Source organism: Polypterus senegalus, chromosome 7 (assembly GCF_016835505.1).
Source record: "Polypterus senegalus isolate Bchr_013 chromosome 7, ASM1683550v1, whole genome shotgun sequence".
Classification (NCBI taxonomy): Eukaryota; Metazoa; Chordata; class Cladistia; order Polypteriformes; family Polypteridae; genus Polypterus; species Polypterus senegalus.
This window is the reverse complement of record NC_053160.1, coordinates 10,490,460-10,625,231: the sequence shown is the minus strand read 5'-3', so window position 1 is coordinate 10,625,231 and position 134,772 is coordinate 10,490,460. Positions and strand designations below refer to the sequence as shown.

General features: G+C 41.9%; 3 protein-coding genes across 4 annotated transcripts in view; 2 read left to right on the top strand and 1 right to left on the bottom strand.

Annotated features, from left to right (window-relative positions):
* The first annotated feature begins 5,867 nt into the window (after nt 1–5,867).
* si:ch211-175m2.5 (uncharacterized protein LOC568697 homolog) lies at nt 5,868–19,759 on the top strand. The gene is made up of 5 exons (XM_039758224.1): nt 5,868–5,997; nt 9,191–9,355; nt 11,514–11,613; nt 13,015–13,145; nt 18,256–19,759. The coding sequence occupies exons 1-5, from the start codon at nt 5,929–5,931 to the stop codon at nt 18,532–18,534; spliced, it is 744 nt and encodes a 247-aa protein (XP_039614158.1). The 5' UTR covers nt 5,868–5,928; the 3' UTR covers nt 18,535–19,759.
* A 3,443-nt stretch (nt 19,760–23,202) lies between these two features.
* Nucleotides 23,203–99,439, top strand: LOC120532321 (signal-transducing adaptor protein 1-like). 2 transcript variants are annotated; one of them, XM_039758222.1, is made up of 10 exons: nt 23,203–23,544; nt 41,557–41,628; nt 48,171–48,281; nt 53,800–53,856; nt 67,510–67,676; nt 74,987–75,118; nt 75,204–75,273; nt 78,492–78,594; nt 86,020–86,160; nt 98,235–99,439. In XM_039758222.1, exons 1-10 carry the CDS (start codon nt 23,434–23,436, stop codon nt 98,306–98,308), a joined length of 1,038 nt encoding a protein of 345 aa, XP_039614156.1. In that variant the 5' UTR covers nt 23,203–23,433; the 3' UTR covers nt 98,309–99,439. The 2 variants fall into 2 exon arrangements, with proteins under 2 accessions (XP_039614156.1, XP_039614157.1); XM_039758223.1 differs by lacking the exon at nt 86,020–86,160.
* Nucleotides 99,440–107,163: 7,724 nt separating this feature from the next.
* Nucleotides 107,164–134,772, bottom strand: part of uba6 (ubiquitin like modifier activating enzyme 6) — a 123,280-nt gene continuing 95,671 nt past the window's right edge. Inside the window, exons 27-33 of the mRNA XM_039758221.1 lie at nt 132,856–132,927; nt 130,143–130,266; nt 127,201–127,394; nt 117,684–117,811; nt 115,783–115,870; nt 108,054–108,148; nt 107,164–107,895 (exon numbers count right to left, since the gene is read on the bottom strand). Coding sequence (XP_039614155.1) covers nt 107,760–107,895; nt 108,054–108,148; nt 115,783–115,870; nt 117,684–117,811; nt 127,201–127,394; nt 130,143–130,266; nt 132,856–132,927 — 837 coding nt within the window. The 3' untranslated portion in view covers nt 107,164–107,759. The remainder of the gene's footprint in view (nt 107,896–108,053; nt 108,149–115,782; nt 115,871–117,683; nt 117,812–127,200; nt 127,395–130,142; nt 130,267–132,855; nt 132,928–134,772) is intronic.

Genomic DNA, 134,772 nt, shown 5'->3' with positions numbered 1-134,772 from the left:
CACTGGGTTGCATGGGGGCCACGGAGCTGGGAAGCTCAGCCTTGTGGGGGGCCGTGGCCACTGCCAGGGGGTGCCTGGATGGTTCCAGAGCTATGGACTACAGCACTTAAGGCCACACCAGGAAGTGCTGCAGGAAGGTCATCAGGGAGCACCTGGAGCACATCTGGGTGCATTATAAAAGGAGCCGCCTCACTCCATTCAGGTAGCCGGATTCGGGAGGAAAAAGATGGAGCTTGCTATGAGAGGAGAGGCATAGAGGTGGCAGAAGAGGAGAGAGAAAGAAGGGACTGAGTAATTATTGTGGGTTTGTGCAATTGTGTGTGCTAAAGAAGAAGAATAAATGTGTGTGCTTTTGGACTTGTGAGTCAGTGTGTCTGTCTGGGTCAGGCTGATCTTCTGCACTGTATATATTTATCTTTATATATATTAATTAGAGGGGTGGCATGGGGGCATAGTGATAGTGCTGCTGCCTCACAGTTAGGAGACCTGGGTTCACTCCCTGCGTGGACTTTGCATGTTCTCCCCGTGTCTGTGTGGGTTTCCTCCAGGTGCTCCGGTTTCCTCCCACAGTCCAAAGACATGCAGGTTAGGTGCATTGGCGATCCTAAATTGTCCCTAGTGTGTGCTTGGTGTGTGGGTGTGTGTGCCCTGCAGGGAGCTGGCGCCCTGTCCGGGGTATATTTCCTGTCTTGCACCCTGTGTTGGCTGGGATTGGCTCCAGCAGACCCCTGTGACCCTGTAGTTAGGATATAGCAGGTTGGATAATGGATGGATGGATGGATATTAATTAGATCTGGTTGTTCTATTGTCAACCTTAACATATAAATATTTTAATTAGAAAAATTATGATAAGAGTGAAGATTTGCTGCAGTTTAATGCTTAACTTTTGCTTATCAATACCTCATTGATTTTGTATTTAGTATACTTACATCTATTAGAAATTAGAAATAGTATAATTTAATCCAAGTAAATATGGCATATTTTTGTTTTTGTTAATTAATCTGTGGAAAGCACCTTGAGTTCCATGTAAATATATGATAAGGTGCCCTATAAATAAAGTTATTATTATTATAGATCACATTTACTATTCTTAATACTCCATCTCCTCCTTGATTGTTTTTTAATGACTACAATTTTGAAAGAATCTCTCTAGGTCTTCTTTCGCCTTTTCTGCCATGTTTTTCTCCAACTGTCATTTAGCTTTCCTAATACCCTCTTTAACTGTTGCTCTCATATGCCCTTTGGTTTGCACTGGAGTTAGTACTCTAATACTGCTGTTTTTTTCCTTGGTAACTTCCTTTTTAGTTCAATTTTTTGTCCACCTCAGAATTTTCCTTAACTTTTTACTGGTTTTAAAATTTTGGGATGATCTTGTCCTGCATTATATGTAAACTTTTAATTCTGCCCCACATCTCCTCAGCTGTCTCCACACTTAAAATCTTATCCCAGTTTATCTTACCGCATCTGCTCAAAGTTTGCCGTGCTCAAATTAAACTGTTTTTGTTTTAGAATGTGCACACTGTCAAAACACTGTGAAATCTATTATATTGTATTGAGGTCATAAGACCAGGAAGATATGGAAAAAGATTATCTACTGTGGCAACCCCTAACGGGAGCAGCTGAAAGAAGAAGACAATAATGGTTTAATTACCTTTACCCCTTCAATTCTATCCTGATTATTCCAGAATATTAAATCTAGACAGGCTTACCTCAGCATCTGCATTGAAATTATTGTCTGCATTAGGGGAATCTATAATACACTTCTAATATGAGATTTTGATCCCTATGGCTGTCTATCCGAATCCAAACATGATCAGCAGTAGCCCACCATCTACAGTAATTGAAGAAGTCGTGCATTTAATTTCTGTTTAACATATATGGCGACTTCTGAACCTTGTTGGTTTTGCCTGTCTTTTCTAAATAATGTCTCCCCACCAATGTTATACTCCTGCCTATCTCTATTATTAAGCCAGATTTCTGTTATTCCTATGTCATGAGAATAGTATTGTTGATGTCATTTGTGTCTGTTTGCTTCCTTTATCTTACTTTAATATTTGAATCAATTACAATCAATTATACACATTTTAAAATATTTTGTATAATATTGTGTTTAAAATGTTGTTATTCAATTAAAGTCTGAATCAGCGTAAGCCGGCCTAATTTGGGGTGCTCATAAGAAATGTAATGATTTCATTCATGAGGCATAAGTACATAATTAACAAGAATAGTTGTGTCAAATATCTGAAATATTAAAATGTGTGCTTCATTGTAAATGTTTAAAAGCCTCTATGCTCTCGATTATGAACAAAATTTGTCATTTTTCACACTCTGATGGAGGTCCATAGAGGGCCTGATTCCTAGAATCCATCCATTATCCAACCCGCTATATCAGGGGTGCCCAATGCCTCGATCGCGATCGACAGGTAGATCGCAAAGGTAGTGCAGGTAGATTGCGTTGCATTCAAAAAAACAAATTTTTAAACGTTAGTCTATCATATATCCTGTGGCATTTGCCACTTGATTCACATATAGGGCGACCAGTCTGAGATCTGTTTTCTTCTAACACACTGGTCATCCCGCACGCACGATAAAACGCGCGAGCTACTGCAAAACTCAGCCTATCTAAGTGATCTAGTCAGCCTTCCAATTTATATTGACCAAAGAAGGGATTTAATAAAAAAATTTCTTTGTGGAGGGTATGGGCTAGATGTGGAATTGGAAGAGGATTTTTTTTCTCACAATGTCACAATCGAAGTGCGTTTGTCTGATCTGTCAATCTATCATTGCTATTCCAAAGAAGGAAAATGTGGAAAGGCACTTTCGAATATATATATATATATATATATATATATATACACACACACTATCCATCCATCCATTTTCTAACCCACTGAATCCGAATACAGGGTCACGGGGGTCTGCTGGAGCCAATCCCAGCCAACACAGGGCACAAGGCAGAAACCAATCCTGGGCAGGGTGCCAACCCACCGCAGGACACACACAAACACACACACCAAGCACACACTAGGGCCAATTTAGAATCGCCAATCCACCTAACCTGCATGTCTTTGGATTGTCGGAGGAAACCGGAGTGCCCGGAGGAAACCCACACAGACACGGGGAGAACATGCAAACTCCACGCAGGGAGGACCTGGGAAGCAAACCCAGGTCTCCTAACTGCAAGGCAGCAGCGCTACCACTGCGCCACCGTGCCGCCCTATACATACTATATATATATATATATATATAATTTTTAATGTAGGTAGATCATTTCGACCTGGTCATTTTAAAAGTAGCTCGCAAGCCTAAAAATGTGGGTAACCCACTATATCCTAACACAGGGTCACGGGGGTCTGCTGGAGCCAATCCCAGGGCACAAGGCAGGAAACAAACCCCGGGCAGGACGCCAGCTCACCACAGGGCACGCACACACACCCACCCTGCATGTCTTTGGGAGGAAACCGGAGTACCCGGAGGAAACCCACGCAGACATGGGGAGAACATCCAAACTCCACGCAGGGAGGACCCGGGAAGCGAACCCAGGTCTCCGAACTGTGAGGCAGCAGCGCTACCCACTGCGCCACCATGCCACCCTGATCCCTAGTAAAGGATCAAAAATCAAAAATAGTATTGCATTTGTAATTATTGACCTTGAAATAGTTTAAAAGCAGTGGTTCCCAAACTTGGTCCTGGGGACCCCACTCTGGCTGAAGGTTTTTTGTTACAACCAACTTCTGTTTTAAATTGAACATATAGTCTAATTAAGTGAGCTGTCCCTTCCCAGTTTCTGCGTTTTCGGGTCAAGGTTAAACTTACAGAACTAAATTTGGTATTATCTTTATTAAAATGTATTAAAATAAATGGGGTTAATGTTTTTTCCAGGTGTTATGGTTATTTAGTCCATTATTTAATAATTAGTGGGTCATCATTCAGTGTTGTTTGCCGGGGTGTCTGCTCTGATTATTTTTAATTCTCATTATTAGAATTACAACAAAGGGAACAAACTACACCAAAAAATAAGCAAAATAACAGAAACAACAGATGGTTAAGTATTTAAAGGTATAGCAAAAACAGTACTATTTCTAAATGGCTGGTCTTAAATGTAAAAATCACATTGCTGTGCTTTTCTGAAAACAGAATAAGTGAGGAGAAAAAAAGACCAGCTAATTAAGTGAGATCAAATATTATTAATAATTTCTTATCACTGATTGTGAATCCAGTTGGAACAAAAACATTTATTTCAATAGCACATTTTCATACAAACAATGTAGCTGAAAGTGCTTTATATGATGAAGAAAAGAGAAAAAAAAACTAAATAAATAAGAATTAAAATCAGGGAACACTAATTAACATAGAATAAAAGTAAGGTCCGATGGCCAGGGAGAACAGAAAAAACAAGAAAAAAAAAACTCCAGACGGCTGGAGAAAAAAATTAAATCTGCAGGGGTTCAGAGGCCACGAGACCACCCAGCCCCCTCTAAGCATTCTACCTAACATAAATGACCTCAATCAGTCCTCATTGCATTCAGGGTTCTCACGGAAGAATTTGATGATGACGGTCATGTGGACTTCTGGCCTTTAATCCATCAATGTAGGGACATCACGGTGCTTTGATTAGGTGGTGGTGGTGGTGCTTCCTTCTGGAAGTATCTCTTAAAGGGCTCCACGACCACCACATAATCATATTTGTTATCAGCAACATAGCATAAAACAACACTCCATATGCCTGCCATTTTTGCAAAGCTTTGTGGAAAGCAGTAACTTGGAACACTCGTATCCCATTAGGTGGTGAACCACAGGGGTCAGTTGATGTGGCATGTGAATCATCAAGTCCATCTAATCATCTTTGCTGAAGACATCTATTGATTTACTCTTTACCATAAGGGGCTAATTTCCTGCACAAAATATGATCCAGGACTGGGTTAAAATTAGGGATTTTTGGGGTCTAAAACATCAAATTAAGTTTGGAACCCCAAAAAAGCATGACATTTTGCATAACTAGACATCAATACGAGTGGAATGTGGGGGTGTTTCTCAAAAAGGTTTGACAGTAGGCATAAAAGAAATGTAGTAAGTTCAAAGTGTTAAAAGTTAATTCTTGTGAACACAAAGAAGAGTTTCTCAGTGTGCTTTCCAATAAGTGGCGCTCCATTTACAGCTGATTCCTGCCCTATGCCTAATGGTGCCAGGATGGCCTACAGTCTCTGTGACCCTGAACTGGATTATGTATGACTTCAGATTTTGTTATAAAGGTGCGGTCAAAACCTATGTGAATATTACAACTATAAAAATAACCGATTATTTTCTTTTTTTTCCTTCCAATGAACTACAGTGTACTTTTATCCGACAGGCCGTACTCGCTTTTTCAAGGCACTGGGTGACAGCTCGTTCGTTCAGTCAGCGTGACATCCTTGAGACCTAGAGTGGTAAAGTGACAAAAACATTTTGCACATTTTTTATGCATCGAATTAACGGTGTTCAGCCTTGCCAAGGTCATCTGGTTTGTTCATTTCTGGGTAGTATAACCGTTCTAATTCTGTTACAAATTAATCCACAAACGCGCGTACAGTTACCGAATGGTTATTCAACTAGAACCCTTATACTAAACGGTGTAAAGCGTTCCACTTCGAGAACGGTTTAAATAAAAAAATGCCTTGGTAGTTTTTGTTTTGATTTAAACTACATAACTGGAAGTGGTACCGCAGCTGTAAGAACCCAAACACCCTGGCGCCGACAGGTCCCATCTGGCATTCCCCGACCACAAAGCGGTGCACACAAGCACACAAACACCTGGTGGGTGTAACTGAAATGCTATCGTTGATTGGTTATGAAGAATGGGCGCGTTCTAATAGCTTACTCACTATTGGCAAAATCGCAACTCGTGACCCGGAAGTGAAACTCCTATACTCGTAACTCCCGCTGAGATTAATGGCTCGTTCTGGCAGCGCGATAATAGAGATGTTTAATCTTCTCAACTTTCGTTATTTATGTCTTTCTGTAAGTACAAATTCACAATATATGTTCGTTTTATGAATATTACGGTTTCTAACTGGTGCATTTGGGGTGCCAGTGTTATAGGAGAGGACTGTTTGCGCGAAGTATATTTCAACCTTTTCCGAGCGTTGTAAAGAAAGACATACGTACATTGTAGAAATTTTCTTCTAGTTTACGTTCAGAATAACCGACCGCTTTTTGTTAAAAATAAGCGAGACGCAAGCAAGCTCTTGTGTTTTTTCTAACTTAATGAATGGTTTTGTGTTGCAGTTTGTTGTTTAAAATGTCATTGTTTCGAAATTATTTCGTAATTGTGTTGCGGTTACGTTTAATGTCGTCTTTATCACTTCAGTAGACAGGAGATTACATAAAGTACGCAGAGAATTGCCTCACCACTCCTGGAGTTTTCTTTTAATCTACAAATGCTGTTTCCTAGCATATATGCAAAAGCGCTTAATGAATCCTCAACACCCACTTTGTAAGTTTAGTTTCCTTTTTATTTTGGAATTCATTTTCGCGCAGTTTTAGCTCTAACATATTTTGCGCCTGCATACTGCATATAATTGATTTATTACCAAAGTAAACCGTGAAAAGCGATAAAAAAAATCTGCCCATAGTGAAGCTGGCAGGGCTTCACATAAACAGTAATAGTAATGTACGAGTTAGTTATATGTTTAAAGTAGATAACAGAATTACAAAATGTACAATCATAATTTAATAAACGTAGTAGACGGAGAAATAATGCGTAAAATTAAATCAGCGTGAACCTGCAAATGAAAAGAAAATTTAAAAGTTATTTCTATGTTGAAAAGGAAAGAAGGCTAAAGACACCTTAAGGCGGTATTGCCACCTGATGAAGGCTAAACTGCGTCTGTTGTGCACGCCTACCTATTACAACAACAACAACATTTGTTTATATAGCACATTTTCATACAAAAAGCAGCTCAAAGTGCGTTACATAATGAAGAAAAGAAAAATAAAAGACAAAATAAGAAATTAACATAAGACAACATTAGTTAACATAGTAAAGGAGTAAGGAGTGGACAGAAACAAAACTCCAGATGGCTGGAGGAAAAAAAAAAAAATCTGCAGGGGTTCCAGGCCACGAGACCACCCAGTCCCCTCTGGGCATTCTACCTAACATAAATGAAATAGTCCTCTTTGTAGTTAGGGTTCCTACGGAGTCACTTGATGTTGATGATTGCAGGGGCATCTTAATGCATGGGCAATTGCACGGGGTCCCACAAGCATAAGGGCCCCATGCGAATCCTTGAATATTGTGACATGCTGAGTGGTTGTGTAGGTAGGGGCCCCAATGCACTGTTTTGCCCGGGGGCCTATAATACTGTTAAGATGCCCTTGGCCTGTTAAATGTCCAAATGGGGGAGGCAGCTTGATGGATGAGGTCTCCAGGACTATAAACAAATCCAAATCATATTATGTGATGTCATCAATTGTTAAATTCTGTTACGTACTTCTAAAATTTTTATTTTTATACTGTATCGAGGATTTGTTCTGTTCGTTGTATTGTATTGGATTGACCCCCTTCTTTTTGACACCCACTGCACACCCAACCTACCTGGAAAGGGGCCTCTCTTTGAACTGCCTTTCCCAAGGTTTCTTCCATTTTTTCCCTACTGGGGTTTTTTTTTTTTTGGGAGTTGTTCCTTGTCTTCTTAGAGAGTCAAGGCTGAGGGGCTGTCAAAAGGAAGGGCCTGTTAAAGCCTATTGCGGCACTCCTTGTGTGATTTTGGGCTATACAGAAATAAATTGTATTGTATAAAGTCCATACAGCCGAAACGTGTCTTTAACCATCTTTCTTTTTCAGGGTGGAAATACCCTCTTATCCTTTTTTTTTCCTCCCCCTTAACACGAATAATGCAGAGTGCACAACTACAAATACTAGACACTGATGTAGCAGTTAAAGGTGCATAGTGTTTGAAAACATGAATGAATACATAAACTGTCATACGTTTTTAGGTTGTTTTTTCTTTTGTGTCCTCTTCAGGGCTGTGGAGTCGGTAGATAAATCCTTCGACTCCGACTCCTTAGATTCTGGTACTTCTGACTCCGACTCCTCTGTATTTAATATGCTAATGTATTTCCCATGTTGATTAAAAGAAGGCAACATACACATCATTTAACCAAAGAACTACTGGCTAGGAAGCTGACTCTCTACTGTATTGGCCAGTTTAAACAAAAGACAAGAACCCCTAAACACACATCAGGTCATAGCACACACCTCCGCCTACATCATTACACTTGTTTACACTCAAATTAACTTGTTATACACGTTATATCTGAAATAAAATGAAAACCCTTTTTGTAATGTACTGTAATCCAGATTACAATATGTGAATGTCAGGTTGTATAATAGCTCATCTGAACTTCACACTAGTAGTAACACAACTATGCACTGGGCTCTATTCTTACATCAGATAAGTACTTAATTATGACTATTGTTAGTGAAATAGGACATTTGAACTTGCTGTATTTTTTTTTACAAATCAAATTTATTAGGAGTCGAAGTTGGTACATTTTTGCCAACCCCGACTCCAGGTACCCAAAATTGTCTCCAACTCCGACTCCACAGCCCTAGTCCCCTTGTTTGGTTTTGAGTTGTTTCACACTGTCTTGCTGCATGTCTTAAAACAATCTTTATTTATCCAAATGAAGAAAACACCCCAAACCAGAAAATCGTACTAATAATACAAAGGCAAACTGCTTGCTGATTGACAGCATCACAGGATTAAACCAGACCTCTTATTTATACAGTAAGCATTGGCCTTCACCTGTCGTGGAAATGCAGTTGTATGCATATTACACTGATATGCTGAATCATAAAGAAATTATTTTTATCCCACAGCAGTGAACACTGTTTATAAATAATTTTATTAATTTCACCATGTTGGCTTTTGCCAAACTGGAATGGTGCAGTCTTGTGTAAATAAGTATAGATTTTTTTTTTTTAATTATAAATGGTTGGTGGTGTTGTCTAGTTTGGGTTAAATTAAAGGGGCATAATTTCAAGCGCCACACTGACATGCTGTTCGACCCTAAGCAAGTCCCTTAATTTTGCCTGTACTCTAATTGTGTCATGGTTTTGTACTTGGGGTGATGTTCACTATCTTCCAGACTGTGTAATGTGACAAATTAGTTAAACAAAAAAAAGAACAATTGCTTTTTATCATTTTAGTCAAGATTCTGCACACCTTTGCAATGGAGGAGAGCTGTCTTGTCACCATTAGCTGAGAAACAATATTGCACCAAACCCACAAAGCCAATTGGACGCTACCCAATTCCTTATAAGAAGGATCTTCCTTATGACATTGTGGAGCTTATGGAAGAAGTAGAAACAAAGGTAACAAAAACCCTTTAGCCACATAGAAGTTAAACTCTTTCAGAAAAGTTAAATTATGAATGTTTGAGAAACAAGCACTTGGAGCTTAAAATATTTTTTTAAATCATTAAAGCTAGCACACATCTTCATTTTGTACTTGTAGTCTTTGACAACTTTGTTCTGTTTGCCTAGAGGAGTAATTTATTTTCACTTGAAGGAACAGCAAAAATTGCAATTACTTTATAATTGCAATATTATGTATTACAGGTGAATTATTAAGCTTCCGAAAGAAACAAGTTTTGTCTTGCTATCTTTAAAGCCACTTAACTGAGATACAGTTAATAAATGTAAATGTCTTTTGCAACTGAAATGTGAAAATCCAAAGGTAAAAATATGGTTTATCTGTAGATCCAAAATGTGCTTAATGCAGTAAATTGCCTAAATTCAAAAACCACAAACTACATACATTGGCCAAAAAGGAACTAATTATTATCTTGTGATCTCAAATCTAAACTTAGATCAGAACTAATACTTTGGGGAGACAAAACATTTAGTGTATTTAAATACAGGGACAGGTACCAGTTGGTACAGCTGCTGCAAGAAATTCAGAGATTAGTCTGATGATGATGAAGTGAACTGATGATGAAGTAGGCTTTAACCCAACTTGTCAGGCTCCCTGGGATTCCTAGATCTGCCTTGAAATAGTGTTAAGGAAAAAGCTAGTAGTATAAATAATACAGTCAAGCTAGTAAACTAGCACATTTAGAGCCGCTACAAGGTGAAAACCCTACAGAGAGAGATGGATACACAATTCTTACATGCTATGTAAATGGGAGGGGAATAAAGATTTAATCGGCAGTAGCTATAAGGGTTTAAAGTCAATGATGTTTTCAAGGAGGACAGAATAGACAAGGGTAAAAATAGTGGTCAGGATCTAAGTTTCAGTGTGTAGAAATACTGTTTATTGTGTTGTATGGGAGATCCCACAGTAAGCTTTTACCTTTTGTTCACATGAGTTTGTAATTAATACTAAATTGTGTTGTGCTCAATAGCTTTCATATTCACATTGCAGTGTCAGGGCAGTGCTCATGTCATAATCCAGAGTTGGAAAGTTTGACTAAAAATATTAGTAAATGCCTGTTAAAATGCATTGTGCTTTTTTTAAACCAGTATAATCTGGAATACTTGAAATGCAAACTAAATCTAAAGTTTCTGTCAAAGACCTTTACAGTATTGAATCCCTCTAAAAATATTTTTTCTGTTAATGCCCACTTCCTTCAAAGTAATAGGATTATTAACAGGAGCTCTGGCATACCACTTCAAGCAGACTAAAGAAGCAAAGATCATCAAGACAAATGTTCATGCCAAAAACTACAGTAAACAATTGTCTCCACATCAACACAGAAAGATTGAAAGATATTCATTGATCTTGAAGGGTCCAAAGGACAGAAAAAGCATGATCATTCTAGACAATGCCTATACTAGACATATATACTCTCTAACAACCAGTCTATACTGTTTTATATATTTTCTCATAAAGCAGTCCTGGTTACATCCACCACTCAAATGGATTCTCAAGTTAATTAGAATTGCTGGTTTCTTGCTTGGAAAGAAGCTTCTTCCAGGTAGGATGAATCTTGCATTGAAATCCACACTCTTCTGCATCACTGTCTATTAGGGGGCCTTTCTGGAAATTCAAGTTAAGGAAGCCTGTAAAGCAGTAGAAATTCTACTGATGCCTATGTTCATCCAAATTGGAAGAAGCTTCTTTAATTGTGAGTAAGCCTCTCTATATTGCTAGGCAAGATTTGTACTTTCCAATTGAAAGAAAATTAATTCTACATATGATTCCATATGTTGCTTGTGAAAAATTAGTAGGGTTAAAGGTAATTATAAATTAGGCCTGCTTACTATACAAGTTTATGACCTACCAGAGTGGCATCGTAAATGTGCGTTTCAGAGAGTTAAGAGTTTTAATCTGTTACAAAATCCACAAATTGTTCAAATAGCATAACATATTGTGAAACTTGCATGTTTTAATATTTAAGATTCCAGCAGCCCATGCACCTTATGCACAAATCTTGAGTCGCCATCCGTTTCCCTTGTGGTTTGGTTGTAGTTTATGTAAGAACTCAGTCTTGTAACAGGTGATTTTTTTTGTTTCAACTCAATTTTTCAGGCTGGATTTCTTCCTAATGTTTTTAAAGTGCTTTCACGACGACCTGCTGAGTTTAGAGCATTTTTTGCTTACTACAATGCTATCATGAACAAAGAAACAGGTAACATATTTAAATTATTATGCATATGTTGCCTTGTTTATTATGTTATTTTTTGTCCTTATTGTGCCAAGAAGTTCTAATTTAATGTTGTTGTTAAAGGCTTAAATGTATTTACACACAATCTGACACTTTTTCAGAGCTTACAGTGCCTTTTTAGATTCATATAGCCAACAGCCGTACCACATGAACTTCAGAAGAGGTCATCCACCTGAAGCTAAGCTTGTTTCAGCCCAGCCAGTACTTGTATGGGAGGCTTTCTAGGAAAAGCTTGAGTTGCTACTGAAAGGCCAGCACGGGGCACATACCCTGTGGTCTAAATGTGGATGCCAATGCTCCAGTGCAGTGAATAGGACACTTTGATGTAAAGATGATACTGTCCTTCACAAGAGACATAAAACTGAGGTCCTGACTCTCTATGATCATAAAAGATCCCTGGGTGTCCTTCGTAAAGCGCAGGGTGTATCCAAATGTCCAGGCTAAATTGCTATTCATGGTCTAGTAATTCTGGTTTCCCTAGTCATCCCCTGTTTGTAATTGGTTCTCTCTTTCGCACCTTCACTGCCTTACAACTAATGTGTGGTGAGCATACTGGTTCAAAATGGTTGTCATTGCATCATCCAGGTTGATGCCAAACATTAGTGGTGGTTGAAGTGGCTACCCGCTCAAAAACACTGAGTAGTGAGAAAAGCTCTATGTAAATGTAAACTATTAATATTTTATTGGCACTACAATAAATAAACCTAGAATGAACAGCTGTCTTTTTCACTGCAAGAAGAACTAAAGTTGTTTAATTGTCATTTTGAAAATTAGTGTAAAAAACTAACTAAACTAATTTTGTTCTGCATTTTGTTTTCATTACTATGTTTATACTTGTAGGTACAAAAGCAAGCTTATACAGTAAGCTGTTTATTGCAGCACATGCACAGTCTATGCATGATAATGTAGCTAGTTCAGCAGCTATGGCAAAAAGCAACAAACTCTCTCTAAATGTGTATTTTTTTTAAAAGCTTATCTTTCAACTTGACATGGTAGCAGTCTTAGATTCCTCTGTTACAATCCTCTGTGCATCTTTTTTCGGACCTTTTCTAGTTCATTCTTTGGTAATAATATAAAGGACCTGTACTCCCTGTCCTTCTCAGTGCCTACTCCGTAACATCTCTTGTTGTTTGCTCTATCTGTTTAAAATTACTCACAAATGCAAGTTCTCCATTTATTACTCTTGGCTTTTTTACACATATATTTTCTTAAAGCATACTGCAGTTACATTAAATGAATATGCAGTGTAATGTTGGATAGATGCCATGATTAAGTCCATATAGTTTATAAACTGCAGCTGCATGATTTGTTTGGCATATTTTGGACAACTGTGTTTTTTTGTTGTGTTTTTTTTTTTTTTTAAAGGCAACCTTACCAAAATGGACAGAGAACTTATTGTCGTGGCAACAAGCATGAATAACAAGTGCCTATATTGTGTGGTTTCCCACAGTGCTCTACATCGAATTTACTCCAAAAACCCCACTTTAGCTGACCAGGTATGTCCTTATGATAAGGTTCATGGGGTTGGTTTACAAGAAATTGAAAGAAGTAAGGTTTCCCGTAGCACATTTTCCTTAGCTATTACTGGAAAACCTAGCTATTCAATGTTATCTGATTTACAGTGTGACCTAATGTTCAGATTCCCTTGTTAAAGTTTGATTTTTTTCTGTGCATGATTCAGAATATCTGAGTCACATGTTTCCTCATTTCCCCAAAACCTCTGCATTTAGCAAATTTTGTGTCTTTAATAGCCATTGTCTTATGTATAGCATGTTTGCTTCAGTCTATTTACAATAATTGATGGTGATTGTTTTAATATTAAACTTTTGTTACAGCAGGTTAGCAAAATAAATTTTCCTTTCTACTTTTTAATTAGTTAATTGTATCCTTTATACTTAAGAATGACAAAAACTCTGTAGGAGAAATAGACAGAGTTGGTAGAAAAGGTTGTGGTAATGGGTAGATAAAGTGGTGCACTGTTATAGTGGTGAATGGGTTGAGGCCAAGAGGAATAAACCTTAAATAGAAATGGAGGAATGAGTCCCACTGTTTAATATAGAAATCTGGGATGGAGGTTCAACTGTACAACTTGTTAAAGTCTGGTAGTGGCTAGTAAACGGTGTCTTTCTAGTTTATTAGGATCTCGCTGCCAACTTCAAATGAAAGGCAACAATTTCACTTTCTTTTTTCATTCTGATTGTATGCTTATATAGTTATTGTCCATTAGATTAAGGTGTTATATTAGTTATCATTTATTTGCTTTTTAGTTGCTAATCAGCAGTACAAAGTTAAGTGCAGGGGGAAAGAAAACCATTCAGTTGAAGTCTCAAAATGACTGTAAAGGCCAGTGTTATCTGTAGACATGTAGCCTACACCTTCTTTTGTTGTAGACCAACTGAAGTTTTTTTTTATCTTTCCATACTTATCAGTGCCACACTGTTTCCTACTAGTGCTTAAAGGCTTTAGTCTGTTGCACAAACACAGGTAAATGTAAAATTATGACAATGTCCAGGGTGGGTTTTCATGCTTAAATTAACTGCTTGCTTGTCTTTATTGATTTTGATTAATTTATTCTGTTAATATTGAGCTATACCATTATTTCTTCTTGAGAGTCAAATTACTGAAAAAGAGTGAATTAGTTGGAAAATATTATAGGGATTTTCAAGGGTTTTCAAGGGGTTGCAGAAAAACCAAATGTACTCTATATAATAGAAGAACCAGGACTGTATGTTTTTTTTTTTATATTGTGTAATACCATTCAGGGGAGAACAACTTTGTAATGTTAGGAAGCTATGCTTATGGGGGTCAAAATAAAAATTTATGCTTTACTTGTTTGACCCGTCACAGTAATCTCTTCAGTATCAGAATACCTGTGGTTGTACTTCGGCCCATAACATTAAAAGTATGGTCAGAGAAGACAACTCAAAATACAAAGCTTGAAAGTATTTGGTTCTGTTTGTGCCAATTGGGAACTCATTCAGTGAAGGGAATGAAATTGCAAATGACCTTGCAGCAAATATTGAAAAGCAAAAACTACCAGTGCCACCTTACACATGTTGAATCAGATTAAACTTTTGCTTGCTGTAACCTGTTGCTTATGCACTCACTCTTTATATATATATATATATATATATATATATATATATATATATATATATATATATATATATATATATATATAATTTTATATTTTATTTACAACAGCACAATACTGTACATGTTGTCCATGCCATTTAATGAACTAAAGTCAGATTGGTGGCCATTTTCTTGGCAATAAATGTTACTTTTTAAGCCCTGTTGATTGTGTGACCAGTTTAGCATATAGTGTTCAGATTTGACTGTATAATAGAGCTGTCATATTCGGAGTTTAATGTTCATAATAAAAATATTTGTATATGTAGGTTAAAAAGTCAGCATAGTTTTATGTATTTATTTATTTTACTTTTTAAACAGGTTACAATACTGATGTGTAAGTTGTGTTGGAACATTGTAAACTTCCATATTCCAAATTCCATTCTAATTTCGATGTACAGCTTCCCTTGGCATTGAAACACCACTTGAAAACACACCTTTTCACAAAGGCCAGTTTTCTCCTTGCACAAAAAGAGGTGTAATCAATGAGAAAGGAACACATTCAAATAAATTCCAGCACCATTGTTTATATTTCAAACATGTTAAATACAGGCATTCTTTTTTTTTTTCCCCCTCCTAGCTATGTTGCTAACAGTGACTTCCCAAATTGGAAAACAATTCTTCAGTGGGTGGTTAATTTTAGACAGACTGGTACAACATTGAGCAGAAATTTCCAGGCCGACTTTAGACTGTACGAAAGCCTGAAAACATCCAAGCTGTAAGAGAATCAATTTTGCAGTCTCCTAGAGGTTCAGCCTGCAAACATACTTCTGCCTTAGGCCTTTCTAACACATCTTTGAGGAGGATTTTGCAGGAGGACCTTGATTTCTTTCCATACAAAATGGTGGTGGTGGAGGAACTTGCTGGGAGAGCCGTAGAGAATTGTGCGCGAACACTCTGCAAACCGTTCGAGATGCCATTGTCCTGTGCAGCGACGAAGCACATTTCCGTTTGAATAGTTACATAAACAAAACTTTCGGCTGAAACTAACCATTGTGAACTTAATCAGAGACTTCTGCACATTAAGTGTGTTACAGTTTGTTGCACCATTGCAGAGTTTGGCATTGTAGGCCCTTACTTTTTTGAGGAGAGGGATGCATCGGCCACTGTTACTTCAGAATGTTACATTGAAATGCCAGTGAACTTTTTGCTGCCCCAAATGGAAGAAATGAATGTGGTGGATGCCTGGTTTCAACAGGATGAAGCAGTAGCTCATATGCCACGGAGATCCATGCAAGTTGTGCGGAAGATGTTCCCGGGGAAGTCGATCTCCCTGCGCGGTGATGTTTGGTGGCCTTCATGTTCGTCTGATTTCACTCCTTATGATTTTTTTCTTGTGGGCCTATCTCAAAGTGAAGGTATACACACATTGACCTCAAGGACGCTATTCGCCACGGAATCACCACTGTTCCCCTTGAAATGTCCAAACAAGTCATGCGAGCATTCAGAAATCGTCTCAAAGAGTGTATCACTAATGATGGCCACCACCTTGAAGACCAAACTGTGTTTTTAAATCTATTTTGTATACCCTTTCTTGTGTCATAATGACATTTTTTATCTTGTAGCATTTTTACAGAGTAAATGTTTGAAATGTGGTTCTTCTTTTGGGCTCACCCTGTATAAACAAAATGTTAAAAGTGTAGCATAAGGAGGGTTACCTGCAGTTACTTCAATGACAAAGTGCACAGTAGTAGTCTCAAAAAATTGGAGCTGCTGGACTGCTGAAGAGAGTCTACAGATCCTCATCCTGATAGTTTATGATGTGGGACACCAGTCCAGTGCTTTGGGTAGGAGCAAGCTTTTTAGCGTATAGAAGTAACTGTAATTTTGGGTGTGCTAGCCAAAATGCATATTGCTGCTTACATTTAAAAGTATCTTTAACAATTGTTATTAAAACTGTTGAAAAGATACAATTAGAATCCAACATGGTAGGCCGTTTCTGTTATTTCTGATAACAAAGGAAACCATCTGCCTCATGCTTGCTGCAGTAGATGTTTAAATGTTCCAGCATACCATAACGATACATCAGGTGCCACAAGTGTAAAAACAGACTGAAAAAAAAGCAGAACTAAACTTTTATGCTGTGGTAAACGTACTCCAAAAAGTCAGTCACACACAGCAACTGTTAGTTCAACAGTTAGTGAAGAAGGAAAGCTGTTGGGCACAAAAACCTTTCCAAAAATGCTTTGTGAAGAGGGTGTGTTTTCCAGAAAGTTGTCTGATTAACTATTAATGATACAAGCAAATCAATTCAAAGTGTAAAATGATGACTCTCAAAGTGATATGCAAAACAAAGTCTGATTAGTACAAGGTAAAGCAAATGAGATCATTTTTGTATAATTCTTTCACATTGTATTCACCTGATCTGACAGCCCTACCTTAGAATCTTTTTTTATATATTTTTTTTATAATTTTTATAATGTACCAAATCATTTCTATTCTTGACATAAACATCAGCCCAATAAAATTTAACATATTGTGATGTTTAAACGGGCTCTGAGTTCTATTAAATATGACACAAATAAATGAAGTACTGCTTTTCGAGATCAGGCATATTAAGAAAGTACAGAAATAGTCAAATGTAACACAGATTTGGATTGAATAAATCATACCTCTGTGATTATATGTGATGTAATGAAATAATGTGAACTGCTTCACCGCTAAATGGCTCGATTTCATCTATTACTGATTACAAAACCTGCATCACTGTGGTTCTCCATGGCTGGCTAGTTTAAAAATCATGTAATATTATTTATTTATTTTTTTATTTTTTTGCTTGGTTTTAAGTTCAAATTTTTACTCCACTGATTTAATGACTTCCTGGTAGATCTCTGTTGCAGTGTTAAACATTGGTCGGTATAAAGTGTTTACGGTAAAACACACCAGCATCGTATAACAGTATATTTACAAAATTAGGTTTTTTTTTTTGTTTTTTTTCTTTTCATCTTTGTTAAAAGATTTTGTATTATTGTGCAGTTATTAGCACTGCTGTTTCAAGTACTGAGTCTGCACTTTCTCCACATTACCTCCATTTTTGGTCTTTGATTTCTGGTCTACTTTCTTTGATGTTGTGGTTCCACCTTTACCCCAAATTCTTATTCCCTGAGACCGTTCAGGTCTCCTTCTCCTTGTTTCTGTGCACCAGCATAAGTTCATCTGCTTGGGCACAGTAGATGGTAATTTGCTGCTTGTTTCCTAACTAGAAGACCAGTAAATTTGTCACTTTGAGGAACTGGCTGTCCTTACTATATACTTTGATTCATCTGGAGTTGTGTATTGCAAATTACCAAAAGCATTCAGTGAGTCATCCAAAACTTAGATTTTGCTGTTTCTGTGGTTAAATGCTTTATAACTACTTATCATGATTCAGTTTAGTGGCTCCATTATTTAGGAATGGTAGTGTGAAGACATTTCAGAAAATTGTGTGAACTGATTGCTTAACTATAACTTTTTTTTTTTTAATACATTTCATAGGTGATTGTAAACTATGAGGCTGCAGAACTAAAGGATCGTGAACGAGCAATGCTGGATTTTGCACTGGCCATCAGCAGATGTGATAATATTACAGAAGAGCACTTTAAGAACTTGGAGGCTCATGGCTTTGACCGTGAAGATGCATGGGACATAGCCACCATTGCTGCTTTTTTCTCAATGTCAAACCGTATCGCATACTTCACTGATATGAGGCCAAATGATGAGTTTTATGGCATGGGGAGGCTACCCAAAAATAGTGTAGCAGAACCAGATAAGTGAAGTGCTGAATTGGAATTTTTTCCGTGCAGAGATTTATATAGTGAGCTTTTTGCTGCATTCCCCACACAGAAATCTTGTTTTCTCGTTGGTTAATATAAGCAGAATGGCAGGACATATTTATTAGAGCACTGCACAGAGTTCTCTTTTACTGTTAGTGTTTGGGTGATGGCAAAGGCCAGACAATAAAAGAGTAAAAAGAAAAACAAAAATGTTTATGCAAAACAATATTTGTTTTATTGTTGTTTAAAGAAAATGTCAGTTTTGCCTGTTTTTTTAGTTTGAGCATCACAATATTGGGAATTGAAGAAAACAAAACGTTTTTAGTAACGTGTGAAAAAAATGATGCTGAGAAACAGTTCTGTGCATTATGGTTTAAAATAATGCAGTTGTTTTTATGAGAATTGGAGCATTTAAAGAGTTTTTGTTACGGGCCTGAAGTACATATTTTTTGTACTTCTTTTTGCTTCAGATTGTTGCTGAAATGTACATTTTATTCAAATGAGAGTGTGGCAGATATTTTGGGTTAAAATATCGGCAAAGCGTACGATCACTTTATCACTACGTGTTCACAACTACCAACCAAAGGGGAAGCCTTCAAACAAGTTGTTGTTTTGCCATTCTTTTTTTTTTCTAAAATATAACTATATAGTACATATCACAGTACTTTTAACAGTATTTTGTGAAGCACTTTTACATGCATTTAGCCTTCTTTATATCTGTTAGCGCAACATGAACGTCTCTGTCCACATATGTGTATTTAATGTACCAGTTTGTATTTTGCATCCTTTTGGCCCAAAATATTTGGTTTTATTGAACATAACTAAATGTGCCATACACAAGCACACACATATATTTAAAATATATGTAAAAGTTTAGGTGTGCTTTACAGTTCATTTGACTTATAAAGTTCTATTCCAGATTGTTCTGCAGCAAACACTGTTTGTACTTTTGCTGCTTAACGTTTGAATAAAATGTTTTGTAGCACTGCTCACAAGTCCTTAACACATTTCTTGGCAAACTATCTGCATTTTATAAGGAGCTGAGTTTTATTGAACAGAAGTTCTTATTCACCCAAACATAAAGATCACATTGCGTTCTGTTTTCACTTTCTATTGTTTGTGTATATTTTGCATAAACGTTTTGCCCCAGTCACATACTTATGCAAAGTTTTACCAATTTGAACAGAAGTTTATTTAACAACAAATAAAGAGTTTATTCTTTTGAATTGTTCTGAACATAGTTTGTTTTTTTTTTATTTCCCCCTCTTTCCCCCAGAGCCCTCAAAACATACAGTATACCGTATATCTTCCAATAGTAGCCCCGGCGTTTATTCAAAAAATTATTAGGACGGCCCGGCGTTTAAAAGAGACCGGCTATTCGCCTCGCAGACAGAATGGTGATGGGTAAACGGGATTCATTTGGCAGTAAAATACGGTATGGTACCGTATTTACGGTCACAAAATGTAGGCAACAACACCGGATGAACATTTCAGGATTTAATGAAATTATCAGTACAGCAGTACGGTCTTATTAAAGCAGTATACAGTACGGTACTGCCGTAAGCATGAAAAACAGGTACGGTAGACGTCAACTTTCTTGCCAATGATGCCACCAGCACTGTCCTGCACCAGTCCAAATTTCACACGAAAGCGCTCATCAGCCCGACAAGTCCCCTGCGGAACATAAGGAAATGCAATAAGCTCCAAACTCACGCATATACGTATACATTATGACATGAGACTGGATAAGATACAATAAAGTACATCTACTCATTGTCTGAATAGGTAATGATTGCTTCGTTATTTGCGAGTTCTTCATCTTCCTCTTCTTGTGATGGCAATACAGGTACAGTACTCCCATTGCTTGTTGTCACGCAGAAATCAGTTTTATAAGGATTAAAGTGTCGAAGATGGCATTTTCATGTTCTTCCCGCCACCTCTGCCCTCCCTGTGGGGTTATGATTGACGTGGAGACCAAAGGGCAAAATGTACACAAAGAAATTTCTTTTTGACTTTCTCGCTTCCTCGATAGCATCCGACGACAAAACATTTTTTACACGAAAAGGTACTTACCGTATGATTCACTGCAGGAGGGCGGTAGCCCAGGTGGTACGAAAAGAGGATTAGCATACGAAAAAGGCGGTGGGTCATTGGAGATCGCCGTTTACTACAGACTGGCGCTGAAAGGAGACCGGCTACTATTAGAGACCGGCGTCTATTTGTCGCGACATCTCTTCAAACCCGGCGTTTATTGGAAACGGGTGTCAATAAGAATCCGGCCACTACTAGAAGATATACGGTATGCATCTTCTCAGTCCTTCCACCCTTCCATTTTCTGAACTGTCATGGCTTGGAGCCAAAATCAATGCATCATCGGATACAATGCAGGACCAAATTTGCCATTTCATCTCTAGACATTGGGACAAATCAGAGTTGCCGTTTAACTTGATGCAGACTCCTTTGGGATGTCTGCAGAGATCGGAGTGTGGCTGAAGTTAATGTGCAACAAACATCACGTGTAAAGTGACAGGACAGGAAAGCATTCCCGGGTGTGTATAGCTTTGGAGCAGCAGTGCTAGCCTCTGTGTAGCGCTGATGTGTTGTACTTCCCTTTTACGCCACTGATCACGAGACTTCTGGTGATGAAAGGCTGAGCTGGGTTTTTTTTTTTTTGTTGCCAGTTTATTCCAACTCCTCTTGGCAAATTTCTAGACACCCCCAACTTAGTCAGATAGATACAATCTGTGCCAACTTGGAACAAGATAGTGACCTTTTTTTAAATGAAAGGGATCAGGAGATGAAATGTAGTTAGGTGTCTTTAGACTGTTCAGAGTGCCCATGCTTGCCCCCTGCCATCGCCAAAAGCACCTGCAATGGGCATGAGTGTCTGAACTTTACCTTGGCTAATGAATCATATCGTAGCTAAGATCATGTGGATGGCTGGCCAGCGGAGGTGGTGTGATGCCGAGGTCAGTGTTCTGCTGGGAAACATTGGGTCCTGTCATTCATGTGGATGTTACTTTGACATGTGCCTCCTACCTAAAGATTGTTGCAGACCACACACTCCACCTCCATGCCAATGATATTTCCCTGATGCCAGTGGCCTCTTTTAGCAGATTTATGCACCCTGCCTCACTGCAAAAAAAAATAGTTCTGAGGAACAGAATTCAAGGTGGTTTGACTTAGCCTCCACATTTTCCATGTCTCAGATTGATTGAACAACTGTAGGATGTGCTAGAAACACAATTCTGATCCATGGAGGCCCCACCTTGTAACTTACAGGACTTGAAGGATCTGCAGTTTGTGGTCCCAGATGTTCAATGGCGACAACCCAGAGATGAAAAGGTCTACACACCTCTGTTCAAATGAAAAACATGGCAGACCTTTTTTCCTCTTTTATTGTGAAAATGCAACCTGTGCAAGGAAGGTTCAAACAAATCAAACTATTTGGTGGTGGGGGTGCCACAACCTCCAAAAGCCTGGTTGGATAGTAAATGTGTACACCCTTATAATGAATGAATCAATCAATAAATCGCAGTCAGCCTCTTGCCAAATCATAATACACCTGCCATCAATTCAAGTGGATCTGATTGCCTCCAAATAAAGTTCAGCTGTTAATGTAGGCTCATCCTGAGGTCATGTTGGTGGCTTCCTACTACCATTGCCTTGGTCCACAGAGAGCGTTCAAAACATGAATGAGATCTCCTCACTGAAAGGTATCAGTCAGGAAAAGAATATCCAAAGCATTAGATATACAGTGGACCACAGTGAGGATAGTTGTCAACAAGTGCAGAAAATATAGCAGATCAGTGATGTCCCGTTCTTCATAGCATCTCTCCAAAACTGATAAGAAGACAAGGTGGAAAATGGTCAGGGATGCTCCAGATTAAAGGAGCTACAAGGATTTTCTGGAAAGTGCTGGTTGCTTCTTACATGTTGCAACAAAAACGCGTGTTGCCCGATGCGCCCTAAACTAACTTCAATAAAGGGGTGTGGACACTTGGTCAGGTTGGGGAGCATGCACTGGTAAAGCATGTTGCTGCCCCCACTACACGACAACAGCCAGACGCACTAGAAGACCATTTATCTTCCAGGTATTACGTGGGCATCCCCTTGGCCTGGTCCATCTACTCTGTCAGCTGGATCACCCTCGGGTAATCGTGCCACATGGCCATAGTGTCGTAACTGACGCTCCCTCACAATGCAGGTCATGTTCCTCATTCAGGACATGAGTAAGCAACACAAAGTCAAACCAGCAGTGACCAAGGATTCTCCAAAGAGACACAGAACTGAAGGAGTCCAGTCTTCATCTCAGGTCACTGGATAGCGTCAGTGTCTCACAAATAGGGAGCTCCAGGACTCAAGAGACGGACCTTTGCACTTTTACATAGACATCGGGAACGCCACACACCCCTTTACGACCTCATGACCCAATCCCATGCTGTCCCACTCCATCGTCTGACTTCATAGGAAGACGCACCTGAGCCATGAATGTCACTGCCAAAGTAAGTAAACCTCTCGACGAGGTCGACGCGCTCTATGCAGACAGACCAAGAGGTCATTAAAGGCCTGGATGTTGGCTTTTATCCAAGAATTAACTCAATCTTTTTTTTTTTTTTTTTTTGTTTGTTTGTTTGTTTCTTAATCGTTTCCCCAAAGCAAAGTTAATCAGACTGTAACTAAGCGCTAGCGGGCTGGGATTCCCCTCGCTTTGAAAAGGAAAAACAAATCTGATTTCCTCATTCCAAAAGGAAATAATCAACGAAGCGTGACCTGCTCCTGTCACCGCTGCTCCGCGCAAACACCTGGAGTCACACACGGGAATCGCTCGCTGCCCACCGTTTGACCGCTCCGCTCATTTCTCAGGCCGGTGGATTCAGCACCCGAGACACCCGCAGAGATGTCTGCGCAGGCGCCAGCACCCCGAGTCCGCAGCAAGAGGCGAGCGCAGATCACAGCGTTACCGTTGTACTTCTCGGGCTTCACCATGAAACGACGTAAGGGAGAGAAGGTAAGTGGGCTTCGTTTGAACTGGGATTTATTTTACAGCATTGGGATTTGGGAGGATATCCGATGAAGTTAAGGAGGCCCCTAAACGGCCGGGGGTCCACAAACTCGTCCTGACTGCGCCCGCATGCCTGTTTTTTTCCGTCTAGGATTTTTCGCACCTTTTATATTCCGCCTGGAATTAAATTTCAGCAGAGAGTTGTATTTTTAAGGACACTCTTAACATTCCGATCTCACGTTACTATGTCGTTTATTAAACAAACAAAGCAAACAACAAAAAGAATTTATTACTTTTTTAGGTTTAGGAGGCTCAGGGGTTAGCGCTGTTGCCTCACTTATTAACTAAAGAACAAAAGCGAATGTGCCTAATACCATTAACAGCTGTTTTTTTTTTAAATTAAGTTGTCCTAATTTAAAATAAACTTAGACATTCGTCTGTTACTGCACTTTAAAAAATCATTTTTATGCTAGGTTTTTCTACCTAAGTAAATAAAATGGTACACTGTAAAAAATGTCTGTAAATGTAACGGTAAAAATACTGTAAATGGTGAAAGTAAAATACCTTTTCTGAAAAAAGGAAAGTCACCTTATGTTCTAGTGAAAATTACCTGTAGTGTATATCTTAATCAATGCATTTCATTATTTTTTACAGCCAAGTTCGGTAAAATCGATATTTTTCTACCTTCAAAATATGCTACATACCGTTTACTGAAACATTACAATTACACTGAAAAAATCGCCGTTAATTTTACATCTTAAAACTGTTAAATAGCGAAGGTAAACAACTGCAAAATGTAAAACTAGGTAAAGCGCTAGCGGCTTCAGTAACAGCTAAATTACGATATTTGCATAAGGACACGCCCCTTTTATTATATTGTTTCTGGTGAACCGCATACCTCTGCACAGGAGGGCAAAAAAAAAAAAAAAATTAGCAGACTTGATTTTTTCCTGCGTGCTGAAGTTTTTTGAGGTTATGGAAGCTGATTTATGGTGGGTTGTATTCGATAAGCTGGTACACCTACCATACACCACAAAAGCAAACTTTACTTGTCCACCAGACAGTGTGCCATAACCTCCTTAAACACTGAATTCTTTTTAGTTTATAAAATTAAATGATACAACATGTTTGCTACTGGTTTGCTGCTGCAGAGTGTGCACTGGTGTTTGATCCTGACAATAATTTCTAATGGTTTACTGATTGACATATTTATTACAGTGCATGGATTTCAGGTTGTGGTTAAACGTTCCCTTCTATTGGAATGTGTTCTAAGGAGAAAAACAGTTATTTACTACAAAGTTAGACCACATAGACCTAAAAATACTGACACCTTCTTTTCAAAACGGTAAAATTCTGGCACCCACATCTGCCAGTACTTTACCGTAAATGTAACATTATTTTTTTTTACACTGTACCTAAAATATAATGCAGTTTATTAAAATATATATTATTATTATGTCCCCCACGGGGCTGTACAGGTGACTGACGGCAGGATATTCATCGGTGTGCTGAAGCCGCGGAACGTTCCCGTCACAACCTTACAAGTCCGTGAAGGCAGGTGGTATAAATAAGATGGTAACGGAGAGACGGGAAGGTGACGTCGCACGTGACGCTGGAACACCATCACAGAACACCGCGACAGAGAGGGACGGCCTGCCGCTGTCTGCTGAAGTGGCCGACGTTTTTACACGGCGTTAACAGCGGAAGGTGATTGTGCTAGAAGGCAAACTGTCCGTGATTTGGTGTGAAATAAACGCGCTCGTTATTAGGCCGGGTTTATACTTCACGTGACGCGACACATGCGGACTCTCCTGCTACGCAAGCGTTGTACTGTTTATACTTGCGCACATACTTTATGTAAATCTGGAGGAATCCACCAGGTGGCAGTGCGAGATATCATCACGGTGAGAATTGGTTCGGCTTCGCTGTGTTGTGAATTGCCTGAAACATCCATTAAATTCTGATGACACCTTACCGCAATATCTCTGAGAGGGATGTTTAATGATTAAAACCATCAGTCCAGGGATGTGTCCATTCCAGCAAGCACTGGGCACGAGCAGGGCCGGATTAGGACGAAATTGGGCCTGATGCTGCAGCGCATCTCGCCATTGGTGCCTGTGCATTCGACACTCACCGTACACGCGCACTCAGACCGACCAAGGAGCCTTAATTGCTTGCGACGCAACCGGCCAGCCTTTGTTGAACATGAATAAGAAGAACGACGCAGTATAAGGTGACTATCCATCCCCGTTTTCCGGAGACAGTCTCCGTTTTCGGACAACTGTCCCCACTCAGAAACATGTCCCCGGTTTAAGATTTCGTCCCCGGTTTCAGCTGGTTCACTTTTTTGAATGTATCTCATCACCAGGATAATTTGAACTTGGCGCGCATGCGTGGTGTTTTGACGGAGGTTATGCTTTACCGCATCCTGCAACTTTGGTGAGAAATCACGTGATAAGCTTTCGCGTTGTATGTAGTCTACGCACCTCTAGCCCCATGCCCATGTCCCCGGATTGGCCCAAAACATTCTGGTCACCTTACGTAGTATCGGAAAAACTCGAGATTAACATCAAACTATGTAACATGCACTTAATGCAGAAAACCTAACAGTGAAAAATTCTCTTACGAAACAGAGTAAAAAAAATGAATTTGCAGAGACATTGGGTCAAAGTGACTCAGTTCAGGCTCTTGAAGGTAAACATTAGTCCACGATTTAAATTTCATAATAGACCAGAATCCTGTCGAGGATTTAAAAAATTCTAAACATTCATGCCAGGCCTGCAGGCCGGAATTTAGTTTTACCTTTACAGGTAACCATTTAAATAGCCATCAATTTTTACTGTACAACTAACTTTCAAGGTGATAAATTTACTACGTGGCACTTACCGAACAATAATAAAGTGGCAAGAATCCCCAAGATATTGCAAAAAACGCAGCTAAATTACTAACATAAAATTGATAACATTAACTTGAAATCTTCAGTTCACAATAAACACAATGACATTTATAGATACGTCACAGTGCAAAGAACAATCGTAACTGTATAAATAAGTAACGCTGTGTCTAGGCGTCCGAAAGCCAGACTCCAAATTTCATTCTAAGAATTATTTTGAGGTTAATATAGCAAAGGAAAACTGCTCAGCTTCCGGAAAATTCTCGTCTGTTTTCATCTGGGACGTGAAAGTGTCTCTCTTCAAATCTGTTTGATGTGGATGTCAGTATGACGTGACTTGACCGTGTCGTGTGTGTCGCGGGACGTGAAAGTGTCTCTCTGCTCTCTTCAAATCTGTTTGACGTGTATGTCGGAGTGACATGACTTGACCATGTCACGTGTGTCGCGGGACGTGAAAGTGTCTCTCTTCAAATCTGTTTGATGTGGATGTCAGTGTGACGTGTTTTGACCATGTCACGTGTGTCGCGGGACGTGAAAGTGTCTCTCTCTGAAGTGTCCCTCTGTCTCTCTTCAAAAGATCACATCTTGTCACCCAAAATAAAAGATTCATTCTTCACAAAAAATGGATGTTAAAGGCAATTCCAAGAGCAAAGTCTCAAATACTGAAAACCAAAGAGAGGCCAAAAGAACGGAGCAGAAAGTCAAACAAATCCAATGATATCAAAAACAAAGGAGAACAGAAGTAAACTCACCAACTGCAGAGCGCATTCAAAATGAACCACCAGGAACTGTGGGAGACCCTCCGGATTTATAAGGCAGAGAGGAGCTCCTGGCGGTAATTGTCCCCAACCCCACAAAGCAGATAATTAACAAAAGTACTGTAGATGGCTCAACAAAAAACAAAAAGGACATAAAACAAGACTTTGATCCTCTGACAGAGAAAGAACCCTGGGTGAGATATAACACTTCAAGCTTCCCCAACTACTTAAGTCGATCCGAGCCAGGATCCTTCTAGAAGATCATCAATGACCACCTCATGCCCAGATCAGTAGATTTCAGCAGAAGGAGTAATGCCCCTAAAACATTTGCAGGTGAATGCCTTCCAGTGTGGCCCCCTTTCCATTCGCCACACCAGAATAAATTTCACTCTGTTGTTGATGACGGAGACAAAGGTTACAGATGAGATGGTGTGGTGTGGTGTGTAGATGGGCACAAAACTGGCTCAGACACAGGAAGCAGAGGGTGATGGTGTGAGTGACCTGATCAGAATTGGGTGATGTTAAGAGAGGTGGCCAGCAGGGGTCAGTGCTGGGGCTGCTGGTATTTTTAATATCTATAAATGATTTAGATAGGAATATAAGTAACAAGCTGGTTAAGTTTGCAGATGATACCAAGATAGGTGGATTAGCAGATGATTTGAAACCCATTACATCATCACAGAAGGACTTGGATAGCAGACAGGCTTGGGCAGATTTGTGGCAGATGAAATTTAATGTCAGTAAATGTAAAGAATTACACATAGGAAGTAAAAATGTGAGGTTTGAATCAAGGTTATTATAATTTTGCCTTTTTATATTAGTTTTTATTTCTATATTTTTTCTGACCTTACTTGGAAATTCAGTTTGGTTTTACTTTTCCTTCATCGTGTATTTTTAGTTTTAGTTTAGTTTTTATTTTACAAAGACATTTCTGTTTCAGTTTTATATATATTGGTTTCAGTTTTAGTAATTCTAGTACGGTTAAAGAGCTACTATGGAGTTTAGTTTTTGTGTCACAATGAGACAGAACTGTACACTTAACGGGTCTTGATATAACATGAGTTTAATGTTAGTGGAGCACTGTGGTGGCTGGCGCCCTGTCTGGGGTTTGTTTCCTGCCTTGCACCCTGTGTTGGCTGGGATTGGCTCCGGCAGACCCCCCGTGATCCTGTAGTTAGGATATAGCACGTTGGATGATGGATGGATGGATGTTAGTGGAAGCTGACTACACTACACGACACAGTTTGGTTTTGTTTATTTCTGATAAAAAACAAGCATAATCAAAACCAGATATTGAATATGAACAATTTTACACAATTTTATAATTTTTAAAATATTTTCTGTAATTTGTGCTGAACAAATCTGTGCTGACTGTTGGCACTTTTTTCTTTTCCTTTTTTGTTGCCCAGAATGGGCCAATTTGTAATGAAATTTAGGTGAATTTTAAGGTGTGAGGGTTTTTTACTCTAAATGTCTACAGCACACAACATATCCTGCTCCAAGACAATGTGCTTATAATGGATGCCTTCAATATTGCATTCAAAAATCTCAAATACTGGGGTTTGTTGTTCTCTACCAGCCATATTGATCTCTGATTCCATCTCAGGTACAAACAATTTATAGACAGAATTTTGCAACCTGCAGGCCTGAAAAGATATCAAAATCAGAAAATAGATTTTACTGTGTTCTGACAGGTGAGACCATGAAAATCATGGGGGCTAAGGAAGAACAGGGGTCTTAGGCTTGAATCAGTGTGCAGACCCTACCTAGCTATATTGAAGGACATAAAGAAAAACAATCATGTAGTGTGAAGGTTAGGGGCAGTGAGCCCACCATAAGAACAGTAAACCCATAATGAGCAGAGCAAGAGCAGGTAATAAGAGTACGGACAGGCACAAAACGACAGAGACCGCATCTGAAATTAAGAACAATATATACATTATGTAAACCTGTTTATCCAGAGCAGGATCACAGGAACGTGGAGCCTACTGCAGCAGGTTTGGACGCAAGGCAGGAGAAATCCCTGGTATGCAATATGTACGATAAGGCTGATGTTAAGAACAAAAAGAATATGATATTTCAACTATCTATTTTGAGAGAGAAACATTGAAAAAATGGGGCCAAATATTTTAAAACATAATTCTGCTATTGAATGATTTTCACAATATCTGGTATTAATAATGATGAAAATTAACTAAGAAAGATAAATGAATAAATATAGCATAAATACAAAAACACATTAGTATGTTTAGCGTTTCATCACTTGGCAGACTCTCCTTGCCTACCTACCTACCTGTAGTTCAGTGGAGACATTGCCAACTCTGGAATATTACAAGGTTTGTATTACTTCGTTGTTAAATGACGTTTTTAAAGCAAAAGTGATTGGTTAGCAACAATATGCTGATCTTATATGATCACCTTGTCAGTCTCTCGATCAGCACCATTTTAATTTCAAAAATCGGGAGTCGTTTCCCCTCGACTTTCTCGTGTACTCAGATATGCGGATGGATATTTGAGGAATAAACCACAAGACAATGATTATATTATATAAATTAAAGAACCATCAATAACAAATCAAATCAAATTAATAATATATTGGACAATTATTATAAAAGTAAAGTTGATTAAATTGGACTCTGCAGCTGCATGAATAAAAAAAAAAATAAATCGAATATGTGTTCAGGTAAAGCACCACCTCTGGTTAATGGATTTGGCCCAAAATTAATACACAGCTACAGTTTTGGTGTAACAACCACATGCCAAATTTCACCCATCTATCTAGTTGCGTTTTTGAGTTATCATGTTTACACACACACACACACACACACACACACACACAGACATAATTCCAAAAACGTTTTGTTTCGGACTCGGGGAGGTCTAAAATGTCAAAATTCATCAAAATCTCGAGGTTGAATTTTTTTCATGATTACTATACTTTCTCTATACTTCGTATGCGAAGTGGCAGGTGAATTACTGTCAACAAAAAGCAGGCACCTGAGAAATAAACTGAAACGTTACTCACTCGTGATTTTTCTGTTTATATGGTAAAGATTTTGTCGACCACCTCATTCCAGTTTCAGGCGTTTCAATTACATCTTGGTATACAACAAGTGCAAAGAAAGGCGGCGGCACGTAAATCGCTTTCTATTCCCCACGCTTTACCTGCGTATTCAGCTGGCTCTGTCATCACCAATGCTGTGTGAACAGCCGCCCTCCTTCACCAGCCGCCGTTCACTGGATGAATATGTGCGGGCTGCTCGTGGTGGATGACTTTCAGTTTTAGAGTTAAAAGTTACAAGGGTTAAAAACTAACCGCAACAATATTCATTCAAAAACGAAAACTAATATTATTTTAGTAAATTATTATTTTATTTCAGTTAGTCTTTCCAGCTACTTTAATAGTTTCGTTTAATTTTAGTTTTTCATTTCAGTTTTGTTAATTATTTTATTTCAGTTTACAAAAATGTTTTTTTAATAATAGTGTAGCGGTCTGGTGCCACTAGAAGTCACACTGTCAAGATGACGGGGATTTATTTATTTTTTATAGTGGATCCCAGGGACGTTCCCAGGCTCGACCCGCATACACTCACAACAGAGAGAAAAATACAGCACACTGGGGAATAACAATAATTAAAGAATGTAATGCAATTAAATCATATAAATGAAAACAATAATGCCACCCCAGAACCCCTACGGCGATATTACATCAAACATATAAACACAAACAACTCCACACAGCAAAGTCAATGGAAACAACACCGGATGAAATGAAAGATGATGATAGTGAGTCCAGAGATCTGCACGCTGCAACTACTTTGACCACCTTTGACCCCAACAGCCCCTGCAGAGACTGCTGGGAGATGCAGTTCTCACTAATAGTAGCACTGCTACAGTAGTTTCAGTTTTGATTTTAGTTTTCGCTAACTATAATAACCTTGGTTTGAATACACAATGGAAGGTCTGAAGATCGAGAGTCCACCTTATGAGAAAGACTTAGGAGTCACAGTGGACTCTAAGCTATCAACTTCCAGACAGTGTTCAGAAGCCATTAAGAAGGCTAACAGAATGTCAGGTTATATAGCGCCTTGATGTGTGGAGTACAAGTCACAGGAGGTTCTACTCAAGCTTTATAACAAACTGGTGAGGCCTCATCTGGAGTACTGGGTGTAGTTTTGGTGTCCATAAGAACATGTAAAATTTGACAAACAAAAGGAGGCCAAATTAGTCCATCACGGCTGTTTGTTTAGCTAATAGCTAAGCTGTCCCAACATCTCATCCAGGTACTTTTTGATGATTGTGGTCTCCCTAAATGACCTAGCAGTGTTAGAAAAAGTCCAGAGAAGAACAATTAATCATTATTATTATAGTATTAGATTTTCTGATGATAAAAGTGGTGGGGCAGTGCAGGGGCCATTGTTATTTTTAGTATATTTAAATGATTTAGATAGGAATATAAAGAACAAGCTGGTTAAGTTTGCAGGAGATACCAAGATAGGAGGATTAGCAGATAATTTGGAATCCATTATATCATTACAGGACTTGGACAGCATATAGGCTTGGGCAGATTTGTGGCAGATGAAATTTAATGTCAGTAAATGTAAAGAATTACACATAGGAAGTAAAAATATGAGGTTTGAATACACGACGTGAGGTCTGATAATCGAGGGTCCACCTTGTGAGAAGGATTTAGGAGTCATGGTGGACTCGACTGACAGACAGTGTTCAGAAGCCATTAAGAAGGCTAACAGAATGTCAGGTTATACAGCGCCTTGATGTGTGGAGTACAAGTCACAGGAGGTTCTACTCAAGCTTCATAACACACTGGTGAGGCCTCATCTGGGGTACTGTGTGCAGTTTTGGTCTCCAGACTACAAAAAGGACATAACAGGACTAGAGAAAGTCCAGAGAAGAGCGAGACCTACAAGGGGTGAGTTATGAGGAAAGATTAAAAGAGTGGAGCCTTTAAAGAAGAGAAGACGTGAGTGAAGTGTTTAAAGTTATGAAGAGAATTAGTCCAGTGGATCGAGACTGTTATTTTAAAATGAGTTCATCAAGAACACGGGGACACAGTTGGAAACTTGTTACGGGTAAATTTCGTACAAACAATAGGAGTTTTTTTTTTTACTTAAAGAACGATAGATACTTGAAATAAGCAAAGTAGTGTGGTAGACAGAAGGATTTTATGGACTTTCAAAACTCGACTTGATGTTATATTAGAAGTGGATAGGACTGACAAGCTTTATTGGGCTCAATGGCCTGTTCTCGTCTCGACTGTTCAAACGTTCCTCGTGTACTTTGGTACATGCAGATTCATAGCTGATATTCATATTCATATTCATAGCTAATATGTAAAGCAACAGACGACAACGTAATCCGCCGGTCTTCTCTGATGAAGGCTTTCACCACGTCGATGTGGGCTTCTGTGTGCGATGCTGATGGTCGACCACATCGAGCCTCAGCGGTTACACTTGTCCTTACCACCTTAAATCTTTCTCCCCGTTCATAAACTTTTCGATGAGTCCCGCTGTTTTCACTTCCACACTGAGCCAACATCTTTTCAGTGAATTTCAGCAGGTTTCACTCGCTCTACCTAAAGAAATCTCACTGCGGCGTGTCATTCAGCAAGGGGTGCGATCCCAAGGTGGATCGTCCAACTTCATTTGACATTGATTTCAAGTAGACGAACAGCAGAGCGTGCAGCACTGTGTATTTTCAGACTACCTATAAGCCATTGTGAACGTGTTGCATTGGGTCAGTTCTATCAGTTGCCACATCATTTTCTTTTTGATTGGCCCTCATACTAATCTTTAGTGAGTGTACTTTTGATATCGCTGGTCGTCAGTTGTCGTGTCTTTTGGCTCATTTTCGTGTACCTTAGTAACAAGGTATCTTATGTTTCGTGCTTTCCTGCTGCAAACAAATCTCCCTCTGGGATAATAAAGTCCATCTAACCTAACCTAACCTAGCCACAACAATAAATTTACAAAAATAGGAAACATCACATGATGTCAATTCCTAGAGAGCTCGATTTCAGGAAGATCTTCTTGGCCTTTCTGTTGTGTGCCACCAGGCGTTAAAGCTACCTGGCAGACCTCCAAACTGATAAGAATAGAGAAGTACGGCACTAGGCTGTCTGCACTTGTCTGGGTTGGGTTGTGAGTTCCCACGCTGATAACGCTGTGATATCTCCTTGAGTCACGGCTACAAAAAACAAAATGGCCTGGCAGGCTGGAACTGAGAGGGTCCTTGTTGAGAACAAAGCAGGACCACACATGTGAGGTGAGCCGTCCACACTTACAGATGGTTCAGAAAGCCTTCCGACTCCTTCACTCTTCTCACATTTTCTTATGTTGCAGCCTTTTGTGCTAAAATCTTTCACATTTTTCCCCCTCATCAAGCAACATTTGAAACCTCAGAATGACAAAGCAAAAGATGGAATTGTAGGATTTTTTGATTTTTAAGATTATAAAATTATCTCATGTAACACCAGTATTTGGACCCTTTGCTGTAATATTTGAAATTTGGCTCAGGTGCAGCCCATTCTATTGATCACCGTTGAGATGTTTCTACAGCTTGTGTGGAGTCCACTTGTGGTCAATTTAGACTTAAGACTTATTTGGAAAGGCACACAGCTGACTACGGAAGGACCCCACAGATACCAAATTATGAGGTCAAAGGAACTGCTTGCCGAGCTTAGGGACAGGATTATGTCATTGACTGATCCGTGGAAGATGACAAAAACATTTCTGCAGCATTGAAGGCTCCCATGAGCACAACTGCTTTCATAATTCTTGCATGGAAGAATTTCGGAGCAACCAACATCTGGCCAAACTGAGCAATTGTAGAAGAAGAGCCATAGTAAGAGATGTGACCAAGAAACTTGATGGTTGCTCTTGGGAACCTACGTGTAGATGGCAGAAACCTCAAGAAGGATAACCATTGCTGGAACACTCCACCACCTCCTAGAGCTGGCTGAAGGGAAGTCAGGACAGAAGGGCCTTGGAAGAACCTGCATGGTCACTCTGGCTGAGCTCTAGAGGACCTATGTGGGAACTGGAAGAAACTTCCTGAAGAACAACAACACCTGCAGCACTCCACTAATCTGTGATTCATGACAGAGTAGCCAAGAGATACATGGAAGCCCACTTGGAGTTTGTAAGAAGGCATCTATAGTGATCTCAGCTTTGTGAGAAACAAGATTCTGGATGTGGTCATCTGGACAAAGAAGGTGAAGAACATCATCAGATAAAAGAAAAAACAGAAATATCCCACTGACTCAAGTGTTCAGGCCCTTTGCCATGAGAGCTGAAATGTGGCTCAAGTGCATCCTGTCCTATTGATCATCATTGAGATGTTTCTACACCTTGTTTGGAATCCACTTGTGGTCAATTCGATTCCTTAGACTTGTTCAGAAAGGCACACAGCTGTCTACTGAAGGATCCTGCAGTTTAGCAAAAGCCAAATTATGAGGTCAAAGGACTTGCCTGCCGAGCTTAGAGATAGGATTTTGTTGTGGACATATCTGGGGAAGACAAACAACAAAAACATTTCTGCAACATTGAAGGTTCCCTTGAGCACAGCTGCCTTCATAATTGCTGCATAGAAGAAGTTTAGAACAACCATCATCTGGCCAAACTGAGCAATTGTGGAAGAAGAACCATAGTAAGAGATGTGACCGAGGAACCCGATGGTTGCTCTTGGAAATCTACATGGAGATTGCAGAAACATCAAGAATGGTAACCATTGCTGGAACACTCCACTTCTTCCTAGAGCTGGCTGAAGGGAAATCAGGGCAACTGAGCCTTCAGGGAAGAAGGGCCTTAGAAGAACCTCCATGGTCACCCTGACTGAGCTCCAGAGGACCTGTGTGGAGACAAGAAAAACTTTCAGTAGGACCACCACCACTACAACACTGTACTAATCTGGGCTTTGTGAAAGAGTGGACAGAAGACACATGGAAGCCCACTTGAAGTTTGTAAGAAGGCATCTATAGGAGTCTTAGATTTGTGAGAAAACATGATTCCAGATGTAGTCATCTGGACAGAGCAGATGAAGAACATCATCAGATAAAAGAAAAAACTTGAAATATCCCACTGCCACAAGTGTTCAGACCCTTTGCCATGACAGCTGAACTTCGGTTCAGGTACATCCCATTCTGTTGGTCATTGTTGAGATGTTTCTACAGCTTGTTTGGAGTCCAACTGTGGTCAGTTTAGTTGATCAGACTGATTAGGAACGGCACACAGCTATCTACAGAAGAACCCACAGTTGAACAAATACCAAATTATGAGGTCAAAAGAATTGCCTACCGAGCTTAGACCCAGGATTTTGTTGAAGCAAACATTTGGGGAAGTCTACCTAAACATTTCTGCAGCACTGAAGGCTCCCATGAGCACAGTTGCCTATATAATTATTGCATGGAAGAAGTTTTAAGTAACCATCATCTGGCCAAACTGAACAATTGTGGAAGAAGAGCCATAGTAAGAGATGTGACCTTGGAACCTGATGGTCGCTCTTGGGAACCTCCGTGGAGATGGCAGAAACTTCCAGAAGGATAACCATCACTGGAAAACTCCACTACCTCCTAGAGCTGGCTGAAGAGAAATCAGGGCAAATGAGCATTGAGGAGAGAAGGACCTTGGAAGAACCTCCATTGTCACCCTGGCTGAGCTCCGAAGGTCCTGTGTGGAGACTGTGTGTAATACTTACAGAAGGACAACTACCATTGCAACACTCCACTAATCTGGACTTCGGGAAAGAGTGGATAGAAGACACATGAAAGCCAACTTGGAGTTTGTAAGAAAGCATCTATTGGAATCTCAGCTTTGTGAGAAACAAGATTCTGGATGTAGTCATCTGGACAGAGCAGATGAAGAACATCATCAGATAAAAGAAAAAAACCTGAAATATTCCACTGACACAAGTGTTCAGACCCTTTGCCATGAGAGCTGAAATGTGGCTCAGGTGCATCCCATTCTATTGATCATCAGTGAGATGTTTCTACAGCTTGTATGGAGTCCACCTTTGGTCAACTCAATTGATTGGACTTTTTAGGAAAGGCACACACCTATCTACCGAAGGTCCTCACAGTTGAACAAAAACCAAGTCATGAGGACAAAGGTGGGCCAAGAGAACCTGTGTGGAGATGAGGGAAACTTCCATAAAGGCAATCGCCACTACCACACTCCACTAATCTGGGTATTGTGAAAGAGTGGCCAGAAGAAGCCCGCTAGGAGTTTGTAAGGAGGCATCTATAGGAATCGCATATTTTTGAGAAAAGAAGATTCCAGATGTGGTCATCTAGACAGAGCAGGTGAAAAACATCATTAGATAAAAGAAAAACCTGAAATATCCCACTGACACAAGTGTTCAGACCTTTTGCTTTTGCTCAGGTGCAGCCCATTCGATTGATCATCATTGAGATGTTTCTACAGCTTGTTTGGAGTCCATTCAATAGATTGGACTGATTAGGAAAGACACACACAGCTCTCTATAGAAGGCTGAAGAAAAACCACACTATGAGGCTGAAGGACTTGACTGCTGAGCTTTACAGACAGGATTGTGTCAAGGCACAGATTTGGGGAAGACTACCAAAAAATATCTGCAGCGTTGCAGGTTCCTGAGAGCACAGTGGTCTCCATAATTCCTAAATGGAAGATGCTTGGAACATCCAACATCTGGCTAAATGTAACAATTTGTGGAAGAAGAGCCGTAGTAAGAGATGTGACCAAGAAACCCAAGGGTTGCTCTTGGGGAACTTGCATGGAAATGGCAGAAACTTCCAGAAGGATAACCATCCCTGGAACACTCTACTACCGATCTGAGCTTTGTGACAGAATGGCCAGAAGACACAGGGAAGCCCACTTGAAGTTTGTAAGAAGGCATCTATAGGGATCTTAGATTTGTGAAAATCAAGATTCCAGACGTGGTCATCTGGACAGAGGGGCGTTCAATAATTCATCTAACTCAGTAGGAAAGAAATGAGTTTTCAAAAACATTTTTGTTTTATTTTTCAATCTAGTCCCCCTGATAGCTCCATACACTTCATCCACTTTTCCTGCAATGACTTGTACCCTTCTGTTTGACCTTCAAAGCAGGACGTCCCAGCTGCCTTGACACCTTCATCATGGAGAGGTTTCTTCAAAACTCGGAAGAGGAAATAATCTGAGAGGGCAGGTCAGAATTGTAGGGTGGGTGGTTCAGCTGCTGGGACCCCCAATTCTCGGATGGCAGCCTGTGATTGACGTGACATGTGAACCGGCGGGCTCTTTGTTGTGATGAAGCCTACTTGATTTGCATGAGGACTCTCCTGACATCTTATCTCTTGGAATGTTAGACTCGCACTGAGCCACAACTGTGCGCGAGTAACCTTGAGACGCGTCACAGCAGGCTGAGACTTGTTTCAATATACTGGTGACTTTCTTTCATACTCACGTAGATAAATTATTGAAGACCCCTTGTAGAAGCCATCTAAAAGACACATAGAAGTCCGCTTGAAATTTGCAAAAAAAGGCACCTAAAGGACTCTGACTTGGTGACTCTGACAAGATTCTCTGCTCTGCTCAGCATCATGACTGGAAGAAATCAAGACCACTCCAAAGGTGGTGCAGCGGTGGTGGCAGCATCATGCTGTGGGGTTGGGAACTGGGGTGTGGGGGGCTTGTCAGGGTTGAGGAAGGCTTAATGGAGCAAAGTGCAGACGACTCTCCGACTATGAAAAACAAGATTCTCTCATCGGTTTCCTCCCGCGGTCCAAAACAGGCAGGTTAGGTGAATTGGTGATCTTAAATTGACCCGTGTGTGTGCGCCCCCTGTGATGGACTAGCACCATGTCGAGGGTTTGTTCCCTGTCTTGTGCCCTATGCTAGTTGTGATAGACACCAGCAGACCCCGTGACTCTGTGCAGGACGAAGCGGGTTTGAAGAGGACTGAATGACTGACTGATTAAAATATAAGAATAGCTTCAATTCTAAGCACCATGTCTGGATGAAACCAGACACCACTTATCACCTGTGCAATACCGACCCAGTGCAGAACCATGGTGTGGGGCTGGGAGACTGGGAGACTAGACAGCATTGACAGAAACCGCAGTGGAGCAAAGTGTAGAGACCTCCTCAATGAAAACCTGCCCTAGTGCACTCTGGACCTCAGATTGGACCGATAGCTCACCTTCCATCATGACAATGAGGTCAAGGGCAAAGCCAAGACCACACAGGAGGTGGCTTAGGGACAACTCTGGAAATGTCCTTGAATGGCCCAGCCAGAGCTTGGACTGGAACCCAGTTAAACATCTCTAGAGAAACCTGAAAACAGCCATCCACCGGTGGTCTCCATTCCACCCTGACAGAGCTGGAGATGACCTGCAGAGGAGAATGGCAGAAACTCCTCAAATCCAGGTGGGCGACTCCCGTCACGTCAAACCCAAGAAGAGGACCAGCGGGAGTGGCTGCCAAAGGATTGACAACATGCTGACTAAAGCAGGGGTTCTTAACCTGAGATCTGTGGACTCTTAGGAGGGTCCAAGTATGGGTTTCGGGGGTCCATGATGGTCAGATAAAAATTAACATTTGTATTCAATATACAGCCTACAGTGTGTATAAAACTCATCTCTATATATATATAAAATCCAACATCTGTCTGTCTGCTTTTCACGAGAGAACTACTTAACGAATTTAGATTTTATTTTTCCTAGAATTTGCTTGAACATTCCGGTTGATTTTGCGACTTCTCTCGTCGCACTGACATTCATAGTTCACTTGTGGTACCAATTTATTTTGCGCGAATCCGAGAGAGACACAGCGGGTCAAGGGGAGGGGCGCTCCTCACTCACGTGCCAGCATCAGGGTGTACCTTACCTCCGCTTAGCTAGCGAACGAGAGAACTACCTGACAGATATAGAGCGTTTTTTTTCTAGAATTTGCTTGAACATTCCGGTTGATTTTGCGACTTCTCTCATTGCACTGAGAATCATAGTTTGCTTATGGTACCAATTTATTTGTGCCAATCCGAGAGAGATGGTGGGCTGCTTGTTCTCCTCACTCACACACCAGCCTTGGGGCGTAACCTTAACTCCGCTCACTTTAGCGAATGAGAGAACTACTTAATGGATTTAGAACGGATTTGTTTCTAGAATTTGCTTGAACGTTCCGGTTGATTCCTTGCTCATCATGCTAAGAATCATAGTTCGCTTGCAGCAGCGATATATTCACGCTAAACTGAGACAGAGGCTGCGGGCGAGGGGAGGGGGAAGAGTGACGTCACTGTCCTGTTTCACTAATACGAGGGTGGGCATAGCCGCGAGGGACAGCTGGTACTGTATATTTGAATTCAACTCGAAGAGACTTGGACAATTCTGGTGGGCACGGACACAAGTCTACCCTCATCTGGTAAAGTGAGCTGTGAGCTGAGCCGAGCTCCGATTCCCTTCATTGCTACATACCTTGAGTTTTCAGCACTTGTTTCTATCCATCCATCCATCTATTATGCAACCCGCTATATCCTAATACAGGGTCACGGGGGGTCTGCTGGAGTCCAAAGTCCAAGGACATGCAGGTTAGGTGCATTGGCGATCCTAAATTGTCCCTACTGTTTGCTTGGTGTGTGGTTGTGTGTGCCCTGCGGTGGGCTGCCGCCCTGCCCAGGGTTTGTTTCCTGCCTTGCGCCCTGTGTTGGCTGGGATTGGCTCCAGCAGACACCCATGACCCTGTGTTAGGATATAGTGGGTTGGATAATAGATGGATGAATGGATTTCAGAGTATTAAAAATAATACTTTGTCACCTGCATACGCCTGGGACACAGTTTAAGGGCTTTGCTGATGGTAATCACCCACCAGACCAGTGGGTGGCGCTCTGCACTAATGCATTTTCTTCTCCTCCCTCTGAAAAATGGAAGATTGACAGCCACTCCTTCTCTGACATCACTTCTGTGTCTGTCTGCCTGGCCCCACCCCCTTCCTGCCTTGTGACCTCATAACCCAGAAGTCAGTTCTGTTAAGACATTCCCCTATTGTTTGCGTTTTGTCCTTTTTTGCTGTTATTGGGGGTCACCAAGGTGGTGCCCCAATTCTTTATCGTTGCTTGTGTCCTTGTTTTACAGGATGTAAATGCCGCCTTAACCTACATGCTGCCAGAAAAGACTGTCTCATCACCTGATCCCACGTGCCAACTCTGCCCACGCATGACTCACTGGTGGGATGACTTCCACCGAATGTCTGGGTGGCCCTGAGAGCTTCTAGAAATGTCTGAGGAGGATATGGGGGCTGTTTCTGGAAATTGGGAAGTCTGACTGGACCTTCTCAGGGTCGGGTCAGGTTGGGAAGCCTGCACTGGTACACATGATGAAACAGCTCAGGATCCTGGTTGGCAACCCCCACCAGGCAGACACGCAGTCCAGTCCTCCCCTATGGAAATGACCCCCAATCTGCTACAGCCAGGTGTTACATGAACGTCTCCTTGGCCTGGTCCAGCCACTCGGGTGGGTAATCGCGTCACATGATTGGCGTAACTGACGCTCCCTCACAATGCAGGTCATTTGCTTCATTCAGGACTCCATGAGCAACACAAAATGAAACCAGCGGTGACCAAGGATTCTCTGAAGAGGCACAAAGGAGTCCAGTCTTCATCTCAGGTCACTGGATAGCATCCATGTCTCATAAAGAGGGTGCACCAGGACTCTAAAGACTTGGACTTTCGTCCTTCTGCGTAAATATTGGGGGCGCCACACACACCTTTCCGACATCCTCATGACCCCCCATGCTCTCCCAATCTGTCTAATGACTTCATAGGAAGAGTCACCAGAGTCATGAATGTCACTGATGAGGCAAGTAAACCTCTCGATGTGGTCGACACCCTCTCCACAGACAGACACACTGCTGATGGCCGTGCCCAAGAGGTCACTAAAGGCCTGGATGTTGATTTTTATCAGGACCCTCGCAAGCCCAGACACTCAGACCCCTCACTCAGTCTCTCAAGCGCCTCGATCAAATCCTTCATTGACTCAGTGAAGACCACAGCATCGTCAGCAAAGTGAAGATCAGTGAATCTCTCTTTGCCATCTTATGACCCCCAGCTGCTGGACCCCGCGACCCTGCCTGACACCCAGCCCATGCCAGTACTCAACAGAGTAGGAGCAGAACGCACCACTGACGGACCCCAGAATCAATTAGGAAAACCACAGAGGGTCTGCCTCCACTCCGCACAGCACTCACATTCCTTCCAAAATAACCTCCCCGCACCTAACAAATGGAGACGGACTTTATTCCTTTGATCACTTTGGTGTCTTTCTTTGTGAAATGGAGAGAGCAGTCACTTTGAAAATGACAAATGTAAAATGAACGTTAACTGACCTGTTCATGTTCTCTACAGGACTACCAGCAATATTATGCAGAACTTCGAGGCAATGTCATTTTCCTGTATGAAGACGAGAAGAAAAGTGAGGTAAGGGGCTTCATTTTTACTTTTAAATAAAGTCCTTTGGGGCATGGTGGTGCAGTGGCAGCGCCGCTACCTCGCAGTAAGGAGACCCGTTTGGGTTCACATCCCGGGTCCTGCCTGCGTGGAGCTTGCATGTTCTCCCCGTGTCTGCGTGGATTTCCTCCCATAGTCCAAAGACAATGTAGGTTAGGGGCTTTGGCAATTCTAAATTGTCCCTAGTGTGTGCTGGGTGTGTGGGTGTGTGTGTGTGTGTGAAGTGAAGCTGGCGCCCTGCCCGGGGTTTGTTTCCTGCCTTGCGCCCAGTGTTGGCTGGGATTGGCTCCAGCAGACCCCCGTGACCCTGTAGTTAGGATATAGCGGGTTGGATAATGGATGGATGGATGGATAAAGTTCAGGGGTTGACGCTGCATTGGCACAAGTGGGCAAAAAAGGAGGGTCTGCCAACCATGAGGCCAGACTGATTGCTTTAAAGCTTCCGACCTCTTCACTTTCTGCACACTTTTGTTGTTTTACAGATTTAATTTTAAATGGATACATTTACCCCATTGTTGCCCCTCAATCTTCACTCCATAACCACTAATGACAAAGTAAAAAGATGTTTTCAGAAAACATTAGCAAATTTATTAAAAACTGAAATTTCTCATTCATATTCGTATTCAGACAAATTCCATAGAAGCTCCTGTGGCAGCAAATCCAGCTTTGAGTCTTCTTGGGCAAGTATCTAGAAGCTTGGCACACCTGGAGTTGAACAGTTTATCCCATTCTTCCCAGCAGATCCTCTCAAGCACCACTGGACTGAACAAGAAGTGTCTGTAAACTGAGTTTCTCGGGGGGTCTTCACAGATGTTCTGTTGGGTTTAAGTCTGGGCTTTGGCTGGCCCACTCGAGGACACTCCAGTGTTGTCTTGGCTGTACGCTTCAGGTTATTGTCACGTTAAAAGAGTGGAGAGCACTCTGGAGCAGGTTTTGTTCAAGGACCTCTCCTTGTATTTGGCTGCATTCATCCTCCCTTAATTCTGATCTGTCTCCATGTCCCTGCATCCCCATAGCCTTAGGCTACCACCACCACACTTCACCATTGAAGTGACCGTGTTGTCATCTGAACCATATACAGTTGTACTTGAAAGTTTGTGAACCCTTTAGAATTTTCTATATTTCTGCATAAATATGACCTAAAACATCATCAGATTTTCACTCAAGTCCTAAAAGTAGATAAAGATAAACCAGTTAAACAAATGAGACAAAAATATTATACTTGGTCATTTATTTATTGAGGAAAATCATCGAATATTACATATTTGTGAGTGGCAAAAGTATGTGAACCTTTGCTTTCAGGTGTGACCCCCCAATAACTACAACTAAACGTTTCCGGTAACTTCTGCTCATTCCTGCACACCGGCTTGGAGGAATTTTCGCCCATTCCTCCGTACAGAACAGCTTCAGCTCTGGGATGTTGGTGGGTTTCCTCACATGAACTGCTCACTTCAGGTCCTTCCACAACATTTTGATTGGATTAAGGTCAGGACTTTGACTTGGCCATTCCAGAACATTCACTTTATTCTTCTTTAACCATTCTTTGGTAGAGCGACTTGTGTGCTTAGGGTCGTTGTCTTACTGCATGACCCACCTTCTCTTGAGATTCAGTTCATGGACAGATGTCCTGACATTTTCCTTTAGAATTCTCTGATATAATTCAGAATTCATTGTTCGATCAATGAAGACAAGCTGTCCTGGCCCAGATGCAGATAAACAGGTCCAAACCATGATACTACCACCACCATGTTTCACAGATGGGATAAGGTTCTTATGCTGGAATGCAGTGTTTTCCTTTCTCCAAACATAACACTTTTCATTTAAACCAGAAAGTTCTATTTTGGTCTCATCCGTCCACAAAACATTCTTCCAATAGCCTTCTGGTTTGTCCACGTGATCTTTAGCAAACTGCAGACAAGCAGCAATGTTTTTGGAGAGCAGTGGCTTTCTCCTTGCAACCCTGCCATGCACACCATTGTTGTTCAGTGTTCTCCTGATGGTGGACTCATCAACATGAACATCAGCCAATGTGAGAGAGGCCTTCAGTTGCTTAGAAGTTACCCTGGGGTCCTTTGTGACCTCGCCGACTATTACACGTGTGCCTTGCTCTTGGAGTGATCTTTGTTGGTCGACCACTCCTGGGGAGGGTAACAATGGTCTTGAATTTCCTCCATTTGTACCCAATCTGTCTGACTGTGGATTGGTGGAGTCCAAACTCTTTAGAGATGGTTTTGTAACCTTTTCCAGCCTGATGAGCATCAACAACTCTTTTTGTGAGGTCCTCAGACATCTCCTTTGTTCGTGCCATGATACACTTAAACAGACGTGTGTTGTGAAGAGCAGACTTTGATAGATCCTGTTCTTTAAATAACACAGGGTGCCCACTCACACCTGATTGGCATCCCATTGATTGAAAACACCCGACACCTCACCTTCAAACTAACTGATCATCTGTGAGGTTCACATACTTTTGCCACTCACAAATATGTAATATTCGATCATTTTCCTTAATAAATAAATGACCAAGTATAATATTTTTGTCTCATTTGTTTAACTGGTTTCTCTTTATCTACTTTTAGGACTTGAGTGAAAATCTGATGATGTTTTAGGTCATATTTATGAAGAAATATGGAAAATTCTAAAGGGTTCACAACCTTTCAAGCACAACTGTAGAAGTATACAGATAGACGAAATTGCAAAGGTCAGGGTCCACTGTGTAATAACATGAAGTGCAAATAATAAATTAAAAATAGAATTAAAATTTAAAATTAAAACACAAACAAGACAAGACATTGTGCAAAGACAAGACAAAGAAGTAGCAGCAATATTGACGTGTAGTTAGCAATATGAACTTTGATGCAATGTATGGTATTTGCAGACTAGATACATAAATATAGTCAATAGATATGTAATATAATAAATAAATAAATAATAGATATAGATAATACAGAAATGATCAGTGTATGATGATAGTTGTTTAAGACGTGTAAACAATGACAGGTCAGAATGTTTCACCTCAGAAGGATATCAAGAGTGTCAAATCCTTCAAGGTCAGTATGAGATCTTCAGTTCTTGTCTACCTGCACACTCGTCTTTACAGGACAGTGGCCTGTGTGTATAAAAGTTCTGTTTTTCGAGGTGGTTGAGGTCGTGTGGAAGATCCCAGGGGGCAGCCTGGTGTTAAGGAGTCTGACAGCTTGGGGGTAAAAACTCTCCTGTATCCTGGCAGATCTGACTCTGATGCTGCAGTATCTTCTCTTGGATGGCAGAAGTGTGAAAAGTCCATGTGAGGGGTGTAAGGGGTCCTGCTCAATGCTGCAGGGCTTGCGGACGCTGCATTTGTAAAATGTGTCCTGTAGTGAAGGGAGAGGCACCCCAATGATGTTCTCTGCTGTCTTCACTATCCTTAGCAGTTGCCATACCAGACCGTGATGCAGCTGGTCAGGACACTCTCTATGGTGCCTCTGTAGAACATGGTGAGGATGGAAGGGGGAAGACTTGCTCGCTTCAGCCGCCTCAGGAAGTGTAGCCTCTGCTGCACTTTCTTGATTAGCAATGAGGTGTCATGCGTCCACGTAAGTTCCTCAGTTATGTGCACACCGAGGAACGTGGTACTCCTAACAGTCTCCACGTCTAAACCATTGGTGCTGAGTGGGATGTGGGCAGGACGTGATTTTCTGAAGTCCACGATTATCTCATCGAGATGGTATTAGGCAGGTGATGAGCAGACCCTGATCTTCGCCAGGTGTAGTCCTTGGAGTTCAGTTTTTGTTTCTTCAGACCTCATAGTCTTTCTCCTCGTGGGTCTCAGAGTCCTTACAATGCAGAGTGGCTTCAGAATCAGAATATCTTTATTGTCATTGTAACAAATACAACGAAATTAGGTGCAGGCCCTGCAGTGTCAAAATATAAATAAATATAATTACAAAAGGATAAGAAAAAATAAGGTAGGACGCAAACATTCAACATACGACCTTATTGCACAAGATGTCATCTATTGCACTGCTGCATTGGAGGTGATGAGGTGGCATTCAGTGCCCTGATGGCAACAGGGTAGAAACGGTTATTCAGTCTATTAGTCTTTGTTCTGATGCTCCTCTATCTTTTGCCTGATGTCATGAGCGGGGTGTGAGGAGTCTTTTAAGAATTTTTCTGCTTTCCTGAGGCAGCGACAGCTGTGCAGTTCATCCAGAGAGGGTACAGAACAGCCGATGATCTGCTGGATAGTCTTTACGATCCGCTGAAGTGTTTTCCTCTGCGCTGTTGTGCAGCTGGAAAATCCCACACAAAGGCAGTTAGCCCAGGATACTCTCAATAGAGCAGCGATAGAAGAAGACCGGCAGTTTTTTGGGGGATGTTATTTTTCCCGAGGACTCTCAGGAAATAAAGTCTCTGCTGAGCCTTCTTCGCCAGCTCAGCTGTGTTCACACCGCAGGACAGGTCTTCCATGATGTGGACTCCCAGGAAGCGGAAGTCTGACACCCTCTCCACACAGTCCCCTCTGATGTAGAGTGGTCTGATGTTGTCCCTGAAGTCCACAACGAGCTCCTTGGTCTTAATTGTGTTCAGGAGCAGGTTGTTGTCAGTCCACCACGCTGTCAGCTGCTCCACTTCGTACCTGTAGGCGGACTCCTTCTCCCCAGAGATGAGCCCCACCACAGCTTCCATCTGACCAAACTACCATAAACGTCCTATTGATGGAGTGCTGCTGAGGCATTTGTCCTTCCGACAGGCTCTCCCATCTGAAGCTCAGTGACCTTTGGATTCTCGGTCACCTCTCTGACCAGGACCCTTCTTTTCCAGTTGGACTACTGGACTAGAGATGGACTACTCTAGGCAGGGCTATCTTAACATATGGGCACTGGCTGGGGGTCCACAATGTTTCTGCTGCCTATGTATGTTTCTATGTTTTCCATCCATCCATTATCCAACCCGCTATATCCTAACTACAGGGTCAGGGGGGTCTGCTGGAGCCAATCCCAGCCAACACAGGGTGCAAGGCAGGAAACAAACCCTGAGCGGGGCGCCAGCCCACCGCAGGGCACACACACACACACCCAGACACCAAGCACACAGTGGGGACAATTTAAAACTGCCAATGCACCTAACCTGCATGTCTTTGGACTGTGGGAGGAAACCCACGCAGACACAGGGAGAACATGCAAACACCACGCAGGGAGGACCTGGGAAGCGAACCCAGGTCTCCTAACTGCGAGGCAGCAACGCTACCCACTGAGCCACCGTTACATTAAATGTGCAATCATTAATATGTTAAAGGAAATACATTAATCAAGGGCGAATGTGAACAAGAGGGATCTTCTCTGGGCAACCCACCGCCACCCACGACACTAAAACAATAGTGAGACCCACTGGCAGCACTGGTTGAGAAATGCTGTGATAGCGTAGCAGTCTTGAAAACGTACAGAGAGATAACGCTACGCCGCCCCTGAAACTCACAATACGCGAGATTGTGTGCGGCCTACAAAGCGACTCGTATGCTGTTATGCGGTCAGCTTTTTGCTGGTAGGTAGACAAAAAGAGGAGAGGTCATTCACCACATGGCAAACCAGGTTAGGACCCGAGTGCAGCCACGTAACCAGTTCAGGTGGAATGGAACCAGTGTGAGGTTTTTAATGGTGGCTGGAGTGCCAATTATGCCACCAACCCCCAGGTTTTGTCCCTGCAGGTTGGAGGGCCTACATGCAGATTGATGTCATACCCAAGATGGAGCAATTGCAGGTTAAGGGCCTTACTCAGGGGCCCAACAGAGTAGAGTCACTTTGGGCGTTCACGGGATTTGAACTGGCAACCGTCCGATTACCAGTGCAGATCCCTACCTCAGAGCCACCACTCTGCCCAAACAGACAAATCTCACATTAAAATAGCATTAGGAAGTACAGTACAGTCACTTTGTATGCCAGATACTTGTCACGTAACGCAAGCTGTTGTCACTCACTACGTCCCCTTCTGAACTCTAGTATAAGCTTATGGGACCACGGACGTGACCCGAACAGACGTTATGCTATCCAGGGAGAGAGCTATGGACCACCCAGGCTGGCACTGCCAGCTTAGCCTGACACAGAAAAGCATGGGACACAAGTCCACCAAGGCACACACTGATTCTTATTTTCATTAACCTTGTGGGCAACGCCTTACCCATTCCCACAAGCTCAACACTGACTGGGTGAAAAACGGCATAGAGGCGTAAGTGAGGTAGCGGGCTCAACGCGGAATCCAGAAGAGTGCGTGCATACAGTCGATTCGGGGGGTACGATAACTTGACAGACCATCCCTCAGTGATGACCTCCACTTACTTTTTGAATTCCTGCTTCCATATCCTTGCTCTCTTTTTTTTTTTCCTCTGAACTTTTGACGTGCGCTTTGGACTCGCTGCTTTTTGGTTCTGAACCGCGTCTCACTTCTTCACTACTGCATCTCCTGCTCATTTTCATTTTCTGTCCTCCATCGCTCTTTAGTCAGCCAGTCTTGTTTAATAATCTCTTCTTTTGTAGTATTCTGAAAAGTTGGAGCTTCAGCATCTGGATTCTGTGTCTTTGGTTCGGATGGATGTAAACACAGAAGAAATGACGTTGACTTTTCCTCAAGAAGAAGTGCAGTTGAAGGTATCTCGTGCAAGTCACCGAGCCCTTATCCCTCTAGGCTTAACAATGGGCTGCTTTCAAGGTGGGCCCCTCCATTCTTGTGCTGTTTGCCTGGTTTTGTCCATCTAACTTGTCCTGATTTACTAATCACATACAGGGCCTATAAAAAGTGTTCATCCTCTTGAAACTTTTTATTTTATCATTGTATCTATGGCGCCCTGTCCAGGGTTTGTTTCTGCCTTGCACCCTATGCTAGTTGGGACTGGCGCCAGCAGACCCCTGCAACCCTTTGTGGGACAAAGCGGGTTAGACCACAACTGACAGACTCTTATATCGGGGGAAGTTTGCTGTGTAGATGTAGATGGGACTGTGCTCTGTTGCCTGTTTGCGGAAATCCACAATCATCTCCTTGGTTTTGCTAATGTTAAGGGTGAGGTTGTTGTCCTGACACCATTCTGACTGGAGTTTGACCTCCTCCCTGTAGGCCGTCTCATCGTCCTCGCTGATCAGACCTATTACAGTGGTAGTTAGATAGATAGATAGTAAAGGCACTATATGATAGATAGATAGATAGCAAAGGCACTATATAATAGATAGATAGATAAATAAATAGTAAAGGCACTATATAATAGATAGATAGTAAAGGCACTATATAATAGATAGATGGATAGTAAAGGCACTATATAATAAATAGATAGATAGACAGATAGATAGTAAAGGCACTATATAATAGATAGATAGACAGATAGTAAAGGCACTATATAATAGATAGAGAGATAGTAAAGGCACTATACACTGTGTGCACAATTATTAGGCAAGTTGTATTTTTGAGGAATAATTTTAATATGGAACAAACACAGTGCTATCAGTCAATCCAAAATGTTAATAAACCTGAAACCTGAATGTTTCACAACGGAAATGTGAGTGTGAACATCATCAGGGGAATACATATGTGCGCACAATTATTAGGCAACTATTAGTGTGCAGATTTATTATGCAACTAAAGGAAAAATGAAACTTTTCCCATCTCACTTGTTTATTTTCATCTGTTATAGTGAGAATAATAAACAAACACCTCAAAATTTACAAATAAACATCTCTGACATTTCAAAAAAATCAATCAATCAATCAATGACCAATATAGCCACCCTTCTTTCCAATAACAGTCATAAGCATTTCTTTCCATTCATGGAGTCTGTCAGTTTCTTGATCTGTTGACGATCAGCTTTTTGTGGAGCAGTGACTACAGCCTCCCAGACACTCTTCAGAGAGGTGGATTGTTTTTCTCCCCCGTAAATCTAGCGTTTAAGAAGTGCCCACAAGTTCTCGATAGGGTTTAGGTCAGATGAGGAAGGGGGCCATGTCATTATTCCTTCATCATTAAGGCCTTTACTGGCTGGCCACGAGTGAGAACTTCGATGCAAGTAATGGAGCATTGGCCTGCATAAAATCATGGTCTTCTTCCTGTATCACTGTTTGAAGAAAGTGTCTTCGAAAAACTGGCAGTAGGTTTGGGAGTTGATTTTGAGTTCATCTTCAATGCAAAAAGGTCCAACTAGCTCATCTTTAAAAATACCAGCTCATACCAGTACCCCACCTCCACGTTGGAGTGGAGCTCTGTGCCCATTACTGATCCACATGTCCATCCATCTGGTCCATCAAGAGTCACTCTCATCTCATCGGTCCATAAAACCTTTGAAAAAAATCTGTCTTCAGATATTTCTTGGCCCAGTTTTGACGTTTCAACTTATGTTTCTTGTTCAGTGGTGGTTGGGTTTCAGCCCTCCTTACCTTGGCCATGTCTTTGAGCACTGAACACCTTGTACTTCTGGGCACTCCAGGTAGGTTGCAGCTCTGGAAAATGAAAGTACTGGAGGATAATGGGTTCCTGGTAGCTTCACGTTTGATTCTTCTCAAATCTTTGGCAGCTAATTTGCGTCTTTTGTTCTCAACACGTTTCTTGCGACCCTGTTGACTATTTGCAACAAAATGTTTGATGGTTCTGTGATCACACACCAATATCTGAGCAATTCCAAAAGTGCTGCATCCCTCTGAAAGACTTTTTACAATTTTTGACTTTTCAGAGTCAGTTAAATCTCTTTTTGGCCCATTTTGCCTGAGGAAAACTAGCTGCCTAATAATTCTGCACACCTTGATATAGGGTGTTGATCTCCTTAGGCCACACCCTCCCTCATTACACAAATACACATCACCTGACGTGCTTAAATCCAATAAGCATTCAAGTTAATACAGCTTGGAGTTGGAATATACGCATAAAAATGATGATATGGTCAAAATACTCACTTGCCTAATAATTGTGCACACAGTGTATAATAGATAGATAGACAGATAGATAGTAAAGGCACTATATAATAGATAGATAGACAGATAGTAAAGGCACTATATAATAGATAGAGAGATAGTAAAGGCACTATACTGTATAATAGATAGATAGACAGATCCTTTATTTGTCCTCAAAGGGGTAAATTAAAACTTAACAGAAGCTCAAGAGAAACATAAATATTACAATAAACAAAAAACACACCCAAGAACGTCTGTCTTGGATAATAAGAGAGCTTCTGCTGTCTGATGAGAGACTTGTAGGTGGCAGTGAGAGGAGGTCACACCTGCCCAGATATCCCACAGGTTAATATTTAAAGTTATTAACATTTGAAGAGCGCAGGCCCAGCTTGTAGTGTCCACAAATTGAATGTGCTGACGGAGGTTTGCTCCCCTGGTTGAAGTCGCCAGCATTCTCGATACAGAAACATTCATCATTAGACTCTCAGGAACAAAGTGAATCATTTCTGTTGCTGAGTTAGCCAAGATGATGTAACATATCTCATTGAGCAGCAGGGTTACTCTATACTGTATACTGTATACTTGTACAGGAAAAGTCGCACAAACGGTACACAGTACCAGCATTTCAGGATTTTCAGTAGCAGCAGTAAATGTCAGTTTTCCTTTCAATTTCACCTGAATATAACACCCCTTACCCCCCACCATGACAGTCACTATTGTGAGCAATTGTGCATTGCATCAGGGAAGCTGGAGTAAGATGGGGATTTTAGAGTTAGAACTTTTCTAAAAGTCAACATTTTGGTACCGATCCAACACTACTGGGCAATAATGTGGACAAATCCAGTCAGCATTTCAATGTCTGGATCTAGTTATACTGTTCTTTCTTTTTCTGAACATGAACGAGAATTGTGTGCCCAAGCTGACCCTGAGCCAAACAGGTGCTGCTTCTTAACACTGTGAGTAGAGTACATGCTGGAGATGTCAGCTGAGCTCTCTCTTTCTCTTTCTCTTTCTCACTCACTCCTCACTATCCCGCACAGCACCGCACCACACACTCCACCCATCCACAAATCCTGACGACTACGCCAAGTGTATTACTTTGGACTCACTCACCCCGTAGGTCACCTCAGTTTGCAGATTTGCACCGTGGTAACGTTGGTGGGCAGCCATAAACCTGTAACATCTGGATTACAACAGCCCTCAGAAGCAGTTTCTTCTCCTCAGTAAGGAGGACTCCTGGCCTGTAATAAGAATATAAGTTTAATGTCACTGTGCTCTGTACAAAAATTATTTTAGAAATCCACTCGCATGTACAGGCCAGGCCAAAGTTAGCACACAGGGGCTCTCAGCATTTAGAACTGCTAGGCAAGCATTTGAAGAGAGACTACGAAAATAGGCATTGTACTATTTCTGTATGTTAGAGATGAAATGGAATCCTCTCCTTCCCTCATCTGGAACCTAAGTAAGGGCCTGCACGTGGAGAAGACAGTATAAAAAGACTTGGACAGCAGCCAAACACTTCAAAGCCAACAGACGGATGGGTGATATCGTCATCTGTCCTGAAAAGCCTTCCAGCGCAGCGACGAAAAATGGCAGACTGTATAGATCAAGATCTCACCTTGGTAATGTCTTGCTATGGCTTCCCGTCTGTAATGCCGCCTAAATCGTCATTAAAGAAAGCAAAGTTATTTTCTCCTATGTGATTTTTACCGTCGTATCACTATGGGAGAGGTATCGCCTGCCTTTTAATATCATATCTACACTCACCTAAAGGATTATTAGGAACACCTGATCAATTTCTCATTAATGCAATTATCTAATCAACCAATCACATGCATTTAGGGGTGTGGTCCTGGTCAAGACAATCTCCTGAACTCCAAACTGAATGTCAGAATGGGAAAGAAAGGTGAGTTAAGCAATTTGGAGCGTGGCATGGTTGTTGGTGCCAGACGGGCCGGTCTGAGTATTTCACAATCTGCTCCGTTACTGGGATTTTCACGCACAACCATTTCTAGGGTTTACAAAGAATGGTGTGAAAAGGGAAAAACATCCAGTATGCGGCAGTCCTGTGGGCGAAAATGCCTTGTTGATACTAGAGGTCAGAGGAGAATGGGCCGACTGACTCAAGCTGATAGAAGAGCAACTTTGACTGAAATAACCACTCGTTACAACCGAGGTATGCAGCAAAGCATTTGTGAAGCCACAACATGCACAACCTTGAGGCGGATGGGCTGCAACAGCAGAAGACCCCACCGGGTACCACTCATCTCCACTACAAATAGGAAAAAGAGGCTACAATTTGCACGAGCTCACCAAAATTGGACAGTTGAAGACTGGAAAAATGTTGCCTGGTCTGACGAGTCTCGATTTCTGTTGAGACATTCAAATGGTAGAGTCAGAATTTGGCGTAAACAGAATGAGAACATGGATCCATCATGCCTTGTTACCACTGTGCAGGCTGGTGGTGGTGGTGTCATGGTGTGGGGGATGTTTTCTTGGCACACTTTAGGCCCCTTAGTGCCAATTGGGCATCGTTTAAATGCCACGGGCTACCTGAGCATTGTTTCTGACCATGTCCATCCCTTCATGATCCTCTGGTGGCTACTTCCAGCAGGATAATGCACCATGTCACAAAGCTCGAATCATTTCAAATTGGTTTCTTGAACATGACAATGAGTTCACTGTACTAAAATGGCCCCCACAGTCACCAGATCTCAACCCAATAGAGCATCTTTGGGATGTGGTGGAACGGGAGCTTCGTGCCCTGGATGTGCATCCCACAAATCTCCATCAACTGCAAGATGCTATCCTATCAATATGGACCAACATTTGTAAAGAATGCTTTCAGCACCTTGTTGAATCAATGCCACGTAGAATTAAGGCAGTTCTGAAGGCGAAAGGGGGTCAAACACCGTATTAGTATGGTGGTCCTAATAATCCTTTAGGTGAGTGTATATAGTTTTCAGTTACTTAAAACGCCGCAATTACAAAAGAACTTATTCCAACTAGGGAGTTATACCGCCCCCTATCAGAAACTTGGCCTTGGCTGAGTAGAACGTGTTTCTGAACTCTGTGAGTAGAGCACCCCCTAGTGGCATCAGCTGAGCTCTCTCTCCGTCTCTCTCGGCCTAACGCCATCTCGGACAGGGCTTCCATCTCCACAGTAATGCAGCTTCATTTTTTAATAGCATTTCTCTACAGAACATCAATAACATTTTTACGTCTCTTTCAATTCCAGCTTGAGAACTACGAGAATGGGGAAGAGTGGAAAGCATTTATTTATACCGTTGCAAAGGTGAGTCATTTTTTGTTGGTACTGACTGGCATCTCTCTGGTGTTGGGGATCCTCCTATTTCATTAGTTGCTTAGAGCAAAGTTAGAAAAATAAATTTGGGAATGTCACCGTTGCCAACTGAGATCCTTTCAACGTTCACCTCAAATATCTCCGCAGATCCACTTTGCCACTTTTATTCATTTGGGTTGCCTGGCACTTGTGACACTGTTCTGGCTCTGCCTCTTTGGGCACAAGTCTGTCACTTTGCTATTACTCCTTCTTCTGGTTCTCTCTATGGCCACTACTCCTCGTCAACCGTTCTGTCTTGACACTTTAGCACCCAGTTTACTTCTTGTCCTTCGATGGAAAACCCCAGAATGTTTTAAATGGATTTATTCTTGAAGTATCCTAATTCCAGACTATTCAAGCTTCCCTTAAATTCGTCAGCTCAGTCAATTACAGCCTGGCTATGTGGGTCCCATCGATATTGTAGTGCTGGCGCTGAGTGCCAAGATGGATCCTCTGCTCTTTCCAGGGCTCTTCTAGGTGGCTCGCTTTCTTTAAAATGTCTTCTCACCATCACCACACTAGTTGGAACTCTGTGTGCACCATTACAGGCTGGCCGGTTTTACAGGGGCCCCTGCCACTGGCTCTGGTTGCTCACATGTATGATGGAATACCAACTCATACCATGGATGACTTGTTACACAGTTACTATCCCCAGCGACCACCTCCAAATTTGGCACAAGTCTATGAAACAAAGGGGTTGGCCGTCATTTCCATTGTGGTCATACGGCCAAAGCAGATCGACAGGGTTCTTCAGCACTTCGTTGTCAGATGGCGCCAGTAGAGATGTTAAGTGCTCTGCTGTCACACAAAAATTACCTCTGCGGTGATTTTTCGACTGTAAACAAGCAGGAGAACCTACTTGTGTGAAGTTGCAGATGTTCAGGTCTCCTTGCTGTTATCCTTCACTGAACTGACACTGCAAACACCATACCAGGTCTGGATCTCCACTTTGAGACTCTTCTCTGCATGGCTGCCCTATAACTCCCCAGTAACCTGCCTCGTCCTTTGCCTGAGTGGTTTTACCTCCAGCCTGGCTTGACACGGCTCACCTGCAGTCAGTGACTACGCAATCTGCCACACATTTTCCCAGTTTCATGAGCCCAAAGCTCCTCTGGTGTCCATGCCCCCAGGCCAGTGAACTTTATAAGATGTAGAAGTGCTGGTGCCACCAGGTGTTAGGTGGGTGTCCCCTTGGCCTGGTCCAGCCACTCGGGTCATCAACAATGAGGATCACCCTCGGGTAGTGATGCCACATGGCCGTAGTGCCATAACTGAGGCTCCCTCACAATGCAGGTCATGTGCCTCATTTGGGACTCCGTGAGCAACACAAAGTCAAACCAATGGCACCCAAGGACCCTCTGAAGAGACACAAAGGAGTGCAGTCTTCATCTCAGGTCACTGGATAGCATCCATGTCTCACAACCACATAGGGAGCACCAGGACTCTAAAGACTTGGACCTTTGTCTTTTTGCATAGGTAATAGGAGCGCCACACATCCCTTTCCAGCGACCTCATGACCCCCAATGTCCATACACTTGCAAATGCAAAAAACAGAAGTTAAAAATAATAAAGCAGCAAAAGTAAAGAAATGGCAGTACTCTCAATAAACTCCAAAGCAAATGCTACCAAGTGGCAGGCAGGATGTGGGCGGTCCCTTAACAGTGATGCAAGTGTGGCCCCTCCCCTTGGGGGGGTTCCACCCACAAAATACAAAGGACATAAGAGAACAATGCCACACACATAGAAACTACATATACAGTAATTAGAACAAAATGAACAGGAAATACATAATTTGAATAAACATATGACAGATAATTCACAAATATCAAAACTAACAATAAAACAAAAAATAAACACAACAATATACAGTTGCATGCTAAATACTTCAAGCTTTTTATTTTTTTATTTATATACAGTGGATTCAGATCATATCTAGACCCATTTACTTTTTTCACATTTTCTTATGTTTCAGCCTTGTGCTAAAATCATTTAAATGCATTTATCCCCCCATTAAGAAACAACATTCAATACCCCAGAATGACAAAATGAAAATGATTTCAGATATTTTTGCAAATTTATTAAAAATAAAAAACTGAAATCTCACATGGATCCAAGCCCAATGGGCCTTTGCTATGACGCACACAATTAGGCCGAGGTGCGTCCCATTCTATTGATCACCACTGAGATGTTTCTACAGCTGTGGTGGTGCACGCCTGTCTATAGGAGGTCCACCATTTTTTTTTTTTTTTTTTTTATTTATTTATTAATTTTATTACAATCAATACATAGCAATCAAGTTTTACAAAAAAAAAAATTATGCTAAGAACAGATCGATCCCCACCCTTGAGAGAGAGAGCAAGCCAAAGCGGTGTAAAATTTAAGGCTTTTAAAAATACCTAAATCAACAAATTCTCTGTGCTTTATAAAATCATTTCAAAATATTACTGATTAGATTCTGCCATGTTTTGAAAAAAGTCTGCACAGATCCTCTAACTGAGTATTTGATTTTTCCAATTTTAAATAATATAACACATCAGTTTCCCACTGACTTAAAGAGGAGAGTTTGGGTTCTTCCAGTTTATCAGAATAAGTCTGCGTGCCAACAGTGTAGTGAATGCAATCACAATTTGTTTGTCTTTCTCCACTTTAAGACCCTCTGGAAGAACCCCAAACACAGCTGTTAATGGGTTAGGAGGGATTGTGAGTCCAAGACTGTCTGAGAGGTAATTAAAAATTTTTGTCCAGAATAATGTTAATTTGGAGCAGGCCCAGAACATGTGACCTAGTGAGGCTGGGACTTGGTTGCAACGTTCGCAGGTTGGATCATGCCCTGGAAACATTTTGGAGAGTTTTAGTCGAGACAGATGTGCTCGATATATAATTTTGAGTTGTATAATTGTATGCTTTGCATATGGAGCTTGAGTGAATTCTCTGCATTGCTACTTTCCACTCCTTTTCTGATATATTAATTGAGAGGTCATTTTCCCAGTGTCCTCTTGGATCTTTGAAAGGAAGGGATTGTAAAAGGATTTTATATATTGTAGAGATGGAGTCTAACTCCTTGAAATTGAGCAATAATTTTTCCAGCGTGGATGAGGGTGCAAGATGAGGAAAATCTGGAAGGTTCTGTTTAACAAAGTTCCTGATTTGAAGATAGTGAAAGAAATTTGTAGCTGGAATGTTAAATTTGGAATGTAATTGTTCATAGGATGCAAAGGCGTTGTCTATATAAAGATCTCTAAGCAAGTTAATTCCAAATTTTTCCAGATATTAAAAACTGCATATGTTTGTGAGGGTTGAAAGAGGTGGTTCTTTTGCAGGGTGCCACAGAAAGAAGCTTCTCCGTCTTAAAATGCTTTCTACATTGGTTCCAGATTCTAAGTGAGTGGAGCACAATTGGGTTATTAGTGTATTGCCGATAGCGTGTGTTTATTGGAGCACAAAGCAAGGAATACAAAGAAGTACTGCAGGATTTTACTTCTATTGCGGTCCATGCCTGTGTATGTTCTTCTATTTGTGTCCAGGTTCTTATCGACTGTATATTTGCGCCCAGTAATAAAACTGGAAGTTAGGTAGAGCCATGCCGCCTTCTGCCTTTTGTCTTTGTAGGGTCGCTCTTTTGATGCGTGGATGTTTAGAATTCCAAATAAATGAGGTTATTGTTGAATCTAATTGCTTAAAGAACGATTTATTAATGTATATTGGTATGTTTTGAAATAAAAAGGAGCTTAGGAAGAATATTCATCTTAACAGTGTTAATTCTTCCAGCTAGTGTGAGATGAAGGGTTGACCATCTATGCAAGTCTTGTTTAATTTTTTCCATACAGACGACGAAATTTTGTTGATAAAGAGCTTTATGTTTACTTGTGATGTTTACGAGGTATTTAAACTGTTCTGCAATGATAAAAGGAAGGGTGTCTAATCTAATATTATATGCTTGCGAATTCACCGAAAGAGTACACTTTTATTCAGATTAATTCTGAGACCAGAGAGCTTTTGAAATTCTGTGAGTGCTGCTAAGACTGCAGGCACAGAATTTTCTGGGTCCGATATATACAGTACCATGTCATCTGCATATAATGAGATTTTCTGTTCCAGTCCTTCTCTGCTAATCCCCTTTATCTGATCAGTATTTCGACAATGTATTGCCAGTGGTTCAATGGCAATTGCAAACAGCAGTGGTGACAAAGGGCATCCTTGTCTTGTGCCACGTTCTAGTTTAAAGTAGTCTGAGCAAATGTTATTGATGCAAACTGAAGCTTCTGGGTTAGTATACAGTAATTTAATCCATGCACAAATGTTGGGCCAAACCCAAACTTCTCCAAAATAGTAAAAGGTATTTCCATTCAATCATGTCGAATGCTTTTCTGCATCCAATGATAATAATATTTCTGGGGTGTTTGATTTAGTTGGTGAGTATATTACATTAAACAGGCGTCGAAGATTTGAAGATAAGTGTCGGCCCCTAATAAATCCAGTTTGGTCTTGTGATATTACTGAGGGGAGCACTTTCTCCATCCTTCTAGCTATGATTTTAGAGAGTATTTTAACGTCGTTATTCAGAAGTGAAATTGGTCTGTATGATGCACATTGTAATAAGTCCTTATTTTGTTTTGGAAAGACAGTGATTAGTGCTTGGCGAAAGGTTTGTGGAAGAGATTGGTTATCTCTGGCTTCTGTAAATGTTGCTAATAGGAGGGAGCTAGCTGAGCGGAGAATTTCTTGTAAAACTCTGCAGGGTAGCCATCAGGGCCTGCTGCTTTTCCACCTTGGAGTGACTTTATAGCATCCAGTAATTCTGATAATGACAGAGGTTTATCGAGCTCCTCCACACTAATAGCGTCAATTTGTGGTATCTGTAATTTATCCAGAAATGCATTAGATTGTATATTGTCTTCTTTAAACTCAGTAGTATATAGGGATTTATAGTAGTCTCTAAAAGTGTACATTATATTTTTGTGTTCGATGATTTTATCTCCATTCGTGTTAGTAATTACGAGATTGCGTTGCGCACTTCTTGCTTGTGAATTTGTTGCGCTAAAAGCTTATTAGCTTTCTCTCCATGTTCATAATAATGATGTCTGGATTTGTAAATTAGTTGTTCGGTTTCTTTAGTTGTCAAGAGGTTTAATTCTGAATGTAGAGCCTGCCTCCTCTTATGTAGAGTCTCGCTTGGTAGTCTGGCATGTTCTTCATCTATTTTAGTAATTTCGCTTTTTATCTCTGCTACTTTCTTCGCTCGGATTTATTTCTGTGGGAAAGATATGAGATAATCTGTCCTCTTAAGAAGGCCTTAAGAGTTTCCCAGAGTATTCCTGCAGAGATCTCAGGGGATGTATTTGTCTCTAGAAAGAATTCAATTTGTTTGGATATAAATTCAGTACAATTCTCGTCAGCTAATAGAAGCGGATTGAGGCGCCATCTGGGGTGAGTGTATGGGGCTTAGTAATTTCAGCTCCAAGATCATCGGAGCATGGTCTGAAATAACAATAGCATCGTATTTACAAGATTTAATCTTAGGCAAGAAGTTATTATCTATAAAGAAGTAATCAATCCTTGAGTAGCAATGATGTACTGGTGAGTAGAAAGAATATGTTCTTGAATTTGGGTTTAAAACCTCCAGGGATCTGATAAGTTGTGATCAGTTATAAACTTTGTAATTATCTTTGCGGTGTTAGTTGCGTTCCCCTGTGGAGGAAGTCTTATCTAAAAGTGGATTTAGAACACAATTAAAGTCCCCAGCCATTATAAGTTTATGAGTGTTCAGATTGGGAATGGATGCAAATAAATTTTGTATAAATTCCTTATCATCAACATTAGGTGCATAAACATTTATCAAAATCATTTTACAGTTAGATAAGTCTCCCATGACCATCACATATCTCCCTTCAGGATCCAATACTACATCTGATGCTACAAATGGTACTGTTCTATGTATGAGAATTCCCACCCCTCTAGTTTTCTTTGTAAAACTAGAATGGAACATTTGGCCAGTCCAGTCTTTTGCAGCGGAACTGATCCTTACTTAGTAAGTGGGTTTCCTGTAAAAATACTATTTTAGCATTTAGACCTGTTAGGTGAGAAAGTACTTTCTTTCTCTTTAATTCGTGATTCAGGCCTTTAACATTCCAGCTTACGAAGTTAACTGTCCCATCATGGAGACACTGATTCTGAGTTTTTGGTGTCATATTATAGTCTTAACTGGAAGTGAAATAGTTTAGGTCTTAATTTCCTATTCCCCCAAGAGTTGTTGCCATGCAGCTTATTATTACGTTGATAGTTATAATTATAAAGATTGAGATGATAGATTAGATATAGATCAAGCCTGCTCTCTTTCTCTTCCCCCCTTAACCCCCCACCCTCCCTTTTTGCCTCCCCAGGTGAGGCTAAAACCCACTTCATGCAGTCCCAGTCCTCTGACATACCCAGAGACAGAGCACGTCCAAAGCACATCAAGCCCCCATGCAGTGGCGCTTTAAGGTTAAAAGATAGAGATATCTGTTACCAATATAGTCTTTAAAAGAGGAAAAAAAAAAAAAAGAAAAGAATTTTGCACTTAATATATATATATATATATATACATACACACATATACATATATATATATATATACATACATACATACATATAATCTTCATCAATTTTAGTGCATTAAGATGATATCCCCAGATAATAAACCCAGGTGATGGTGTTAAAGATGTGTCCAAAACAAGCATAACAAGTCTTAATGCAGTAATAGCAATAACAGCAAACCAAGGGTATGATATTGGACAGTCTCATTTAGGGTACACCATTGAGCAAACACCCAGCTGTGAGACTGAAGTGCTAACAGCACGGACCTGGGGAAAGCTGCAAAAAAAAAATGTCTGCAGTGTTGAAGGTTCTCAAGACTAAAGTGGCCTCCATTGTTCTTAAATGGAAGACGTTTGGAACAAACCATGAATCTTCCTAGAGCTGAGCAATTGTGGAAGAAAGGCCTTGATAAGAGTGGTGAACAAGAACTCCACGGTGACACTGGCTCAGCTCCAGAGAACCTGTGTGGAGGTGGGAAGAACTACAAGAACCATCACTGCATCAGTCAACTAATCTGGGCTTTATGGCAGAGTGGCCAGACAAGACATGAAAGCCCACTTGGAGTTTGCAAAACGGTACCTAAAGGACTCTCACATTGGGATAAACAAGCTTCTCTGGTCTGGCGAAACCAAGATTGGCCTTGATCCTCGAGGAAAATGAGGCATCACTCCTCAACTGTACAATACCATTCCAATGGTGAGGCACAGTGGTGGCAGTAACATGCAGTGGGGTTGTTTTTCCAGTGGCAGGTACTGGGAGATTAGACAGGGTTGAGGGAAAGCTGAAGAGTGCAAGGTGCAGAGATCTCCCTAATGGAGACCTGCTGCAGAGAGGTCTGGGCTGAAGATTCACCCTCCTAGTGGAGCAATGACCCTAAGCACAAAGCAAAGACAGCAAGGGAGTGGCTCAGGGACATCTCTGGGAATGTTCTCGGGCATAGACTTGAACCCAACTGAACACCCCTGGAGAGACGTGAAAGTAGCCGTCCATCAATAGTCTCCACCAACCTGCCAGAGTTAGAGAGGATCTGCAGAGGAGAATGGCAGAAAATCCCCAAACCCGGGTGTGTGAAGCTTGTCACGTCTGTGTTATCGTGATAATTCCCCTTTTCTAAACCCTTACTTACTTTATCCAGGGGTACATGAACTTGCCAGGTTTGTTATCGGATTGCTCTACTCCCACACCTTAATAATAACACACACATACTGTAGATACACACAGACCCTAACCACAATGGTGCCCTATGAACGACACATACACAGCTGGTTAATATCTAGCACTTCAAGACACTTATTTATTTTCTCCATGAACAACATACAACGTTTTAAATATATCTCAGACATAAATATTACTTCAGTCATAGAAATACATTTAAACATACAAAGGCTGAACATCCTTGGTTATTGGCCATTTATCAGCCAACGCACTGTTCCCTACTATTGGGTGGAGCTCACACCCTCAGCCCTTAATAAAACTCGCAGCACAGAGCGTGTGGCAAACATCCAACTGCTCCAGGTGCTCTTAATATCTAATTTATTACTTCCGTCACTCTAGATATCAAGGCAAAGTATAGAACTTTAAAAGCAATGTGGTATTTATTACATGAATAATAACACCAAATAGCACAAGGAATAATAGAAAATAAGATTGATAGTAAAGTCTGGAGATATATATATACACATACATACAGGGTGAGTCAAAATTATGTTAACACTAATGGTACTGCTATGTATGTAATTTTTGTGGACAATTTATGTGCCACGTATGGTACATGTGTTAAACATGATGGCGAACAGGTTGAGCCATTCCTATAAATCATCTTGCACATATGAAGTAGCCCTGCGGTGGGCTGGCACCCTGCCTGGGGTTTGTTTCCTGCCTTGCGCCCTGTCTTAGCTGGGATTGGCTCCAGCAGACCCCCGTGACCTGATAGTTAGGATATAGTTGGATAATGGATAGATGGACATATGAAGTATGTTTTGTAAATAAAATGTTTCCACCATTCAAATGGTAACATAATTTTGACTCACCCTGTGTGTATATATATATATAAAGGCTCTATAATGGCGCCTGACCTGACACAGGAGGCACGTATAAAACGTATAAACTTTTATTATCTTCACAGGCACAACACAGTCCCAAAACACCAAAACACATAAAAGAAAGTCACCACAACACGTTCTCCTTTGCACCACCACTCCTCCCAGCAAGCGTAGTCCTCCTCCTCCCGACTCGGCTGGCCCCTTTTATAGTCCACCCAGAAGTGCTTCAGGTGGTTGACTGCCCAGTTCTGGTTGCACTTCCGGGTGTGGCGAATACACTGCCCATACGGGCTCAGGAATCCCAGCTGCAGCACCCCTTGGTGGCGCCTGAGGGACCCAACAGGGCTGCACCCAACTCCAATTCCAATGCAGGAAACCGAGGCACTGCTCCAACCCAGGGGGGGTGGCCATCTAGCTTTGGGGGGAGGTATTGCAAAGTCCATGGCTGCTCCCCTAAACATATACTGAAGGGGCGTCCTGGCCTGGCATGGACCATGGCCATCCACCACAATATATATATTGTGGACGTGTCCCGGGCACAGACAGGCAGACATGTTGTTAATTCACCACCACACGTTTATTTACAACTATTTACAGTCTCGTTTTGCTGGGAGACTTCAATGCCCACGTGGGCAATGACAGTGAGACCTGGAAGGGCGTGATTGGGAGGAATGGCCCCCCTGATCTGAACCCGAGTGGTGTTTTGTTATTGGACTTCTGTGCTCGTCACGGATTGTCCATAACGAACACCATGTTCAAGCATAAGGGTGTTCATATGTGCACTTGGCACCAGGACACCCTAGGCCTCAGGTCGATGATCGACTTTGTGGTCGTGTCGTCGGACTTGCGGCCATATGTCTTGGACACTTTCGGGTGAAGAGAGGCGGAGCTGTCAACTGATCACCACCTGGTGGTGAGTTGGCCGATGGTGGGGAAGATGCGGTCAGACCTGGTAGGCCCAAACGTGTTGTGAGGGTCTGCTGGGAACGGCTGGCAGAGTCTCCTGTCAGAAGTAGCTTCAACTCCCACCTCCGGCAGAACTTCAACCACGTCCCGAGGGAGGTGGGGGACATTGAGTCGAATGGGCCATGTTCCGTGCCTCTATTGTTGAGGCGGCTGACGGAGCTGTGGCGCAAGGTGGTGGTGCCTGTCGTGGTGGCAATCTCCGAACCCGTTGGTGGACACGGCGGTGAGGGATGCTGTCAAGCTGAAGAAGGAGTCCTATAGGACTTTTTTGTCCTGTGGGTCTCTGGAGGCAGCTGATAGGTACCGGCAGGCCAAGCGGCACGCGGCTTTGGTTGTTGCTGAGGCAAAAACTTCGGGCATGGGAGGAGTTTGGAGAGGCCATGGAGAGCGACTTTGGACGGCCGAGGAGATTCTGGTCCACCGTCCGGCGTCTCAGGAGGGGGAAGCAGTGCAGTGTCAACACCGTATATAGTGGGGATGGTGCGCTGCTGACCTCGACTTCGGGGCGTTGTGGGTCGGTGGGGGGAGTACTTCGAAGACCTCCTCAATCCCACTAACATGCCTTCCAATGAGGAAGCAGAGCCTGGGGACTCTGAGGTGGGCTCTCCCATCTCTGGGACTGAAGTCACCGAGGTGGTCAAAAACTCCTTGGTGGCAGGGCCCGGGGTGGATGAGATCGCCCGGAGTTCCTTAAGGCTCTGGATGTTGTAGGACTGTCTTGGTTGACCGTCTCTGCAACATCGCATGGACATCAGGGACAGTGCCTCTGGATTGGCAGACCGGGGTGGTGGTCCCCTCTTTAAAAGGGGACGGAGGGTGTGTTCCAACTATAGAGGGATCACACTCCTCAGCCTCCCTGGAAAAGTCTATTTGGGGGTTCTGGAGAGGAGGGTCCGTCGGATAGTCGAACCTCGGATTCAGGAGGAACAGTGTGGTTTTCGTCCTGGTCGCGGAACAGTGGACCAGCTCTACACCCTTAGCAGAGTTCTGGAGGGTGCATGGGAGTTTGCCCGACCGGTCTACATGTGTTTTGTGGACTTGGAAAGGCATTCGACCGTGTCCCTCGGGAATCCTGTGGGGGTGCTCGGGAGTATGGGGTACGGACCCCTGATAAGAGCTGTTGGTCTCTGTACAACCGGTGTCAGAGCTTGGTCCGCATTGCCGGCAGTAAGTCGAGCCCGTTTCCAGTGAGAGTTGGACTCCGCCAGGGCTGCCCTTTGTCACCGATTCTGTTCATAACTTTTATGGACAGAATTTCTAAGCGCAACCAGGGTGTTGAAGGGGTCTGGTTTGGTGGACTCAGGATTGGGTCACTGCTTTTTGCAGATGATGTTGTCCTGTTTGCTTCATCAGGCCGTGATCTTCAGCTCTCTCTGGATCGGTTCGCAGCTGAGTGTGAAGCGGCTGGGATGAGAATCAGCACCTCCAAATCCGAGAGCATGGTCCTCAGCCGGAAAAGGGTGGAGTGCCCTCTCAGGGTTGGGGGAGAGATCCTGCCCCAAGTGGAGGAGTTCAAGTATCTCGGGGTCTTGTTCACGAGTGAGGGAAGAATGGACCGTGAGACTGACAGGCGGATTGGTGCAGCATCTGCAGTGATGCGGGCTCTGCATCGGTCTGTCGTGGTGAAAAAGGAGCTGAGCCGTAAGGCAAAGCTCTCAATTTACCAGTCGATCTACACTCCTACCCTCACCTATGGTCATGAGCTATGGGTAGTGACCGAAAGAACGAGATCGCGAATACAAGCGGCTGAAATGAGTTTCCTCCGCAGGGTGTCTGGACTTTCCCTTAAAGATAAGGTGAGAAGCTCAGTCATCCAGGAGGGGCTCAGAGTAGAGCCGCTGCTCCTCCGCATCGAGAGGAGTCAGATGAGGTGGCTCGGGCATCTGATCAGGATGCCTCCTGGGCCTCCCTGGTGAGGTGTTCGGCACGTCCAACCGGGAGGAGGCCCCGGGGAAGACCCAGGAGGCACGCTGGAGGGACTATGTCTCCCGGCAGGCCCGGGAACGCATGGGATTCTCCGGAAGAGCTGGAAGAAGTGGCCGGGGAGAGGGAAGTCTGGGCCTCTCTGCTTAAGCTGCTGCCCCAGCGACCCGACCTCGGATAAGCGGAAGAGAATGGATGGATGAATGGACGTTTATTTACAACTATTTACAGAACAAAGTCCGTGCACACAAACCCCCACAATGTCCTGGCCACTCAACGCCTTCTCTTCGGGCCGCCTCCACTCTCTCCTGCTTTGTCCTGCCTCCATCCGACTCCAGCCTCGAATGAAGGGAGACGGCCCCTTTTATTTCATCCCGGATGAGCTCCAGGTGTTTTCCAGCACTCCTCCCTGGACACGCCCCAGTGTGGCGGAAGTGCCGGCTGTTCTCCCGGAAGCTCTCCGGGTGTCCCTGCTCCTCTTCCCCCCAGCACTTCCTGGTGTGGCGGAAGTGCTGAGGTCCAGGGTCCCCAAGGCATTGGGGCACCCCCTGGCAGTGACCACGGGTCCCTACAGGGTTGGGCTTCCATGCCCTCTACCCGTGGCCCCCAAAGCAACCAGGATGGCGGCCCCCACGTGATCCAGGGCGGGCATAGACCCTCTTCCGGTCCCTCAAGGCGTCCCGGCCGGGTTGTTGCCCCTGGCATCCCTGACAATATATATATATATATATATAGTGTGTAGAAAAAAGCTTATGGAAAATTAAAGATGTCAAAGATGAATGTCTCAGGGCGGCTTCTTAATTCAGCAATCAATGTTCATGGAATGCTTTAGCTGACGATCAGATGAAACTGGTCACACGTGTGTTGGTTTCCTCTGCTGACGTCACCTTTCTGACGTTGCTGTTTCCTCTTCTGATGTTGCTTTCAGATGAGTCATATTTTTTCTAAAATTCCATCTGGGAATTTTGCAACGCGTGATTGTTATGTACACCTGATTGGCTGGCAGTCAATATGATGGACGAATTCGCTCAAACTCTTTTATCTGTTTGAGTACGTCTGCTTCCCAAACAATAAAGTTTTTGATGTTTTAAGAACTTTCCTGTCCTGAGCTGTAAACTGGTTTGGAAATTTCTAGTCTCACGAGCATCTCCTTCTGCTCGCAGGTTATAAAGTATTTGGATACAGCTTGAAACATCTGCATGTCTTCCCTTCTCAAGCTGTAACCTAATTTAGTCTTGCGTGCAACAGATGTCACTGGGCTTTGATTACTGGTACAGTTCAGGAAAAACAAGACGCTTTGATGTTAAGACTGCCCATGTAAGTGTCCTGTATTTAAATTCATATTGTTTGAGTAAAATATAATGGAAATATTATTCTTCAACTTTTGGCTGCCCCCATTAGTGGCTGCCATAGCGGATCACCTTTTTCCATCTCTTCCTGTCCTCGTCATCTTGCTCAGTCAAACCCATCACCTGCACGTCCTCTCTCACCACATCCATAAACCCCCTCTTAGGCCTTCCTCTTCTCCTCTTCCCTATCCTTAGAACCCTTCTCCCAGTATACCCAGCATCTCTCCTCTGCACATGCCCAAACCAACGCAAAATATAATGGAAATATAGATGCAAAATTGCAGATTTTGCACACCAGTACATCATCAAACCCAAGAAGACTCCATTGCTGGAATTGCTGCCAAAGGGGCTTCAAGTAAGCAACACAGTTGCGGGTCTGAACACTTGTTGTCGATGAGAGATTTCAGTTTTTAATTTTTAATAAATATGCAAAAATCTCTGAAGTCTTCTTTTCACTTTGTCATTCTGAAGTACTGAGTATTGCTTGATGAAAAGGAAACATTGAATAGAAATGATTTTATCACAAGGCTGCGACAGAACTAAATGTGTCACACGTGAAGGCGCTGTATGAGTTTATTTTCCGTATTACATTTTCAGCCACTGCTCTGAGGGGCCACGCAAGGATGAACGTCATTGTTCTACGTTCACGTGACAAAGACGCTTCAATCTGAGCTTGACTTGCCACTCTACGATCCCACCATTCCTACTCATCGTTATATTGATGTGCTCATTCTTCTGAAATTATTCCGCAGCTGGAAATCCCCACAAGACTGCAGCTGCTTCCCGGACAGCTGCTCCGACTGAAAGAAACTTTGGAACAGGAGCAGGCGAGACAAATGACACCAGCGCCCCCTGCCGAGGAGCCGTCACCACCTGCGCCGCTCCACTGTTATGAAGATGTAATGACAGACATGCCACCGTAAGTAGACTGCGCAAGTGATTGGAAGGCTGCCGTTGTTGTATGGGTGCCTCTGTTGTGAAAACCAGCTAACTGGCAAAGACTCTGAATAGACTAGAGCAGGGGTCTTGGGGGGGCTGTAGTGGCTGCAGGTTTTTGTTCCATCCTTATAGCTTAATAACAAACCGGTCCTTGCCAATTACAGATCTTACATCATTTAATGGCTTGTTAGTGTTTTTATTTTCATATCGTAGAATTTTGTTTTCCTTCCTTAAGGATATCATCCAAATGTTTTGTAGCCCGAAGCAGATAGCTACTTCTCAGTCCTTCACTTTTCTCCCCCTTCACTTTCTGTCCAAATATTCTATTAAGCCAGAAAGTTTATGATGAGATGTAATGGAAACCAGGTAGATGTGGAATGGCTGCTTCCTTTACAATTGTCCAGATTCGGCAGAAAACTGATTTCTTTTGAGTCGAGCCAGGAGATACGTGCAAAAGTCAAAACAAAACAAATAAAATCAAAACAAAGCGGCCAAAACCCAGATGAGTGGCAGGAGAGGAGTCACAGCCAAAAATTCAGAAAAAGTCGAAAACTATACAAAGACGTGAAAGTCAATCGCAAAAGGAGAAGTTTTAAAGATCGGGTAAAGCTTAGTGCAACCGCTGATCATTTATCCTGTCATGATGATGAACTCGGGGTCATGACCCCTGAGACCACGCCCCTAGAAATGATGCAACCCTAATGATGGTTATGCAAAATTGCCATCTACTAGAGAAAATGATTATATAAGAACCCCAAAATTCAGCCTTGTTCACGATATTCATTTGCATCTGTGACCGGTGGATAGACTACAAGGAGCCAGAAGGATAATTGGGGTACATGCCGGGCTACCCTGTTTGATCATACGGCATTGAGCCAAAGAAACAGAAAGCAGTTTGGAGTGCTAGCCACAGGAATCAGACGTACGTAGCCACTGAATTTAAACAACCAATCAATCAATCAACATTTATTTATATAGCACATATTCATACAAAAAAATGTAGCTCAAAGTGCTTTACAAAATGAATAGAAAAATAGAAGACACAATAAAAAATAAACATAAGTCAACATTAATTAACATAGAATAAGTAAGGTCCGATGGCCAGGATGGACAGAAAAAACAAAAAAAAACTCCAAAGGCTGGAGAAAAAAATAAAATCTGTAGGGGTTCCAGACCAAGAGACCACCCAGTCCCCTCTGGGCAATCTACCTAACATTAGTCAAACAGTCCTCTTTGTATTTAGGGTTTTCATGGAAGGACCTGATGATGATGGTCACGTAGACTTCTGGCTTTCAGTCCATCAATGTTGGTGCATCAGGATGCTTTGAGTAGGTGATGGTGATGCAGGCACAACACAAGCAACAACATCAGCTGGAGCTCCACCTCCAATGCCGGTTGGTTCTGGAATGGGGAACACATTTTTGGGGACTGCCCGTTTTTATTGGGTCTCAACTGGAAGGGGCGGGGCCTGCTCAGAGCTGAAGGCGGAGTCTAGGCTTCTTCCTTGGGCTGCCTTTCAGAACTGCAGGTGAAAAAGAAGACACAGCTTACTTTGTCAGGTAATCCCCGGGCGCACATTGGAGACTAATTAGGAGAAATAAACTGTCAACTGAAATGAACTGAAATTCACTGTTGACGACTTTGCAATCTTTCTTCAGGAAAAGATGACGGTCATCAGCATCCAATTCTCATCAGTGCCGGTGGCCAGTTGGCTTCCACCTAAGCACCCCTCAGCATTCCCCTCTTTGTCTCCTTTCTCCACCAGGGAGACAGCAAAAGAAACAGAATACAAGGCTTTTATTTTCGGGTGATGCCCCGTTAGCCTCCATTGTAAAAAAGTCAGTGTAGGAGAAATGACTTTTAAAAGTTAGAGAATGTAATTTTGCACAACAAAGGTATAAACAGCATGTTTGTGAAGAAATAACTTTGACTTGAAAAACACCAAACAATTCTTTAAAGGCACATATAGGGCAAGAGGGGTGGGGCAGCTTAAAGTTAACTTTTTATCTCTCACCACATAATTAAACCTCCTCTTAGTCCTTCCTCTTCTCCTCTTACCTGACAGCTCTATCCTTAGAACCCTTCTCCCAGTATACCCCTCATCTCTCCTCTGCACATGTCCAAACCAACGCAATCTCGCCTCACTGACTTTGTCTCCCAAACGTCCAACCTGAACTGACCCTCTAATGTCCTCATTTCTAATCCTGTCCATCCTTGTCACGCCCAATGCAAATTTTAGCATCTTTAACTCTGCCACCTCCAGCTCTGTCTCCTGCTTTCTGGTCAGTGCCACCGTCTCCAGCCCATATAACATAGCTGGTCTCACTACCGTCCTGTAGACCTTCCCTTTAACTCTTGCTGATGTCCGTCCATCCATCCCTCCATCTATCTGTTATATAGTGCCTTTCATATCTATCTATCTATCTATCTATCAGCTGCACTTGTTAGGGGTCGCCACAGCGGATAATCTTCAGTCATATCTTTCTGTTCTTGTCATCTTGCTCTGTCACACCCATCACCTGCATGTCCTCTCTCACCACATAATTAAACCTCCTCTTAGTCCTTCCTCTTTTCCTCTTACCTGACAGAACCCTTCTCCCAGTATACCCCTCATCTCTCCTCTGCACATGTCCAAACCAACACAATCTCGGCTCTCTGACTTTGTCTTCCAACCATCCAACCTGAGCCGATCCTCTAATGTACTCATTTCCTGATTTTTGAGACTTAAGATTTAAAAATAATAATTAAGATAATGTTATTTATAATTTAAGGTAATAAGTTTAAGATTATTGTGAACATGAAATTTTCAAAATTATAATAAAGAAATGTGGTTGGATTATCTGTTATGTATATGTATATATGTGATACAGTATCTGCCAAATAATACAAACAGTACACAACATGTGTTTCGCCCTTATTGGGGCTTGTCAGGTGTTTGTGTGTTGGTATGTAACCAACTAATAATCAGATTGCGATTCAGACTTAAACATACCGTATTTATGCGTGTACCACGCGCACATTTTTTCCCGAAAATTAGCATTAGAAAATCAGGTGCATGTCATACACGAGGAAACGTAATTCTGTAATGTTTACTTCTTCTGCTTGGGCTCGCTCGCTCGCTCTCTCTCTCGCTCACTTGCACGCCCACTCACTCTCTCTCTCGCTTGCACGCCCGCTCGCGTGCGCTCTCTCTCTCTCGCTCACTCACTCATGCTCCCTCTTGCTCAACAGTGCTCTCTGTCTCTCTAAACGCTTCCTATACACTCACAATGTGCGGCGTACACGGGGAAAAACTTTTGTCGCGATTTTCTTTGTAAAAATTAGGGTGTGCGTCTTACACGAGGGCGCATGGCACACAAGTAAATACGGCAATATATATATCTATCTATTATAATAAAAAAAATCTTGGGAAGAGAGACGAGACATGACTTTGTCAGAGAGACACTTTCACATCCTGCGAGACAAGACTGTGTGCCAAACAGATTTAACCACACCCGGGGCTGGAAATAAAAGATGTAGGTGACAAAGTAGAACGTCGTAAAGAATTCAAAAACGTTGGCGTTAGAGATAATGGAAGTATAAAACATTTGAAAGTCTTCAAAAAACTGATAGTAAAGATCGCATTAGCGCAAACAAACACAAATTATTACTCGGCGAAATAACAGAACAGTGAAAAGAGATCGAATATATGGACATAAGTGATATGACAGAAGTATATAGATATTGTTTGGATTTAAACTTGTAGATCATCTAATTCGTGTTGCCATCAGGGAAAAGTAGTGGTTCTTCCCAATGAAGAGGCATATCTGCGAGAATTAAACGTTTTGTTGTTTGGTGAAAGTGTAATCCACATACGCAAGTGGCAGAGACGCGAAGTGGCTGGCATGTAGTGCAGGCAGGGGGGTTGGCAAGCAAAGCAAAGCCTCCTAGTATATTATATATATATATACAGTAATCCCTCGCTATATCGTGCTTTGACTTTCGCGGTTTCACTCTATCGCGGATTTTAAATGTAAGCACATCTAAATATATATCACAGATTTTTCGCTGGTTCGCGGATTTCTGCAGACAATGGGTCTTTTAATTTATACTACATGCTTCCTCAGTTTGTTTGCCCTGTTGATTTCATACAAGGGACGCTATTGGCGGATGGCTTAGAAGATACCCAATCAGAGCATGTATTACATATTAACTAAAACTCCTCAATGCTATAAGATATGCATCCCGAGCGGAACTTGATTGTTTGCTTGTCTCTGCCTCTCTCTCACCCTCTTTGACATTCTCTGCGCCTGACGGAGGTGCTGTTTGCTTAAAAGATACTGACGCTCCTCTAAAAAAATGCCGCTTTATTGCGGTGCTCGGCATATTTAAAAGCACACGTATTGATTTTTTGATTGTTGCTTTAATCTCACTCTCTCTCTCTCACGTTCTCTGCGCCTGACGGAGGAGATGTGAGCAGAGGGGCTGTTTGCTTAGAAGATACTGACGCTCCTCTAAAAAATGCCGGCAAACTTAAAAGCACACGTATTGATTTTTTGCTTTTCTTTGTGAGCGCTCGCTCCCTCTCCCTCTATAATTCTCTGCTCCTGAAGAGAAGAAGATCTATTTGCATTCTTTTAATTGTGAGAAAGAACTGTCATCTCAGTCTTGTCATAGAGAACAGTTTAAACTTTTGACTAAAGCGTGTTATTTCATGTCTAGAGGGCTCTAATAATGTTAACAGTGTGGGAGAGTTTATAAGGGCTTAAAATATATAAAAATAACTACACAAACATATGGTTTCTACTTCGCGGATTTTCGTCTATCGCGGGGGTTCTGGAACGCATACCCCAGCGAGGAGGATTACTGTATATATACATATATATACTGTATATATAGTATATACACTCACCTAAAGGATTATTAGGAACACCTGTTCAACTTCTCATTAATGCAATTATCTAATCAACCAATCACATGCATTTAGGGGTGTGGTCCTGGTCAAGACAATCTCCTGAACTCCAAACTGAATGTCAGAATGGCAGAGAAAGGTGATTTAAGCAATTTGGAGCGTGGCATGGTTGTTGGTGCCACACAGGCCGGTCTGAGTATTTCACAATCTGCTCAGTTACTGGGATTTTCACGCACAACCATTTCTAGGGTTTACAAAGAATGGTGTGAAAAGGGAAAAACATCCAGTATGCGGCAGTCCTGTGGGCGAAAATGCCTTGTTGATGCTAGAGGTCAGAGGAGAATGAATGGGCCGACTGATTCAAGCTGATAGAAGAGCAACTTTGACGTTACAACCGAGGTATGCAGCAAAGCATTTGTGAAGCCACAACACGCACAACCTTGAGGCGGATGGGCTACAACAGCAGAAGACCCCACCGGGTACCACTCATCTCCACTACAAATAGGAAAAAGATGTTACAATTTGCACGAGCTCACCAAAATTGGACAGTTGAAGACTGGAAAAATGTTGCCTGGTCTGATGAGTCTCGATTTCTGTTGAGACATTCAAATGGTCGAGTCAGAATTTGGCGTAAACAGAATGAGAACATGGATCCATCATGCCTTGTTACCACTGTGCAGGCTGGTGGTGGTGGTGTAATGGTGTGGGGGAGGTTTTCTTGGCACACTTTAGGCTCCTTAGTGCCAATTGGGCATCGTTTAAATGCCACGGGCTACCTGAGCATTGTTTCTGACCATGTCCATCCCTTCATGATCCTCTGATGGCTACTTCCAGCAGGATAATGCACCATGTCACAAAGCTCGAATCATTTCAAATTGGTTTCTTGAACATGACAATGAGTTCACTGTACTAAAATGGCCCCCATGGTCACCAGATCTCAGCCCAATAGAGCATCTTTGAGATGTGGTGGAACGGGAGCTTCGTGCCCTGGATGTGCATCCCACAAATCTCCATCAACTGCAAGATGCTATCCTATCAATATGGGCCAACATTTCTAAAGAATGCTTTCAGCACCTTGTTGAATCAATGCCACGTAGAATTAAGGCAATTCTGAAGGCAAAAGGGGGTCAAACACTGGATTAGTATGGTGGTCCTAATAATCCTTTAGGTGAGTGTATCTCTCCATTATATACAAAAAATCTTGGGACAAGGCTTTTTTCCGGCGGCGAGACGGAAATTGAAGTGCAGATCATGCAGTTAAACAACAGCAGCAATCCAGCAGCTGATGGAGCAAAGAGGAGATAAAACAAAACATGTATTTGTATCCCATTGTATCAATGTTTAAGTGTGGTTTCAGAGGAGCGGACGCATTTTCTTGGGGTGCATTCAGCACCCCTCTTCACAATGTTGCGAAGCACAGAAAGGGGAGAAAGGGGTTGGCGAGCGAAGCGAGCAGGTGGCAAAGCCCCCTTATATATATACAGTAATTGACAGCTGGGACTCTTACCTGGCCCGGACACCTTTGAAAGGGAAAGATCGGGGAGAAGGAGCTTCACAGGGCAGTACCTCCCCCAGAACGATAGAGGACTGCCCCCCTGGCTTGCTATGGTGCCACAGGTTTGCAAAAATGGGGGCCGCCTCACTTCATTCAGGGAGCCAGAGTCGGGAGGAGGCGGAAGGACAAGAAAGGGTGCCATGTGCTGTATTGAGCTTGGGACTTTGCTTGGGGAATAGTTATTCAGAAACAACTCCCAGGAAAAGACAGAAATAAAAGTCTTGTTTCGTGCAACATTTGTGCCTGTGGCTGGTGTGTTTGGGGAGCCATAGGCCCCCTTGTGGTGGTCACAATATATACAGTGAGCAAAAAAAGAAACAGTTATATGTCATGTACTCGTGAAACCATCACATATTCACAAGATCTTTTTACTTGTGCAAAAGAAAAGTTTTATACGCTCACAAGATCTTTCTGCATACGCACGTATGACTTTAGGGGCGCTCTGGATATTTCTGGTAGACCTGTTCAGTTAAGACCTTCTCGCACATGTATAGAAAGATCTTGTGAGCACAAGAAATAAGATTGTTTTTGTTTTTTGGCTTATGTCCCTTTAGGGTCTCTGTAGGCATCACCCCGTAACAGAATATTCTTTTTCAGGATAGACATACTGCAGTTAGAAATAAGAGCAGGATCGGATTGGCTCGGCTCCCCACAGCCCTGTGATAGGCTAAGTAGGTTCATAAAATGGACGGAGGTTAGCAGAGCGAGAATGGATGGCTGGCCTTAGGTGCCTCGATTAAACTTCACGACGAGTCTTTTCTTTCCTCCTTAATCGAAACCTCAATGTTTCTTGCTTGCTGTTTCTTTAGTTAATGTTTGCTTTCCAATCTTTGTGTCTGCTTAGATGTTTCTTCACCGTGTCAAGAAGCCAAGCGGTCTCTATGCTCAAGGAATCTCCATCACATGGCAATATGATTCTACGACCAGGTAGCAACAGCCTAAGTTACGCGGTGACTGTCCTAAACCCTCAGTCCAGGTAAGTCCTGATGAAATGAGCTCAAAGTGTGAGAAGCCCCTCACCACTGATGGGACTCTTCAGTTATCTTTTCTGTCTAATGCAGTGGATCGTCCATCAAGCACTACAAGGTGAACATCGAACATAATGGATTCACCATAGAGCTTGGCACCCCTGTAAGTGCCACCTTTTACTTTAGTATATGCTGCATTGTAAATGGGGTGGCAGTACTGGTGCCTCACCATAAAGAGACCAGGGTTCATTTCTCGGGTCCTCCCTGTGTGAAGTTTGGATGTTCTCCCCATGTCTGTGTGGTTTTCCTCCCACAGTCCAAAGACATGCAGGTTAGGTGGACTGGTGATGCTAAATTGGGCCCGGTGTGTGATTGGTGGGTGTGTATGCCCTACGATGGATTGGCACCGTATCCAGGGTTTGTTCCTACCTTGTGCCCTGTAATAGCAGGGATGGGCTCCAGCAGACCCCCAGGACCCTGTTCAGGATTAAGCAGGTTTGAAAATGACTGACTGCACTGTAAATGAATGTAAAATTGTGCTGCATAGAAAATGCCCTCTTTAATATTCTGCAAATAGTGACATGTCAAAGTGTTGTGGGCAAAAAACTTTCGTAACGCTGTTGCGCCCCCCAATAGTGTGCCACCTGATGGACCGACAGGTGCTGTACCCAGAGTTAAAGGGGTACAGTAAGGTGATCCATAATGTTCCATCATGATGATATCAAATATGAGATTATCAGACGGACAAGCTTCTCTTGTGGATTATTCAACACGAGTAACAGGAGACGTTTGTTTCATGGATGTTTTTATACTGTTTGCTGTTGTCCATCGTTTGCCTCCATAGATGCCCATTCTATCAGAAACTTTCTCATCTCCGTTCTCCATATAAACATAACAATACATTTTTTTTTCTTTTTCGTTATTACAATTGACATTGGGGTAAGTAACATAGACATTTTTGAGTTGAGATTCCTCTGATTATGTTTTGGGATTCTCAATACTCCGTCAAGGAGCTCCTGCTCAGATCTTCTCCATCTTATTTCAAACCCCAAGTCCTCTTCTACATGAACATTTGCTCCGCCTTTCTTTGCACCTCCCTTATTAGGCATGCAGGGGTGTGGCCAGAACCTGCTAATAAAAGAACAGAGTAGTTCTGTGACTCCGCCCCTTAAAGGTTTCTCAGGTGATCATATTATAATGACCCTGGGGTGCGAGAGACAAGAGGAATGCCAGAATGGAGATGAGTGGCCCCTAAAAAGGACCTTCTTCTGTGGTTGCTTTCAACATGCTGCTCAGTGGTGGTCTTCAGTTGTGGCACTCGCGCCCAACTGGTTTGTCCTTTTATCTGCTCACAAACACCACCCAGCTGCGTCTCACTCTGCTCACCTGTCTGCCACACTATTCCTTGGCTCTGTGAGCCGACCCAAGGCCAGAGTCCACATCTGAGGTTCACCAGTGGTCACGTATCAGTGCCAATGGGATTTAACAGCTACGGGGGTGGGCCTAAGTAGGGGTCTCTGAGTGGCCACCATACCACTGCTCACGGAGGTACTTTTATAGTCTGCTTCTCCAAGTATTCCAGCCCCAGTAGACGGTCTGCGGCCACTTGAGGAGTGTGCCCTCTCAGCTCCGAACCCAAGGGGTGCCCTACACCACCCTCCTTTCAGAACTTTCATCCTCAAGAGTTAAGCAAACTCCATCCACTGGGACATGCGAGGGGTGTGAGGTGATTTAGTCTGCTCAGCCTGACATACTTGAGGAGTCCAGCAACATTAAGGCAAAACCAGCTCTCTGCTTTGGGGTCTTTAATTGATTTTTCTCCCAACCATTGCCACCAATGTTATGTTTTGGGTGTGAGAGATGAAGGACACAGGAATGGTGGTGAGTGGTCCTAAACAGGAGTGTTGGCTTTTTCAGTGACCAATTCCACCATACTGCTCAGGTTTTCAGTGGTGTCATGTGTTCCTAAACTTCTTTGTCCCTTGGCCTGCACTACTGCTGCCTCTATCCACTCACTCGTGGTCAGAGGCACCCCATACAATACACTGATCTCCACCTCCATGAGCTCACCAGAGGGTCCACAGCTGAGGTGGGCTGGCAGCCACTTATTGGGGAGATGTGTATGAAGTTCTCTGCACACCCCCCTCGTACCTGCTGCTCACGGGGCTGCTTTATGGCCGGCTTCTCCTGGTGTTCCCACCCACTCAGATGGTCTGTTGCTACCTAAGGAGTGAATGCCTCCCGGGTGTGGACAGTCTCAACAATTATTTTGCTAAAGTGGCACATTTTTGAAAACACTTTATGAAATGTACATTTATCAAAAATTAACAAACTAAGCTAAAGAGTTCCTTCATAAATATGATATTAATCTATGTTTACATTATTACTTTGATAATTAGCTGTGTTACTCATCTAAGATCGGTTGAAATCTAAGCAGTCAGTGTAGACCTCAACGTTGACGATTGCAGTGCAACATCTACTGGAATGCATTTTGAAATGCATGTAGCAATAAAATACATCGCATTTGTTATTTCTACAGATGGCGCATCACAAACACTTGTAATAAAATCCATTGTGTTTTCTCTTTCCAACAGATGGTGCACCCCAAACATTTGTAGTGATAAAACGCATTGCATTTGTCATTCCAACTGATTGCGAAACAGAAACATTTGAATTAATAAAATGCATTGCATTTGTCATTCCAACTGATGGCGCATCACAAACATTTGTAGTAATAAAACACATTGCATTTGTCATTCCAAATGATTGCGCAAAACATTTGTAGTAATGCATTTTATTAATTTTTCTTATTTCCATTATAATCCATCCATCCATCCCTTTTCCAACCCACTGAATCCGAACACTGGGTCGCGGGGGTCTGCTGGAGCCAATACCAGCCAACACAGGGCACAAGGCAGGAACCAATCCCGGGCAGGGTGCCAACCCACCGCAGTTCCATTATAATACAAGGGTAATTCAGTAATTATCTGCACTTTTGTGATATTTTGTTTCGGTTGGTTGAACAGCTTTTTCTGCACACTTGTGGAAATGTGCCAAGTCTGAGGACACAAGGGTCAACGTTTAACCTTAAACTGTCAGTTTGTGTTGTTCTTGTTCAGTGCCACTCTGCTCTCCATTTGTACCAAAGAACAGCAGTGAGCATTCATTACATATTAATAGATCATACTGTCATGATTTGTTTATATTCATCCATTAAAATGTGCTCATTTTACAACATTCAACCTTTTGTGGTGTGCTGGTCTACATAAGTGACGTATGCTTTAATTATTTCTGTGCTTGCTCTATAGCTATAAACCTGAGCAAGCACTCTGACCCCTTCTTTAAGTGAATTGTCTCCCATGTCTGCTAATTACAACACAGGTGTTTACGAAGACACTCAACGAAGTCATTGATTACTTCATCAAGCAGACAGACGGACGTCTCAAACCTTACATCGAGTCAGATGACTACGAAGTTGCAATCAGTAAGTTGCCACCTTTTTTGTCACCAGTTGTGTCTCAATTTTTAAAAATAATTCAGCTTATATACAGAGCATCCTGAAAGTATTCACAGTGCATCACTTTTGCCACATTTTGTTATGTTACAGCCTTATTCCAAAATGTATTAAATTCATTTTTTTCCTCGGAATTCTACACACAACACCCCATAATGACAACGTGAAAAAAGTTTACACAGTTTTATTTCCGTCCCTGCTTGCACCTGCTAGGTTTTCAAGTTGACTTGTTCCGGGCAGATTATTACTTTCCTTATTTTCAGAATTTGATTATTATTGTCTGCGGTGGGTTGGAGCCCTGCCCGGGATTGGTTCCTGCCTTGCGCCCTATGTTGGCTGGGATTGGCTCCAGCAGACCCCCAGTGACCCTGTGTTCGGGTTCAACGGGTTGGAAAATGAATGGATGGTTATTATCGTTCCTTTTTGAATTCTTTTCTCTCCAATGCTTTTGGGCCTCCTTTCGAAGTGCTGCCTGTGCTTCTTCTCTTAGTCGTTGACGTGTCATCTTGAACGTATAGTATTATTGTCCAGAAATGGACTCTTACGAATGAAACAAATAGATTGTATGTCTAACAATACTGTCCAGAAAAGCTTCTTTAAAGGATAAAATGGAGGACTTTTCATAAACGACTTAAAATGAGGAAAACACAAACATTTATAAGAGCTGAGAGAGCAGGGAGTGTGTCTGACAAAAGCTTTCGCACAAATTAAAGGTGATTGGACCGTGTGCTTGTGGTTGAATACGGTCGAGAGGAGGGCGGGACTTGAAAAAATCTCCTAGCAAAAGTCTCGTCTCGCGGGAATTGATGTTATCTCTTTCAAAAAGTCTCGTCCCAGGATTACCTTTCATAATAGAGATATACTGTATATTATACTTCCCTTAAATGAAAGTCTGCACTTTAATCACAAAGTCTGAGGAGTCTGATTTGTAATTTTAAACTGGGGGGACAGAAGGGGGAAATCAGGGAGAAAATGTCCTAAACATTATGGAGGGCACTGTACATACCATCAGCTTGAAAAATAACTGAACTTATCCTTTAAATCAGGGGTGCTTAGACTATTTCAGCTTGCGAGCTACTTTTAAAATGACCAGGTCTACCTATTGTGAACCTCGCCCCGGACACAGACAGGCAGACACGTCAATGTCACCCACAAACACTGGTTTATTTTTCATTATTCTTTTATATAACTCTGCTCACCAACCCCAATACTCCTTAGTCCAGGCCACTCCAATGCCTTCTCTTTTCTTCTTCTCTTTTCTTTCACTTTCTCTTTTCTTCCCACCGCCTCCTTCCTCCTCCAGACGTTGCCACTCTTCCACCCGACTCTTGTCAACGACTGGAGGGAGGCGGCCCCTTTTATAGGAACCGGATGGGCTCCAGCTGCTCCCCGCAATCTCCGCGGACACACCCCGTGTGGCGGAAATGCCGGCTGTGCACCCGAAGCCGTCCGGCGCCCCTGTCGTCTTCCCCGGCACTTCCTGGTGTGGCGGAAGTGCGGGCTCCCGGAATAAACAGGCACTGGGGCGCCGCCTGGCGGTGGCCACGGGTCCCTACAGGGCTGGGCTTCCAAGCCCTGTACCCGAGGCCCCTGCATAACCAGGGACGGCCGCCCCACTCGGTCTGGAGGAGGCACTCGCCCTCCTCCGGTCCTCCAAAGCGCCCCGGCCAGGCTCCAGCCCCAGCCGAGGACCGTACGGGATAAACCGGCATTGGGGCTCCGCCTGGCGGTGACCACGGGCCCCTACAGGGTAGGGCTTCCATGCCCTCGACCCGTGGCCCCAACAGAACCAGGACGGACCCCTCACGGTCTGGAGGAGGCACAAGCCCTCCTCACATCCGCCTAAGCGTCCCGGACGGGCTCCAGCCCCGGCCGGGGACCACACTATATATATAGGTATAATATATATAAACTGATATTTTATGTATAAAGTATGCTCAGTATATATATATATATATATATATATATATATATATATATATATATATATACATATCTATACTAATAAAAGGCAAAGCCCTCACTGACTCACTCACTCACTCACTCATCACTAATTCTCCAACTTCCCGTGTAGGTAGAAGGCTGAAATTTGGCAGGCTCATTCCTTACAGCTTACTTACAAAAGTTGGGCAGGTTTCATATCGAAATTCTACGCGTAATGGTCATAACTGGAAGCTGTTTTTCTCCATTAACTGTAATGGAGTTGAGCTCGAAAGCCGTGGGGGGCGGAGTTTCGTGTGACATCATCACGCCTCCCACGTAATCACGCAGTACATAGAAAACCAGGAAGAGCTACAAAAAGCGCTGAAGAAAACATGCATTATATAATTGAGAAGGCAGCGAAACAATTAGAAGTGAGCGAGTGACATATACAACCATATTCATGACTTCTGCTACTTTGGAAACAAAGCACGATGTAAACCTACACTTTAAATTAAGTTCATAGACAGGCTGCCGCTGGCGTTTGTAATTTAGTGCCTGCCCATATAAGGCCGTCCGTCAGCGGCAATCCAATAGCAAACACTGCCTCTAAATATTCACGGGTGAAGGACTGTGCTTATGGAGAGGAAGATTAGATGATCAGGGTGGTGTTTGGCACAAACTCAGCGAAACTGCGAGAGAAACTTTTAAGTGCCGGGTCTTAGCTAACATTAAATACAGCCGTGGACATCGCACGAGATGGCACCAGCACAGCTGGGAAACTTCGATGCATGTACACCGAGCGGCTCACGTGAACTGTCGTAGTGCACAGACAAAAAGCAGCAGTTCCAAAGAGTGCTGAACAAAAAACTAATTACAGAATTGAAAAGGCAGCAAAAAATATGAAGCGTCTGATACATAGAGGCATATTCATAAGTGCAGCTACTGCAGAAACAAAGCACACGGTGGAAAAAGTGAAAGTCCTGCTAAAGGAAGACAGTGTAAAAAAAAACGTACATGCAGTGTGTCACATCTCAGATAAAGAAGAAGACGAGCTGTTTATTGATGCAGTAAGAAACGAATCGATGAATGAAACCTGTCATCTTTACAACGATTGACAAACACGGAATGTAACTTGAACACAACACATCCTCCAAATACGAACCTGTTTGAAAGAAATAATGATAATCAAATCCTTGATGACAGCAACACTCATAACAGTGACAAAACAATTACTGTATATTGACAATCATGTTACGTTATTATTAAAATGTTTCCTTTTCTTTTTCATAACTTCTTTAACACACTACTTCTCCGCTGCGATAAGCGGGTATATATATATATATATATATATATATATATATATATATATATATATATATATACCCCAATCTACATACTCGAATAATGGATACTTTATTCGCAATCAATGATTGTTTTGGTAAAGCCATACTCAGTGTATTCATTAGATGAACGGTAAAAAAGTAAGGGCGAGGGGAGGGTAACTTATTGAGGCACGCAGGCAAAACCACAATAGCACGCGGGCTTGATGTACTGTAGTGCACGTCAACTTGATCTGAATTGCGCGATCACATTTGAAAAAATATTTCTTTTCAAGTTCTATTTAGTCCATATGTGTCAAACTCTAGGCCCACGGGCCACATCCGGCCCGGCGTGTAATTATATCCGGCCCGCGAGATCATTTTATATACTGTATTATTGTTATTAATGGCCCGGTGATATGAAGCGCTGGTAACACGATAAACTACAGATCCCATAATGCAGCGCTTCAGCTGCCTTGCCGAACACTTACCACGTTAATCAAGTCTACCTTATGATGCTGCAAGTTATTGTGAAGCTAGTCCACACGATCCCGAAGAGAAAAGGTGATTCTGAAAATAGAGCCTTTAAAAACCGATGGGAGGCTGAGTATATGTTTACTGAACCCGTGTGTCTCATTTGTGGAGCTAATGTAGCTGTAATTACAGAATTTAATCTAAGACGGCACTATGAGACAAAACAGCAGGGTAACCTGAAAGACCTGAATGCAATGCAGAAGATACAGAAAGCAGAAGAGTTAAAGAAGAATCTGACACTTCAGCAGATGTTTTTACCCGTACAAAATCACAAAGTGATTTCAAGTGAAGCTACTTTTATGGGAGACACAAATGCACCAGTGCAACTTGCCCCACTTTCCCTGTTGCCAAGTAATGTTATACCAAGTCGGCACAACGGTGTTCCCAAATACGCACTTTGCTGATAAACTGAGCGCACAGCGCACTGAGTTCGCACGGCGCTTTGGTGACTTTGAAGAACAAAAAAAGAATTTTGAGTTGTTTCGTAACCCATTTGCTGTCGATGTGGAAACTGCACCTGTGCAGATTCAGATGGAGGTGATTGAGCTGCAGTGTAATGGCACACTGAAGGCAAAGTACGATACTGCAGGGCCCGCACAGTTTATTCACTCCATTCCCGCACAAATGCTCCAGCTCTGTCTACATGCGGCTTGAACCTTGTGCATGTTTGGTAGCACATATCTGTGTGAGAAGCTCATCTCAGTGATAAAGACGAACAAAACAGCACACAGGAGTCGCCTCACTGATGAACACCTGCAGTCCATCCTGAGAATCTCCACAACACAGAACTTCACAGCAAACAGAAACGAACTTGTGGGCAAAAAAAGATGCCAGGCGTCCAAATCTGATAAAATGACATCTGAGCAAAGACAACTGAATGATTTGATTTGTTATTGCTGAAAGGAACACATTTTATTTATGTTTCCAGGTTTTGTTATGCAGCATGTTTATATTTGAATTTGTATAATTTTGACAGGATATATTTTTATGGAGAGCAAAATCTTTTAGGATATTTAAAATTTAAGTTTATTTTTTATATAAAATTACATAAGAGTAAAGAAATTTGAATGTTTGTTCTTTTAACGTTTACTTTATTTCTAACTTGTATAATTTAGACAGGATATATTTTTATGGAGAGCAAAATATTATTTTATATTATATATTTTATATAATATTAAGTTATTTAAGGTTTGTGTTGATTTATTCAGGAATAATATTCCTGTCTGTTTTTATTCATATTTATGTTCAAAAAAGTTAAGTTTTAAAAGTTTTAAAGTTCTAAAAGTTTAGTTTTAGTGTGTTCAATAAATGTTTATCCTGTTCGGCCCGCAACCTAAAGTGTGTTTTGGATTTTGGCCCCCTGTGCAATTGAGTTTGACACCCCTGATTTAGTCGACACAAATATCTTTGGTTGGAATGTAAGGCGAATTTACTCTTTACATTTATATGGTGAAGAAAACTTTATGCAATGATGCCTACATTTAACTTCCATTCCTACCAAAGATATTTCTGCCGACTAAATAAAAATTCCTTCTATTTAAAATTTAAATAGAACTTGAACAGATATGATAGTTCATAATATCCACGCAGACTTGCACGTAAGAGCGGGAGTCATCTGTTTTAACAAGCAGCATATTGCACTGATACGGAATAGCCTGCCCATTTAATTATTTAGGAATGGATAAATAAATTAAGATTTTGTACAAATAATGTTTTTCATTTTTCTTCCTTCATGGATTCTGCCACCCCCAGCAACAGCTGCTCGCACCCCAAAGAGTGTATATATATACACATATATATAATATATGTGTATGTATGTATGTATGTATGTATGTGTGTGTGTGTATATCTATATATATGTTTATATATGTGTGTGTGTATATATATATATATATATATGTATTTGTGTGTATATATGTGTGTGTATGTATATATGTTGTGAACTTGAACCCGGACACAGGCAGACAGACATCTTAAGTTCACCACACACTGTTTATTTACAAATAACGTGTGCCACAAACCTCAGTGCCTCCAGCACCGTTCCCCAATGTCCAGGCCTCACAGTCTCAATGCCTCTCTCTCTCTCCTGGCCACCTCCAGTCCTCTCTCCAGCTCCGTCTCTCTTCCACCCGACTTCCACCAATGACTGGAGGGAGGCTGCCCCTTAAATAGGAACCCGGATTGGCTCCAGCTGCTTCCCGGCATTCCTCCGTAGCCACGCCCCAGTGTGGCGGAAGTGCCGGCTGCGCACCCGGAAGCCGTCCAGGGGGTCCCCTGTCGTCTTGCCCCCAGCACTTCCTGGTGTGGCGGAAGTGCTGGGCTCCAGGGATATCCAGGCCACGGGTCCCTACAGGGCTGGGCTTCCAAGCCCTTTACTCGAGGCCCCCAACATAACCAGGATGGACGCCCCCTCACGGTCTGGAGGAGGCATAAGCCCTCCTCCAGTCGTCCTGGGCGTCCCGGCCGGGATGCCACAATGTGTATATGTGTATATGTATAGATATGTATATATATATATGTTTATATGTGTGTGTGTGTATATATATATATGACAGCAACACTCATCACTCACAACAGTGACAAAACAATTACATTGACAATCATCTTACGTTATTTTCAAGATGTTTCCTTTTCTTTTTCATTACTTCTTTAACACACTACTTCTCCTCTGCGTAAGCGCGGGTATTTTGCTAGTATATATATATATATATATATATATATATATATATATATATATATATATATATATATATATATACTGTATATATATATATTCTGAGTATACTTTATACATAAAATGTATGTTGTCGTACCTTGTATAACTGAATAACCTTTATGGCACAATAAAAATTCAATACACATTTATGGTCACTACAGTATTTGGGTTTAATAATCTTCATGTGGGAAAAGGCTGACTCGCATAAATGAGTAGAGCCGAATAATGCCGTCAAGGAGGAAGCTCTTGGAAGGACTTCTTATGCTTAACGATCGAGTGACTCTCCCTGAACGATGCTTCTGTGTGTCTGCCTTTGCTTTTGAATTCAGCCGAGTGAAAAATGACGGCTGTCCGATTAACTGTAATTTTAGTTCCCTCTCCTTTCTCTTTCTCAGATCGCTTCAGTCAGTTTCGTAGTTTTTATGAACAGTTCGAAAGTGCCTTTCCACATTTTCCTTCTTTGGAATAGCAATGATAGATTGACAGATCAGACAAACGCACTTCGATTGTGACCTTGTGAGTAAAAAATCCTCTTCCAATTCCACATCCAGTCCGTACCTTAACCCCAAACAAATTTTTTTTTAAATCCCTTTTTTAGTCGATATAAATTGGAAGGCTAACTAGATCACTTAGATAGCCGGAGTTTTGCAGTGGCTCACGCGTGTGTGTTAGAAGAAAAGAGGTCTCAGACTGGCCGCCCTGTATGTCAATCAAGTGGCAAATGGCATACGGAGGATATGTGATAGACTAACGTTTAAAAAACTTTTTTTTTTGAATGCAGAGCAGTCTACCTGCACTACCTTTCTGATCTACCGGTCGATCGCGATCGACGCATTGGGCACCCCTGCTTTAAATCAATGTCAACAAGTTAAATACATTTTTTTTGTTGCTTTACTCCATAAGATCTGTTAGATGACCCTCATAAGACAAGACCAACAATGCCACCGAGGTCGACTTCTCAGCAACAGCTTACCCCAAAGGACACACTGATGACTCGAGGGAGGAGTCAAAGCTGCGCTGAGAACACCTACGTCAATGACAACGGTAAGCCATCGGCCCCCCGCTTTGGCATGCAGCACTTTATTTCGTTTAGGGGGGTTTAACTCCCTCTGCATCGATGTTCTCTCCGTGGTGCGTGCAAAACATTTCTTTTCGTGTGGGCAACAAGATTTCGAGCGCCAGTACCAGCAACGCATTTCTGTATAAATCATTAAAACCCATCACATGTAGCATTCGTTACTGAATTAAATATTTAATATTGAGTATTGAAACATGACATGAACTGAATTCACTTTTTTTAATAAAAAGTTCATTTCTTCTCCAAATTTCCATGAATATTCACACAGTTTCTCCTCGAACCTCTCCTGCCTTCTGTAAGTTATAAAGTCCATGAGCTTTCACAAAATGTCCAGAATTTAAAAATGAGTTAAATTCTCATCAAGGGTTTCCAAATTCTCAGCGGTTTCTGCGTTTTCTTTGCTCATTCGCCTAAATCCTCGGTTACAGTCCACGCTTGGGGACTCGAATGAGCGCCACAAGTGTCCAAATGTGACAGCAAGTCCTTGACGTGATTCTGTTCTTTAGTTAATGTAGCCATACAGCTGAAGTCAGACGTTCACATAGTCTTGGGGTGAATTCTTTAAAACTCACTTTTTAACCCTCCACAGATTTTATACTAACAAGCTAGAAATCAGGCGTATTGTTTAAGATGTCATTTTTTGAGTCACTTTGGCCTCCGAGTATTTCACATTTCATTGCTTACATCACAGTTCCAGTGGGTCATATCTGGATCTTCTGCAGTTTAACTTGTAAGGAACACGTGGTGGGATGCTCTGCTCTCCACACTCCACTGGGCCTACACCCACCTGGACAAAGCCAGCACCACTCTCAAGATAATGTTTAGGTGACTCTAACACCATTCTGCCTGATCAACTGGGGAGAAAGCTCAAGGCTTTGGATCTTGATGTCCCTGCAATCTCCTGGATCCCAGACTACCTTAGTTTTGTCAAAGCCAGATGTTGTGAGCTGGAGGGCTGATCGCACCCCAAATAGATACAGACGCCCCTGGGAAAACCACAAACCCTGAAACACTGACTACCACCCTCACATTGTTCCTTATCCTTGCACTATATCGCGTTATACAAGCCTCGCGCGGTAATCCGCCAACTTGTAAGCCTTGCGCAGCCCCTGTCAGTTTTGGAATTGATTGTTTGCTTTTATCTCTCTCCGCTCCTAGCGGAACTGTCATCTCTGACTTGTCATGGAGCACGTTTAAGCTCATGTGTTTGCAGTGTTTGAATAAAAAAAATCCTTCTTGTTTCTACGACCTCCTGTGTCTCTGTGCAAATCTGTGACCCAAGCGTCACAGATCCCAGACTACCTTAGTTTTGTCAAAGCCAGATGTATAAAACACTGCTCAAAAAACTTAAAGGAACCCTTTTTAACGAGAGTATAGCATCAAGTCAATGAACCTTCTGGGCTGTTGATCTGGTCAGTGAAGTAGCAGAGGGGCTTGTTAATCAGTTTCAGCTGCTTTGGTGCACTAGAGGGGCCACAATGAGACGACCCCCAAAACAGGAATGAATGGTTTAACGGGTAGAGGCCACTGACATTTTTCCCTCCTCATCTGCTCTGTCACTCGTTTTGCATTTGGCTACGGTCAGTGTCACTACTGCTAGCATGAGGCCATACCTGGACCCTACAGAGCTGGCACAGGTAGTCCAGCTTCTCCAGGATGGCACATTAATACGTGCCATTGCCAGAAGGTTTGCTGTGCCTCCCAGCACAGTTTAAAGGGCATGAAGGAGATTCCAGGAGACAGGCAGTTACTCTAGGAGAGCTGGACAGGGCCCCTCGTAGATGGTCCTTAACCCATCAGCAGGACCCACCGGTATCTGCTCCTTTGGGCGAGGAGGAACACGATGACCACTGCCAGAGCCTACAAAATGACCTCCAGCACGTAGGCAGGCCACTGGTGTGAATGTCTCTGACCAAACAATCAGAAACAGACTTCATGATGGTGGCCTGAGTACCCGACGTCCCCTAGTGGGCACCGTGGTGCTCAATTGGTATTTGCCATAGAATACCAAAATTGGCAGGTCCACCACTGGCACCCTGTGCTTTTCACAGATGATAGCAGGTTCACCCTGAGCACATGTGACAGACGTGAAACGGTCTGGAGAAGCTGTGGAGAACATTATGCTGACTGTAACATCATTCAGCATGACCGGTTTGGTGGGGGGTCAGTGATGGTCAGTCTGGGGATGCATATCCATGGAGGGACACACAGACCTCAACAGGCTAGACAACAGCACCATGACTGCCATTAGGTATCGGGATGAAATCTTTGGATCCATTGTCAGACCCTATGCTGGTGCAGTGGCTCCTGGTGCACGACAATGCCCGGCCTCATGTGGCGAGAGGATTAAGGAACTGATCCCATTGACTTCAATCCAATAGAACACCTCTGGGTGGAACATTATGTTTTGGTCCATCCGGCGCCTCAGAATGTCCAGAAGCTCAGTGATGTTCAGGTCCAGATCTGGGAGGAGATCCCCCAGGACACCATCCATCGTCTCATTAGGACGTGGTCAGCCATGCATACAAGCACGTGGGGGGGTGGCATACAAACTACTGAGTACGATTTGCGTAATGAAATTTCAGCCAAATGGACTCACCTGCCTGCCTGTCGCATCATTCGGGGTGTCTTTGAGTTCAGCCCTCCCTCTGTCGGTTGATCATTTTCATTTCCATCCTTTTGTTCCTCACACATCACCATATCAGTCCATTGCAGTAGAGAGAGCCAGCAGGATTTTTTTTCCCCCATTGAGATCTGATGTGCCTTTCATTTTTTTGAGCAGACACGCATGGGTTAACTTTGTTTAGAAGTGGGTGGGAACAATTAGACGGCTCACTGAGTGACACATTTCTAAACCAATCCAATGCGTCATGAGGGCGGGGCTCAATGTGGAGGGTGGAGGTTTTGAACTCCAGAGATCAGAGGCCGACATACAGCAGGCGTCTGATTACGATGAACGGTTGAGGTCTACTAAAAATAACCGCATTAGATTTAGAAACGTGTGTCACGTGTGCAGCGAGCTCATTCCACGTTTTAAAAATAAACAGAACCTGTTGCAAGGGAAGAACCTTTCTGTAGCATCACATTATACACTGGCATTCAAAGACAGCAATGGACAAGTTGTAAAATGGGAACGATACATTGTCGCGGGTGCTGTGTGTGTGCCCTGTTGTTCAGTTACGAGGGTAGGAGTCGATGTGAGCCTGACAGAACTGGCAGCTAAATTCATGAAAATAGAAACTGCAAAGTATTCATGTGAAGTAAATACTATGTCAGTTCTTCTTCTTCCTCTTGATATTGTGACATGCAAGTCCCTGTCATGCACCCCAAAACACGAGGCTGAATCTCAGTACTTTAGCACCAGCTTTGTTCAACAGGAGCAACACGGTTATTTATTTCAGCGGGTCTACCATTCTCCTATACACAGACACAGCAATCACGCAGGTTAGTGACCAAGTAATCCCATTCCCTGCATTTATAATATTCCTTACATCACCCATCGACGACAGGCGCTTATAGCGTGACCGCGGTCGGCTTGGATTTGCTTTTGTGACGAGCCACTTTAACGCTGGGAGCCTGCGGTTGCCCTGCTGTCTTCCACAGACGTGTTGATCGTGTTTTGGGACGCTCTTTTGCATGTGTCGTCCCATTTTGGTCGGGGTGAGGCGGGGAGTCCCAAAAGAATTTAGAAACCTTACAATATCTTCCCACATGGAATGTGCCTGGTTGAACCTTCTTCATAGTTTGCTCCTGCACCTCCTCGCCAGTCAGACCCTTTTCTTTCAGATCTTCTTTGACTTTATCCGTTCTCCTCCAGATTGGCCTCCCTTACTTTCTCTTCCCCTGTACTTCCATCACTCTTTTGCCCACATATTCATCGCCTCTCCTCATCACACGTCCATACCACTGTAGTGGGGCTACATTAATAATAGTATGTTTGTGCTGAGTGCGTTTCGTTTCATCATCCCATTTACTGTCCATTATACACTCACCTAAAGGATTATTAGGAACACCTGTTCAATTTCTCATTAATGCAATTATCTAATCAACCAATCACATGCATTTAGGGGTGTGGTCCTGGTCAAGACAATCTCCTGAACTCCAAACTGAATGTCAGAATGGCAAAGAAAGGTGATTTAAGCAATTCTGAGCGTGGCATGGTTGTTGGTGCCAGACGGGCCGGTCTGAGTATTTCACAATCTGCTCAGTTACTGGGATTTTCACGCACAACCATTTCTAGGGTTTACAAAGAATGGTGTGAAAAGGGAAAAACATCCAGTATGCGGCAGTCCTGTGGGCGAAAATGCCTTGTTGATGCTAGAGGTCAGAGGAGAATGGGCCGACTGATTCAAGCTGATAGAAGAGCAACTTTGACTGAAATAACCACTCGTTACAACAGAGGTATGCAGCAAAGCATTTGTGAAGCCACAACACGCACAACCTTGAGGCGGATGGGCTACAACAGCAGAAGACCCCACCGGGTACCACTCATCTCCACTACAAATAGGAAAAAGAGGCTACAATTTGCACGAGCTCACCAAAATTGGACAGTTGAAGACTGGAAAAATGTTGCCTGGTCTGATGAGTCTCGATTTCTGTTGAGACATTCAAATGGTCGAGTCAGAATTTGGCGTAAACAGAATGAGAACATGGATCCATCATGCCTTGTTCCCACTGTGCAGGCTGGTGGTGGTGGTGTAATGGTGTGGGGGATGTTTTCTTGGCACACTTTAGGCCCCTTAGTGCCAGTTGGGCATCGTTTAAATGCCACGGGCTACCTGAGCATTGTTTCTGACCATGTCCATCCCTTCATGACCACCATGTACCCATCCTCTGATGGCTTCTTCCAGCAGGATAATGCACCATGTCACAGAGCTCGAATCATTTCAAATTGGTTTCTTGAACATGACAATGAGTTCACTGTACTAAAATGGCGCCCACAGTCACCAGATCTCAACCCAATAGAGCATCTTTGGGATGTGGTGGAAAGGGAGCTTCGTGCCCTGGATGTGCATCCCACAAATCTCCATCAACTGCAAGATGCTATCCTATCAATATGGGCCAACATTTCTAAAGAATGCTTTCAGCACCTTGTTGAATCAATGCCACGTAGAATTAAGGCAGTTCTGAAGGCGAAAGGGGGTCAAACACCGGATTAGTATGGTGTTCCTAATAATCCTTTAGGTGAGTGTATGTGCGCCAGTAAATGTTGTTCCTGTAAGTGAAGAGGGGAAGGATGATGGAGAGAGACTGCAGCCCCGAGACGGAAATCACCAGTTACATCCGGGACATTTTGTATTTTAAAAAAGAGGAGCCAAGGCGAGAGGGAGCGAGGAGAAAGAGGAGAAAGGAGACAATTTACCCGATCATTTTCAAACTCATCACTGCCGTTTATTGCATCATTCCACTGCTTGCTTTTTCAACCACCGATACGTCGTCATGACAGCCAGAGCTGAGAAATCCCAGGGTTCGGATTCATACCAGCCATTGCCAGGACTTTTCTCGGTGAGGTTGTTTTGTTTTCGGGAAGGAGCACAATAACACTACAGCCAGTATCATAACCGCCGGACTTTATTTTACTTATTTTTCACCACATTTCAATTGCAGTGTTTATCTAATCCGTGTTTGTATTTGTGTTACGTGTTTATGTTTGTTGTTTTGGGGCAAGGGAGGGTCAACGTAAATACAGTGGCACCTCGGTATAAGTCTGCTTTGCAATAAGTCCAACTTGGTATACGTCCTGTTTGGATACGAAAACTTTTGCTTGGTATACGACCTTTGTTTGGAATATGACTCTCGTGCTAGAACACCGCGCACTACCCTTGTTTACCTCTCTCGAGACAAAGCCACAACTGCCCACAAGCGTCAGTACGCGCTATAACTCTGTGAATTTTCACGTGATTATGTGTTTTTTCGCGTAAATTTGAATTGATTGTTGAAAAGTATGAAGGTGGCATGCGTATCCGGGACTTGGCTGCTGCGTACCATATGCCGAGAACGACGGTATCTACAATTGTGAAAAACAAAGACGTTATTAAAAAGTGAAGTTAAATTATTTCATCTAATTGCTTTTATATTTATGTATTTTAGTATTAAGCAGTGTTTAAATTATTTTATACAACCCCATCAATGTATAATATGCCAATAATAGGATTTTTTTTCATGGGAACAGATCAATCATTTTCCCTTTATTTCTTATGGGAAAAATTTGTTTGGTATACGTCCCGCTTTGTATAAATCAAAGGATCTGGAAGGGATTAAGGACGTATACCGAGGTACCACTGTATTTGTATATTCGTGTTCTTTTATAGTAATTAGTCACTGGTGTTTTTGGGATGGGGTGTTTTGTGTGCGCATATATATATTTTTGAATATTTGTTTGTCTTTTCAATTTACAATATAGCCGTGTTTAATTTTCCATATCTGTTACTGTTTTCTGTTTTTTTGTCGTGTCGGGAAAAGTAAGATAACTTGTAAGGAGTACGGCTTGTTACTATAGCTAGAAACCTGAGGTGATCCAAGGAACAAGTCTTGGTAGTGCAGTGGCCGGTCTGGGTAAGGGGTCAGCCATTACACCACTTCAGCCTACGCTCCTGCACTTTCTAAGATGTCTCTCCCACTTTTGTTGTCCCCCTGATTTTCTCATTTCAAATTCTGTCCTTTTTTTGTAACTCCACACATCCATCTTCACATTCTCATTTCTGCCACATCCAACAACTTCTGCTGCTGCTCTCTCCCTTTACTGCTCATGACTCGGCTCCATTGCTGCTGTTACCACTGTCTTCAAAACCTGACCTTTAACCTTTGCCTTAATTCTTCGATCACACAATACTCCCGATAACCTCTTCCAATTGTTACCATCCACGCTGCACTCTATGAGTTATCTCTGCAACTAATTCTCCAGCTTGGCTCTACCGCTGATCATTATCCGCTCTTTTCAGTAGCTCTGCCTGAATCCTGATTATCATTGAACCTCAGATATTCCATCTTCTTCTTCATATTTATCTTCAATTCTAAATCTTCCAAAGTCCGCTCTCCATTCTTCCTACTTCCTCTCCACTTCCTCTTATCTGGTGCTACACAACACAATGTCATCATCACAAAGTCTGCACCAGGGGACTGGTCTTTTATCCTGCGACTCAACACATTCATAACCAGATCACAGAGGTAAGAACTTCAAGAGGACCCCTGGTGCAGACCTCCTTTAATTGGGGTCTTGTCTGTTACCCCAACCCAAGTCCTCACTCCCTCAAACATACCCTGAACAATCCTCACACACTTCTCTGGTCCTCCCCTCTCTCTCTCTTTCATGTACCTTCGGACCCCTCTATTATAAGCCTTCTCCAAACCAATAAACACCACGTGTAACCCTTTCTGTTCTTCTTGATGTTTCTCTATCAGCTGTCCCAATGCAAAGACCACATCAAGTTGTTCATCTCCCGGTTATAAAACCAAACTGCTCCTCCCCTATGGTGGTCTCTTCTCTCTATATAAACCCTTTCTCACACTCGGTCATAAGAACTGCCGTTAAGAAAGCTGAAGAGTCGCAGGTTATGCAGATTTCAGGACTCAAAACACCCGAATCCACAACTCTGCCTAACGTCACCAGCAGAACCACAGCGAGGCTGCACAACATCCACCGCCTGACTGCGCGTTGTGGTGGACGGCCAGGACACCCCGATTATGAAAGGACCGGGGAGAGAGTATTTCCAGGACAGTTTCTCCCCCCGGACTGACAGACTGACAGGGGTCACGGGTCATGAGTATGAGAGCTCAAATCAGCTGGCGCCCATGGCCAACGTCAGGGGGTACATGGACGCTTTTAGGGCCCTGTTTGGCTGCACTTCCACCACACCAGGAATTGCAGGCAGAAGAAGCTCATTGGGCACAAAGGAGCCGGTCGCCAGAGTCAGGAGGAAGAGGACAAGGCCTGAGGAGGAGTGAAGGTGGAAGGACTGGTGGCAAGAGGGACCGTGTTGTGTTGGTGATTCGTTCACGGTGCTTAACTGTTAATAAACTGTGTGCTGTGTGTCCTGCCTGTTTGTGTCGGGGATAAGGTGGCTGTACGTGCCCTGGGCATCACAACGTCTAAAAGGGTAACTTCAGAAATGTAACATTACTGTCAAATTGGAAATGCAAACACGTCCTGACAAAATAGCTGCAGTGTTTTAAAACGTTTTATATCCACAGATCTCATCTAAACTGTATGTGCTGTTGTTATGACATATAGTGACGCAACAGTCAAAATGACAGAAAGATATCGTAGCAGACGGAGGCACTTCTCAAACAGTAGCTGCGGTGGTCCCCATGTGTGCCTCGTCTCCACTGTTGCAGCGCTCATCACACCATGCACATTAATTATTAAGCTCCTAACTGGATAACACACAAGTTTTAGCTTTTTATTTCCTCTCTGCGTCAAGTCTTTTGTTCTGTTACATCTGATCTCTCCCTGACAGCCCCATTGTTTCGTTTAGTGCGTGGACTAAAGGAATAAGCGGCTGGCTTTTTAGGAAGAGGCCCTGTGTGTGTAGTGTTTGCAGTGCTGGATTTTGCTGCTACTCCCTACACACCCAGATTTGACAATACAAGTCTGGCCCCACCAGACTACCTGACCAACAGACAGCTGTCTGTCAGGCTGAGGGACTGTGTGTGTCACAAATGGTGGAATTGTCCCGTCTCCCTTCCAGCACAATACCAGCGCTTGCCACCCACAGAAATTTTCAGATGACTCCTCCATCATAGGCTGCATTAATAATGGAGACAATGAAGTAATTAATGGAATCCCTGGTTCATCTGAGCAAAATTAAAACTCGATATAAGTTAGCTTACATTTTCAAAATATGAGGGACTTTCAAAAAGTTTCCACACTTTCGTATTTAAGTTGGAAATGGTGAAGGCAGGAGGAGTAGTAATTGGGCATTAAAAAGTTGGTACGACGCTGGGAAAATTGCATCACCAAGGAAGGTGATGATGAAGAAAAGTGATGTCATTTGCTTTTGAAATTCTTAATACGTAGATAAAAAAAAAAAGTGCGGAAACTTTCTGAACGTCCCTTGTATTAAGATTTTATACCCAAGGACACTTCCTTTGTAGTCAAGTTCAATCATCTTCTAGGCGCTAGGCTGTGAGCAACTGCAGCAGGCCTGATCCAAGCACCTCACTAAACCTTCTAATCGGTATTGATCAATGGGCAGTGTGAACAAAGGTCAGGGGCTCCATCTGTGGACAGCTTATGACCAGCACTTATTGGGAATTTCTTATTCATGGGGAACAATTGCAAGTCCATCATGAATGGGTTTCAATGGCTTACTCACGCCTCTTGGCACCAAGTAGACCCTTTCAGTGTAGCACATGTGCAGGGCATTTCAATCCTGTTACTGCTCAATCTCTCCAAATTTTTTCTTTCTGCAGCAAATGGTCACGAGTTGGAGTGATGAGACTGCGGATGTCGTAAACTGGGTTACACTACAGATAAGTGAATCTGTGGTAGCAGAATCCAAACATAGCGAGGATTTGTTGTGTTTCATGTATTTAGATCGGTCCCATGTCTGATCACAATAATACCTTATGCAGACCACCACTCCAGGGTTCACTTGATAGCACACAGAAACTAACTTTTCCAAAGGGTCTTGATTAGGCTGTTTTGATCCGCACCAGAGTGGGGTTGGCATGTTCACATCTACAGTTCGGTCCATAAATATTTCGGACAGAGACAACTTTTTTCTCATTTTGGTTCTGTACATTACCACAATGAATTTTAAATGAAACAACTCAGATGCAGTTGAAGTTCAGACTTTCAGCTTTAATTCAGTGGGTTGAACAAAACGATTGGCCACTAAAGGATTATTTGAACACAATCCCTTCATTTCAGGGGCTCAAAAGTAATTGGACAAATTAAATAACTGGAAATAAAATGTTCATTTCTAATACTTGGTTGAAAACCCTTTGCTGGCAATGCCAGCCTGAAGTCTTGAACTCGTGGACGTCACCAGATGCTGGGTTTCCTCCTTTTTAATGCTCTGCCAGGCCTTTACTGCAGCGGCTTTCAGTTTGTGGGCCTTTCTGTCTGAAGTTTAGTCTTCAACAAGTGAAATGCCTGCTCAGTTGGGTGAAGATCAGGTGACTGACTTGGCCATTCAAGAATTTTCCACTTCTTTGCTTTAATAAACTCCTGGGTTGCTTTGGCTGTATGTTTTGGGTCATTGTCCATCTGTATCATGAAACGCCGCCCAATCAATTTGACGTCATTTAGCTGGATTTGAGCAGACAGTATGTCTCTGAACACCTCAGAATTCATTCGGCTGCTTCTGTCCTGTGTCACATCATCAATAAACACTAGTGTCCCAGTGCCACTGGCAGCCATCACACTGCCTGACTCCACCATGTTTTACAGATGATGCTTTGGATAATGAGCTGTTCCACACCTTCTCCATACTTTTTTCTTGCCATCATTCTGGTAGAGGTTGATCTTGGTGTCATCTGTCCAAAGAATGTTTTTCCAGAACTGTGCTGGCTTTTTTAGATGTTCTTTAGCAAAGTCCAATCTAGCCTTTCTATTCTTGAGGCTTATGAGTGGCTGGCACCTTGCAGTGCACCCTCTGTATTTACTTTCATGCAGTCTTCTCTTTATGGTAGACTTGGATATCGATACACCCCTGAGAGTGTTGTTCACTTGGTTGGCTGTTGTGAAGGGGTTTCTCTTCACCATGGAAATGATTCTGTGATCATCCACCACTGTTGTCTTCCGTGGACGTCCAGGTCTTTTTGTGTTGCTGAGTTCACCAGTGCTTGCTTTCTTTCTCAGGATGTACCAAACTGTAGATTTTGCCACTCGTAATATTGTAGCAATTTCTCGGATGGGTTTTTCTGTTTTCGCAGCTTAAGGATGGCTTCTTTCACCTGCATGGAGAGCTCCTTTGACCGCATGTTGTCTGTTCACAGCAAAATCTTCCACATGCAAGCACCACACCTCAAATCAACTCCAGGCCTTTTATCTGCTTAATTGATAAGACATAACGACGGACTTGAACACACCTGCCCATGAAATAGCCTTTGAGTCAATTGTCCAATTACTTTTGAGCCCCTGAAATGAAGGGATTGTGTTAAAAACTACTTTAGTTGCCTCACATTTTTATGCAATCGTTTAGTTCAACCCACTGAATTAAAGCTGAAAGTCTGCACTTCAACTGCATCTGAGTTGTTTCATTTAAAATTCATTGTGGTAATGGACAGAACCAAAATTAGAAAAAAGTTGTCTCTGTCCAAATATTTATGGACCTAACTGTACTTAAACGAAGTAGGCTTTCAGGGAAATCGCACCAAATGAAATAGGGGTGAAAACGCTTTAAGGGTGTGTTTTACTCAGAATCCTTCACACATAAATTCAGTTAAAAGACGCACTCTGGACACCCGGGAGGTCGCAGCTAAGAAGAACATTAAAATGAAACCAAATGCCATTAAGAACAACAATGTACATCCTCTCTCTGGCACAACAACACTAAGGACTTTCAGACAACGAATTATTTAGCAGAAGTGAGTCAAGAAACATGACGGGGGCTCCTTTATATCAACAGCAACATGCATGTATAGCACTGAACTGGGACTGCCAAGGCAGAAGTTTTCTTTTTAATGTTCTTGTTTTATAGTCATTCCAGTGTGTGTTCAGACCAAAGCGTATGTGCATATTTATTTGTTCATTTACTTACTTATCTGCCTATGTATGTATTTATTTAAAGAGCTTCTGTAAAAAGCCAAATTTTCCCCTGGGGACAAATAAAGTTCTATCATATAGTGCCCTTCACATCTATCTTCTATTATATAGTGCCTTTCATGTCTATCTGTTGATCATATAGTGCCCTTCACATCTATCTTCTATTATATAGTGCCTTTCATGTCTATCAGTTGATCATATAGTGCCCTTCACATCTATCTATCTTCTATTATATAGTGCCTTTCATGTAAATCTGTTGATCATATAGTGCCCTTCACACACATCTATCTATCTATCTATCTATCTAACTGACACATTTTTCTGTTTTAGATGCACGTGGTGATTTCGTACAGGAACTACAAGGGAAGTTCCAGAGAAGGAGGTGGACTCAATGGCAGCACTAATAGAAACCGCAAACGTGGACCGTCACTAAAGGGGTCATCAATGCACAAGACCAGTGTGTATATAGCGTCTTTCACTGTGACTCCCTTCCCGGTACAATGCCACTTTGTTAAAATCCCACTTGCATTTTATCTTTGTCTGTCTCAATGTGTCATATCACAGATTTTTTTTTGTTGAAAGTTCTATTTTATGTACAGCTGAATAATGATAATTGACAAAATGTTATAAAATCACATCATAAATGGAATAAGACTGCTTTTTGATTTGTTAAAAAGTGTGTCTTTACTCTCAGATTAACTACGTCGTAATGCCGAGTGGTGCAGTACGGCGTTGTCATGAGTGGATGTATGTGTATTCATTTATATCTCAGCTTAACAACTTTTTCCATTGACAGTTTAACATTTCTTTCAGAATTTAGGGTTCCTGGCGTGTGTTATTTTACTTTAATTTCATGGCTAAGTTAAATATTTCAATAGTTATTATTTTTACCGTGACACCATGTTGGTTTCCGATGGCCACCACAGCTTTGGTCTTGGGTCGTCGGGAGGCAGATCTGAGCTACTCACTAGAAGTCACCCTGGCATTTGTCATCGTTCATGATGGTATTTAAACCCGTCTTCAGTGCAAGTAATCATCGGAATTCCTGAAAACAAAACTAACAACAACGATAACAACAGAACATATGACTAACGACAGTTGTCTCATACTTTACACGTGTCTTTTGTTTTCAATCTCACAGGATTCTTGTTTTTTTTTTTTTTTCAGTTTGTATTACTGGGATTAGACATTCCTCTCTGGTTGCTTTATCGGCGATGAATTCTTACTATGTCTCTATTTATAAAATTGATAAAATCCTATTTATCCCCTCCAGGTGACGCTCTCTTGCAGCACTTTTAGCCACAGGCTCATTCCACCGCGGTGTGCCAAGAAGAGCCTCTGGGGGTCTTTGCTACCCACTGCTGTCAAGCAATTCAATGCCTCCACCCGATGTACTTATCTTAATTTATTTATTCCTTCATTGACTGTATTATTTGTGCTGCAAGTCTGTATCCTCATTTTTAAATTGTTTCTGCTGCTATATACATCTGAACGTCCCCAATGGGATTAATAAAGTAGATCCAAACTATTTCGCACTTTCCTGTCCTGCTCCGATCCTTTTCCACTTTCTTTTTACTGTCTGCCCGGCCGTCCGTATGGTGGTGTGTGTCAGAGTTCAAATGTTTTTCATGTCAATAGTACTCAAAATGTTTTGGACTAAAGTCCACTTCGCCAAAGTCAAGTGTAACAGCAGACCACTTGAGCCTGACAATTTATGTGAAAAATACTAAGATTTTAAATTTTACTTATTCATTTCAAATCTTTTCTCACTCACAGACTGGATGTGGCAGAGCAATACTGCTGCCAGATTTGGATTCAGCACCCATCCATCTATCCATCCTCTTCCGCTTATCCGAGGTCGGGTCGCGGGGGCAGCAGCTTAAGCAGAGAGGCCCAGACTTCCCTCTCCCCGGCCACTTCTTCCAGCTCTTCCAGGAGAATCCCAAGGCGTTCCCAGGCCAGCCAAGAGACATAGTCTCTCCAGCGTGTCCTGGGTCTTCCCAGGGGCCTCTTCCCTGTTGGACGTGCCCGCAACACTTCACCAGGGAGGCATCCAGGAGGCATCCTGATCAGATGCCCGAGCCACCTCATCTGACTCCTCTCGATGCGGAGGAGCAGCGGCTCTACTCTGAGCCCCTCCTGGATGACTGAGCTTCTCACCTTATCTTTAAGGGAAAGCCCAGACACCCTGCGGAGGAAACTCATTTCAGCCGCTTGTATTCGTGATCTTGTTCTTTCGGTCACTACCCATAGCTCATGACCATAGCTGAGGGTAGGAGCGTAGATCGACTGGTAAATTGAGAGCTTTGCCTTACGGCTCAGCTCCTTTTCACCACGACAGACCGATGCAGAGCCCGCATCACTGAGGACGCCGCACCGATCCGCCTGTCGATCTCACGCTCCATTCTTCCCTCACTCGTGAACAAGACCCCGAGATACTTGAACTCCTCCACTTGGGGCAGGACCTCTCCCCCAACCCTGAGAGGGCACTCCACCCTTTTCCGGCTGAGGACCATGGTCTCGGATTTGGAGGTGCTGATTCCCATCCCAGCCGCTTCACACTCAGCTGCGAACCGATCCAGAGAGAGAGCTGAAGATCACAGCCTGATGAAGCAAACAGGGCAACATCATCTGCAAAAAGCAGTGACCCAATCCTGAGTCCACCAAACCGGACCCCTTCAACACCCTGGCTGCGCCTAGAAATTCTGTCCATAAAAGTTATGAACAGAATCGGTGACAAAGGGCAGCCCTGGCGGAGTCCAACTCTCACTGGAAACAGGCTCGACTTACTGCCGGCAATGCGGACCAAGCTCTGACACCGGTTGTACAGAGACCGAACAGCTCTTATCAGGGGTCCGGTACCCCATACTCCCGGAGCACCCCCCACAGGATTCCCGAGGGGCACGGTCGAATGCCTTTTCCAAGTCCACAAAACACATGTAGACTGGTTAGGCAAACTCCCATGCACCCTCCAGGACTCTGCTAAGGGTGAAGAGCTGGTCCACTGTTCCGCGACCAGGACGAAAACCACACTGTTCCTCCTGAATCTGAGGTTCGACTATCTGACGGGGATTCAGCACCCTCACATCTACACTCACCTAAAGGATTATTAGGAACACCATACTAATATGGTGTTTGACCCCCTTTCGCCTTCAGAACTGCCTTCATTCTACGTGGCATTGATTCAACAAGGTGCTGAAAGCATTCTTTAGAAATGTTGGCCCATATTGATAGGATAGCATCTTGCAGTTGATGGAGATTTGTGGGATGCACATCCAGGGCACGAAGCTCCCGTTCCACCACATCCCAAAGATGCTCTATTGGGTTGAGATCTGGTGACTGTGGGGGCCATTTTAGTACAGTGAACTCATTGTCATGTTCAAGAAACCAATTTGAAATGATTCGAGCTTTGTGACATGGTGCATTATCCTGCTGGAAGTAGCCATCAGAGGATGGGTACATGGTGGTCATGAAGGGATGGACATGGTCAGAAACAATGCTCAGGTAGCCCGTGGCATTTAAACGATGCCCAATTGGCACTAAGAGGGCCTAAAGTGTGCCAAGAAAACATCCCCCACACCATTACACCACCACCACCAGTCTGCACAGTGGTAACAAGGCATGATGGATCCATGTTCTCATACTGTTTACGCGTAATTCTGACTCTACCATTTGAATGTCTCAACAGAAATCGAGACTCGTCAGACCAGGTAACATTTTTCCAGTCTTCAACTGTCCAATTTTGGTGAGCTCGTGCAAATTGTAGCCTCTTTTTCCTATTTGTAGTGGAGATGAGTGGTACCCGGTGGGGTCTTCTGCTGTTGTAGCCCATCCGCCTCAAGGTTGTGCGTGTTGTGGCTTCACAAATGTTTTGCTGCATACCTCGGTTGTAACGAGTGGTTAGTTCAGTCAAAGTTGCTCTTCTATCAGCTTGAATCAGTCGGCCCATTCATTCTCCTCTGACCTCTAGCATCAACAAGGCATTTCCGCCCACAGGACTGCCTCATACTGGATGTTTTCCCTTTTCACACCATTCTTTGTAAACCCTAGAAATGGTTGTGCGTGAAAATCCCAGTAACTGAGCAGATTGTGAAATACTCAGACCGGCCCGTCTGGCACCAACAACCATGCCACGCTCAAAATTGCTGAAATCACCTTTCTTTGCCATTCTGACATTCAGTTTGGAGTTCAGGAGATTGTCTTGACCAGGACCACACCCCTAAATGCATGTGATTGGTTGATTAGATAATTGCATTAATGAGAAATTGAACAGGTGTTCCTAATAATCCTTTAGGTGAGTGTATAATGAACACTTACAATTTTGGACAGAAGTGAATTTTTTTTTTTGGAATACCAGTGGAATTGTACCTTATTTAGAGAAAATTGAAATAGACACCTATACATGAAATCTTCAGATTCTTGTCAATCTGCCGCATAGAATAACTTTCATTCTGCAAAAAAACAAAAAAAAAGAAAAAAGAAAAAGAAAACAAAATACAACAGACGGACATGTTTCTTGTGAAAGTGGCTTCATTTGTGTGATTTCTGAACCCAGAACTGAACTTTACAAATATGAGTATCTTGCAACCCCAATGAACAGAATAACAGATATCTTTCAGAGATGCTAATGCAATTACAAAGGATTCTCTAATAACCAATTAGCATTTATATGACTAATTAAGGATAAGCTAAGGGATGTTGATCACAAGGACAGTGAAGAAATGGATACCAAAAATGGGGCTTTGCAGGCATATGTGAATAAGAAAGAAAAAAAAATTGTTATGTCAAACAATACCAGCCATCAAAAACACCAGTGAGGTCTTGGCTATCTTGATAAAAAAAAAGCTATCGATTTTTACCAAAAATTGGGTGAGCAGAAAATGTTTGACTGTTAGTGCAGATGCTGGAAAATTTTTAGAGCGAACGATGACAGAGGGGAGCAGAAATAACACGGGACTAGACAGGAGGAGTTTGAAATGAGGCCATAACTCATAAAGAAAGTCAAAGGACTTGCATCACATGTGAGCTGTCTGACAGAAATGAAGTACAAGTAACGCAAGACTCTGTCCATGCTCTCCAATGGACTTGATCAGCTGTAGCGAGTTCAGCTTCATCCAGTGGCAGATCGACAAAGTCCCCCCAAAAAGTTGACATCTGAATGGTACGTGGATCGCCTGGTTTTCGTATCCTTGTTGGTGGTATCCAGCACATGGCACGCTTTGGAATGTGTCGAGTGGGAAGACGTAGCTTGTGTCTGGCTAAGTGCATCCTGCGTTCTGTAATAATGTCATCCATTGTCACCGAGTGACCTCAGGCCACCTCATCATTTGCAACATTCCCTCTGTACTGTATGACTTGCCGGGTATTCGTCGGAGGCACTGGTGGTGAAAAACATGGAGCTTGTGAGCAATCCGTTTTGTGCTCCTCCAGGTTTTGCCGGCATGGATGGCAGCTGGGATCACAATTGTGGTGTGCAGTCGAATTTTCAATGCTGTATTAACAGATGAGGATGACTGGACACTGTGTAAATGCCAGAACACAACATTCGCCTTACTGATCCGGCATTTCAGGTCCCTTTCTGCCATCGTTTGATATAACAATGTCAAGGTATGTGGATTCGTTAACCACATCGATTTACATGCTTCTCATTGGTTATTTGCACCCTGGATTTACGGCTAACCCGCGGCTGATGATTAAGCCGACACTCCTTGCTTCACGTTCAGGGTTTGTGGTCACAGATTGTGGCGCAGGTTTAGTACTGTGCCCGAGATAATAAGATAAGAAAGAAAAATCTTATGACACAAAACACCAATAACTTACTGAGCATACAAACCAGAAACACTTTGATCTCGTAACTCTTTTAGGGCTCACTTTTTTTTTTTGTTTCTTTTCTCCCAGGGCTGAACTTTTTTTAAAAAAGAACTCAACGCAATTGTTTAACATATCAGCGCAGCAAAAAAATTTACTTTTGACAAATGTTACTGTCTTGCATGTTGTATGAGCCTGCATACTCTATGATTTCACATACATGTCACACAGCCAACTCTGGTATCGCGCAAAGCAGCCAATTGCATGCATTGCCACATTGCACTGCTTACAATACGTGTTGCATTGGTGCCTCCTTTTCAATTGTCTGTTGCTGTACTTTCTCACGTATATACTGTATCGTTAGTGTAGTGTAGAGAGACAAGTCCCCTGTTTGACATAGTGCCATGCCAATGCCACCAAAGTTTTACGCCCTCATGAAAACCAGATTGTCACCTCTTTTGATCTTCAGCCTGTCTGGCTTCAACTGTGAAGGCCTGTGTCTCCTGTTCACCCTCACTGTCCCACAAGCTCCAATTCCTCTGCTCTGTAGCTCCATGAACAATTCTGGTCATGTATAAAAATTGTCCATGTACACAACATGACCCAAATGTTCACAGCCTTAAGGCAGCTCCAGCACACCCTGACTTGTCAAGGAACAGTTCTACCTTTGAAAGAAATACTTTCCTGTACAGTAAAGGTGCTGGTCATAAAATTAGAATTTCATGACAAAGTTGATTTATTTCAGTAATTCCATTCAACAAGTGAAACTTGTATATTAGATTTATTCATTACACACAGACTGATGTATTTCAAATGTTTATTTCTTTTAATTTTGATGATTATAACTGACAACTAATGAAAGTCCCAAATTCAGTATAAATTAGAATATTGTGAAAAGGTTCAATATTGAAGACACCTGGTGCCACACTCTCATCAGCTAATTAACTCAAAAGCCTTTAAATGGTCTCTCAGTCTAGTTCTGTAGGCTACACAATCATGAGGAAGACTGCTGACTTGACAGTTGTCCAAAAGACGACCATTGACACCTTGCACAAGGAGGGCAAGACACAAAAGGTCATTGCTAAAGAGGCTGGCTGTTCACAGAGCTCTGTGTCCAAGCACATTAATAGAGAGGCGAAGGGAAGGACAAGATGTGGTAGAAAAAAAGTGTACAAGCAATAGAGATAACCGCTTGTACCCTGGAGAGGATTGTGAAACAAAAATGTGGGGGAGATTCACAAAGAGTGGACTGCAGCTGGAGTCAGTGCTTCAAGAACCTCCACACACAGACGTATTCAAGACATGGGCTTCAGCTGTCGCATTCCTTGTGTCAAGCCACTCTTGAAGAAGAGACAGCGTCAGAAGCGTCTCGACTGGACTAAAGACAAAAAGGACTGGACTGCTGCTGAGTGGTCCAAAGTTATGTTCTCTGATGAAAGTAAATTTTGCATTTCCTTTGGAAATCAAGGTCCCAGAGTCTGGAGGAAGAGAGGAGAGGCTCAGAATCCACGTTGCTTGAGGTCCAGTGTAAAGTTTCCACAGTCAGTGATGGTTTGGGGTGCCATGTCATCTGCTGGTGTTGGTCCATTGTGTTTTCTGAGGTCCAAGCCGTCTACCAGGAAGTTTTAGAGCACTTCATGCTTCCTGCTGCTGACGAACTTTATGGAGATGCAGATTTCATTTTCCAACAGGACCTGGCACCTGCACACAGTGCCAAAGCTACCAGTACCTGGTTTAAGGACCATGGTATCCCTGTTCTTGATTGGCCAGCAAACTCGCCTGACCTTAACCCCATAGAAAATCTATGGGGTATTGTGAAGAGGAAGATGCAATACGCCAGAGCCAACAATTCAGAAGAGCTGAAGGCCACTATCAGAGCAACATGGGCTCTCCTAACACCTGAGCAGTGCCACAGACTGATCGACTCCATGCCACGCCGCATTGCTGCAGTAATCCAGGCCAAAGGAGCCCCAACTAAATATTGAGTGCTGTACATGCTCAGACTTTTCATGTTCATACCTTTCAGTTGGCCAACATTTCTAAAAATCCTTTTTTTGCATTGGTCTTAATTGATATTCTAATTTTCCGAGATACTGAATTTGGGACTTTCATTAGTTGTCAGTTATAATCATCAAAATTAAAAGAAATAAACATTTGAAATACATCAGTCTGTGTGTAACGAATGAATCTAATATACAAGTTTCACTTTTTGAATGGAATTACTGAAATAAATCAACTTTGTCATGATATTCTAATTTTATGACCAGCACCTCTATATGTAATTACTTTCAGGCAGAAACCAGTGTTTGCTTCTGCCAGTACAAAATCCTTTGTGCCATACTTTGTGGGCTTGTCTGGCATATATTGTCAGAAGAAAAGGTGCCCCTTTTATTTTATCATAGATTCATGCACAGACAAATCATGGCCAGGCGGATACAATTTTTGATATGTTGATTCCACAATGTTAAGCAGGGGCTGAACTTTATACATGGGGTTATAGCCTGGCTCACCCCTTGGGATTTGCTTCTGGTTATCACAGAAGTGAATAAAACTTTCCAGCAGCACGTACCTCTCGCGCAGCATAGCCTGTCCAAAGCCACCGGGGATCAAAGCACCTTTGGACCAATGCTCCCTGAAGTTATATCACCAGTCTAGTCCCATCTCTATTTGTAATCCCACAAAGCCCTTCATCTCATCTTTTGCTGTGGGTTTCCACTTTGAAAAACGAGAATGCTGTGCAAGCGCAGCCCGCGATTCAAAAAATTGCTCTGCATTCCTGTTTGTCTCGTGTGACAGTAGCTGAAAGGCAGCATCAGAAAACAACTGCCTGAAGTAGTCCAACGGCTGGTAATCTGTTGCGTCCAATAGCAAGCCATGCTGTCTTGTGAAGTACGGTAGCCACTTTGGCTCCCACAAATCAATGTCTGGGTATTCCTCCCACACAAACCTTGCCATAGGTGTGTCGGCTGTGCGAATGCGATAAGCTGGCAGCTGATCAGCTGGGGCGGCATCGGCTAGTGTCTGATCAGCTGATGCCAGTTCCTCATTCTCTTGCTCGATCTCCTGATCACTGTCAATAAAATCAGATTCTGAAAAATCAGAGTCCGACTCAGCGATAATGCGCAGAACATCGTCTGCTGAGTATTTTCTTTTCTGCACTCGCTTCGCTCCCTCGTGAGATGTCGATGCCATCTTGCCTTTGTTTACATTTTGTAACTCACGCATATGCAAGGATTAGATGCACAGTCAATGAGTCTAACATTCCTCCAAGCAGAGAGGGGAATGCCTGTGACGTAACAGTAAGTTTTGTCGCCATTAACAGCTGATCGTCACCCTCTACCCCTGGATCGACTTTTGTCGACATAGGCCCTCAACCCCTCCTCTCGACAAAAGTTGACATCCGCTCTAAAAGAGTTAAAGCCCAAAGTCTGATGACCAAATAAATCACATATGACAGTAAGATTTTTTTTTTAATGAAAACCCAGAGTCTTATTTTCAGCATACAGACAAAGAAATGTGTCGATCTTGAAATTGTGAAACTGAGGACAAACAAATGATACATTCTGAAACACTTTACAAAAAATGTGTAAATGTGTCAAACAGGAAACTGGAGGAAACAAATTCAATTTTCCACTAAAAATTGGAAGTGTGAAAATGATCTGAAAATGTCATATTAAAATCATTAATTCAACCAGTGGGTTTGTCTGTCTCCAGGGTTTATTGTGACATTACATTTCAGAAATTAAAATCTTTGGCGTGCAAATGTTTTAGCAGATCAGCACCTGACCTCTTAACTTCAGATACAATGGATTGAAAAGAGTGTATTTAAGAATGATTGAAGTTGCTTCTTTGCGTATAGTATGTACCAAGACATTAACTGCGTGAATGTTAATGTTGGAATAATTTAACATAATTGTTATTAAATACACATTAAGGCATCTGCATAGAAAGCTATACAGTTTACATATAAAAAAATATTTACAGCATTATGTAATACTGTAACCTAAACCCTAGTGGTCCACACTTGTCTTATCACTACTAGATAAATCAGTTATCCTCCTGGCTGAAGTGGTACCTCACTGGAGGGCCAGGCAGATCTTCATCTCCATCAGATTCAGGTGGGAAAGATACTGTCAGATCAACGTATTTCTTCTCGGATGATGGCTTAATTAGCTTTTGCATTCTTGATGGGGAAAGACAGATAAAAGCATTTAGTAAAATTAACAGTAACCAAGTCCAAATTCTAGTGCTTTAATGTCAAAGCTCACATAAAAAGACATGTTTTACTATTGTACATGTATCTGGGTCAAAGTATTGTAAGTTAAGACTGGTAATACTTACGCAAGTTTAAGCCTCTTGTTATGACCGGGCATAACTGGAACATACAACATTTTAACGCCATACACCACCATTGTAGGCTCAATTCCGTATTTTTCCTAAAACAAAAATGTCAGTAAATTAGTACTTTTATTTAAATCATTCGGATAGTTAAGGTTATGGAGAAACAAAAGGAACAGGCCTGTCTCCTTGTCTCTTTTCTTTTGTATACAGTACCTCTGTAAACCTTACGCCTAATCTTAAGACTTTCATTAGTAGCCCTAATGTTAATATTAATTTTGTTGTTATTTTTAGATGACCTTCCCCAACCCTATTCTAAACTTAAACTCTGGTGATGGGGATCTAATGTTAAGAGTTATTACACTTCATGGCTAACCTTAAGACTCACTAGTAGCCCTAATGTTTAATGTTAATCGATGAGTCATATTTATTAGATGTTTTTTCTAAATTTCACTTTATTTCATTTTAGTATTATAACCCTAATACAGGGGTCTCCAACTCCAGTCCTGAAGAGCTACTGTGGCTACAGGTTTTCATTCTAACCCTTTTCTTAATTAGTGACCAGATTTTGCTGCTAATTAACTCTTTGCCTTAATTTTAATTGATACACAACTTAAGACTCAGGCCCCTTAATTATTTCTGTTTTCCTTAACTAGGTGGCTTCGCCCCCTGCTCGCTTCGCTCACCAACCCCTGTGTCTCTGCCGCTTGCTTTGTGAAGAGGGGGGCTGAACGCACCCCATGTCAAAGCGGTCGCTCTTGCGACACCCCCTCTTAAACAGTGATACAATGGGAAACAAACACCTTTTTTTTTACCTCCTCTTTGCTCGATCAGCTGCTGCCGTGCTGCATGATCTACATCTCGCACGGCGCACTTCTGTCTTATCACCTATGTCCATATGTTTGATCTCTTTTCGCTTTTATCTTTTCATCAATATCGCATTGAATTTTCTTTCTCTCTACAAGAAATGTGTCTGACAATAGCATTTCTCTCGCGGGATTTCACTTTCACCAAACAACAAATCTTTTAATTCTCGTGGATACGCCTCTCCATTTGGAAGAAACACTACTTTTTTTTCCCTGATGGCAACACAAATTATACGATCTACAAGTCTCCAACTTAAAGTTTAAATCTGAAAAATATATTTGATCTCTTTTATTTCACTGAGTAATATTTTCCATATGTATGCGCTAATGTGATTTTTACTATCCTTTTTTTGAGACTTTCGAATTTTCGTACTTCCATTATCTCTAACCTGCTCTGCATGTGTATCGCGCCAACATTTTTGAATTCTTTACAACGTTCTATTGTCATCTACTCTTTGTTAAATTTCTGACTCCGAGTCTGGTTAAATCTCTTGGCACAAAGACTTGTCTCGCAGGACATGAAAGTGTCTCTCTGAGAAAATCATGTCTCGTCTCCTACCAAACTTCCAAGATTTTTTTTTTTTTTTATAATAGACAGAATAGCAACCAAACAATATTAAGACACAAAATGTGCCAACACATAAACAACAGCCTGCGTCCACCACACGATAACTGAAAATAAAGGTGAAGGCCTCAGTAATGCTGATCTGCTCAGGTCCACAAAACATTTTGACAGCGCTCTTAAAAAAGAAAATCAATAGTTTTGGAAATGTCTGCCATGGAATTAAATAATAGGTTTAATTAGCAACGAGAATTGGCTTCAAATTAAGAAACTGAACGAAGTGAAGTGAAGTGAGTTTGAGGCCCCAACGTAATTGGCTCATCTGTTGGCTCACTTCACATCAAATTTATGTTTAGGTTCTGTTTAAGGAAAAAAGAATCAATTCAACAGTCAGAGTCTCAAAGATAGTCAATTAAAATAAAGGGAAATAGTTAATTAGCAGCAAAAACTGGTCACTAATTAAGAAAAGAGAATGAAAACTTGCAGCCACAGTTGCTCTCCAGGACTGGAGTTGGAGACCTGTGCCCTAATATATATAAAAAATTAGTCCCTGATGTTAAATCTTTGAACCATGGGTATATTATACATTGACCTATTAATTTTTTGGCTATTAAACATTTATTTATTTTTTAAGGAAATATCTTTTAAATGATAAATATTCCTTTTAAAGTTTTTTTTTAATATAATTCATATTGATAACATTTTGAGCTCAAGTTTGAAGTGTTGTGATTAAAAATAGTTTACCTAACTTTTAAAAACAGACCTTTAATATCTATTTTTGAAATATGATTTACTAAAATTAGTCATTGGTTTTAGGTATGGATTAACGAAACTATAACGAGTATTTATAATTGGGGTGGTAATAACAGTATGGATGCATGCAGTTTAATTAAAAATATTTTTTATGGGATGTGTGTGCCAGTGCCACGGTCCACTGGACTTTCTTCCTCCTCTACCCTGCAAATGTAACAGCAGGTCAGGTCACTTGCAGAAATTCTGGGATGATTTTGCACTTATGAGGTGTAATGATAAGGGGGATAAAAAAAAAAAATAAAAAAAAAATAAAGTGACGGTGTGATCAGACACTTATGGACCTCGACCTTGGAGATCAGCTTGTATCTCTTCGGAAGTTGTCTTTGGCTTTGTGTCTGCCATTCTCACGATCCTTCTCCGCATTCTGGGGTCAAGTTCCCTCTTGCAGCCTCGTCCAGGGAGGTTTTCTACAGTCCTATAGACCATCAACTTCTTAATAACTATCGCAACTGTTGTCAAAGGAACATCAGTCTGCTTGGGGATGATGGTCTTCTAACCTTTACCTTTCACATGCTTGTCTGTCATTTTGTTTCTGACCTCCTCAGATGACTCTCTCCTTTGTTTTCCCTGGTCCATGTTCAGAGTGCGACGCACAATGACACCAAACAGCAGAGTGACGACTGTTCTGTTAAAATGGGCTGAATGATTGAATGCACGATTGCAGAAATGTGTGACACTAATTCAAGAAAACAGTGACTCTGAAAAAAGTTCCAGTTTGGAGTACTAAGAAGTGACAAACTGTGTGGAAATCACTCATTATCAGTGCTTACGTGTGAGTATCCATGAGTCTTTTTGAGTATCTGTGTTTGTGTATTAATGGGGGTGCACATTAATAAAATTGGCGAGTCCTGCAGTAGACACCATGGTGCTGTGTCACATACTGTATTTCTGATCTGCTTCTTGCAACTGAAAGGACATGGCGGATGTTTGTAGACTGGCCGACCAACCACAAGCGTTACCTTGTAGGTAAGCATCCAAATAATCAGATTGGGATTCAGGCCTATGAAAGTAATATTCCGATTTTCACCCAGTCATGTAAGTGAACCAGCCGCCATGGCGCAATGTCAGAGGCTTTGCCTCAGGCTGTAACGTCTGAGGTTCGAGTCCCAGAAGGGGATGCAAAGGTGTGCACACCTGATGAGCCCCAATTAGAGCGAAACTCGTATTGTGTACTCATTGTATTATTTGGCAAGTACTGTATGACACATCTATGATCTGCTTCTCGCAACTGAGAGGACGTGGCGGATGCCTGCTAGTCGACTAGTCGACCAACCACAAGCATTACCTGGTAGATGACCATTGAAATAATCAGATTGTGATTTTTAAGTGAACCAGCCGCCATGGCCCAATGTCAGAGGGTTCGCCGCAAGCGCTGACGTCTGAGGTTCAATTCCCATAAGGGGAAGCAAAGGTGTGCACACCTGACGAGCCCCAATTAGGGCGAAACTCATATTGTGTACTCATTGTATTATTTGGCAAGTCCTGTATAACACATTTATGATCTGCTTCTCGCAACTGAGAGGACGTGGCGGATGTCTGCTGACTGGCCAACTAACCACAAGCATTACCTGTTAGGTAACGATCCAAATATTCAGATTGCGATTTTTAAGTGAATCTGCCACCGTGGCAGAACGTCAGAGGCTTTGCTTCAGGCACTGACGTTTGCAGTTCGATTCTCATAAGGGGAAGTAAAGGTGCGCACACCTGATGAGTCCCAACAAGGGCGTAACATGTGTCGTGTACTGTTTGTATTATTTGGCAGGTACTGTGTCACATATATACGATCTGTTTCTTGCAATTAAGAGGATGTGGCGGATGTTTGTCAACTGGCTGATCAACTACATGCATTATCTGGTATGTAACCACCCAAATAATTAGATTGTGATTCAGACCTATGAATATATGGCGATTCAGCATTCTAAACTAAAGAAATGCCCAATTCAGGATTTATGCAGGTAAGAAGAAGTACTGTAGTATCTAATCAAGAGAATCTTAAATGTGTTAGCTATTTATTATAGTTTATAGGGTTATTATTGTCATATGTACAATAAAATAGTACAATAAAATACTCTTATGTATTAATCAACATCTATCTAGCATGTCACACATGCCATAAATAGTGAGTAGAACTACCTTACCTTAAATTACAAAAATAAAACACACACGATGCTGTAAGAACATAAGAACAGAGAACTTAAGAATGTTGACAAACAAGAGGAAGCCATTCAGTCCATCAAGCGTGTTTGTTTAGCTAACAGCTAAATTGTCCCAATATCTCACCAAGATTCTTCTTAAAGTTTGTCAAGGTTCCTGCTTCAACTACATGTCTCGCTAGTTTCCTCCAGATTCCCACAGCTATTTGTGTAAAAAAGTGCTTCCTCACTTTTGTCCTAAATGACTTTACTTTAAATACTGCAAAAATGCAACGATTACTCATTTACTCTTATGTAACAAGACCTTAACAAACACTTATTTGGGTCTTCATAACACTTACAAAGCCTCAGTAAAGTGTTTCGTTCATCTCTGCAATATGACCTACTAACAAAACTTCATTTTGGAGTGGTCTGATGGGGCTTAACTGAGACACATTTCCCTTTTTATTATGTACTAGCCGTCCCTCGTGGCTCCGCCCACATAGTAGTGAAACAGGAGAATGAGCAGCGCCCCGGCCAGATCCCCACTCCTGAAGTCACGCTTCCTCCTCCCCTCGACCCGCAGCCTCCGTCTAAGATTAGCGCGAATATATCGCTCCAGCAAGCAAACTATGATTCGTAGCGAGATGAGAGAACTTGCAAAATGAACCAGAATGTTCAAGCAAATTATAGAAAAAACCTCCCCATGGCTGGAGTGGCAGTGAGGAGTACCCTGCCCCGCCATCTCTCTCAGATTCGCACAAATAAATCGGTACTGCAAGTGAACTATGATTCTTAACGAGATGAGAGTCGCAAAATCAACCAGAATTTTGAAAAAAAAATGTGACCTAAATTCGTTAAGTAATTCTCTCATTCGCTAGCTAAGTGGAGGTAAGGTACATGCCCTGAGGCTGGTGCGTAAGTGAGGAGGTCCCCGTCCCCCTTCCCTCGGCCCGCTGCTAGATTCTAGATGTCTCTAGAATTCACGCAAATAAATCGGTATCACAAGTGAACCATAATACTTAGTGTAATAAGAGAAGTCGCAAAATCAACCGGAATGTTCAAGCAAATTATAGAAAAAAACCCAATTTAAATCCGTTAAGTAGTTCTCTTGTGAAAAGTGGACAGACGGATTTTATATGTAGTACAGATTATGGTGTGATATTTCTTTGAAAGAAAGAAGGAAAACGATATTTCTTTTGAATTGAACTTTATTAATTGATGCTCAACAACTCATTTACAACATCGAAAGTAAAGCAAACAAAGAGAAGCCGCAAAATCAACTGGAATGTTCAAGCAAGTTATAGAAAAAAAAAACGACCTAACTCCATTAAGTAGCTCCCTTGTGAAAAGCAGACAGAAAGATATACAAACAGACAGACATTGGATTATATATATATATATATATATATATATATATATATTTTTGTTTTAGGTAATGTGTTAAGGTAATTTTTTAGGTAATGTATTAATATATTAAGCTGAGTTTGCAACGAAGTTAAAGCGGTTTGGGGGCATACTGTATTTAGGGTTTAAACTATAAAAATAGCCATTTTATTTAACCACATATAAAAGTGGCGGGTTTTCACAATTCGCGGGTGATCTAGGAACGTAATCCCCGCGAATTTTGGGGGTGTACTGTATCTATATACAGTGTATATATATATATATATATATATATATATATATATATATATAGGCGGCACGGTGGCGCAGTGGTAGCACTGCTGCCTCGCAGTTAGGAGACCCGGGTTCGCTTTCCGGGTCCTCCCTGCGTGGAGTTTGCATGTTCTCCCCGTGCCTGCGTGGGTTTTCTCCGGGCGCTCCGGTTTCCTCCCACAATCCAAAGACATGCAGGTTAGGTTGATTGCCGATTCTAAATTGGCCCTAGTGTGTGTGTTTGTGATGTGTTAGCACTCTGGAGAAGGTTTTTGCCTAGGAGTTCTATCTTGGAGTTTTCAAGACACCTGAAGGACTCTGAGATGGTGAAAAATAAGATTCTCTGGTCTGATGAGACCAAGATAGAACTTTTTGGCCTTAATTCTAAGCGGTATGTGTGGAGACAACCAGGCACTGCTCATCACTTGTCCAATACAGTCCCCACAGTGAAGCATGGCGGTGGCAACATCATGCTGTGGGGTGTTTTTCAGCTGCAGGGACAGGATGACTGGTTGCAATCGAGGGAAAGATGAATGCGCCAAGTACAGGGATATCCTGGACAAAAACCTTCTCTAGAGTGCTAAGGACCTCAGACTGGGCCGAAGGTTTACCTTCCAACAAGACAATGACCCTAAGCACACAGCTAAAATAACGAAGGAGTGGCTTCACAACAACTCTGTGACTGTTTATGAATGGCCCAGCCAGAGCCCTGACTTAAACTCAATTGAGCATCTCTGGAGAGACCTAAAAATGGCTGTCCATCAACGTTTACCATCCAACCTGACAGAACTGGAGAGGATCTGTAAGGAGGAATGGCAGAGGATCCCCAAATCCAGGTGTGAAAAACTTGTTGCATCTTTCCCAAGAAGACTCATGGCTGTATTAGCTCAAAAGGGTGCTTCTACTAAATACTGAGCAAAGGGTCTGAATACTTAGGACCATGTGATATTTCAGTTTTCTTTTTAATAAATCTGCAAGAATTTCAAAAATTCTTTTTTTTGTCTGTCAATATGGGGTGCTGTGTGTACATTAATGAGGGAAAAGATTTATTTAAATGATTTTAGCAAATGGCTGCAATTTAACAGAGTGAAAAATTGAAGGGGGTCTGAATACTTTCCGTACCCACTGTGTGTGTGTGTATATATATATATATGTATATATATATATATATATATATATATATATATATATATATAGAGAGAGAGAGAGAGAGAGAGAGAGAGAGAGAGAGAGAGAGAGATTTAGTATAGGACCAGTGAATCCTTTATATTAAAAAGCCATTTTACCATCAGTTCAATATGCCACACAGCAGAAATATGAATATCCTATCTACTGAGGTTTTACAAGTGTTTTGGAGAGGGTCCCAAGCCCAGATAAATGGGAAGAGTTGGTGTTAGGAAAGGTGTGCGGCTGTTAAAAAAAAAAAAAAAATCACACTGAAAACATCAACACGGCAAAGAAGTAGGAAAAAATAAAGAATGTCGATAAAGACCAAAAGAAGCCTTTGTTAAGGTCTTGATGTATAAGACTAAATGAGCAACAGATGCATTTCTGAAGTACCTAAACTAAAATGTTACACACTTAAGAATAGATATGTAACTGATTGACCACTTTAAAAGGGTTTATACTAGTGTGTAGTTTCCATCATAAACAAGACTTTCTGCATTGTGTTTTCTAATGCTTTACAAGATATTCCTCACCTGAACAGCATTTATAAAATCTGAGAGAGTAAAATCTTCCTTTCCATGAATCGTCCACCTGTCCCATATTGAAAAAGATATTCCTTCTCTGTTACAAAAGAAAAAGGATAAATGTGAAAAAAAAACATTGTGCAAAGTATTTAAAATTCAATTGATTTCATACTGTAAATTGTAAAACTGTCATGCCATCTGTTTATAGTCCAATAATTCCTTCAGCAGCGATAACTAACTTCACATTAAGAAGCCCTCCAGGATCAACCATGAATCTCACTCACGTACTGATTTCCTAATTATATTTATTGCACAGTAAAAACTTACAAAAAAAAAAATGAACAACTCTAAAGAATGTAAGATGACACTGGCAATTACGCTAAGCTTCACATTCTTGGGATGAAAGTTGTAACCAGAACACAAATCCATTTTAGAGCTGTCAAGAATTCTGAATAAGGCTGACAAACTGGAATAGCGGATCTCAGGCTTTTAAAATAACTTTTTTTGTACAATGGGCAGTGTACTGAAATGCCCTGACACCTCACGCTATGTGGGAGAAACTGGACAAACACTCCGCCAGAGAATATATTTCCACAGGTTTCACATTAAACGTGGTAACACAGATGTTCCTGTAGCAGCACACTTCAACAGCCATGGACACTGGGAGAGGGACTTTAAAGTCTCAGGGCTTATGGGCATCTTCAGAACATAGCAAGAGAGAAAAGAATGGCAAGTTAAACTCATGCTAAAATTGAACACATTACAACATGGTTTGAATAGAGACAAGAGTTTTATGGCCAGATATGAGGATTGCTTGCATCTCTCAGACTGACACAGACAACCTGACTACAGACCCACATTGTATGCATCAGAGACTTCAAAAGACTGCGTTGGACAGTTATCTTATCCAAAGATCTTGACCATACATTGTTCTTCTCTTTAGTTAAATGAATCTTAGCCTGAAGAGGTCTATTAATTGTTTACATTTATGATGTCTCACTTAAAGATTTACCAACGTTGTTTCTTGTCCTAGAGTGTATATAAACACAGGGAACTCCAGTTTCTGTACTACATCTCACCTGAAGAAGGGACCCGAGCTGCCTCGAAAGCTTGCATATTGTAATCTTTTTAGTTAGCCAATAAAAGGTGTCATTTTGCTTGACTTCTCACTACATTTATAATGGCTAACACGGTACAACACCCTAGTACTACAGTATTCACTAGAAACTACAAGGAACTTAAAACCATGTTACCACTAGTTAGGTATCATACGTGCAATTTCAAGGCACAACAGCAGTTGGTTCTGTACAAATTTGTGATCTTGCACACATCGACCAAAACAGACAAGAATGTAACTGCTACTTTAGATAAAAGTGAGATATTTAACAAAGAATAAGCTTTGTGAGGAAGATTTTACAAGACAGAAATGGTTTACGCCACTATTGTTCCTCTTTATAAATATAAAGCCTGCCGGCCAAACTTCATTACTAAGTTTTTCTCCCGTTTCAGTATGATGTAAGTGTTTACTACCTGTTTACTCCATTTTTCATACATTTTAACAATGATTTTATTTTAAATTGTACCCTTTGTTAAAACTGCTTGGTTTCTAGTTTAGATCACCCAGTTAGTCTCAGAAGAGACAGTACATTGTTCATGTACATTTCTCATGACATTTTTATTGGACAGGTTGTGTTGATTTATTTATTGTGTAAAACACATTAATCTGATTAGTCTTTTTCCTCTTTTAGAATAAACTATATTTATTGCATTTAAAAAGGATCACTGGAGAACTGTATTGCCTTTACTTCAATACATATGTACCCAAAACTTAACCACACCAAATTTCTTTTATACATTTATAAAAACAAAATTAAAATGAAAACAGTTCTATGCATAAATATTACATTTACCGGATCTGTGTTCTTCTAACTTCTGCTGGTTTGGTGAACACGATAATTGGAAGAGCCAAATTAAAGAAACAGTTCCTAAAGGAATCAAACCCATATCCTGCAATAATCTTCAGCAGCTCCACTGCTACCTAAAAGAAAACCAATGCAAGGCTGTTAAATAAATGTCAACATGGATTACTTTCCATCAGTGATAACATGCGGCCACGCATGCATGTGAAGAGGGTCACCCATAAGGTTATCTAAGGTATGTAATACCACCCTGGGACAAGAGGGGGCGCTGGTGCTAATCATGTGCTCTTCCCTTCCCTCCACAATGCAGAGAAAACATCCAGTGAGGGCCTCTGACCCCACCTCTCCCGGCCTACACCCCTGAAAGTTTTAAGGCTACCGGAAGGATGCGTCATTCTATGATCAGAACACCCTGCAGGACAGAGCTCTATCCTTCTGACCTAAATTCAAAGAACCCTTCGCTTAAGCCCTGTGATGTAATCGACTTTTGCTTGTTTTGTGTGCACCACAGAGCACCTACTTATTTTCACCCTAACTCTTTCACGGCTGATGTCAACTTTTGTCAAAATTCAGGGTTAGAGGACAGTAACTGGTTGTAAACTGCGACAAAACTCAACTGTTCGACTCTCTTTGCTAGAAGGACAGTTACATAGCTTTGCTGATTTAACCTCGATTCCTTATGCATGTGTGAGCAGCAAAGAGCAAACAACCTCTAAAATGGCATCGATATCTGGCGAGAGACCAAAGAGAACGTGCAAAGCAAAATAATCCATGGACGTTTTATGTAATTTTGTTGAATAGGACTCTGACTTTTCGGATTCCAAGTTTAATGCAAGTGATCTGGAGATGGAGATCAAAAAACGAAAGTGAGGTACCAGCATCATCTGATCGGTCCCCTGCTGATCTTGGTGATGAACACTTTCATGTAGCTGATGCGCCTACAGCAGCATTCACCTGGGAGGACTACCGTGTATGATGACAAGATGTACAAACCATATTGTGCCACACTGCTACTGCCACTGCTGCCCACCTGCTTTGCGAAGACAGCCAGGCAGCCGGCCCACTGTGCATCCCTGCTGACCATCAAGGCACCACCGTGCAGCCACTGCTGCCGGAGATGCCGAACATGCGTCAACAGCAGCCACAGCACATAACAATAGACGCTTTATGTTGATTTATGTATGAAGCCATTGCTTTGTGTGCTTTTCAGAAAATTTTTAAAGTTTTTGGAAAAATATTCAGCCCTCAAAGAATTAAAGGAAATGCCTACAAGAAATAAACAAGAACGACCAGGCTGGCACACCAACATTTATTCTTCCCACCTTGTCATTCTTCACTCAATTACAATGCTTACATGGACAGATAAACAGTATATAACTGATGAAATTACCTTTCACGCCAATAAGACAGAACTAACTAGACTAGAATCTTCAAATTATATCTTTTACCACATTTAGAAACTAAAACAGGGAGATAAAGTCCACATTGAATATCTGATTGTAAAAAAAAACTGTCTTTATGATATAATTGTTTTATGTACAATACTTATTTATATGCAACATTGTATCACAGCAAGGTGACAGTAAATTTTATGATGTCAAAATGGGAAGTTCATTTGGTCAAGTAAATCACGGAAGAATCCACTGTTCTACACTATAGGCATGGGTTGTCTTTTGGAGCACTTTACTATACTGATCAAAAAAATTAAAGGAACACTTTTAAATCAGAGTACAGCGTCAAATCAATGAAACCTCTGGACTATTGATCTGGTCAGTGAAGTAGCAGAGGGGCTTGTCAATCAGTTTCAGCTGCTTTGGTGCACTAGAGGGGCCACAATGAGACGACCGTCAAAACAGGAATGAATGGTTTAACAGCTGGAGGGAGGCCACTGACATTTTTCCCTCCTCATCTATTTTGTCACTCGTTTTGCATTTGGCTACGGTCAGTGTCACTACTGGTAGCATCAGGCCCCACCTGGATCCTACAAAGGTGGCACAGGTAGTCCAACTTCTCCAGGATGGCACATCAATACGTGTCATTGCCAGAAGGTTTGCTGTGTCTCCCAGCACAGTCTCAAGGACATGGAGGAGATTCCAGGAGACAGGCATTTACTCTAGGAGAGCTGGACAGGGCCCCTCGTAGAAGGTCCTTAATCCATCAGCAGGACCCACCGGTATCTGCTCCTTTGGGTGAGGAGGAACAGGATGAGCACAGCCAGAGTCTACAAAATGACCTCCAGCAGGCAGGCCACTGGTGTGAATGTCTCTGACCAAACAATCAGAAAAAGAGTTCATGAAGGCGGCCTGAGGGCACCTCAGACTGTCCAGGAGGTCAGTGATACCTTGGTCCAGATCTGGGAGTAGATCCCCCAGGACACCATCCATCGTCTCATTAGGAGATTGTCAGGCATGCATACAAGCACGTGGGGGGGCGTACAAACTACTGAGTACCATTTGGAGTTGCTGCAATGAAATTTCGGCCAAATGGACTAGCCTCCCTTTAATTTTTGGGTTGTCTTTGAATTCAGCCCTGTGTAGGTTGAGCGTTTTCATTTCCATCAAACGATGTGGCATCCTTTCGTTCCTAACACATTACCCAGTCCGTATCAGCAGAGATATCCAGCAGGATTTTTTTTCCCATTCAGATCTGATCTGTTTTCAATGTGTTCCTTTTTTTGAGAAGTGTCTTAAAAAGCATAACTCTCATTGCTTCTAATTGTGCATGAAAAGAGTGCAGAAGATGAGCAAATATGACAAGGATTTTATCACCCTTTTAAAAGACAAGGTCTTCATACAGCTATTCAACAGATACCTGATGCTAAACTACAAACCTGCCATCCTTTCTTGGTTTTACCTAAAGAGATCCTTCGCTCTGTTGATCAAGATAGCATGCCTTGCCCATCTGCCCTCCATAGCACTGCCGCATGTGTTATTTTCACGTTATTGTCTGTCTCTCTGATGCTGGCTTCCCTTCCTCCTATTAGTTGAGTGCTTATTCCAACTCACCTCCTGAATCTGTGATCAAAATGCCTCTGGATTTGAGGCGGCTTTAAAACACAATCCCAGGGTCATTTCTAAATAATATTTGCAATATGGACACTAGGGCTGCAGGTCTTTATATGAAACAACCCTGCTTTGTTACAAGGACAGCATGGCCCTGTGTATTCATGTGAAAAAGTATGTACACCCGAAGGAAACTGATGACACAACAATGTCATCAAATGACACTCACATAAAACTGACATGGTGTATTCATTCTCATAGACATAAGCCAGGTTTCCATCCAATAAGTTTTTGCGAAAAAATATTTAGCGCTTCAAATTTTAGCTGATGGAAATGCTAATTATCGATAAAATGTTGTACATGTCGACATAATATTTTTCCGTTTAACTTTAGCGCATAAATTCCATATCAATACTTCAGATGTCGCAAAAACTACATTGGAAACATTTTTTGTCGGAAAAAAAGGGCTTTAACGCAAATAAATGTGTCACATGATACATTTTCATCATGTGAATAGCGGAGCGGTTCGCATGGTCTGATGAAGAGCCTCGTTATTTCTCGTGATGAGCCAATGCAGTAGCGGATAGGCTGGGTCTCCTGCTACTAAAAGGGGTACCTGAACTCCCTCCACATCAACTGTAGCCTGGGGGCGTCTCTCAGGATGTCTAAATAATACAAAAACCGCAAAGGTAGTTTACTGTGCCAGTCAAAATATTTAATAAACTGTGTGTTTCATTATCTAAACATTTTTTTTTTATTATTAAATGACAGATGTTTTAGCATATATGAGAAATTCTCTCATTAATATTAACTTTAGTTTTTTTTTTTTTATTAAACGTCGTTATTTTGTATTAATTCAAATTTCAGTTTTAATTAAAAACCTTAAGGGAAGCAGGTTACAGTACTAATTCAGTTGTTATCGCACAGAGAAGGGATGTTGAAAGGTAGGCTCACCTGTACAGATCCGATGCTGCAAACACAGCTGCATCATGGGCACTTCCAGGAGTGCCAACGCAAATGTCTCGTTTCATGCACCTGTCATCAACAAGGGCCTGGAGAACAATAGATGGCCACCCTTTGCAATTAATGTAATCGCGGTAGCCTTCCGTTGGGGGAAGAATAGGCACATGCGTGCCATCCAGCGCACCGTAAATCTGTGGCACAAGATGCACCAAGGAATTGCGGTATGCAATTTCATTGGCCTCCGCTACAGTCGGAAGTCTGATATAACGCCGCATTAATTTTTCTTTAATAGCGGTGCACACAGCATATACACATCGATGGACGGTAGTTTTACCAACCCGAAAGTTTCTCCAACTACTCTATACTCGGCGCAGGTTGCCAGCTTGTAAAGGGCGATGGCAATCCGCTTTTGGGTTGGAACCGGTGGTCGATGGCAACCTGTGATGGGCGCAACATCAGGACTGATGAATCCACAAAACATCTCAAACATTGGCCGTGTCATTCTAAAATGTTGCAGCCAGAGATTTTCTGTAAAGTGTCTCTCCACCTCCTCCTCCCAGAAGGTCTTATTCCGTCGTCTCTCCCATACCCGTGGGTTTCGTCGCACTGGGGTACTTTCTTCGAGCTCTAGGGCTATCGGACAAGCAACTGCTTCATTCTGCTGTCATCTTCGGATATTATGTACAATTCCAATTATTTGTGAAACTGAAATAACAGTTAGCTGGCAAATTTAAAAAAACTGTCTAAATAATCTCTCCATTTCTTTGTTTCTTTGTTTAGTGGAGGGGGTGTAACGTGGAAAACAAAAGGTAGATAATTTGCGACATACACAAAATTATGTATGGAAACGGCTCAAGGACAGATTTGTTTTCGCGATACAACAAAACTTATGCGACAGTTCGTTTTGGGGGGGTGACGTCATCACGCGCACCATTTTATCGATAAAAAGCCAGTTGGATGGAAACAGGCTGGAGACAGCAAATATTGCACATTTTTTTTAACGTATATTCTGTTTGTCGATAACAAAACGTCGCAAAAAACTGGATGGAAACTTGGCTACTGATCTAGATTAACAAAAAAGCACATTTGTCACAAGTAAGTCCATCCTTACATTAGCACCACTTCAGATCCATCAAAGAAGCCCGTGTCCCAGATTTGGTGCCGAGGATTAGAAGCTCCTTAGGGAGTATGCAAATGGACCTGACTGACTTATTTAAACAGCTGATATTGAGGGTCTGGTGTTCTCTTTGCTATTGACCTGTATGGTGTCATTATGCCAAGATCAAATGAGCTTTCTAAGGCCTTCAGAAAGAATGCTGTGGATGTCTAGGAGTCTGGCAAGGGATTTAAAAAGATCCAAAATGATTTTATAATCAAACATTCCACTGTAAAGAAAATCATCTACAAGTGGTGTAAATTTCAAATTACTGCTAATTTGTCAAGGACTGTATACAAAAACAAAAATATTCCAAAAATAATGAAAAAATCAAAGGCTCTTAACATACATTGCAGTGGATGGGTTATATAAGTGCTGAGCTCAAAAGCATCCCAAAGTTACCAAAAAAAATTGCTCCCCTGAACTAAAAACTCCAGAAACCTTAATGAGAAATGGGAGCTGCAATCTGTTCCTATGATGCAGCCAATTGCTAAGTCCCCTGGCTCCCCTTTGGCTGGTCTGCACCGCTTACTCTCCCTACTCTATCAACTGACAGACAGCTCCCTATGGCCATTCCAGGCTGCATACATTGAGTTCCATTACCCTGTCATCCGACTTTGCATAGGATGCTACTGTCACACAACCAAAGGACCCCATGTGTTGCGTGAACCCGCAAGACAGGGGAAAGAAGCCAGTGTACTAACCTATCTCTCTGCTCTCTCACAGGAAGGACGATCCACAAAAGAGCCCGGGGCCGTGACTTTACTCCCTGTTCTACAACCAGACGACCGGGCTCCTTCCGCATCTCCCCGATGACATCACCTTGCTCCCAGGATTTCCCGTTGTTCCAGACATCCCTTTCGCCGTCCCTGCCTCTACAAATACGCCATCTTGCCATCAGAATGTTGTTTGTGCTGATGTATACAGCTAGGCTGTTTGTACTGACCCTAAAACGAAACTATACGGGGAAGGTTTCCCTAACACTTAATCTTGTCTCAGTGTGCTTACTTTTACACTACGTACCATTGACTTTATGCAGGGGGAACTGGAATGACCCATCAAAACAAAACACAACCCAGGCAAATAAATAAAACAAGTTAAGAAGTTAACAATCTAAAATTAACCAACACACACACTCCGGAATAATCAAACTAAAGACATGAAACCTAACCCAAAATTAAAATCAAACAATAATGAATTTCCCCCTGTGTCTGACTTCCTTGGCTCCCGTTTGACTCTGTTTGACTTGTGCTTGGCCTGGGCACGGAAGTTAAAAGTACAGGCTGATTTTGCATGTACACCAACGTGAGACACATACCTTAACAATTCTGCAATTCTTTTATATAGATAACAATATTCATTATTTACCAAAAATCAAAAACAGGAAAAAACACATGGGGTAAAGCAGGTCAGGGCTCCGTTGTGGTGTAAGGTTTTTATAAAAACAGCAGAGCAACCTAGACCTTGTGAGTGTAGGTGTGCAGTAGGAAAGCCGTGTGGCTGCAGAGAACTTGATGTGGAAATTGGCTAACTGAGCATAACATGCACAAAGACCTTTGACTCAGCTGTCCCTCACTGAGGCTTCGCTCCGCCGATTTATGCCTCCAATCCTTGGCTGCACTGCCAGGTATAAAAAGGGTCTGTTGATTCTCTAACAAAATGTCTGACTTGTATCTCAGAATGGATGAATAGTAACTTTCTCAAGTTAAATAAAGAGAAAACTGAAATCTTAGTGATTGGCAATAATGGATACAATGAGGTTATCAGAAATAAACTGGATACATTAGGATTAAAAGTCAAGACGGAGGTAAAAAGCTTAGGGGTAATTGTTGACTTTAATCTGAATTTTAAATCGCATATTAATCAGATCACTAGGACAGCATTTTTTCACTTAAGAAAGTTAAGTTAGACCTCTTATATCACTGAAAGATGCTGAGAAATGAGTTCACACGTATGTTTTCAGTCGACTAGATTACTGTAACGCACTCCTCTCAGGACTACCCAAAAAAGACATAAATCGTTTGCAACGAGTGCAGAACGCAGCTGCTAGAATCCTAACTAGGAAAAGAAAATACGAACACATCTCTCCAGTTTTAATGTCACTACACTGGTTACCTGTGTCATTCAGGATTGACTTTAAAATACTGCTTATGGTTTATAAAGCCTTAAATAATCTCACTCCATCTTATACATCAGAATGTCTGACACCTTATATACCAAATCATAACCTTAGATCCTCAAATAAGTGTCTCCTTAGAATTCCAAGAACAAAACTTAAAAGTGGTGAGGTGGCCTTCTGCTGTTATGCACCTAAAATCTGGAATAGCCTGCCAATAGGAATTCACCAGGCTGATACAGTAGAGCACTTTAAAACACTGCTGAAAACACATTACTTTAACATGGCCTTCTCATAACTTCACTTTAACTTAATCCTGATACTCTGTATGTTCAATTCATCATATAACTATTCATGCCTTTCCCAAGGTTTCTTCCATTTTTTCCCTACAAGGGTTTTTTTTTTTTGGGAGTTTTTTCTTGTCTTCTTAGAGAGTCAAGGCTGGGGGGCTGTCAAGAGGCAGGGCCTGCTAAAGCCCATTGTGGCACTTCTTGTGTGATTTTGGGCTATACAAAAATAAACTGTATTGTATTGTATGAGTGCAGAATCGGATGGAGTCAGTTCAAGTTAAAAAAGGTGATGCAGGCAAGCCACCTTGTGGTGGACCAGAGGAATGGTGCTCCGGGGTGGGTCAGCCCTATTGAGTACTGGGGCAGGAATGGGCGTGTAGCTACAGAGGTGACTGAGATGGGAGTCTATCAAGGTCCGCATTCGCTGGTGTCTCAGCCGTACAGAATTTGCCAGAGCGGTGAGAGCAGGGTGGGTCAGGGGAGAGAGGGGAAGAGAGAGAGAGAGAGAGAGAGAGAAAGGCACTGAGAGAATGAACAAAGGGAGGTGGTTTTATGTATTTAATGACACTATTTACTTATTGATATGTATATCATTATTATTATGTAAACGTTGTACAAGATGGCATCACAGCAGGGATCGGCTCTGAGCCCTTTTTTATTTGCAATAGTGATGGACAGGTTGACAGACGAGATTAGACAGGAGTCCCAGTGGACTGTGATTTTTGCTGATGACACTGTGATCTGTAGAGAGAGTAGGGAGCAGGTTGAGGAGACCCTGGAGAGGTGGAGATCTGCTCTAGAGAGGAGATGAATGAAGGTCAGTAGGACCACCAAGACAGAATACATATGTGTGAATGAGAGGGTGGTCAGAGGAATGGTGATGATAGAAGGAGTAGAGTTGGAGAAGGTGGAGGAGTTGAAATACTTGGGATCAACAGTACAGAGTAACAGGGAGTACGGAAGGGTGGAGAAGAGTGTCAGGAGTGATTTGTGACAGACGGGTATCACCAAGAGTGAAAGGGAAGGTCTACAGGACGGCAGTGAGATCAGCCATGCTATATGGGTTTATTTTTTTTGTTCTTTATTTCGCCTTATACAATTTCTTGTATTAGTAATTTGTTAGTTTTCGCAGGGTCAGAGCGCAGGGTCAGCCATTATACAGCACCCCTGGAGCAATTTAAGGTTAAGGGTCTTGCTCAAGGGCCCAGCAGAGTAGGATCTCTTTTGGCAGTGACGGGGATTTGAACCGGCAACCTTCGGGATACCAGCGCAGATACTTAGCCTCAGAGACACCACTCCGCCGGTTATAGATGGTGGCACTGACTAAAAAACAGGAGACAGAGCTGGAGGTGGCAGAGTTAACGATGCTAAGATTTGCATTGGGTGTGACAATAATGGACAGGATTCGAAATGAGGACATTAGAGGGTCAGCTCAGGTTGGACGGTTAGGAGGCAAAGTCAGAGAGGCAAGATTGTGTTGGTCTGGACATGTGCAGAGAAAAGATGCTGGGTATATTGGGAGAAGGATGCTAAGGATAGAACTGCAAGGTAAGAGGAAAAGAGGAAGGCCTAAGAGAAGGTTTATAGATGTGGTGAGAGAGGACATGCAGGTGATGGGTGTGACAGAACAAGATGACAAGGACAGGAAGATATGGAAGAAGATGATCTGCTGTGGCAACTCCTAACAGGAGCAGATGAAAGAAGAAGAAGATTTGCTTATTGATTTTAACTTCCTCACCTTGGCACTGTGGATTTATTTATTAACCGCACTACACTTTTTGCACACAGCTTTGATTGCTTTTAATAAACACATTTATCAGCTTTTGTAGCAGGACTTGTTTTGTGTGTCCTCACTGCACCAATCTATCTCAGTACATGACAACTGATGTCCCAGGAAATGTGTGATGCCAAGGCTGTGGGCACCCAGGGCATCACAAAGGAAGAGAGAAAAAGAGAAAGCAATTGCATATTAAACTCTTACCAATCCAGACACTGCAGCTGTGGCTGTTGCAATAGCAGGAATAATCTTCCCAGCTATTCTTTTAGTTCTGAATCGGTCAGCAGACTCTATGCTGTACATCCTTGCTCTCAAGTTAGATGCAGCTGTGATGAAGTCTATATGCCCATTGCTGTCATCATCTTTCTCAAAAAGGATGGGAGTCGTCTGAAGATGCTCTGTTTTGGTAAAAGAAATTTAATAGCAATTAACACACACAGGAAAAAAACTCCAAGAAATCTCAGTGTGTTTGAATTACCTTGTAAATCATACCATACTAGTTACTGTTTTAGTTGACAGACGGTGCAGTCATCATACTGAGGAATGGCAAAGAATTACAGTTAATAAACTCTTTTTTACTGCTGTAACTGTACCATTCAGTACTTTATATCATTCCGGACATTATAGAATTTGGGCAAAAATCCACTCAAGATTGTTTTAAGCCAACTTGCTGTAAACTGTTGATTAATACTGCATTTCATGATGCATTTAATCAGTATAGTTGTTAAAAATTACATAATTACTAGAAAATTATATTAAACCCTGAAGCAATAAAATTTTGAGATAGATTCTTTAACAGTGAGGAATCTCCTTAAAATGTAAGGCTATACCCAAGTTTAAAGATGTCTCAAAACACAACCCACCTACCAGCAATACTGTCCTCTCAAATTGCTGTAAAACAATTTGATAATAATGTGCTTTGTGACAAATAATTTAGCACTATATTAATTAGATGTTATATAACTACCAAAAATACTCATGTTTGAAAACTGTGAAATTTCAGTGTGTTGTAACATTTTAAATTAAACTTTTTACATCTCAAATGCTCTTCAAGATGTATTATTATTACACTGTGTTCACTTTGAGACTTTATGAAATTCATCTCAAGGTATCCTATAATAACTTCCTGTGCATCCTGAGATATCTCACGTACAAGTTAGGTTTAAGATTTAGGGGAAGAAAAGCCCGGAGGCACACTTGATCCCAAAAAATGTGTTTTATTAAATGTCGTATGCACACACACCAATTATCCCTACAAACTACTCCAAAAAGTTTTTCATTATTCATTAACATCAGTCTCAAAATAGTATTTAAAATTTGTCTTAAAAAATCTGTTCATCTGCAATAAGAATATAGATATATAGCCATAGTGGATCATCTTTTTCCATATTTTCCTGTCCTCCTCATCTTGTTCTGTCACATCCACCACCTTCATGTCCTCTCCCACCACATTCATAAACCTTCTCTTAGGCCTTCCTCTTCTTCTCTTCCCTGGCAGCTCTATCCTTAGTACCCTTCTCCCAATATACCCCTCATCTCCCCTCTGCACATGTCCAAACCAACGCAATCTCACTGCTCTGACTTTGTCTCCCAATCGTCCAACCTGAGCTGACCCTCTAATGCACTCATTCCTAATCATGTCCATCCTCATCACACCCAATGCAAATCTTAGCATCTTTAACTCTGCCACCTCCATGTCTGTCTCCTGCTTTCTGGTCAGTGCCACATTATCCAGCCCATACCAGTTAAAAAATAATAAAGTAAGAAATTTTAAATAATTTTGCAAAAAGAAGGCATTTAAATAATAAAGAACAGGATTATATACTAGGATTAAGATTAGGGCACTGAAGTGAACTTTTAATAAATAGATTTTTTAGATTAGGGCTACATTTTGTGACCTGAATATTGGGATTTGGATTAGGGGTAGACTGTACATTATGAGGTGTCAAAATAACCCTGTGTGTATTTTAAAATATCTCAAATGCTATTAAAGATATCTCAAAATGACTTTTTGCACAACATCCTATATTACCAATGGGAGTTCATGTCATTTTTAAGATCTCTTGAAATTCATTTAGATATCTTGAAATGCACACAAAATTACCTTAGGTTATCTGAAAAGGCAAACTTGTCTAGTTGTTATATTAGGATATCTAAAAATGTAATAACGTCATGTGAGATAGCATTTCATATTTTCACATTGACCTACTTTTGACATGTCTAAAATGCATTGATAAATATTTGAAATTCATATCCTGGTATCTTACAAATGGATATCTCCATTTCAGATAACCAAAAATGTAGCTCTTGTAGTTGTAGTTATCTTTAAAAAAAAAAAAAAAAAAAGTTGTTTCAATATACAAGACATGAATGTAATTTTTAGAAATTTAAAATACAATTAAAGATATCTCCAATGTTTCCAGATACCACAGAATAGCTTCCTGTCTATTTTGTGATATCGGAAACACATTTAAAGATACCAAAAAATGACTGCCACATCGTTTTATTTAAAACCATATAAAACACATTGTGAGATAATTTGAAATAGACATGAATACATTTTAAGATGAAATAAAATTGATAAGAAGTCCAACTTTACTTTGAGACATTAATTTCATTTATCTGCCTAGGATGTCAGTTTAAGATATCTTTAAAAATGTTAAAGTATAAATTGCTCAGGAAGTCACTTCAATATGCTTAAATGTATTTCATATATCTTAGAATGTACTGCAAATATCTTAACTTATTGGGAACATATATTTGAACATCTTGAAATGAGTTTCAGAGATCTGAAATTCATTTTGTGATATCTTAAAATATTAATTTGACTTGCCACAGTTAATAATAATACTTGTACTTTCAGAAACATGAATTTTGGACAAGTCACTGTCTAGGTGGAATATGCACATTCAGCCAAAACCTGTGTATTCTTTTATTTAGCTAACTCAGGCTTCATCTAAATTCCTTAGGATGAATATGCAGGGTTAATGGAAGAAATTAATTAGCCCAATATGAGATCACACCTGGTGCCCACCACAACTAGACTTAGAATCTGGATCAACTGGTGGATGAACAGCAGACATCTTTGGCAAATCCAATAGTTGTTTGTCAAGTGTTCTTTTAACCATAATAAATACAATGTATACCTTTTGACACAGTATTATTGGAGATGGCTCTTTCTAGCAGATTAATGGCCTCCCTTTCTTCTTCACTGCTTACATTTAGCTTGATGTGATCTGGCTTTTTTGCATTCTCATCTGTTTCAATTTTCTATGAAGATCATAAAATATTATTAGTTGTTCAGGAGTAAAAACAAATTATACATTGGATACATATTATAAGGAATCAATATAAACACAAATGAGCTTTTCTACAAAGAGAACAGCAATAAAATTAAAGGAACACGTTGAAAACACATCAGATCTCTACTGATATGGACTGATATGGTGATGTGTTAGGAACGAAAGGATGGAAATGAAAATGATTAACCTACAGAGGGCTGAATTCAAAGACACCCGGTAAATCAAAGGTAAAAAAATGATGCGGCAGGCAGGCGAGTCCATCTTGCCGAAATTTCATTGCAGCAACTCCAAATTGTACTCAGTAGTTTGTATGGCCCCCACATGCTTGTATGCATGCCTGACAACGTCCCAATGAGACGATGGATGGTGTCCTGGGGGATCTCCTCCCAGATCTGGACCAGGGCATCACTGAGCTCCTGGACAGTCTGAGGTGTCAGATGAACCAAAACATAATGTCCCACCCAGAGGTGTTCTATTTGATTGAGGTCAGGCGAGTGAGTGTGGGAGCCAGTCAATGGTATCAATTCCTTCATCCTCCAGGAACTGCCTGCATACTCTCACCACATGATGCTGGGCATTGTCGTGCACCAGGAGAAACCCAGGACCCACTGCACCAGCATAAGGTCTGACAATGGGTCCAAGGATTTCATCCTGATACCTGATGGAAGTCAAGGTGGCGTTGTCTAGCCTCTAGAGGTCTGTGTGTCCCTCCATGGATATGCCGCCCCAGACCATCACTGACCCACCACCAAACCGGTCATGCTAAACTAAACAATGTTACAGGCAGCGTAACATTCTTCACAGCTTCTCCAGACACTTTCACATCTGTCACATGTGCTCAGGGTGAACCTGCTCTCATCTGTGAAAAGCAAAGGGTGCCAGTGGTGGACCTGCCAATTCTGGTATTCTATGGCAAATGCCAATCAAGCTTCATGGTGCTGGGTGGGCAATGAGCACAGGGCCCACTTGAGGACGTCGGGCCCTCAGGCCACCCTCATGAAGTCTATTTCTGATTGTTTAGTCAGAGACACTCACATGAGTGGCCGGCCTGCCTGCTGGAGGTCATTTTGTAGGCTCTGGCAGTGCTCATCCTGTTCCTCCTCGCCCAAAGGAGCAGATACTGGTCTGTCCTGCTAATAGGTTAAGGACCTTCTATGAGGGGCCCTGTCCAGCTCTGCTAGAGTAACTGCCTGTCTCCTGGAATCTCCTCCATGCCCTTGAGACTGTGCTGGGAGACACAGCAAACCTTCTGTCAATGACACGTATTGATGTTGGACTACCTGTGCCACCTCATGCTACCAGCAGTGACACTGACCGTAGCCAAATGGAAAACGAGTGAAAAAACAGATGAGGAGGGAAAAATGTCAGTAGCCTCCACCTGTTAAACCATTCATTCTTGTTTTGGGGGTTGTCTCATTGTTGCCCCTCTAGTGCACCAAAGCAGCTGAAACTGAGTAACAAACCCCTCTGCTACTTCACTGACCAGATCAATAGCCCAGAAGTTTCATTGACTTGATGCTATACTCGGATTCAAAAGTGTTCCCTTAATTTTTCCGAGCAGTATATTACAGCACATATGGAGGTAATGATGACTCGCAAATGCATATAAAAAATATGTTCTGTCACTAGTTTCTGCGCAGAATAAAACTATGTATAGTTAAAAAGGGTACAGAGGTCACCAAGGTAAATACAAAATGTTTATATGTGTAGGGTAAACTGATTTTTTGCTTTAATGTATCACAAAGCGGATGTTTTCAAGGCTGTGTTGACACAGAAATCTGATCCTTTCAAATCATATGTGGTCATAGATTGGATACGTATCCGATTCATGGCCATGTGACTTGAATGAGAAAAGTCAGTTTGAAATTCGAGGTTTTTTTTTTGCCAATACACGTGGCAAGCTCTGTCATCATCATCCAGCACTGGCAACACGGCAAAACAACAATGGAGGAAAGCTAGATTTATAACATCAGACATGGTCCCACCATTGCTGGCTCTTTTCTATAACCCACACATGTCTTGGTGCAGCAGCACTAGCAATAGCTGCGAAAAGTAGCAAAAGCTAGCTGTCTGGCTTTTTTCGCTTCTCGGCCTAATAATTTGCCATCCTCCAGAGAGCTAATAGAGAGTTCATTTTATTGGTTTTAATACCATGCTTGAGTCACCTCACAAATATGACTTTTTTGTTGTGGGTGACGAATCGTGAACAAATGTATCAATGTGCACATGTGTGCCATTTTAGAGGAAAGATGTATTTAAATTACAGCTAGATACAGGTCACTTGTACTTGTGAACTGTCAAGATGGGCAAGTCTGACAGAGCCAAACAACTGGAATTGAACAATGAGGCTTGTAATGTGAAGGTAGCCCAGGTAAGCTCCCAAGCTTATTTCATATATGAATGACACAACAACAAAAAACGACAAAAGCAGTGCAGTGATTTTGAATTAAGTAAATGCTAATCAGGAAAAGACTTGATCGAAGTTATTCTGGGTTTGCCTTGCTATGACTTTTTTAACTGCTTTTATCAATAATGATATTTAATAAAAACAGCTTACTTTTTCTACTGGTGTATAATTAGGAATTTGTACTTCTGATAGTATCTGAATAATGCTTGCAGGTGACACATCCTGTTTGGAGAAAGAAAAAAAAAACAACAAAAAGCAAATAAATAAATAAATAAAGCTTGGACTTCCTGTTATTATTAGAAAAGCCTAAAATCTCCCCGCGTGACTGAGATCAATCAGGCCCTGAAGCAGGAGAATAGATAAGTGTTGAAAACTATTGAAAACAAAGTTATAATGTTTAATAATTGTTACATAAAATACTGAATGTTGTAAGATAGCACAAAAGGCAAGATCCTGAATATGGTGTTGAATGGCGGAGATTTGTTCTGTGGTTCTTCATATACATACAGTGCCTATACAAAGCTTTGACATTTTATTGTTATAAAACACTGAATCAACAGTGGATAACTTGGAATTTTTGACATTGGTCTACAGGGGAAAGCCTCTTTATCATAAAAGTGAAAACAAAACCCTGATCTAAATTGATTATAAATATAAAATACAAAAAAAAATAAGTATTTACTATGGAAAATAAGAAATTAGTATATTCATGTATTAGTATAAACAGATATGAAAACTTATAAGCATTAACCTTAGTATTAATACAAGTCTGGCATACCAAGGAAATGTTTAAATAAAGGCACATGCCACATTTCTTTTTTAATTAAAGCTTAGCTGTAGACACCAATATCTTATCAACTTGAGGGACAGAGAAGGGGGAAAATGATAGATAGAGACTGCCCAAGACCGTAAGAGGGGGAACATCTGCAAGCTCAAGGTCGTCTAAAAAAATAAGCGAAGCAAAAAGTGAAGGCAAAAAACAAAATATGAGAAATAATGGTGGTTCCCAAGAAAACTTGAGAAGCCAGCTGCAGAAGGGGGTCAGAAGAAGTAACAAGTGAGTGGTCTTGAGCGAGGTCAGCATGAAAAGAAATGATTATATAAACTGTGATTTTTTGGCTTGTTCAGGGCTCAACTCAATTTGGCCTAATTTGGTTGAGTCTGCGTTATTGTTTTATTGCAATAAAGCTAATTACAGGCAGTCCCCGAGTTACATACGAGATAGGGATTGTAGGTTTGTACTTAAATTTGTATGTAAGTCGGAACAGGTACATTATTTTAATAAATGATACTGTTGACCGACTGTAACAAAGTGCTCTGCCAATGAATGATGGAGTGTCACCTTTCTCTGACCTTTTTATTATTTCTACTTTATTTTCAATGGTGATGGTTTTTCTCTTCTTTACTGTATCACCAGCACTTGCATCAGATTTGTGTTTCAAAGACATTCTTGAAGGGTGAAGACAAAAGGTTAAGATGAGCTCTTCTGCACAGCACTGTACATGCTATCACAGCAGGAAGGCACCCGTCATCAACACGTCTGATGTACTGACAAGAGACAACTTCCTGCTATGTATGTAACAGTACAAGCAGGCTTGCTATTGAGAATGAATGGGGGCGGCGAGCGGCGGTTCATCACCAGCCCACCTCACAGTCACCTCCACTACAGTATGCTGCCTGCAGCGCCCGACCACCGAGAGCGAACACTATGCAGCGAAAGGCTTATAGTGAATCACCCAACACCGCCCCCATTCAACAGGCAGCCATACAAGGCACACTACAATGCTACCCCCTGCTGCAACATTCACCCTCAATGGCATCCGTTCAGCCACAACCAGGTCACCGCTTGCAGCATCACCAGCCGCCCACCGATAATGAATGGGGCAGACATGTGTGGTGGGCGGGCAGTGAAATTGCTTGCTGCCGGGAGCCGCCCGAGGGACACTACGCTGCGCGAGCAGCAAAATCGTCCCTTCCAGCCACTGCTTGCAGCATCCCCAGGCCGAAGGTGACGGAGCGGCAGTTACTGAGGTGCATGCGTCGCAGCTGCGGCCCCATTCGTATGTC

What these genes read in the sequence shown, in the direction of transcription:
- si:ch211-175m2.5 (XM_039758224.1), top strand. Translation starts at nt 5,929, where the DNA reads ATGGCTCGTTCTGGCAGCGCGATAATAGAGATGTTTAATCTTCTCAAC. An exon ending in TGGAAGAAGTAGAAACAAAG is followed by an intron (nt 9,356 to 11,513) that starts GTAACAAAAACC and finishes TCAATTTTTCAG; the next exon opens with GCTGGATTTCTTCCTAATGT. An exon ending in TATCATGAACAAAGAAACAG is followed by an intron (nt 11,614 to 13,014) that starts GTAACATATTTA and finishes TTTTTTTTAAAG; the next exon opens with GCAACCTTACCAAAATGGAC.
- LOC120532321 (XM_039758222.1), top strand. Translation starts at nt 23,434, where the DNA reads ATGTCTGCGCAGGCGCCAGCACCCCGAGTCCGCAGCAAGAGGCGAGCG. An exon ending in TTATTTATACCGTTGCAAAG is followed by an intron (nt 53,857 to 67,509) that starts GTGAGTCATTTT and finishes ATTATTCCGCAG; the next exon opens with CTGGAAATCCCCACAAGACT. An exon ending in CCATAGAGCTTGGCACCCCT is followed by an intron (nt 75,274 to 78,491) that starts GTAAGTGCCACC and finishes ATTACAACACAG; the next exon opens with GTGTTTACGAAGACACTCAA.